This window comes from Scyliorhinus torazame, chromosome 13 (genome assembly GCF_047496885.1).
Source record: "Scyliorhinus torazame isolate Kashiwa2021f chromosome 13, sScyTor2.1, whole genome shotgun sequence".
Classification (NCBI taxonomy): domain Eukaryota; kingdom Metazoa; phylum Chordata; class Chondrichthyes; order Carcharhiniformes; family Scyliorhinidae; genus Scyliorhinus; species Scyliorhinus torazame.
The window spans coordinates 185,798,146-185,942,324 of record NC_092719.1 but is presented as its reverse complement, the minus strand read 5'-3'; the positions used below and the strand labels follow the sequence as shown (position 1 = coordinate 185,942,324).

At 47.7% G+C, this 144,179-nt stretch overlaps 3 protein-coding genes across 11 annotated transcripts in view; 2 read left to right on the top strand and 1 right to left on the bottom strand.

Moving 5' to 3' along the window:
• Positions 1-10,066, top strand: part of pparg (peroxisome proliferator-activated receptor gamma) — a 198,438-nt gene extending 188,372 nt beyond the window's left edge. For both annotated transcript variants that reach the window (XM_072472581.1, XM_072472580.1), the window contains exon 7: positions 4,858-10,066. In XM_072472581.1, coding sequence (XP_072328682.1) covers positions 4,858-5,105 — 248 coding nt within the window. In that variant the 3' untranslated portion in view covers positions 5,106-10,066. The remainder of the gene's footprint in view (positions 1-4,857) is intronic.
• Positions 10,067-73,880: 63,814 nt separating this feature from the next.
• Positions 73,881-136,859, top strand: tsen2 (TSEN2 tRNA splicing endonuclease subunit). 5 transcript variants are annotated; one of them, XM_072472573.1, is made up of 12 exons: positions 73,881-73,932; positions 76,184-76,418; positions 77,357-77,438; positions 83,891-83,930; positions 92,367-92,871; positions 109,588-109,665; positions 120,415-120,465; positions 121,439-121,577; positions 133,947-133,983; positions 134,077-134,188; positions 136,513-136,602; positions 136,708-136,859. In XM_072472573.1, the coding sequence occupies exons 2-12, from the start codon at positions 76,230-76,232 to the stop codon at positions 136,765-136,767; spliced, it is 1,383 nt and encodes a 460-aa protein (XP_072328674.1). In that variant the 5' UTR covers positions 73,881-73,932; positions 76,184-76,229; the 3' UTR covers positions 136,768-136,859. The 5 variants fall into 5 exon arrangements, with proteins under 5 accessions (XP_072328674.1, XP_072328676.1, XP_072328675.1 ...); XM_072472571.1 differs by lacking the exon at positions 73,881-73,932 and adding an exon at positions 73,980-75,940; XM_072472570.1 differs by lacking the exon at positions 73,881-73,932 and adding an exon at positions 73,980-76,082.
• Positions 136,860-142,465: 5,606 nt separating this feature from the next.
• LOC140388432 (MKRN2 opposite strand protein-like) overlaps positions 142,466-144,179 on the bottom strand; it is an 18,299-nt gene continuing 16,585 nt past the window's right edge. For all 4 annotated transcript variants that reach the window (XM_072472576.1, XM_072472578.1, XM_072472577.1 and 1 more), the window contains one exon: positions 142,466-142,924. In XM_072472576.1, coding sequence (XP_072328677.1) covers positions 142,696-142,924 — 229 coding nt within the window. In that variant the 3' untranslated portion in view covers positions 142,466-142,695. The remainder of the gene's footprint in view (positions 142,925-144,179) is intronic.

Sequence of the window (144,179 nt, the reverse complement as noted above, 5' to 3'; positions counted from 1 at the left end):
CAGCAGTCCATTAGTTCGAGTCCAGCTACTCGTTCTTAATAAAGGTCCACGCCTCATCCGGCGTATCAGAATAATGGTGCTGTTTTTGGTACGTGACCCATAGCCTCGCCGGTTGTAGCAGCCCGAACTTCACCCTTTGCTGTGGAGGACCGCCTTGGCCCGGTTGAATCCCGCACGCCTCTTGGCCAGCTCTGGATCTCGCAGTTCTCCCACTTACTGCTTCGCTCCTTGTTTGCCCATCGCAGGACACACTCCTTGTCGATGAAGCGGTGGAATCTAACCACTATAGCTCTCGGCGGCTCGTTCGGCCTCGGCCTCCTCGCCAGGACCCTGTGTGCCCCATCCAGCTCCAGGGGCCGCGGGAAGGCCCCCGCGCCCATCAGCGTTCCCAGCATCGTGGTCAAATACGCACCCGCATCCGACCCCTCCTCGCCTTCAGGGAGACCCAGAATCGCAGGTTCTGCCTCCCCGACCTATTTTCAAGGTCTTCCAGCTTCTCCTGCCATCTTATGTGCAGGGCCTCGTGCGCCACCACTCTAACCGCCAGGCCCAAAATCTCATCCTCGCTGTCAGAGGCCTTTTGCTGCACCTCCTTAATTGCCATCCCCTGCATCTTCTGGGTCTCCACCAACCTTTCAATAGAAACCTTCATAGGGGCCAGCATCTCCGCCTTTAACTCGGTAAAGCAGCTCCTAAGAAACTCCTGCTGCTCCCATGACCACTGGGCCCACGCAGCCTGATCCACGCCGGCCGCCATCTTGCTTTTTCACGCCCGTTCTCCTCTCTTCTCCAAAGCCGCTTTTTTGATCGCCCCACTCCTGGTCCACTCCATACAGCGCTGGGGGACCCTCACTGCTTCCTTTCCACACCGGGAATCGTCGTCCAAGTGCCGCTGGAGATCCATACAAGAGCCCAAAAGTCCGTTGTCGGCGGGAGCTGCCGACCGTGCGACCTACCTAGGCATAGCTGCAACCGGAAATCGAAAATATTTCTCTTAACAGGTCATTAGTTTTACTCACTCACCTGATTTTCTTTTAAGGTGGGGGGGGTGGGTGGCAGTGGGGAAACATCTATGAAAATTAGTATTTTTTGCAAGGTGCAATGTAAGTGCAACTCTGGGATAGAGCTGCAACACCTTAGCTGAGATTTACTGACCTATTGTTACTGGCAGGGCCCTGACGAAATTATTTCTATAGCCTCCACTCGATCCACCAACTGATGTCCTGCTTGAGACCTCACACATGCCCTGTGGGAAAATCACTTCTTTTTTTAAAAATATTTTTATTAAAGGTTTTTAACAACACAATTTTTTCCCCTTACAAACAATAACTCCCCCCCCCCCCCCCCCCCCCCCCCCGTAACAAAATAACGCAAAATCACCCTGAGCAAGATATATACATGGCAGGATGGTATATTTACATAGCTTTATACACTGGCTCTTGGCCGCACGTGCCATTTCTCCCCACCCTCCATGCCATCTCCCGCTCGTCCATCCCCTCAAACAGTCTCTCGTTCCCCCCTCCCCCCCCCCCCCCAGGGTTGCTGCTGCTGCTGACCGACCTTCCTCTAACGCTCCGCGAGATATTCTAGGAACGGTTGCCACCGCCTGTAGAACCCCTGCGCAGACCCTCTCAAAGCAAACTTAATCCTCTCCAATTTTATGAACCCTGCCATGTCGTTTATCCAGGCCTCCAGGCTAGGGGGCTTCGCCTCCTTCCACAATAGCAAGACCCTTCGCCAGCCTACTAGGGACGCAAAGGCCAGAATGCTAGCCTCTTTCGCCTCCTGTACTCCCGGCTCATCCACTACTCCAAATATTGCTAGCCCCCAGCTTGGCTTGACCCGGACTTTCACCACCTGGGATATTACTCCCGCCACTCCTCTCCAGTACCCCTCCAATGCCGGGCATGACCAAAACATATGGACATGGTTCGCCGGGCTCCCTGAACATCTTTCACATCTATCCTCTACCCCAAAGAACCTAGTCAGCCTCGCCCTCGTCAAATGCGCTCTGTGAACCACCTTAAATTGTATCAGACTGAGCCTGGCACACGAGGAGGAGGTATTAACCCTACCCAGGGCGTCAGCCCATAGCCCTTCCTCAATCTCCTCCCCCAGCTCCTCCTCCCATTCACCTTTCAACTCTTCTACTAGTGATTCCCCCTCTTCTTTCATCTCTTGGTGTATTTCCGACACCTTGCCCTTCCTGACTCATACCCCCGAGATCACCCTATCTTGAACTTCTTGTGCCGGGAGCAACGGAAATTCCCTCACCTGTCGCCTCACAAAAGCCCTCACCTGCATATATCTAAAGGCATTTCCCAGGGGTAACTCAAACTTCTCCTCCAGTGCCCCTAGGCTCGCAAATGTCCCGTCAATGAACAGGTCCCCCATTCTTCTAATCCCCGCCCGATGCCAGCCTTGGAACCCCCCGTCCATCTTCCCCGGGACAAACCGGTGGTTACCCCTGATCGGGGATCACACCGATGCTCCCGTTGCACCCCTGTGCCTTCTCCACTGGCCCCAGATCCTTAGTGTTGCCGCCACCACTAGTCTGGTGTGTATTTTGTCGGCGAGAGCGGCAGCGGTGCCGTTACCAACGCCCAGGCTCGTTCCTTTACAGGACGCCATCTCCATCCTCTTTCATGCCGCCCCCTCTCCCTCCATGACCCACTTGCGGATCATCGCCACGTTTGCTGCCCAGTAGTAGCTCCCTAGGTTTGGCAAACCCAACCCTCCTCGGTCCCTATTGCGTTCCAGGAACCCCCTCCTAACCCTCGGGGTCTTATTCGCCCACACAAACCCCATAATACTCCTGCCTACTCTCTTGAACAAGCCCTTGGTGATCACGATGGGGAGGCACTGAAACACAAACAAAAACCTCGGAAGGACAACCATTTTGACCGACTGCACCCTACCCGCCAGCAAGAGCGGGAGCATGTCCCATCTTTTAAAATCCTCCTCCATTTGCTCCACCAACCTCGTCAAATTCAGTTTATGTAGGGCCCCCCAACTCCTGGCTATCTGGATCCCCAGATACCGAAAACTCCTCTCCGCCCTCCTCAGCGGTAGGTCCCCTGTCTCTCCTTCTTGGTCCCCTGCCTGTAATACAAAAAGCTCACTCTTCCCTACATTAAGCTTGTAGCCCGAGAACTCCCCAAACTCCTTCAGAGTCTGCATGACCTCCACCATCCCCTCCATTGGGTCCGCCACATATAGCAGCAGGTCATCCGCGTAGAGCGATACCCGATGCTCTTCTCCCCCGCGGACTATCCCCCTCCATTTATTAGACTCCCTAAGTGATATGGCCAAGGGTTCGATCGCCAATGCAAACAACGGGGGACAGGGGGCACCCCGCCTCGTCCCTCGGTACAACCGAAAGTACTCCGACCTCCGCCGGTTCGTCACTACACTCGCCACCGGGGCGCTGTAAAAGAGCTTAACCCATCTGATAAACCCTCCCCCAAACCCAAACCTGCGCAATACCTCCCAGAGGTACTCCCACTCCACTCGGTCAAAGGCTTTTTCCGCATCCATAGCTGCCACTATCTCCGCCTCTCCCTCCTCCGATGTCATCATTATTACGTTTAAGAGCCGCCGCACATTGGTATTTAACTGCCTGCCCTTTACGAATCCCGTTTGGTCCTCATGTATCACCCCCGGGACACAGTCCTCAATCCTGGTGGCCAATACTTTTGCCAATAGCTTAGCATCCACATTGAGGAGCGAAATCGGCCTGTACGATCCACATTGCAGTGGATCCTTGTCTCGCTTTAGAATCAAGGAGATTGTCGCCTCCGACATTGTCTGGGGCAGGGTTCCCCCCTCTCTTGCCTCGTTAAAGGTCCTCACTAGTAGCGGAGCCAGCAGGTCCACATATTTTCTATATAACTCCACCGGGAACCCATCTGGCCCCGGGGCCTTCCCCGCCTGCATGCTCCCCAAACCCTTACTCAACTCTTCCAACCCAATTGGTGCCCCCAAACCAACCGCCTCTTGCTCCTCCACCCTCGGGAAGGAAAATCACTTCGGTTTTCAGGAGATTCATTATGAATTATAGGGGCAAATATCTGTGTGTTCTTTACAAATGCTTTCACAATTTTGTTACACATTGCATGTCGAGAAAATCGCCTCATGCCCACCTGTTTTGCACAACTTAAGAGAACCACGTTATGCAAATTACAAATAGATTAACATTTCAAACCAGATGTTTCACCATCAGCGCTGTTGAGAGAATTGATTCATATTTTTCCTCTGTCTATTGGTATGTTCTTAACAATTTGAACACTAACTGCTTTATGATATTAGGGCAAGATGCTTGGAAGAGTTATAAAATTTGATTTCATAGAAGTGAACATGCACTAGTAAAATAACACAGTCACATCACTTTGAGTAGCTAGCTTCCTCACTCCTGTAGCTTGCTTCTTCACCAAATCAGTGCCCTAGTAAACACATCATTTTTAATTCTATTAAAGGGAAACTAATCAAAATAAGTTGGCTAATATTGAAGAGTCTTGTAAACTGTTGATTGTGTTTTTTAAGAGGCTTTGATTGTGAAATTCATTCAGAAGCAAGATATCTTCACATTATGTGCTGTAGTTTTAACTGCTTCAGCCCTAAGTTCGGGAATTTCTTCCCTAAACTGGCTCTCTACCTCTCCCCTCCTATAAGATGCTCCTTAAAACCAACCTGTTTGGCCAACTTTTTAGTCGCCTGTCCTAATGTGACCAGGTGTTTAGTTTTATTTGATAATGCTCCTGTGATGCGCCTTGAAATGGTTTACTGCCTTGAAGGTGTGACATAAATGCAAGGTATTGTTATATCAGAATATAAAACTGTTCATCATCTTTGTCCTAGATCGACCTGGATTGCTAAATGTTAAACCAATTGAAGAACTGCAGGACAGCATTCTACAAGCACTTGCCCTTCAACTTAAGATAAACCACCCCGATTCACCACAATTATTTGCAAAACTACTTCAAAAAATGACGGATTTAAGACAGATTGTCACTGAGCATGTACAGCTTCTGCACACTATCAGGAAAACAGAGGCAGAAATGAGTCTTCATCCACTCCTGCAAGAAATATACAAGGACTTGTATTAGGAAACCTCCCCTTGAACCACAGACTAAGAAATGTCTCCTTCTTAAATTCCACTGTTTATTGTCCAGTGTAACAACAGAAGAGACTTATGAATGGCAGCTTCATTAGGCACCCAAATAATAGTTTGTGGAATTGCGCCCAACTCCATTGTACAAAAGAAACACTGGCAGGAATGTCGAACATTTTCTGCAGTGGTAACAGTGTCCTTTAGGGATATTGCTGAATAATGCAAATAGTTGCTCGATGCCTTGAAAACTGTTTGTTTTGTGGAAGACCTACAGACTTCGTCTATCAAGCCGCTAAGAATATAGAATAAAAGCCTAGAGTGTTCATAGCTTAACTTGTCATTTTTCCCGACAAACCTAACTTTGTATTCAGTCTGTGTTATCCTTCAAGATCACCCTTGTACTGACTCATTATTATTGTGATGATAACTGGAACTTTACTGATACTGTTTGGATAGGTGCTGGCTCACAAGATATTCAATTGGCAGATTATTTTCTCTTAAATTTCTGTCAGTTTTAAGAAAAATAATCTAGGCCTATATTGCATATGTAAATGCTTGGGCATAATACAGAAAATTGAAATGAACTAAAGTTAGGTATTTTCATTACATTAATCTACTTGACTCCAGATTTCACCTTGTGTAATTAAGTCCAATGTGTTGTACATAATTAAGCATATATTTGAATGGTGTGCTGAAAGTGCTTCCTGTAATTTTGCAAGTGAATAGAAACATCACCCGGAAGAGAGAACTATTCTCAATGAACACACACAAATAACTTCTTTTCGTTATTTTAAATGCAAAAATTCTTATGAACAATGTGAAAATTAATAGTGCTTCATGTCATACAATCTAGAAATGGCAAAACATAGTTACACTGGATTCTTTGTGAAGCCAACAGAAAAATGCAAAATCTCTTTATTTACAAAATACTGAGTACAAGCTGAATCAGAACCCAACAGAATTCTAAATGGATACATTGAATTCATTAAAAGTGCAATTTAATGGGCATAATAAATAGATGCTTTGCAAAAGCTATTGTAATCATTGATACATAGCTTTTTACATTTATCATATTGGTCTGATGCAAGTTGTATAATGTTCAGTTAAATTAATAATTAATTAACAAGTATCTGTCTTCAACTAGGGAATTTTCACAGGCAGTGCATTGAGTGTAGTTGGCGGTTGCATTAATTTAAAATGTTCAAGACATTTTCCTCAAATGAGTCCTTCGCCTGGAAATTAAGCTTAGTGGGAAGGGCAAAGTTAGCAAGGGGTGCGCGTTGAGGTGTTTGCCGTTAGAGCTGTTGGTTGTGAACTCTTTGAGCTCTGTCACTTTTGAGCTTGATGTACTACTTAGAAATATTTAATTGTCCATTCAAAATGTTATAGTTCTATAAACCTGTGGGCCTTTCATGGGCATAAAACATTTTGGGCTGAAATCCCTTTGAGCATTTTAACAATTATATTGTAACAAGTGTGGTTTAAAGGGAAATTTTTAATATAAAAGTAAAAACTTGTGCTATGATTATCTCCCCACTCTGCACCCTTCAATGGAATTACTAAAATAACATTCGTACTTTAAGTTGGGTTGTTGGGTTCATGAACTCTTGTGATAATTGTTCATGTGTTGTGCTAAATGTACAGATTGCTTACTTTACATTTTCATACTACTTATTTCATAGAACTATAAATCAATTTTACAGCAAATGTTATGATTAAGAATACCATTTGATAAATAATCATACTCTTAGACATTCCCTCTACATTTTACTGTTTATGATATTGTACAAAAAGAATAGCATGTGAACAGCTGTTGTCAAAATATTTCAATTCATTTTAATCATTTAAAGAAGGATAGGATTCTCACCATTATAGCCCCCATTAAAAATCAAACCGAGTGCAGCACGGTGTGGTTGTGGTTCGGACAGCTGCCTCACGACGCCGAGGTCCCAGGTTCAATCCCGGCTCTGGGTCACTGTCCGTGTGGAGTTTGCACATTCTCCCCATGTTTGCTTGGGTTTAGCCCCCACAACCCAAAAGATGTGCAGGGTAGGTGGATTGGCCACGCTAAATTGCCCCTTAATTGGAAAAAAATAATTGGGTACTCTTTTAAAAAAAATAAAAATTTAAATCAAACTGCAAACAAGTTATTATTGGGTTTAAGATACTTCAATATCATAGTTGATCGCGTCTGACATTTTACAAGATGTAGTTTTCAGGCGAAGCTGGACTAAAAGGTCAGGCAGCAGTTGGACCAGGTGTAATTCAGTTTCAATTTGAAATGATACATTCTGTCCTATTTTTGTATTACCATTATTAACTCTTATGTTTTAGAATGGAAACTACTTATGTTCTTTGTGTGTTATAATTATTCTCATCTTACCAGTGGTGGGGCTGCAGACGTTCCACCACAAAGAGAAGACTAATTACAGCATTACAAGTTTACGTGTGGAATATGTAATTATATTCAATTCATTAACAAAAATGCAGATTCAGATTAATGATTCACCTTTCCGATAAATAGCCTCCAACACTTTTAATATAGCAGACCAATATTCAGTCAGCAGTGTGCTTAATTAAATTTCATTGATTTTAACTGTTACATTTTTAAAGGTTATAACGGTGAGGCAACCTCCTTATTTTAGATCTGCGAAATGCATGAAATTCCTTTTGTCACAAAATCTTTACATAATGAGCAAATGTAATTTAAAACACAGATTCCTGGTTATTAGAGCAGGATATGCTAACCAACACCACCACCAGCTTGTCACTCTTCTCATTTACGGGACCTTACTTTGTGCAATATAGCTGAGTTTATTCATATTACAGTAACTTAACAATGTTCTCCGTTCCTAAAAGGAATTAATTAAATGCAAGAATTTTGCTTCTAGAAAGAATTTGCGTCAACTTGTTAAGGAAAGGGTTAAGAAAATAACATGGATTTCTGATAAAACTGGGATGCATTTAAGGGAGTATTATGTAGCCTCTCTGTATTTAGAAACAGTCTGTGTGAGCCAACGGAAATGATTGTTCAAATCATCTGGTAGAAATGTTTGCCAAATTGTTTATGATATATAGCACTGCCAGTAGAGAGTAGCCCATTGTGAATATCAAAATGTCTCCACTGGCTTAGGAGGGAACGGGGAGCAATAGGATTACTGATCCCCTTGTATTATATGGAAACTTGGCAAAATGACATTGAACTTCATCCTGCTGTTGGTGTTGATGATTAAATGGTTCTGTTGAATCAGCATATTACAGCCCGCTCTAGATCCCAGTTGATTGCATTGTGCCAGATTCTCTTCGTATTTTCTGCCAAACTATAAACAAATTGCTTCATTTTCATTTTAACATTATTCATAATGTTATGAATCACTTTTTCTCCTATCAAATCATGCAATGTAATGAAAGCTCTTTACAGCTTCTAGGTATTTTAATTCAGCACATTTATCACTTTTTTCATGAGTTACTATCTAATGAAATCTGCAAAAGGTAAAACTGAAGATTTCCTCTGCACGTGTTTCGTTTTGGATGTTCAACGACAGCCGAAGAATTGAGCCTAATCATGTGGTGTGAGGTGTCCTAATAGTCAGAATGAAATCGTCATTACATATAATGCGTACTCAGGGCAGCACGGTGGCGCAGTGGTTAGTACTGCTGCCTCACGGCGCCGAGGACCCGGGTTCGATCCCGGCCCTGGGTCACTGTCCGTGTGGAGTTTGTACAGTCTCCCCATGTTTGCGTGGGTTTCGCCTCCACAACCCTTGATTGGCCATGCTAAATTGCCTCTGAATTGGAAAAAATGAATTGGGTACTCTAAATTTTTTTTAAAACATATAATGCATACTCGTAGTTGTCTAAAGTCAGAATATTTTGAGGTACCCTGCTTATACTTTTGTACTGTAATTCAATGGATACACTCCTGCAATGTAGGTTATTAAACTGGATAACTCCAAATGCATGGGGGTCAAACTATGCTATTTTGTAAAACAGGTTAATAAATAGAAATTGACAGGTTTACTTATTGTATAACTTTTTATTTAATAGCTATGTAAGCCATTTCATTTTGATGTGTTGAATTTGCCTATTCAAAGCATCGCATAAGACTTGTGGCTGCATATAACCTGAGCCTTAATTTACAATGACAATCAGTTCATAAAAACACAGCTAAATGGTCCACTTAATTTTTAGTATTTCTTTCAAGCCTAAGTACTCAACTAAAAGCTTCATTTTGAAATTGTATCTAGCTAATGCAGTGTAATTGTGAATTTTACAAATGAAGTTACGAGACATTTTACACTGTATGACTGGCTGTAACTGACATTCAGGGATCCTTTATTTTATTGTCCAGCTTTGGTTTTTAAAATGCAAGATACTTTGAGTGCATTCTAGCATGTGCTAATGATCTTTGTTATAATTTTCATATGTTCTAGAACAATGTCCAATTGATATTTGGATGCTGTGTCAAGAGTAATATTTTCACCTTGCCAATAACGGATTGAGAGGAAACTCCTGCCGTACCAATTTGCAACCAGCAGAGGCCGCTACAGCAACTGTTGGCAAACTGACTGAAAGAAATTCTTAATGCAGTTGAATTTGCTGCATATAACATTGAATGCACTTTCAATAATCCTGAAATAACTAGAGTTTTTGAGAGTTTTTCATTGTCATCTTGAATTCAAAACAATCCATTTATTTAGCAAAAAAATCTGAGCAACTTATTTTTCCACTTCTGACTAATTCAAAAGGTGGATTTGAAGGAAGTGTTGGGTGAAGAAGCACAGGTGTGGTTAAGGTTTTACCACTTGCCACGTAGCATACCCATTTCAGTCATTATTACTCAAAGGAAATATTACTCAAAGGGAATATTTTAGTTACAAACTATCTGTAAACTGTAAAGATGACAGTTTTGTACTGGCAAAATATTTTAAATTAAAAAAACTGAATACTTTTAAATTGGTTTACGTGTTTCCTTACTTTGAATGTGTATGTGGTTATCGCCAGAAGTGATATTTCTAGTTACTGTACAGTATTTTCAATTTTGTTGTCTGAAATTAGTCTCCTGTATAAACCATTACTTGTATTAACTTATTGTTGGGCACCATGTGAAATAGTGAATTAGCACAGTCCTTTTCAGCTAGTGCCTATAAGTGAATTGGCCATGCTAAATTGTCCCTTAGTGTCCAGGGTTGTGCAGGTTAGGTTACAGAGATTGGGCGGGGAGTGGGCCTGGCTAGAATGCTCTTTCGGAGGGCCGGTGCAGACTTGGTGGGCCGAATGACCTCCATCTGCATTGTAGAGATTCTATGATGCGACAATATTCTAATCCGGATTGATAGTATGAGAGGTTGGCTCTTTATTCTAACCGTATGTAAGTTTGGGTAGTCTTTTTTAAAATAAATTTAGAGTACCCAGTTATTTTGTTTTCCAAATAAGGGGCAATTTAGCGTGGCCAATTCACCTACCGTGCACAGCTTTGGGTTGTGGGGGTGAGACCCACGCAAACACAGGGAGAATGTGCAAACTCCACACGGACAGTGACCTGGGGCTGGGATCGAACCCAGGTCCTCAGCACCGTGAGGCAGAAGTGCTAACCACTGCGCCACCATGCTGCCCACAAATATGGGTAGTCTTAACTGAAATAATTCATGTTAGTCTCCGGGAATGCATAATGTTGGATAGCATGAGGACTAGAAAGTTATACACTGTATATGGTGCTATAATTAAATTCTACTGGAATGTTTACCTATTGATGTGAACATATTTTTGTATCTAGATCAACAATCCAGTAATGGACATTCTACATAAATTCAAGTTGCTAGATTTTACCCTATGTATCATAGCACTATTAATCCTTAGTTATTCCTAACGTATTTTATTCTACTCTTTCTGCTTCAAGGTTGGATATAATGTGGATCATAGACTGTATTGCTCCCCTACCTAGATATTCTAATTATTTAGAACCTACTTCTGTTGGATATTTTTCAGCAAATAAAGAACAATACAGCACAGGATAGGCACTTCGGCCTTCGAAGCCTGTACCAGTCATGATACCAATCTTTGGCAAAACCCTCAGCATTTCGTTGTGAAATATCCCTCTATACCCATCCTATCCATGCGTTTGTTAAGATGCCTTTTGAATGCCGTTAATGTATCTGCTTCCATAACCTCCCCTGGAAACGTGTTCCAGGCATTCACCACCCTCTACGTAAAAAACCTGCCTCGCACATCTCCTCTAAACATTGCCCCACGTATCTGCAGTACTACAGCAATAACCAGTCAAAATCTTTTTAAAACATTTGTTCGTTTTAAAACCATTGCAAACTTTTCATCAAAATAGTTGTCAGATATTCCCTGCTTAAAAGCCCAAAAATCCAGTTTCTAAGCATTTGCTATTGGTAATGCAGAGAAGCCTGTGTAGGAAAAGCATGAGAGGCCGATTGAGTTCTTGCATATATATCGTGAATGCTTGTATGGTGAATATAAAAAATTACATTTTAATATGTTTGAAAGTTACTGTTTTTGCTCTAGAATTAACAACTCTCAATTGCTAATAGTTTGAAAAGACTTCAGTATATGAAAGTTAACTTCATTGATTACATTATACTAGTTTAAAGGTTTACAGTATTTTTGGCAATTGTGTACAAACAAAAACTGGGTAAATTGGTCATTATTTTTCAATATCCTCTGTGACTAACATTATTTACTGTTATTTTGTCTTTCACTTTAATCTCAAAGATTTACAGGGTGTAGGTTGGTTATATAAATATCATCCAGTTAGTGTTATCCCCCAAGTAAATTGGTCAAGGGGTCTCTGGGAATCATTCATTTATACAATGATTGTAATTATCTCTGAATTTAAAATGATAAAATAAGAACTACTGAATTAAAGACAGAACTTTCATTATTGTTTCACTGAAATGAAAGTCCCAGAGGACCACAGGCTGCTGTCCCCCTTTTTGAGAGCCGACTGGGTGGTGATGTAACCTGAGGGTCACCACTCCCAAGGTTGAGAAGCCGAGGCTTTCATGAATAACCTCAGCCGGTACAAGAATTGAACCCATGCTGTTGGCACCGCCCTGCACCATGAACCAGCCGTCCAGCCAACTGAGCTAACCGACTAGTTCGGCATTTAATAGAATAGAAAGAGTCAAAATATATTCAACCTTTCCAAAACAATTAGGTTGCAATAAGTTGTTAGTCTGCGGGCAAACATGGCATGTGTGTCAATAAGTCATTATTTACTATGTACCATATACTAACTATACACATCGAGCAAAATTTTCATGAGTTTCTGTCCCATCTATTTAAGAGAAAAAATTGCACTAAATGAAACATTTGATATGCCTTGTCCGCCTTCAGTTATATCCCCCATAAATAGACAATTGAATGGACCTTTCCTGCCTGTTTCTCTTGTAAAGTTTTGCACAGTAATAGTTTTTCTTACTTCAACCAAAGGTGATGCCTGGTGAGACTTGATAATTAATTTTATGACTTTCAAAAATTTGGATTGGATTTGTTTAGTCTCACGTGTACCCAGTGAAAAGTATTTTTCTGCGGGCGGCTCAAACAGATCATTTGGTACATGAAAAGAAAAGAAAAGAAAATACATAATAAGGCAACACAAGGTCCACAATGTTTGGCAGTACTTTTAAATTATTCAAATTCCATCCACTTGCAAAGAGTTAAAGTTCAGACCAAAGACTTCAGAGATTGAATCACTTCATTCAGACAAAAAAAAATCAGATAACTGAAAGCAAGACAACAAAAGATGAGAACAACTCAGTCCGCGGCCGCACTGGTGGGGGGCGGGGAGATTGATCGCCAGGGGAGGGGGCCTCATGGACGGCCAGGGGAGCGATCTGGTGGCATGGACCCGGGGGCGTGTGCACGATCTTGGGGGGCTACATTTTTGATGATGGTCCGTGGTGCCAGTCCGCCATGTAGCATGGCGCGGCTGCCGCCATACGCATGCGCAGACTCCTGACCGGAAGTGCTGAGGCACGATCAATAGGACAAAAGATGATAGTTGAATCCAACTGAGGCTTTATTGCTATCAGATGTGTGGCCTCCCACAGCAGCTGGCAAAATAGCTGCTGGCTGGAGGACATGCATATTTATACCCCGCCTCCTGGGCGGAGCCAGCAGGCAGGGACTACCGGCGAACCTGTAGTACAGGTCCTACCGTCACACATAGGTGCAACTGGTTTACCACATTCACCCCCTGTTAAAAATTGACTCCGGCGGGGGTGGTGGATAACTATATACAACAGTGAGTTAATATTTACAAGATTTGAGCAAACAAATGTCCTTTGATGTCCGGTGGACCGGTCAGAGGTTTAGCCGGTCCGGGGCCTTGATGTTCCTCTGGGAGTGACGCAGTGGTGTCCACGATGTTGGTGTTGATCTGGTCGCTGGTGACTCCGGGAGCAGGCCAAAATCCTCTTCATCGTCGGGCGTGGGCGGGGGGGGGACGGATGATCCTGGGGGGGGGGGTGCTGTTGGGAGCGACGGGGGAGGGGAGGGTGGTGCTGGGGGCGGAGGGGGTGTGGGGGTGGAACCTGATGGTGCCAGGTCCCTGAGGGAGACAGTATCCTGGGGAACGCCGCGTAGGTGTACTGGAGGTTTACGTGGAGCAAGTGCATCCTCTCCACCAACGGGTCCGCCTTGTGGAGTCGGACGTGCTTACGGAGAAGCATGGTTCCTGGAGCTGCGAGCCAGGTCGGGAGCGACACCCCGGATGTGGACTTCCTGGGGAAGGCAAAAAGACGTTCATGGGGTGTATTGTTCGTGGCAGTGCAGAGTAATGAGCGAATGGAGTGGAGTGCATCAGGGAGGACCTCCTGCCAACGGGAGGCCGGGAGGTTTCTGGACCATAGGACCAGCTGGATGGCCCTCCATACTGTCCCATTCTCCCTTTCTACCTGTCCGTTTCCCCGGGAGTAATATCTTGTCATTCTGCTGGAGGCGTTACCCTTGCTGAGCAGGAACTGATGCAGCTCATCACTCATGAATGAGGATCCCCTGTCACTGTGGATGTAGGCGGGGAAACCGAGCAGAGTGAAGATTGTGTTGAGGGCTTTAATGACGGTGGCAGACGTCATGTCAGGGCATGGGATGGCAAAGGGGAATCTGGAGTATTCGTCGATCACACTGAGAAAATGTGTGACGGTCGGTGGAGGGGAGGGGGCCTTTGAGGTCCATGCTGAGGTGTTCAAAGGGGCGGGTGGCCTTCACCAGGCGCGCGCGGTACGGCCGGTAGAAGTGCGGCTTGCACTCCGCACAGACCTGGCAGTCCCTGGTGATTGTCCTTCCTCGACGGAGTAGGGCAGATTTTGTGCCTGAATGAAGTGGTACAACCGTGTGACTCCTGGGTGACAAAGGCTATCGTGCAGGGCCCAGAGTCAGTCTACCTGTGCGCTGGCACATGTACCTCGGGATTGGACATCTGGAGGTTCGTTGAGTTTGCCGGGGAGATACATAATCTCGTAATTATAGGTGGAGAGCTCAATTCTCCACCGCAAGATTTTATCATTTTTGATCTTGCCCAGCTGTGTGTTGTTGAACATGAAGGTTACCGACCGTTGGTCAGTGAGGAGAGTGAATCGCCTGCCGGCCAGGTAATGCCTCCAATGCCGCACAGCCTCAACGATAGCTAGGGCCTCCTTTTCAATGGATGAGTGCCGAATTTCTGAGGCATGAAGGGTGCGGGAAAAGAATGCCACGGGCCTGCCTGCCTGATTGAGGGTGGCGGCAAGGGCGACGTCTGATGCATCGCTTTCTACTTGGAAGGGCAGCGTCTCACCTACAGCGTGCATTGTGGCCTGTTGGGCCTCGGCCGTCAGGGGAAACTGGGTGGACTGTATGAGTGGGCAGGCCTTGTCCACATAGTTTGGGACCCACTGAGCGTAGTACGAAAAGAACCCCAGGCAGCGTTTGAAGGCCTTGGGGCAGTGGGGGAGGGGGAGCTCCATGATGGGGCGTATGCGGTCGGGATCGTGCCCCAGAACTCCGTTCTGGACCACATAGCCGAGGATGGCTAAGCGGTTCGTGCTGAACACGCATTTCTGTTGTAAGTGAGGTTTAGGAGAGTAGCGGTGGGGAGAAATTTAGCACGGTTGGCGTTGTGGTCCTGCTGATCATGGCCGCAGATGGTGACGTTGTCTAGGTACGGAAAGGTGGCCCGCAACCCGTACCGGTCGACCATTCGGTCCATCTTCCTTTGGAAGACCGAGACCCTGTTTGTGACGCCAAAGTGGACCCTAAGGAAGTTGTATAGGCGGCCGTCTGCCTCGAAGGCGGTGTATGGACAGTCCGATTTACGGATGGGGAGCTGGTGGTAGGCGGATTTCAGGTCTACCGTTGAGAAGACCCGGTACTGCGCAATCTGGTTAACAGTGTCTGATATGCGTGGGAGGGGGTACGCGTCGAGCTGCGTGTACCGGTTGATGGTCTGGCTGTAGTCCACGACCATTCGGTGTTTCTCCCCAGTTTTAACTACGACCACTTGAGCTCTCCAGGGGCTGTTGCTGGCCTCGATGATGCCTTCCCGAAGCAGCCGCTGGACTTCGGACCTGATGAAGGTCTTGTCCTGGGTGCTGTACCATCTACTCCTGGTGGTGACGGGTTTGCAATCTGGAGTTAGATTGGCAAAGAGGGAAGGTGGGTCGACCTTTAGGGTTGCTAGGCCGCGCACAGTAAGGGGTGGTAAGGGCCCAACGAATTTCAGAGTTAGGCTCTGGAAGTTGCACTGGAAGTCCAGGCCGAGGATTAGTGCAGCGCAGAGGTTAGGGAGGACGTAGGGGCGGAAGCCGCTGAATTCTACGCCCTGGACCGTGAGTGTGACCGTACAGTACCCCCGGATCGCTACGCAATGGGATCCGGGGGCCAGGGAGAATTTTTGGTTGGCGGGGTGTATCGTGAGGGAGCAGCAGCTTACCGTATCTGGGTGTATGAAGCTTTTGGTGCTCCCAGAGGCCAGCAGGCAGGAGGTTACATGTCCGTCGACTTTCACGCTGGTGGATGCGTTGGTCAGGTTATGCAGACGAGACTGGTCGATTGACATGGAGGTGAGTCTTGGTTGGTCGTCGGGTAATGGGGCGGCTGGTGAGCCCGGGTCCTGGAACGCTGGTGGTGCCCATGTGCTGAGGGGTAGACAAGATGGTGGCACCCGAAGATCTTGAGGGTTACAAAGTGGCGGCGCCCATGGAACGCACATTGCGGGGGTGGAACAAGATAGCGGCGCCCGTGAAACGCACGTGTTGCGTGGAGGGGAAGATGGCGGCACCCACTGGCCACACATGGTCTGAGGGGTGGGGATGGCGGTGCCCATTGTCCGTGACCGAGGGGGGTGGGCGCGATAGCGGCTACTGAGCGGGCCTGGCACACCACGGCGAAGTGGCCCTTCTTCCCGCAGGCTTTACAAAGGGCAGCGCGGGCCGGGCAGCGTTGGCAGGGGTGCTTCTGTTGGGCGCAAAAATAGCATCGGGGGCCCCCGGGTTTCGCTGGCTGGCGTGCAGTGCAGGCGTATTGGGTGGGCAGCCCCCCCACTGGGGCGGCTGTCTGTGGGGTCCACGAAGCGTAGGAGGGATGGGCCGCACGGCTGGGGGTGTAGGACTGGACGTTGCACAGGGCGACTGTCATGGAGAGTGCTAGCGTTTTAGTCTTTGCGAGGTCGCGCGTGGCCCCTTCTAGGAGCCGCTGGCGTATGAGAACTGACCCAATTCCAGTCACAAAAGCGTCCCGTGTAAGGAGGTCTGAGTGTTCCGTGGCCGTAACGGCCTGACAGTCACAGTCCCGGACTAGTGGGATTAGGGCCCACCAGAAGTCTTCTATGGACTCACCAGGGAGTTGAGAGCTAGTGGCGAGTGCGTGCCTGGTGAAGAGCGTGTTCGTTTTCTGTGCGTAGTTGTCCTTGAGTAGAGTCATGGCTTCAGTGTAGTTTGGCGCGTCCTGAATTAACGGAAAGACTTTGGAGCTCAACCTGGAATATAAAATCTGAATCTTCTGAGCCTCCGGAACAGGGGTTGGTGCCGCGTTGATATATGCATCGAAGCTAGCTAGCCAGTGCTGGAAGTCCTTTCTGGCGTCGCTTGAGTGCGGATCCAGCTGCAGGCGATCCGGTTTGATACGGAGGTCCATCCTTAGAAACTGATAGCAATAAATTGAGGCACGATCAATTGGACAAAAGACGATAGTTGAATCCAACTGAGGCTTTATTGCTATCAGATGTGTGGCCTCCCGCAGCAGCTGGCGAAATGGCTGCTGGCTGGAGGACATTCATATTTATACCCCGCCTCCTGGGCGGAGCCAGCAGGCAGGGACTACCGGAGAGCCTGTAGTACAGGTCCTACCATACATTACCTAATACAGGTGCAACAGTGGTTTACCACAAGTGCGGGGCCTCTTATCCGCAGCCAGAGCTGCGAGGAGCACTCCAGGGTCCTGCTAGCTCCCTGCAGGTGGGAGAATCGCTCAGGACATTCTTAAGGAAAGTGCAGAGTGAAACGCCAGCATTTTTACGCTGGCGTAGGGACATAGCCCCATTATTGGAGAATCCAACCCCAGGGCCTCCTGCTGAATCTTATCAAACACTTAAAGAACATTCCGGTGGAATTTCTACTTTATTATCTCTGCATCATTTTGGAGAAAATGTTATCACTGCCATATATACTATTACAGCTTTCTTATTCTGTACATATTGCTAACCAGAGCAAAAATGTCCTCCACCTCTAACCTCCGAATGCTTATTTATATATTTGTTAGTGGAAAAATATAAAGCATGTGCAGCTTTTTTTTATTACTTGTGACCATAGTTTACCGAGTCATTTATTTTAAACCAAATGCCGTTTAATGAATATGCCACAAATCTGAAATAATAATACTGTATTATAGCAACTGAGACAGGAATGAAATGATCGTTGACTTAAATAACTAAGCATCCCATGAGTTATAAGACAAATTGTAATAATAATCTTTATTGTCACAAGTAGACTGACATTAACATCGTAATGAAGTTACTGTCAAAAGCCCCTAGTCGCCACATTCCGGCACCTGTTCAGGAACACAGAGGGATAATTCAGAATGTCCAAATTACGTAACAGCACATCTTTCGGGACTTGTGGGAGGAAACCGGAGCACCCAGAGGAAACCCACGCAGACACGGGGAGAATGTGCAGACTCCACACAGACAGTGACCCAAGCCGGGAATCGAACCTGGGACCCTGGAGCTACCGTGCAGGAAAAAATTAGGGCAACTGGAAACTGAAATTTTTCACGCTGAAAGGAGACCGGAAACATGGCCTCAATGTGTTAAATGAACATATGGTGCAGCTTACCCTTCCTCTTACAGAACCAGCTAGGTAGCTTACTATTTCTGCACAATATTCAAATAATTGGCATTCTTTGTCTTTACCCTCTCCCTTGTCCTGCCTATAAAGGAGGAGAAGAGTACAAGTATGGGATGAACTCAGTCTCTGATAAGGATAGCACTGTAGCGCACGTCAGAGTAATGATAAAGTCATCGACAATGGCAACCAGCCACTCTCTGCTCCCCCAATCCAGAAAAATTCTCATTGGAAATATTGGGCAGGTTTCTCTGTTTTGGATACTTAAGGGTGCAATCTAACCAAATTGGAACAGAATCCCAGGATGAGTACGTTTAGCCGCTTTTTTCCCAACATAGTTCCAAGAAATACCATGCTATCTATCAGGACTCTGTTTCAATTCGGGGCCTCAACGAGAAACTCCCTATCGAGGCATACTTCATCCCGTTTCCTGCACTGAGGAGCTCCGCTCAGCGGATGTCCTCGGTGCAGGAAGAGATTAGGATGCCATTTTTAAATAGCGTCCTGATCTCGACCCTGCAGACGCAACCCACTAACTCCCCCAACACACCTATAACAGGGTCCCCCTTCCCCTGCACCCCACATCACGTGCAGGACACTACCAGGCTTGATCACCATCATGGGAAAATGCCAGTCTGACAGTACCTGGAATTGCCAGGCTGGCACCCAGGTGGCACTGGCAGTCCCTGGGTGGCACCGGCAGTGCCAGGGTGCCACCCTGCCCAGAGAGCAAGCACCTCCGATCGGAGGCCCCCATAAGTGTCATTCCAACTGGCTGCCGTTTGCAGAGCCCAACACTGAACGGCGCTCCACTCCCCACACACACTCTTCCCAGGCAAGAAGATGGCACCAAGGGGAGCTGCACCACGGTTTATTGACAGTGATCTAGATCAGATGCTGGATGCACTGGAGGAGAGGCAGAACACCCTAATCCCCAGGGTGGGTATAAGGCTCCAGCCTGCCATCATGAACTGGGCCTGGAGAAAGTGGCCAAGGCGATCACTGCTGCCAGCCTGACCAGGTGGACTGGCACCCAGAATCAGAAGAAAATGAATGACCTCCTTAGGACAGCTCGGGTGCATTACGACCTCTAATCCTCTGGCAGCACTCCTGTTGTTCCCTCCTCACATCACCTCCCCCCACCCCCACCCACCACTCCCCTAGAGGCCAATCAAAACCAATCTCCCTTGTCTTGTTATGCTCTAGGTCTATCATAAGCGGCTTCCTTGTGGTGCATTTGACAAAGGAAGGTTCAGATGTGGAGATAACTTCAACACATTTATTAAACTATTTACACTTCTATTACTCGGGTTCGACACTACTGCTAATCCTACTATAGCTACCCAAACTGACTAACCAGCTGCTGCAATCTACGTGGTGGGAGTGATATTGAACCAACCCTGTATCTTTACTCACTGACTGTCTCCACTGGAAAGAGGCAGATCATGTGTGTGGTGTCCTTTATATATGGGTTGGTGTAATGCCCTCCTGTGGTCATGTCACTTCTGTGTGTATCGTGAATGTCCATTGGTCGTGTCCTATCTAACTGATCTATTGGTTGTGTGTATGTGATGTCTCTGGTGCTCCCTCTAGTGTCTAACTAGCCTACATGTTTTCACATTAACCCCTTGTGTATTTACAGTGATTCACATCACCACATCCCCCCTTTTTTATCTGTTACATATTTTCTGGACACTTTAAGAAAACTGAACAAAAAACAGGTAGATAAGTTAAGGTATATACAATTCATGGGAACAGTGATTAAACAATAAGTCCAAATCATTCGTGTGAGTCCAAAAAACATCAATCATCATGGTCAAATGTCTCTCTTACGCCATCAACGTCCGTGTGCCACAGGAACCAAGAAGTGGTCAAATCACTTTGCTGTCTGATTTGGAGTCCCTTTCTTTTTCGATGTTTGTGATGGTGATGTCGGATGGTATCTTGTAGCTGATAAGGTGTTGACGTTGAAGAGGTACCATCAACAGTATCATTTGAGGTCATGGATGTGCCATATGTTGAAGTTGGATAAGACTGTACATACTGGTTCTGGCCACATGCTGTGCTGGAAGGGTGATCCTGCTGAGAACCGTTGAAGCTTGTCGAATTGCAAACAAATTGCTGCTCGCATAAATACCTGGTGATGGTGTGAAACTAGAACCTTGCATCTGATAGGAATATGCCGTCTGGCCAGGCTGGGGTGCAGCAAATACTGGGCTGCAACTAAGGCACCCAGTCTGTAGTGCAGATTGCGCTTGCGGTAGTCCTCCTTCGGTCTTGATTCCAATAGTGGGTAATCTGTAGTGCTGGCCTGTTTGAGAATATGCTGCATAGACTGCTGGCTGCTGCATGCCTGAATACTGGGTTTGTCCAGCATGAGCTGTCATTGGCTGCACTGCTGCTGTGGAAAAAATGTGTGGATATAGCTGTGGTGAATATTGGTGTATTCCTCTTGGACTGTAGCCGCTGCTTGTTATTACTGACCCAGTGTAATTGTTAAGTGATCCATCTCCTGTCGTTGTGGTATCTACTGTCACCCTGAGCGTGCCATCACTGAGGTTGTGGCACTCCCTGTCTGGAGTAAGGTCCGGCTTACGTGAATCAGAATCGGCGTTTGGTTGCTCCCCATCTGGAGTCTGGTCTGTTTTAACTGAGTCAGTGTTGGTTTGTTGATGCTCCCCGTCCGGAGTCTTAGCAGGTTTACTGGAGTCAGCTGAGATTTCTTGAAGCTGCACGTCTGGAGTCGGAACATGCAGGAATGCATTGACTTGTGGAGAGGTTCGAGCGAATGAGGGTGGAAGTATCGTGGTGTCACCGGAGTCACCAGTGGTCTCACAGTGATTGTCGAGTACCTCTGTACACACTAGCTGAGGTCTGTCACTTTGCACATCTTGCATAGGAAGTGGGATGCTGTTGTTTCTCGGCTCACATACCGTGGGTAGAGCCTCAGTAACTGCTTGTTGTTCACTTGGGTTGGGTAAATTGTCAGAGTCTTCATCTGGTGGTGCAAACAATGTGGGTGGACTGTCATTGTCTTGCTGTTGTCCTTCATTTGGACTTGGACTGTCATCGTCGCTTTGTTCTTCACTGTAGCATGATAGACCGTCATGGTCGTCCTGCTGTGCACTGGAGCGTGGTAGACTGTCATAGTCGTCTTGCTGCTTACTTCAGCATGGCAGACTTGCATTGTCTGCCGCTAGTTGGTCAGAGGAGGTTGCTAGGCCCTCATAGCCTTGATCCTGCAAGGACTGTGCGTCGGAGTCTTGCGTTGCTTCTATTGTGGATGCTGTCCACGAGCTCGCTGCGGAGGCTTGTGACACTGGAGACAGGTCTTGTGTGTGCAAGGACTGTACTCTGGTGTCTTGCGTTTCTTCTATCGTGGAGTCTGTCCACGAGCTCGCTGTGGAGGCTTGTGACACTGGAGTCACTTCTTGTTCATGCAAGGACTGAAATTGAGACTCTCTGAAATAACATAGAATTTACAGTGCAGAAGGAGGCCATTCGGCCCATCGAGACTGCACGAGCTCTTGGAAAGAGCACCCAACCCAAGGTCAACACCTCCACCCTATCCCCAAAACCCAGTAACCCCACCCAACACTAAGGGCAATTTTGGACACTAAGGGCAATTTATCATGGCTAATCCACCTAACCTGCACATCTTTGGACTGTGGGAGGAAACCGGAGCACCCGGAGGAAACCCACGCACACACGGGGAGGATGTGCAGACTCCGCACAGACAGTGACCCAAGCCGGAATCGAACTTGGGACCCTGGAGCTGTGAAGCAATTGTGCTATCCAGAATGCTACCGCGCTGCCCCCCTGCGGTGTGGAGTCTTGCATGTCTTCTTTCGTAGAGTCGGGACCGCTGAGCGGTGCATGGACCACGCTCTGTGTGGCAGCAGCCCGCTCTCTGTGGGCTTGTACCGCTCTCTGTCTCTTGGTTTCAGGCCGCAACATAATCCTGCACTCACGAGTCGGGATGTCGTAGATGCTGGGCTGAAGATCTTTAAATGCGAAGAATGAATCCGCGTCTGCGTCGGATTCAGTACGGGGGTCGCCATTTCTAATGAAAAAACCTTTGCCCGAGTCATAGTCCTCTCGGACCATATCATCACTGTTTGCATAGGAGCTGGCATTGGGCTCACAAAATCCAGAGAAAATGTAAAGGTTGGTTTCAAAGTATTCAAGGTCGGAATCATCGGTTTGGGCATAGGTAACTGCTTGTTGCAGGTTTCTTTGGAGGTTCATTTCATTTCCTGGTTCAATTTGAGGCATTGTGTTGTCATTTCAGGTGAAAGAAGGTTATTTTACAGCTTTAAAAGATTTTTTCTCTGATTTGGGACGTTTCCCCTTTAAATGGGCGTGGTCCGGGGCCTCTGACGTCATGGCGCATGTGACATCATACGTAGGAAACAAACGCTGTTCCTGTCCCGGGGCCGTTTTCGCGATTGCGCATGCGCTACGTCTCGCGCATGCGCAAACAGACCTTCCCGTTCTGTGCGCTTCTCGCGTAACTGCGCATGTGCAGTCCCTTTAGAAAGATGGCCACCGATCAAAATTGCTCTCTGCTCCAGGATCTCGGCCTCGTGGTGAGTACTGGCGCTTCTCTTACCTTTTCTTGCTGGTTGGAGTGTGTTTTCCTCGCAGTATTTGCCGAATTTGTCCAGGACTGCCTGGAAGTTGCTCATGTTTTGCCCTTTGGAGAACTTGAATTTTAAAAAGATTTCTTCTGCTCTGGCACCGGCGATGGTGAGCAGAAGCTCCGTCTTTTCAGCATCGGCCACGTCTTGTAGGTCGGCTGCTACCAGGAAGATTTTAAACTTTTGCCAGAATGCCCGCCAGCTTTCGTGGAGATCGCCGTGGCACTGGAGCCGCTGCGGAACCGGGATCTCGAACATCTTGACATCTTGCCTGGCTATTGTTGCTGGTTGTCACTGTACGCTGAGTTTTAGCTATATGGATTGAAACAGTTCACTCTGGTACCATGTCTTGTTATGCTCTAGGTGTAGCATAAGCGGCTTCCTGGTGGCGCACTTGACAAAGGAAGGTTCAGATGTGGAGATAACTTCAAAACGTCTATTAAACTATTTACACTTCTATTACTCGGGTTCGACACTACTGCTAATCCTACTATAGCTACCCAGACTGACTAACCAGCTGCTGCAATCCACGTGGTGGGTGTAATATTGAATCAACCCTTTGTCTGTACTCACTGACTGTCTCCACTGGAAAGAGGCAGATCATGTGTGTGGTGTCCTTTATATATGGGTTGGTATAAAGCCCTCCTGTGGTCGTGTCACCTCCGTGTGTATCGTGAATGTCCATTGGGCGTGTCCTATCTAACTGATCTATTGGTTGAATGTGTGTGTGTGATGTCTCTGGTGCTCCCTCTAGTGTCTAGCTAGCCTACATGTATTTACATTAACCCCTTGTGTATTTACAGTGATGCACATCACCACACATCCCACTCAAACTCTCGCACCCATATTGTCCTCTTTGGCCAGGTGCCTTGCACACACATGCCGCCATCCACAGGTGCTCCGTTGAACTCACCTCCATGCATCTCATCATTTCCTTTGTGTTCCCGAGGAAAAGGCAGCCACAATCAAAGGAGCGGGATAAGATTGAAGGGGCCGTCCCGGAGCATAGGGCTCACATCCCCATGGAGCAGAGGGTGCTGGAATTAGATGACGAGCTAGAGGAGAGGGCTATCTCTGAGATGGAGGTCAAAATACTATGTCAATCAAGTGAGCCCATAATGCAAAATAATATCCCTATAACAAGTGACCATCCCTTCCCAAGATCTCACCATGTCCTTTTTCTTGCAGGATCACCATCAAACCAGGCCTGCCGGACCGGGGTACCTTGTCCCCAGCCAGAGCATAGCCCATTCACCAAGGATCTTGGCTGAGGGCATCAGGAACATTGGCCAGGTGCTGACTGACCTGGGCCAGTCCCAGAGGGACACGGACCAGTCCCAGAGAGAGATGGCACAGTCCCAGAGGGACGTTGCATAGTGCCAGAGGGAAAGGACTCACTCGCTGAGGGACAGGTCCTCGTCTCCGAATTCCCTGGTTGAGGGCATCAAGACCCTGGTTCACAGGAGGGCGGGCCTCCAGGACCGGCAGCTCCAGGTGATGGTGGAGCCTCAGGAGCTCACTCCAACCTCACCTCCGTCCCATAGAATAGCCCAGGGGTCATTGAGTACCCCAAGGGAGGAGGAAGTTATGTGGCCCATGCCTCCCGCAAGGTAGGTGCTGGGACACCTAAGCGCTTCTGAATCCCCCCCATCCCCCCACCTGCCACTGGCACACCTCATGGGCAGCAGGCACCATAGGCCGGCACTTCATCACCTGTGACACCCAAAAGTCGGCCAGACCAGGTGCAGCAGAGGACAGTCGCCAAAGACATCTCCGGTCAGAGGGTGAGAAATGCAACAGGTCGTCTCAACATCTGTTGTGCTGTCTGGGTCACACTTGAAAGGAGCGTTAGTGCACGGAAAATTAGAGAGTTAAGTACCAGTTAAGTCGGCACAGGTGCAGCACATAGGTTAGAGTTACGGTTCAGGACACATCAACATATATAGTCACCATTAAACACCTTTTTGAAGGGTGTGAGGGACGTGCTGGGCTGGGTATAAATGGTGTGTCGGGTGGGGTGATTTTGGGGGTTGGGGTGAAGGTGGTGAAGCATGGCACGGGGCAGGGCCCGCTGGACACTTGAACGCTCCAACTGGAGTTACCCTCAGAGGTGGCAGGGAACGGGGGGGTGGGGGGAGAGGGAGAGAGGGGGTGAAAAAGGGGAAAATTTGTATAAACTGTATAGTTGTGTTGGGGAGTTTGTTCCCCAAATTGTTTATGTTTTGTAACCTTTTATATACGTTTAGAATAAAATCCATGTTAAAAAGAAATGAGGTGGCAGGGAATAGGGCCAGAAATATGAGTCCGCCTTTTGGATAGCTCACCCAGAGTGACCCGTCACCGCTCACCATCTCCATAACATGCCCCCCACCCCCACCACCAATGGAAATATGGGTCAGTGCGATGGAATGGTCAGCACACATGGAGAGATCATCCAGACGGGCAGTGGAATTTGAAATTGAAAGCAAGAGTCAGACTTTGTCAACTGATGAGGAACACTAGAACTCATCTCACCGCGAGTCATCATCATCCTTGTCCCGTGGACAAGGCCCACTGATACTGTCTACCTATGGCCAACACCCTGTGGTGATGCTGGTAGGACCCTGCGAGTATGGAGGGGGAGCTGGGGTGGTTGGATGGAATGAACGGAGGAGGGACAGCGGAGGTGCAGTGAAGGGAGGAGGGAAAGGGGGAGGTGCAGTGAGGGGAGGAGGGACAGGGGAGGTGGAGTGAAGGGAGGAGGGACAGGGGGAGTGCAGTGAGGGGACGAGGGACAGCGGAGGTAGAGTGAAGAGAGGAGGGATGAGGGAAGGTGAAGTGAAGGGAGGAGGGACTGGGATGGTGGAGTGAAGGGAGGAGGGACAGGGAAGGTGCAGTGAAGGGAGGAGGGACGGGGAGGTGCAGTGAAGGGAGGAGGGACAGGGGAGGTGCAGTGAGGGGAGGAGGGACAGGGGAGGTGCAGTGAAGGGAGGAGGGACCGGGGAGGTGCAGTGAAGGGAGGAGGGACAGGGGAGGTGCAGTGAAGGGAGGAGGGACAGGGGAGGTGCAGTGAGGGGAGGAGGGACGGGGGTGCAGTGAGAGGAGGAGGGACAGGGGAGGTGGAGTGAAGGGAGGAGGGACAGGGGGCGTGCAGTGAGGGGAGGAGGGACAGGGGAGGTGCAGTGAAGGGAGGAGGGACAGGGGGCGTGCAGTGAGGGGAGGAGGGACAGGGGAGGTGCAGTGAAGGGAGGAGGGACAGGGGAGGTAGAGTGAAGGGAGGAGGGACAGCGGAGGTGCAGTGAGGGGAGGAGGGACAGGGGAGGTGCAGTGAGGGGAGGAGGGACAGGGGAGGTAGAGTGAGGGGAGGAGGGACAGGGGAGGTGCAGTGAAGGGAGGAGGGACAGGGGAGGTAGAGTGAGGGGAGGAGGGACAGGGGAGGTGCAGTGAAGGGAGGAGGGACAGGGGAGGTAGAGTGAAGGGAGGAGGGACAGGGAAGGTGCAGTGAAGGGAGGAGGGACAGGGAAGGTGCAGCGGAGGTAGAGTGAAGGGAGGAGGGACAGGGGAGGTGCAGCGAAGCGAGGAGGGACAGGGAAGGTTGTGAGCAGGAAAGGGGCACTATCGGGAAGGGGGTATGCGGAGATGGGTGGAGCTGCCGGTGGTACGGCCTCTCAGTTGGAGGTGATGAGGTTGTCCCATGTGCAGAGGCCATGGAGCACAGGTTGTGCAGCCTGCTGTGCCAGCCCAAGCTCCAAGCTCGGTTCTTCCTGGCCATCCTCCTCATCACATGAGCCCTGGAGTTCTTCCTCCTCCTCTAGCATGTCAGCACTCTGCTGTGCAATGTTGTGTAGGATGCAGCAGGCCAGCACATGTTGAGAGATCCTCCTGGGGTTATATTGGACAACCCCACCAGAACGATCCAGGCATCGGATGTGTATCTTGAAGACGCCAATGCATCGCTCAATGACACTCCTGGTTCCTGCATGAGCGTCGTTACAATGGGTCTCCGCGCCGGTCTAAGTCATTGATCAAGACCTCAGCAGGTAACCCTTATCGCCCAAGAACCAACCTCACACCGGAGGGAGCACCATGAAGGTGCTGGGTACTGATGAGTTCGCCAGGATGGATGTGTCGTGCGCGCTGCCTGAGTATCAGCTGGTGGTCAGACCAACTGCACATTCAGAGAATGCAATCCCTTCCTATTGATGAAAGGCAACCCCTGATGAGCCAGTGCTCATGGGGGATATGTGTGCCATCGATCACCCCCTGGACCTGGTCCAGACTGAAGATTATATAGTCCAATTCTCGGGCGCAGAGGGATCCATAACAGAATGGATACACCTGAGTGCAGATGTCTGCAATAATCCAGACAAGTCCCCGCTCGGCCCCTGGAAAGACACAGAAGTATAACAATTCAAGGTGGCCACCGGGAACGGGTGTCCTCCTCCACACCCCAGCTGTGCCAGGTGCATCACCATCTGGCACAAGTGGTGCAAAGTCTCCCTGTTGAACCGGAGTCAGTGGCAGCACGCGGTCTGGCACCTCCTCGAAGGACAGGCGTCGATGTAAAACACTCGCCCTCAAACAGGTCCTTCACACCTCCTCGGCCTGTTGGATGGATTACACACTCGAGACTGACTGGCAGAACCCTGCTCTTCTAGGACAGGCTCCTCTTGTGCAGGATCCTCCCCCAGCAGGCCCTGTACGTCCAGCCTCCGTCCGTCCACAACAGCAGCTGCGACCAGGTAGACAGCGAGCGTTCCTGGCTGTTCTCCAAAATTCATTCTGTGCAGGGGGAGAAAAGAGAAGACATGTTAGCAAGACGAGTATACCCTTGCCCATCCAAATCCAACAGACTACATGGTGACCCTGAGTTGCATCAGTTCCACCCTCCACATGGCCCCCACCCCTCAGCCACTCACCCCTTTATGTTGCCTTCCACACTGCACCACAATCCCTAGCAGCGAGTGGCATCAGGGAGCCTCTGTCCTTACCACCCTTCCCTGTCAACCCGTACCAGTGCTCTGTCACCTGTGTCGTCGATAGGCTCTGTGGCCACTGTCCTGTTTCCCCAGTGGGGTCTACTGGGGGTTTCCTCATTGGGTAGGACATGTTTTATCTGGCAGCTGGTTGGTGGAAAGAGTCACGGTGTGACACCAATTGCCTCCATGCTTAGAGGCTTGTGTGTGGGCTGAAAGGGGTGAGCGAGGGAAGTATGTGGCTGCTGGGAGCTTTGTTGCAGTGTGATGTGGGTCCTGGGTGTGACACAGACATGGTAACAACCTGACCAGGGGCAGGATGGATGGGAGTAGGGCCACGGTGGACAGGCAGGGGTTGGATACTCTGGTCGTCCTGAGGGGTGTCAACTTAGTTCATGGATCCCCTACAATGTAGAAGGAGGCCATTCGGCCGATTGAGTTTGCCCAACCCTCCAAAAGAGCATACCACCAGGCTTACGTCCCCACCCTATCCCCGTAACCCAATCCATCCTTTCTTTGGACACTAAGGGGCAATTAAGCATGGCCAATCCACCTAACCAGCACATCTTTTTTCTGTCGGAGGAAATCGGAGCACCCAGAGGTAACCCATGCAGAAACAGAGAGAACGTGCAACCTCCACACAGACGGCCACGCAAGGCTAGAATTGAACCCGGGTCCTTAGTGCTGTGAGACAGCAGTGCTAACCACTGTGCCACCGTGCTGCCCTAGCTATCTGATAGTGTCATTGTTGAGGCCTATGCCCTGAGAGCGCAGTGTGCCAGGGAGGGTGCCAAAGACCACCGTGCATGTGTCCTTTGTTTGGGTGAGCTGAGGAGTGGCAGCACCTGGTGGGCCACAGATTGGACTTGGCCACGTCCATACCGTTGATGACACAGCTGGGGTGTGAGGGTTTCCAGAGCGGTGGCCTAGGTGGGCTTCCACATCACCAGAGACTCTGAACGTTTATAAGACACGTGAGCAGCCAGGGGCCTGTAATCGGTGCATTTAAAACAAATACTGCAGCAATGGCGGCCTGCGCCAGGCCGCCGCGATCCAGAGAGGGATATCCTGTATCCACCGACCTGTGACCAAGTCGCTCCTCCAGCCTGGGCAGCTACCCCCCAGCAAGCAGTACAATCTTGAACACTTTTATAAGTTTCCTTCCCTTCTCGCTCCCCCTCAGCAGCCATGGCAGCCAGTCCCCGTTTGCAAATACTTGTAGCAAACCGCGCCCGAGAGAAGCAGAGTGTTGCTGAAGGCTGGAGCATACTTATCCAACCCACTAGCTAGATTTAAATGTATGCAAATGCTGGTTTTGCATGCCCTTGGCGGCACGGGGCACAAACCTCATTTTCGTCACTAGGGAGGCGCCAAAATCAGCACCAGGCGTGTACCTCGATTTTTGCTAGACGTCCAATTCTCTGCCCGATCGCGATTCGCGTTTCCAGCATTGCGAGGCAGAGAGTCCAGCCCATTATTAATCTTTAAATACGGGTTACAGATCCTGGATCCCATAAACCTAATATAACTTTACATTGAACTTACAAAATGGTTTTGGTCTCCAGGGCAGTGTAATAATGTCCATGCAATATAAATTATTCACTGGCCTATTTTTAGCCTTCACAAACTGCATAGTATCAAGAGGCAGGTTTTACTTTATCCCCTGAACACTGTGTTCAGTTAAAAGGGAGAGAAATGTCATTAAAAGTACAAAATGCAAATGTATCATTACAGAAACATCAAAATAATATCAAACCTGTGGAAAAGTCAAATTTCAATGCGTTAAAAGTACAAAAATTGCATCTTCTAATATATCCACACATCACAAGGAAAACAAATTTGGTTGCCAGGATACTGCATCACCATGGGCAACCGTTCTTTCTTCAGCCCAAAATTTATTTCATATTTGTTAGTTTATTTATTTTTTTATTTTTTGATTTTACGGCAATTTAACTTCAAATCTGGCAATTTAAAAAAAATTCACTTCCCTTTTCTTTCCAAAATACTGTCATTTTACAAGCCTGCTAACCTCTTGCGACAGGTACTTACCATGCATGAGCCTCGGCAGTAAACGACAGCTGGGTTAGTGGTAATTTGCAGTCCTAGTCCTGTCATCATCCGGCAGTCACTTGTGCATTTCCGTCAGGGGGCACAAATAGGATCTAGCATTAGAAATCCTGCTGATTTATTTTACACCAGCTTGGTGGTGGCATGGCCAATTGTAGAAAATTAACTGTTTATTTTGTCAGGAATTCGCTAACTTACCAGATACTTTGGGTTGGACTTTCGGGCCCAGTTGGAGCCAGGATTGGAGATGGGCCAGGGCCAAAGATTATAGCCCTTCCAGCCAGCATGCTGGTCCCTGGCTCCATCCTCCTTCTGGGCCATTTTTTCCGACAGGTGTGATGGAGTTGGCAAAGCTACCCATCCACAAGCGGCAGCAGATAGCTGAGCAGTTAGCCTATCAGTCTCATTAAAAGCCAAATTGAGGCCAAATAAAGGAAGCTGCCTGGAATTTTGAGCCAGTGGGGGCCAGCTAAGTAGCCTGGAGCCAGGCACCTGAAGGCAATCTGCAAAGGGTGGGAGTGGGGAGGGGTGGGGGGGGGGGGGGGGGGCAGGAGGCCTAAAGGTCCTTCCTGTATGTAGGAAAGGCCACAGGGTGCAAGATGCCCTGTAGAGGGGTTCCCCACCTTCACATCACCTACCCCTGCAGTGATATCGCGGTTGTGTTGTAATTCACCGATTGATCACTAGGAGTCTCATTAATATATAAGTGAATGTTAGAGTCAGGTGACCTCAGACTGACTAGGGAGTTGGGAGAGAGGCTGCTCATGCATGTTCATACTTTTATTCATCTGTTTATTTGTATATATTTGACCCACAGTTAATGTTAATAAATCATTGATAGCTTTAGCTACAAGTGTTCTTGTAATATAAATCAGTCCATCCGACAAGAACATCACACACCCCTGCATACCCCATACAACTGAGTAGTGTCCTGGCTGGTGAATCTATTTTTAATTGAAGAATTAAATAAGTGGTAGAGGTGTCATACCCATTTTCACTTTCACCACTGCCTGCTGTTCCTCTCAAGCTGGAAGGTCTCGGATTGTCCCTCCAACTTTGAAAGTCCGCCTGCTGTCCTTAATTAGATGGCGTACCCTGTGAAAATCCCATTGTGCCACCTTTCACCCACGGGTAGGTTGTGGAACCCAGAAACAATTCAAATCTCTGTCTGTAGAATCAAACCAGGGATCATCTTGCCGATATGATTTAATTACATACAACATGGTGCATATCCCCAGTAAGCCTTTAGGGAATCTCCTACTGGCCATTTTAATATAAGAAGTATACACACAGGCCTTGGTGCACAATCACTGAAAAATTTGAATTTAATTTAAGAAACTTAAAAATAATTATTGCCATTATACAATGATCAAAACGCCTTGGACACTATAATTTCTTGTACAGGTTTTGTAAATCTTTTACATTTGTTCGTGGGATGTGGGAGTCGCTGGCTAGACCCGCGTTTATTGCCCATTCCTAATCACCCCTGCGAAGGTGGTGGTGAGCTGCCTTCTTGAACCACTGCAGTCCAAATGGTGTAGGTACACTCACCCAGTCTGTTAGGGAGAGAGTTCCAGGTTTTGACCCAGTGACCGTAAATGATCGGCGATATATTTCCAAGTCTGGATGATGTGTGGTTTGGATGGGAACTTGCAGGTGGTGGTGTTCCCATGCATCTGCTGCCCTTGTCCTGAAGGTCGCAGGTATGAGAGATGTTCTAAGGAACCTTGGTGAGTTCCTGCAGTGCATCTTGGAGATGGTGCACACTGCTGCTACTGTGCATCAGCGGCAGAGAGAGTGAATGTTTCTGGATGGGATGCCAATCGAGCGGACTGCTTTGTCCTGGGTGGTGTTGAGCTTCTTGAGTGTTGTTGGAGCTGCACTCATCCAGACAAGTGGAGAGTATTACATAGAACATAGAACATACAGTGCAGAAGGAGGCCATTTGGCCCATCGAGTCTGCACCAACCCACTTAAGCCCTCACTTCCGCCCTATCCCCGTAACCCAATAACCCCTCCTAACCTTTTTGGACACTAAGGGCAATTTAGCAAGGCCAATCCACCTAACCTGCACATCTTTGGACTGTGGGAGGAAACCGGGGCACCCAGAGGAAACCCACGCAGACACGGGGAGGACGTGCAGACTCCGCACAGACAGTGACCCAAGCTGGGAATCGAACCTGGGACCCTGGAGCTGTGAAGCCACAGTGCTAACACTATGCTACCGTGCTACCCCTTTGTGGTGATACACCACTGTACTTCCCTAGCATTGTACATAGTTATATAATAGTTGTGTGTAACGTGGCCCTGTAATCCTGTGTATTGTACTGTGCATTGTACTGTAGGTCTGTTGAGGTTCGGTCACCTGTATGTAACCTGACCTGGCCACGGAGAGCTCCGCCTTGGCCACTCCCCCGGGAGTAGGTATAAGACCCCGCTTCTGAGACCTGACCCATTTTGTCTGGGGTCATCTGTGTCAGGTAAGCTTCCTATGTAATGTATTAAAGCCTTGGTTAAAGTCTCACATGTCTTTGTGGTTCTTGACGCTTAATGCATCACCCTTCCACCACACTCAATCATCAATGACCATCTCCACTTCTGACCTTATGATGGAAGAAAGTTAATTGAAAAAGCAGCTGGGACTTCCGGTGGCAGGCATGAGCTGATCAGTCGCACACCAGGTGGCTCCTGCTTGGAGGCTTTGGTTTTGGCCCCCATCGGACAGAGCACCGAGGCAGGCTGTAACAGTGGTCAAATGTTTTTAATGTTAAGAAATATGTACAGATTTGTGCCCTAGCCCTTATAACTAAACTGTGCCCTGCACCTGTGACAACTTAACTGGTGTCTAGTTTCCTGGCCTTACGGGCCCAACGCTATGCCTAAGTGGTTCCCCAGATGGTACAGCAGGAGTGGAAGGTGGCCTGCTGTGATTTCCCCCCCTACAACCTGTGTCCCCGTTGGCGGGCATCTTCTGGGGTGAACAGGCCTGGATGGGCCGGCTGCTGCTTGGGTATCCTGGGTGGTTCGTGCCACCCCATTCTGCCGCTGTCCAGCAGATGTACCAGGGACAGGAGGGGTAGGGGAGTCCGAGGTGCTGCGGTGTACTGGCACCTGCCCTGCGGGAGTCACCAGCACGGGCGCCATCATCTGCTCCTCCCTCGGGGTGCTACTCCATGGGACAGGGGTACGAGTGGAGCTATCCCCTGAGGCTCCCCCATGACCTGGTGCTGCCAGTCATGGAGGCCTGCTCTGGTCCCGACCAGGGTCCGCACACTTGCACCCATGGAGCACAGGGACTGGACCATCTCTGTCTGCGACTGCGCCATGTCACGCTGCGATTGTGCCACCACATTGGGGGTTTGTGTCACATCAGCCAGTGACTGCGCCATCTCCCTCTGGTACTGGATCACCTCCCTCTGCATCTGCCATGTCGGCCAGTGCCTGGACAATGTTGCCAACATTCCTAGCCATGGCCTGCTGTGACTGGGCCATGCTCAGGTGCGCCGCTGCAATTTCCAAGTGGCTCTGGGATATGCCTGTGAGATGGCAACCCTGTCCTGGGCCTCGGCCAGCGCCTGTTTAGAATGCCCAGGCCTTGGACATGCTGATCCCTCGCCAAAACTATTGCCCCCAATGCCTCCACCGTGGACGCCACCTGGGTGGCACACACAGTCGGCATCACCTGCTGCTACTTATGCTATTGGTCTCCTCCACTGGATGCTCGCCGGCAACACCTCATGCAGTCCCTGGTTCTGCGACTGAATCTCCACTATAGATAGGCCTGTTGGTTCAGCCATTGTGAGGGACCGCAGGTTCTGCGGTCCCCCTCCTGTCTTCTCCCGCCCACACATGACGAACGGCGGCAGATCGCAGCCTCCTTCCTGTGCCGAGGTAAATGGTCAACCGCCTCTGCTCCACCGCGTCCAAGAGGGTCTTCAACTCGGCGTCGGTGAGTTTTCGGGCCACTCTCCTTGCTGCCATCTTGTTGGCTGGGATGGTGTGTGTGTGGGGAGTGAAGTGTGTATGTAGCTGCAGCTTGTCAGCCTCCTGAGTGTCAATCGCGGAGCTGGCAAATCTGGCACCGTTTCTCATTGAAACGTGGCGCCGGTGCTAGCCCCGTAACAGAAGCGGAATCGGTCCAGGTATGGCGCCTGTTTTTCTGTCATGAAAGTCCACGAATTCTGCGTTGGTGTCAAATCTTAGTCTCAGAAACGGAGAATCCTGCTGCAGGGATTGGAGGCGTCATTGGGATTTCAGAAATAATGGAGTGTGTCGGGTTGATGCAGATGGGGAAGGGGCAAGATGGCTTTCCAGTAGTTTTTGGCAGAGTTGGCGCCCCATTTGCTGGATTGTAAAGTGATTCATTGGCATGGAGGGAGCCGCCGGCCATGCTGGCGCAGGCAACGATCTCTTTGATCCCAAAGAAGGATGAGGATCCAGCAAAGTGTGGGTCTTACAGGCTCTTCTGCCTGTTAAATACTGATGGCGAAGGTGCTGGCAAGGCGATTGGAGGGGTGTGTGCCAGAGGGGGTCTCTGCGGATCAGACAGGTTTTGTTCAGGGATGGTAGATATCGAGCAACATGAGGAGGGAAGCTGAATCTGGAGACTGACTGATGATGACTCTGTCTAGGGGTAAAGCGCTGGAAGATATTAATTCAATGGACGCAGAGAAGGCTTTTGACTGGGTAGAATGGAGAGCCCTGTTGAGATCCTGGGTCGGTTTGGGTTTGTGCCAAGGTCCATTTTGTGGGTGTGTTTGCTATATGCTGTCCCCACGGCAAGCATGAGGATGAACATGATGAGTTTGAGATATTTTAGGCTGCTTAGGGGCCCAAGATGGGGATGTCCACTGTCCCTGCTGCTGTTTGTGCTTGTTATTGAGTCTTTGGCCATTGTGTGCCGAGCATCAAGAGAGTGGAAGGGCATTGTAAGGGGAGGTAGGGAGCATACGGTATCATTGTACACAGATGATTTGTTGTTATATATTTAGAATCCGCCGGAGCGTATAGGGGAAACAATAGACCTACTAGGGAAGTTTGGCGCCTTTTCCGGGTATAAACTGAACGTGGCAAAGTTTGAGGAATTCCCGGTGAACGCCCAGGGGAAGAGTGTGAATTTGGGAGTCTTGCCATTTAAGCTGGCCAAGATAAGGTTTCGGTATCTGGGAATTCAGGTGACCCATGACTGGGCCACGATGCTAAAGAGGAATTTGTCCAGTTTGTAGAGGCGGTAAAAGGGGGTTTGAAGAGGTTGGATGCCCTACCACTGTCCTTATAGGGAGGGTGCAGACCGCAAAGATGAACATTTTCCCAAGGTTTTTATTTGTTTTCCAGTCCCTTCCGCTATTCCTTCCAAAGGCATTCTTTCGGAGGGTAGATAAATTAATCTCGGAATTTGTATGGACAGGTGAGATGCCCAGGATCTGGAGGGCATTTTTTGCAAAGAGGACAACGGGTGGAGGGGGCTGGAGCTTCCAAACTTGCTGTATTACTATTGGGCAGCAAATGCAGAGGTGGTGGGGGGACAGGGAGTCGGAGTGGTTACAGGTAGAGGAGGTCTCCTGTGGGGGGATGTGTTTAAGGGCCCTGGCGACGCCCCCCCCCCTCCCGAAACCAGCTGAGACGGCACTTTGTAGTAGGGGGTATGTCAGTATTGGCCCCAATGTGTGGGAGTCATACCAGCAGGGATAGACGCAACGTCTATCTGGAACGATATCCTCAGAAATAACCATGGTAAGAAGTAGAGCATTAGGTCTGAGCATCTCGTCTCTTAACTGGTGGTATTTAGGTCCAAGCTGTGAGATTTTATACCTTTCTGTAGAACAAAGTTTTGATACTTTGTGTAACTCTTTATGTATTGAAGTTTTGATACTTATGTGGTAATTTAGTACGGTTGTACGATAATTTGAGAGTTTTGTCCGGAACGCTGGTTGACCCAAGTTTGAGGAGCAACAAAACAAATAAATGAAAACCCTGTAGAGTTTATGGGCTGCAATTGCTGCAGTGATTTTTGAAAAGAAACAAGAAGTTTTAAAAGTTTAGCGTGCCTGAAGGGGAACAAAGTGGTCAATCCCCAGGTATCCTGAAAAAAGCGGGGGAAACAGAAAGCGAAAGTCCCTGCCAGGTTCGGAAAAATAAACCTCAGAATCGAACAGAATAAAAGAGAAGAGATTGCTGCTGTGCTTCAAACAGGAACAAAGAAGTTTTGAAATGTTTCGAAACAAAGGAGCAGCCACAATGGGGAGCCAGCCAAACTCCACAAAGCACAGGTAGTTCAGCAGACAACTGCAGAGGCAGTCGGGTGGGAAGAACATGGTGAGAGTACTAACAACTCTTTTTTTAAATAACATTAGAGTACCCAATTGTTTTTATTTTCCAATTAAGGGGCAATTTAACGTGACCAATCCACCTACCCTGCACATCTTTGGATTGAGGGGGTTGTCATGTTCTGTAAACTGGCCGAAGTGAATGATGAACTGCAGAACATCTAGTTTAAATAAATTATTATGAAACAACTGTGTGTTAAGATAACTAGGATAAATAAAACAATAAACTGCTAACACTAATTAACTGTTGTAGAACTACTGCAAAATACGTCTATCCTCCAGCACAACCTACTCCCAACACCCCAGCCACAAGGTCACGTGGTGGGTTTGCACTGCCACCTAGTGGTCTGAGGTCGTGCATAACATTATGCACAATCTTTCTTTATGCATATCATCACAGAGGTGGGACCCACGCAAACCCGGGGAGAATGTGCAAACACCACAAGGACAGTGACCCGGGGCCAGGATCGAACCCTGGTCCTCGGTGCCGTGAAGCAGCAGTGCTAACCACTGTGCCACCATGCCGCCCCGAGAGCACTAACAGCTCTTAAAGTAGCAACACATTAACTGACTAAGAGGATGAAATAAAAGGCTGAAAATAACTACACTTACCGGACCTATGGGACATTTCGATGACACTGGGGTGAATTCTCCAATTCACCAGCAGCTCCCCAGTGGGTTTCCCGGCGGCGTTGGGGGGCTACAATGGAAAATCCCATTGGCCAGCGGCAGAACGGAGAATCCCGCTACCAGCGACGGCGTGCCACCGAGAAACACATGGGTGGGGAGGCAGATCATTCACCCCACTGTTCAACAATGGAGCTCTTACACTGAACATTGAGTTTTTTGTCTTTGCAACTGGAATAGTAAAGGATAGAAAGTGTGATGGGCGCCAAAACCTTTGGCTTATTACGAACATTGGTGCAGCCTGACAAACCTGGCACCATCACATTGTTAAAGTCTTAGAGACACATTTTTCCCCTAAGCGACTTGTCAAAGCAGAAAGATTACGGTTTCACAAAAGAAATTTATGAATGGGGAAAACAATTGCGCAGTATACTACAGCACTTAAAAATCTCACTGGACATTGTGAATTAAATGAAGTACTGAACAATATCCTATGCCTGGGTGGTTCCCCAGATGGTCAGAGGCATGAAGGGTGCGGGAAAAGAAAGCCACGGGCCTGCCTGCCTGGTTTAAAGTGGCGGCAAGGGCGACGTATGAAGCGTTTTTTTCCATTGGAAAGGCAGTGACTCGTCCACTGCACGCATCCCGGCCTTTGCGATGTCTGCTCTGATGCGGGCGAAAGCATGTTGTGCCTCGGCCGCAAGGGGGAATTAGGTGGACTGAATGAGTGGGCGGGCCTTGTCCGCATAGTTTGGGACCCACTGAGCGTAGTAGGAAAAGAACCCCAGGTAGCGTTTGAGGGCCTTGGGGCAGTGTGGGAGGGGAAGTTCCATGAGGGGGCGCATTCGCTTGGGGTCGGGCCCGAGAAGTCCATTTTGGACTATATAGCCGAGAATGGCTGAGCGGGTTGTGCTGAACACACACTTCTCTTTGTTATAGGTCAGGTTGAGAAGAGTGGCAGTGCGGAGGAATTTATCGAGGTTGGCATCGTGGTCCTGCTGGTCATGGCCGCAGATGGTGACATTATCTAAGTACGGAAAGGTGGCCTGCAAACCGTACTGGTTGACCATTCGGTCCATCTCCCATTGGAAGACCGAGACACAATTTGTGACACCGAAAGGGACCCTAAGGAAGTGGTAGAGGCGACCATCAGCCTCGAAGGCCATGTATGGCCGGTACGACTTCCGGATGGGGAGCTGGTGGTAGGCGGATTTCAGGTCAATTGTTGAGAAGACCCGGTACTGCGCAATCTGATTGACCATATCAGATATGCGTGGGAGGGGTTACGCATCGAGCTGCGTGTACCGATTGATGGTCAGGCTGTAGTCCACAACCATCCTGTGTTTCTCCCCAGTTTTAACCACTACCACTTGGGCTCTCCAGGGGCTGTTGCTGGCCTCAATAATACCCTCCTTCAGCAGCCGCTGGACTTCGGACCTGATGAAGGTCTTGTCCTGGGTGCTGTACCGTCTGTTCCTAGTGGCAACGGACTTGCAATCCACAGTTAGATTGGCAAAAAGGGAGGGGGATCGACCTTGAGGGTCGCGAGGCCGCAAACGTTAAGGGGGGGTAAGAGCCCGCCGAATTTGAGGGTGAGGCTCTGGAGGTTGCACTGGAAGTCCAGGCCCAACAGGAGTGCAGCGCAGAGATTAGGAAGGACATAGAGGCGGAAGTTACTAAATTCTATGCCCTGGACCGTGAGGGTGACTGTACAAAAGCCTCTGATCGGGACAGAGTGGGATCCGGAGGCTAGGGAGATCCTTTGATTGGCAGGGTGGACCGCGAGGGAGCTGCGCCTTACCGTATCTGGGTGAACGAATCTTTCGGTGCTCCCGGAGTCCAGCAGGCACGAGGTCGCGTGGCCGTTGATTTTAATCATCGTCGACGCGGTGGCCAGGTTGTGCGGGCGAGATTGGTCCAGCATCATCGAAGCGAGCTGCGGGTAGCCATCGGATGATTCGGGTGGCGAGCGTGTGCGGTTCGGATGTCGGGATGTCCGGAGACCCTGTGGAGGCAAGATGGCGGTGTCCATGGTGCGCACATTGTAGTGTTGGGACAAGATGGCGGCGCCCATGGTGCGCACATTGCGGGGTCGGGACAAGATGGCGGTGCCCATTGGTCGCACATGGACCCGGGCGGAGAAGATGGCGGCACCCATTGTACGTCTGGCGTGGGGGAGGGGGCGATAGCGGGCGCGATCGCAGAACTGCGCGGGCCTGGCACACAGCCGCAAAGTGGCCCTTTTTACTGCAGGCTTTACAAACGGCAGTGCGGGCCAGGCAGTGTTGGCGGGGGTGCTTCTGCTGACCGCAGAAGTAGCAGCGGGGACCCCCGGGATGCGCGGATCGGTGTACAGCGCAGGCGTATTGCGAAATCAGGGCCCGGCTGAGGTGGTTGTGTGTGGGGTCCAGGAGGGGTAGGAAGGAGTAGAAGGGTGGGCAGCAGGAGAGGTACGATTGTACGTTATGGGGCGCGACCATCATGGAGAGCGCCAAGGTTTTCATCTCCGCCAGTTTGAGCGTGGCCCCTTCCAGCAATCGTTCTCGGATGCGGTCCGACGCAATCCCCGTCACGAAGACATCACGCATGAGGAGATTCGAGTGTTCGGCGGCCGTGACGGCTTGACAGTCACAGTCCCGGATGAGTGGGATTAGGGCCCGCCAGAAGTCTTCGATGGACTCACCAGGTAGTTGCGAGCGAGTGGCAAGTACGTGCCTGGCGAAGAGCGTGTTCGTCTTCTGCGCGTAGTGTTCTTTGAGGAGTTCAATTTCTTTTGTGTAATTCGTGGCGTCTTGGATCAACGGGAACACGCTGGAGCTCAGTCTGGAGTACAGGACGTTTATCTTCTGAGCCTCCGTTGGCGCGGGGTCCGCCGCGTTGATGTAAGCCTCGAAACATGCTAGCCAGTGAGTAAAGTCTTTCCTGGCATCGGGCGAGTGCGGATCCAGCTGCAGGCGATCGGGCTTAATTCGAATATCCATTCTGTGGAAAATCTGACTGTAATAAATTGATGCACGATCAATTGCACAAAGACTAAAGTTGGGTACAACTGTGGCTTTATTACAGTCAGATGTGTGGCCTCCTGCTGCAGCTGGCGAAATGACAGGGCACTGGAGGTCATACATATTTATACAGTTCTCCGTGGGCGGAGCCAACCGGCAGGAGCTACCGGCGAACCTGTAGTGCAGGTCCTACCTTACAGCTCCTATTACAGTGGTTCACCACACCCGCTACGTTCGTTCTTGGGGCTGCTGAATTATTGCAGGAGATTTATTCCACAGCTGATAACCCTGCATTACCTTCTGTTTCTGGAAGTGGACAGAAGGCTGTGATGCTGAAATCAAGAAGGCTCAATCAGCATGAACAGATCCCGAGGTACCGACGCAATTTGACCCCTCCTTGCCTCTGCAACTTACATTTGTTACATTGTCCTTGGAGTTGGGGTAGTTGTCTCACACATAATGCTCTCCGGTATGGAGAGGCCCATAGCATTCGCTTCACTGACTTTAAGTAAAGCAGGGAGCCAATAGGCTCAAATCTAACTCGAAGCACTGGGAATCATTTTTAGAATCTAGAAGTTTCATCAATTCCTGTTGGACAGAGAATTTATGCTCCTAGCAGATCATTGACCACTCACCTCAATATTCAGTCCACGTACAGGCATTCCTTCTTTAACTGCAAGCAGGATGCTGCGTTGCGCTTTGATATTGAGTGCTCAGGCATATTTGCTTAAATATCGAATAAATACTTCAAATATCGAACATCTACCTTGCGTGGCAATGTGGGTGGTCTTTTGGAGCTGTCCCTACCAGTCAGCCATAGGGACAATGCTCAGAAAAAGAATTTCTACTTTGTACACCTGGTGAACACACCCATCACTTCAGTCCAAATCAAGAAGGCCACCCGAGTGGACCCAACATTATCCAAAGTCACGGCAACTTTTTCCAGACTTTAAAGTCTCACTGAACCTTCACCTTTGCGTTCCAGGAGAGTGGAGTTATTAGTCACTTCAGGATGTTTGGTTTCCTCAATGTTGGTGGAATAATAACTCGCCTGCCCCAAAGCAATGTTGGCGCAACTGCATTCCGGACCCCTGTGGAATAGTTTGCATGAAGGAGACTGCAAGAAGTTATTTTTAGTGGCCTGACCTGGACCAAGCTAGTGAAGCCAAGACAAAATATTGTTCTTCATGCCAGAGTGTGAGAAACATGCCTCAACTGGCCCCCCTCTATCCATGGAATTGGCCTGGAAACCTTTGGTAGCGATCCATGATGATTTTCCCTGCTCCATTTGAAGAAACAAAATTCATGGTGGGTGTGGTTGCTCATTCCAAATGCCCAGACGTTTCAGTAATGTTCTCTCTTACTGCTGAGTGTACAATTCAAAGGCTAAGAGAAATGTTTGGTTGTTCCACGTTACTAAAACAATTTGTATCAGACAATGGACATCAATTTGTCTCGCAGGAGTTTGAGAATCTTTTGAGACGTAATGGAATTCATCACATCAGCTCAGCACTCTAGCACCCATTCACCAGTGTATTCGCAGAGAGATTTGTTCAAACCATGATACATGCTCCATTCAAAATCAATCTGCAATGCACTAGTGGTAATTTACCAAAATTCACTGGACTCTGGTGTGGTCCCGGTGGATTGGAAATTAGCAAACGTGACACCACTGTTTAAAAAAGGAGGTAGGCAGAAAGTGGGTAATTATAGGCCAGTTAGCTTAACTTCGGTAGTAGGGAAGATGCTGGAATCTATCATCAAGGAAGAAATAGCGAGACATCTGGATGGAAATTGTCCCATTGGGCAGATGCAGCATGGGTTCATAAAGGGCAGGTTGTGCCTAACTAATTTAGTGGAATTTTGAGGGCATTACCAGTGCGGTGGATAACGGGGAGCCAATGGATGTGGTACATCTGGATTTCCAGAAAGCCTTTTGACAAGGTGCCACACAAAAGATTGCTGCATAAGATAAAGATGCATGGCATTAAGGGTAAAGTAGTAGCACGGATAGAGGATTGGTTAATTAATAGAAAGCAAAGAGTGGAGATTAATGGGTGTTTCTCTGGTTGGCAATCGGTAGCTAGTGGTGTCCCTCAGGGTTCAGTGTTGGGCCCACAATTGTTCACAATTTACATAGATAATTTGGAGTTGGGGACCAAGTGCAATGTGTCCAAGTTTGCAGACGACACTAAGATGAGTGGTAAAGCAAAAAGTGCAGAGGATACTGGAAGTCTGCAGAGGGATTTGGATAGGTTAAGTGAATGGGCTAGGGTCTGGGAGATGGAATACAATGTTGACAAATGTGAGGTTATCCATTTTGGTAGGAATAATAGCAAAAGGGATTATTATTTAAATGATAAAATATTAAAACATGCCGCTGTACAGAGAGACCTGGGTGTGCTAGTGCATGAGTCGCAAAAAGTTGGTTTACAGGTGCAACAGGTGATTAAGAAGGCAAATGGAGTTTTGTCCTTCATTGCTAGAGGGATAGAGTTTAGGACTAGGGAGGTTATGCTGCAATTGTATAAGGTGTTAGTGAGGCCACACCTGGAGTATTGTGTTCAGTTTTGGTCTCCTCACCTGAGAAAGGACGTACTGGCACTGGAGGATGTGCAGAGGAGATTCACTAGGTTAATCCCAGAGTTGAAGGGGTTGGATTACGAGGAGAGGTTGAGTAGACTGGGACTGTACTCGTTGGATTTAGGAGGCTGTGGGGGGATCTTATAGAAATGTATAAAATTATGAAGGGAATAGATAGGATAGATGTGGGCAGGTTGTTTCCACCAGCGGGTGAAAGCAGAACTAGGGGGCATAGCCTCAAAATAAGGGGAAGTAGATTTAGGACTGAGTTTAGGAGGAACTTCTTCACCCAAAGGGTTGTGAATCTATGGAATTCCTTGCCCAGTGAAGCAGTTGAGGCTCCTTCATTAAATGTTTTTAAGATAAAGATAGATAGTTTTTTGAAGAATAAAGGGATTAAGGGTTATGGTGTTCGGGCCGGAAAGTGGAGCTGAGTCCACAAAAGATCAGCCATGATCTTACTGAATGGTGGAGCAGGCTCTAGGGGCCAGATGGCCTACTCGTGCTCCTAGCTCTTATGTTCTTATGTTCTTATGTTTGGTGTGGGGTGAAAGAGAAAAGTCTGGGGAGAAAGGGGGGAAGCTACGAAGGGGGAGGGAACTCGTAGAGGTGAAGATGTCAGGGGAGGAAGGGGTAACAGGGGAGAAGGATGCATGTGGGTGTTATCGGGAGGAAGGAGTAAGGGAGGGAATTTGGGTAAAGGACTAAGTAGAAGAGGAAGATGCAAGCTGGGAGGGGGAATAGATTTAGATTTATTGGTTTAGATTTAATGTCACGTGTACCGAGGTACCGTGAAAAGTATTGTTCTGCGTTGAATGTCCAGGAGAACATGCAAGGGAAGGGTTAATGTTGTCGAGTTAATGAGTAAACTGAGAGTGGGCATGGAAGGAAGGAATAGTGAGTTCTGATGTGGCGGGACCAGAAATCCCAGCTTCTGTTTTCCTCTCCATGGATGCTGTCTGATCTGCTGAGCATTTCCAGCATTTTCTGTTTTTATTTCATGATTTCCACCTTGCAGAGTATTTTACTTTAGTCAATCTGCTCTACAACCTTTCCAATGGCTTGACATCCTTCCTAAATGTGGTGCCCAGAATTGGACCCAATATTCAGCTGAGGATCAATCTTCAGTTCTTTGAATTTTAGCCCAGGTTGCATATCATGCGAAGAACATGGCCATTTAGGTTAAATTTACTACTTCCAATCCACACTCAAAAGGAATGTGAGTGAGAGTGAGATTGACAAATGGTGCCAATTCTCCAACCACTCTAGATTTGAATGCAGCTCCTTGATGGGGACCCAAGGTAGGTGAGCCCCCCCATATATTTTTCAGATCCAAATATTACTTAGGAGGATCACTATGATGTTTTCTTTGCAGTTTTGATCTCATTATCGTACACTGTTCTCTCCTGACAATACCATTTGCTAACTTTTTTACACAAGTCAAAGGGCTCATTTGTGACTTGTGAAACTTATTAAAATTACATATTTTGATCTCTGCTTGGCTGCCAAAGATTACCACCAGAGCATTGCAGAAAAATACAGAGCTGGAACAATGTACATCAGGCAGAATTATCCATGTGTTATCACCAAAATCACCTTTTCCAACCTCTCGAGTAGAAACTCTGATGCTAAATGTTTTGCACAAACAATTCGATGGAAACTCAGTGAAGCAGTTCATCTCACAAATGTTCCACGAAACCTTTTCTGAATGAATTTCTCAACACTCTGATACTTAAAAAGTATTTTGTTGATCAGTAAAGTGAATCCCAAATGAATAAAAATGGGGGGGTGGGGGCAGGGATGGGGAGAGGGAGTGAGTGGGGGGGGGGGGTGGTGAGTGAAAACATCACTGGAAAATAATTTGTTGTTAAAATTCATGTCCAATTGTGCTATAAGAAAAATGCTGCTAACATCTGCATTCCTTCAGTGTTCTGGTCCTGGATAACCAAAGATGATCTATCCCATGAACAACAGTTATAGAGCTATATTTTTCATACAAATGACATTAAATAGCCCTCTTCCTGCAAATCAATCAATTATGACAGTGGGTGAGATGATATTCAATTGGTAATTGCATATAAAATTTCTTGCTCTGCAGGAATAGCAGGAAAGTGTCTAATAATGATGGTATCCTTACAATAATGCTTCTTTCCCAGCTCTCAAGAGTCACTTGACAAAAATGTCATTCATCCAACTGTGGGTCATGCAATATATTTCAGTAATGATGCATAAGTCACAGCAAAGAGTGAAGCAGATTGAGAAACCTTTAGCAGAAACCTTTAATTTCACTCAAATTCAGGATTGTGAAATAAATAAGAGGGTTCTTAATGAAATTGGAGGCTGGAGGTTGATCCCATGCACAGATTGATTGATACGTATTATACTTTTATTATACATTACAAAATTTGAATTTTTGTTTTGTTCCAACATGCCTGATGCTAGGCGGTAAGAGCGGGAGTGTTTCCTGGGGCGTCATTCTCCGACCCCCCGCCGGGTCGGAGAATTGCCGGGGGCTGGCGTGAATCCCGCCCCCGCCGGTTGCCGAAGTCTCCGGCACCAGATATTCGGCGGGGGCGGGAATCGCGCCGCGCCGGTTGGCGGGTCCCCGCGCTCGATTCTCCGGCCTGGATGGGCAGAAGTCCCGCCGATAAATTGCCTGTCCCGCCGGCGTGGATTAAACCAACTTTTGAACGGCGGGACAAGGCGGCGTGGGCGGGCTCCGGGGTCCTGGGGGGCCGCGGGGCGATCTGGCCCCGGGGGGTGCCCCCATGGGGTGCCCCCACGGTGGCCTGGCCCGCGATCGGGGCCCACCGATCCGCGGGCGGGCCTGTGCCGTGGGGGCACTCTTTCCCTTCCGCCTCCGCCACGGTCTCCACCATGGCGGAGGTGGAAGAGACTCCGTCCACTGCGCATGAGTGGGAAACTGTCAGCGGCCGCTGACGCTCCCGCGCATGCGCCGCCCGGAGATGTCATTTCCCCGCCAGCTGGCGGGGCAACAAAGGCCTTTTCCGCCAGCTGGCGGGGCGGAAATTCCTTCGGCGTCAGCCTAGCCCCTCAATGTTGGGGCTCGGCCACCAAAGATGCGGAGCATTCCGCACCTTTGGGGAGGCGCGATGCCCGTCTGATTGGCGCCGTTTTGGGCGCCAGTCGGCGGACATCATGCCGTTTCGGGAGAATTTCGCCCCTGGTCTGCCATACCGCAGAAGGCAGCGCGAATCCAATAGAAGTACACAGTCGCCCTCTTAGGGCCTGGTATCTGGAGGAGGATTTTGAACCTTATGTTACATTGACATTGTCATTCACCAGACTGTGCACAGCCACTTAATTTCATATAATGGCGATACTTTGCCCATATGCAACTACACAATAGGTAAATGCACCTAATGGGTGAAAGAGTAGAATTTTCTCAGGTTCAACACCACCAGCAATGGGAGGTTTAACAGACAATCATGTGCACATTACCTGCCATTTCCTGTCCATTTCTTCACTCTCTGGGTGAAGAGATATGAAAATGAAAATTGCTTATTGTCACAAGTAGGCTTCAAATGAAGTTACTGTGAAAAGCCCCTAGTCGCCACATTCCGGCGCCTGTTCGGGAAGGCTGGTACAGGAATTGAACAGTGCTGTTGGCTTGCCTTGGTCTGCTTCCAAAGCCAGCGATTTAGCCATGTGATAAATCTCCTCATCTCAGTCTTCAATAGTCTACCCCGTATCCTCAGACTATAGCCCCTGGTTCTGGATTCCCCCGCCATCGTGAGCATCCTTCCTCCATCTGGATTCCCCCGCCATCGTGAGCATCCTTCCTCCATCCACCCTGTCTAGATCTGTTAGACTTTTATAGGTTTCTACGAGATCCTCTCCCATTCTTCTGAACTCCAGCGAATATAACCCTAACTGACTCAATCTCTCCTCAGAGGTCAGTCTCACCAGTCTGCAAGGCATGAGACAGGAGTGTCTCCACTTTCCTGGATGAGTGCAGCTCCAACAACACTCAAGAGGTTCAACACCATCCAGGATAAAGCTACATGCTTTATTGGCACCCCAACAACCACTTATGCTCAGTGGCAGTAGTATGTATCATCTACAAGGTGTTCTGTACCAACGTGCCAAGGCTCCTTGGCCAGCACCTTCCAAACCTGCGACTTTTACCACCTAGAAGGACAAGGGCAGCAGCTTCATGGGAATACCATCACCTGCTAACTCCCCTCCAAGCCACACACCATCCTGACTTGAAAATCTATCGCTGCTCCTTCACTGTGGCTGAATCAAAATCCCGGAAGCTCCTCCCTAACAGCACTGTGGGTGTACTTACACCACATGGACTGCAGCGGTTCAAGATGGCAGCTCACCCTCACCTTCCCGGGGGCAATTAGGGATGGGCAATAAATGCGGGCCTAACCAACGAAGCCAACACCCCATGAACAAATATAAAAAAGTCAGCAAATTAACACACATATGCATTAATAATTACAGTTGCAGATACTTTATGACAAATAAGTAGCCATGTAGATGTGGAATAGTGAGTGAAACATCATGCAGCAGTGATAGAATTGGTAGAGTAACAAAGCAAACGGACAAGAAATCTGTCATCACATTTTACCAATCTTTCTCACTTTACTTGTATTCTGTACAATTAATATTCAAAGCAAGCTGTACCTCATTATATATTCCATGATTCTACAATCATCTAACCTTGATATACAGAACAGAAATAACACAAATTAATTAAAACAAACTGACACAAAAATCACAGAATGCCATCAAATGTAGAATTTACGAACTATATTCAAACCTATACACTGTGCTTGGTATATTAAGTAAGCAACAAAATTACAGGAGTAAAGAAAATTCCAAAGAAAATATTTAAATGATCATTACCATTATTTCAGAGGATAACCATAGTGTCAGGCCAGTAGCAAAAGTGCCATCTACTGCTTTTTAAGATGTAGTGCATTATTATTAAAGTGGGGTTGAATATATAAATTGGCACAGCAATTTTTCGAAAGAACATTAGTCAATTTAGCTTTGGTGCATGTCTTCAAACAAAGGTCTTGCAAAGGCCAGTTTAATATTAAAGCCAAAGGTTCTGGGTGATATAATTGAATCGATCTATTGTTTATGTTTTACGGTAATGCCTACTGTTGTGTTATCCTTCTTCATGTATCATAAGCTGCTTCATTGATGTATACTCTGACAAAGGAGGGTTCAGACTTGGAGATAGGTTTAACACATTTATTGAACAGTTAACAATTCTCCTACTTGAGTTTGACTCTCCTGCTAATCTTACTATAGTAACTCAATCTAACTAACCAGTCTGCTCTAATCCATGCGGTGGGTGTGATGCTTCCTGATCTGCCCCTGTGTCTCTGAGTGTCGCCTGTGGAAAAGAGAAAGGGCATGTGTGCCCTGTCCTTTTATATGGGTAGCCCCTTTGTGGTAGTGTCACCTCTGGGCGTCTTGACTGCCCATTGGTCGTGTCCTATCTTACTGACTTATTGTTTGAATGCCTGTGTGTCATGATGTCTCTGGTGCTCCCTCTAGTGTTTATTTAGTCTTAGTGTATTTGCATTAACCCCTTGTGTATTTACAGTGTTGCATATCACCACATCCCCCCTTTTTTGTGTTACATATTTTCTGTACAGTGTTAAAGAAAATTGAACAAAATAGGTGGATAAGTGATAATATGTACAAATCATGATGACAGTGATGATTATACAATACCAAATAATATTTACGAGTCCAAATTTCATGAATTAATATGGTCGAGTGGCTTTCTTGTTTTGTTGGTGAAGTGGTGATGTTGATGGTGGCATGTCCTTGTGAACGCCTTCAGTGTCCCTGTGCTTAAGGAACCAAGAAGTGGTCAAATTACTTTGTTGTCTGATTTGGACTCTTTTTTTTTCTATGCTTGTGGTAGCGATGCAGTATGTAATCTGTGTTGTCTGACCTGGACTGGTGTCTGTCTTTGCGGTACTGATGCCGTATGTCAGCTGCCTTGAAAGCTGGTTTGCTTGTTTGTAGTGGAGCAAACTTGAATCGGTGAGATTTGCTGTCATGCCCTGTTATGGCTGTACTCTTGCCAGTGTTAGGAGCTGTGCTGTTACATTGTCCTGTATTTGCAGAGTTGTACCATGTCGTACCAATCGTTATTCCAGTGTTGTTGGTTTTGTCATGCTTGTTGTTGACTTTGGTGCCTTTGGTATGCTTCTTGTTACTGTCGGTTTTGTTATTTTCGTAGGTTTTGCTGTTGTGTTTGTTGCCCTCAATGACCACACCGAGTGGAGAATTCAAATCCTTCACAAAGTTACTTTTGTCAGTGTCCTTTGTGGCATCTGCTGTTTCATTGTCTCTGATTCCTCAGCGCTCCCCGTCTGGAGTCATGTCCGGTTCACTAGAATCATCTTTGGCTTGTCGATGCTCCTCGTCTGGAGTCCTTTCTGGTTCACCTGAATCAGCTTTGCTTTCTTGACACTCTCCGCCCGGAGTCATTTCAGGATCACGTGAATCATCTGAGATGTCACTTGAATCATCTGAGGTGTCTTGATGCTCTCCGTCCGGAGTCAAAACGTTAAGGAATGCATTTTCTTGTGGAGAGGCTCGAATGGATGAGGGTTGAATTAACGTGGTGTCACTGGAGTCACTAGTAGTCTCACTTTGATTATCGAGGGCTTCTGTACATACGAGCGGAGAACAGTCAGTCTCGCTGTCATGTTGCACATCTTGTATGGGAATTGTGATGCCTTCGTCACTTGTCACTTACAGTGGGAAGACCTTCAGTGTCTTCTTGTCATTTAAATGAGCTGGGTAGACTGTCAGAGTCTTCTTCTTGTGGCTCAAATAATGTGGGTAGACTGTCATAGTCTTTCTGTTGTTCACATGAGTGTGGTAGACTGTCATAGTCGTCTTGCTGTGCACTTGAGCGTGGCAGACTTACATCGTCTGCTGCTGGTTGCTCAGATGAGGTTGCTAGACCTTCATGGTCTTGTTCATGCAAGGACTGCGCTCTGGAGTCTTGCGTTGCTTCCATCATGTAGTCTGTCAACGAGCTCGCTGTGGAGGCTTGTACTGCTCTCTCTGGAGACTTGCAGCGTTCCCTGTGTGGAATCGTGCATTGGTCTCGCTGTGGAGTCTTTCATCACTTTGTGTGTGGAGACGTGCAGTTGTCTCTCTGTGGTGTCCGTCATTGCTTTCTGTGTGGAGTGGGGGACTCTTTGTGGTGCGTTGACCACCTTCAGTGTGGAGTCGGGGACTCTTCTTGGTGTGTGGGCCACTCTCTGTGTGGAGTTGGGGACTCTCCATGGTTCGTGGTTCGTGGACCACTGGGGTGGCGTCAGGCCGCTCTCTGTGGGTTTGGACCTCTCTCTGTCTCTTGGCGTCAGGCCGCTCTCTGTGGGCTTGTACCGCTCTCTTTCCATAGGCGACACTCAGAGAATCTGGTTCCAAGCGGAAATATATCATTCACCAGTGAAGTAAAAAATCTTTCCATTGTCTTTTCTTGTCAAAATGAGCCAGTGGACTGTGTTAGCTGGGGATTAGTCACAGCATCTCAGATTGAGCCAGTAGACACTGTGAGCCATGGGTTAGTAGCAACACTCTCAGATTGGGTGGACAGTGCTCGCAGTAGATAGTAACTGTCCTCTCAGAATGAGCCAGTGGATAGTGTTAGCAGTGGATTAATACCAGCACTCTGAGAATGAACCAGTGGACAGTGTTAGCAGTGGATAGTAACTGCCCTATCAGAATGAACCAGGGGACAGTGTTAGTTGGGGGTTATTAACAGCACTCTCTAAATGAGCCAGTAGACAGTGTTAGCACGGGGATTAGTAGCAGCACTCTCAGAATGAGTTACTGGACAGTGTTAGCTGTGGGTTCGTAACAGCACTCTCAGAATAATAATAATAATAATGTTCTAATGTCACAAGTATGAAGTTACTTTAAAAAGCCCCGAGTCGCCACATTCCGGCGCCTGTTCGGGAAGGCCGGTACGGGAATTGAACCCACACTGCTGGCCTTGTTCTGCATTACAAACCAGCTGTCTAGCCCACTGAGCTAAACCAGAGCCAGAGGACAGTGTTAGCAGGGGATTAGTAGCAGCACTCTCTGAATGAGCCAGTGGACAGTATTAGCCAAGGGTTTAGTAGCAGCTCTCTCAGAATGAGCCAGTGGACAGTATTAGCATGGGGATTAGTAGCAGCTCTCTCAGAGTGAGCCAGTGGACAGTGTGAGCCAGGGGTCAGTAGCATCACTCTCAGAATGAACCAGTGGATAGTGTGAGCCAGGGGTTTGTAGCATCACTCTCTAAATGAGCCAGTGGACAGTGTGATGCACTATCAATTACGACGAGACGTGAGTAGAGAGTAATCGAGGCTTTATTACACAGAGATGTGTGGCCTCCTAGAGCAGCTGCCGAAATGGCTGCAGCTCGGAGAGCACACACATTTATACTCCGCCTACTGGGCGGAGCCAGCAGGCAGGGATCTACCCCCGTACCTGTAGTACATGGGACTTATCATAATACCCTCGTATGCAGTGCAGTATATACAATATAATACAACAGTGGTGACTACCACATTCACCCCCTGTTAAAAATGAGTCCAGCAAGGGTGGTGGAAAACTATTTACGTACAGGTTGTCATTAAAATTTCAGGGAAGGTTACAAATTTAGACGGTCGGGCACCGTGATCCATCGTTGAGAGTGCCGCAGGCGTCGGCTCGGTCGTCGGTGACTCCGGGAGCGTGTCGACATCCTCTTCATCCCCGGGTAGGACCAAGGGGAGGATGGATTGTCCTGGAGCAGGGGCTGTGGTGGGGTGCGCTGGGGGAAGGGAGGGTGGCGCTGGGGCAGGGCGGGGGGGTCCCAGCTGGTGCCAGGTACCTGAGGGAGACTGTGTCTTGGCGGCCGTCGGGGTACGTTACGTAGACGCACTGCGGGTTTGCGTGGAGTAGCTGTACCCTCTCAACCGCCTTGTGGGGCCGCATGTGCTTGAGAAGCAGAATGGGTCCTGGAGCTGCCAGCCACGTAGGGAGCGAAACCCCGGAGGTGGACTTCCTGGGGAAGGCAAAGAGATGTTCATGGGGGGTTTCGTTAGTCGCCATGCACAGGAGCGACCGAATGGAGTGAAGTGCGTCGGGGAGGACCTCCTACCAGCGAGAGGCAGGGAAAGTTCTGGACCATAGGACCAGCTGGACGGCCTTCCAGACCGTCCCATTCTCCCGCTCCACCTGCCCGTTTCCCCAGAGGTTGTAGCTGGTCATCCTGCTCGAGGCAATGCCCCTGTTGAGCAGGTACTGGCGCAGCTCATCGCTCATAAATGAGGATCCCCGGTCGCTGTGGACGAAGGTGGGGAAACCGAACAGAGCAAAGTTGGTGTTGAGGACTTTGATGACGGTTGTATGACATGGTGAAGGGGAATCTGGAATATTCGTCGACCACATTGAGAAAATATGTGCTGCGGTCGGTGGAGGGGAGGGGCCCTTTGAAGTCCACGCTGAGGGGCAGGAGGCCTTCACCAGGCATGCACGCTCTGGCCGGTAGAAGTGCGGTTTACACTCTGCGCAGACCTGGCAGTCTCTGGTGACAGCCCTGACTTCCTCGATGGAGAAGGGCAGATTGCGGGCCTTAATGAAGTGATAAAAGCGGGTGACCCCTGGGTGACAGAGATCGTCGTGCAGGGTCCGAAGTCGGTCCACTTGTGCGCTGGCACATGTACCTCGGGACAGGGCATCGGGGGGCTCGTTGAGCTTACCGGGGCGATACAAAATCTCGTAATTAAAGGTGGAGAGCTCGATCCTCCACCGCAAGATCTTATCATTTTTGATCTTACCCCGCTGTGTGTTGTTAACCATGAAGGCAACCGACCGTTGGTCTGTGAGGAGAGTGAATCTCCTGCCAGCCAAGTAATGCCTCCAGTGCAGCACAGCTTCAACGATAGCTTGGGCCTCCTTTTCTATGGAGGAGTGCCAAATGTCGGAGGCATGGAGGGTGCGGGAAAAGAATGCCACGGGCCTGCCTGCCTGGTTGAGGGTGGCGGCCAGAGCGACGTCTGATGCATCGCTCTCGACTTGGAAGGGGAGCGTCTCGCCGACCACGTGCATCGCGGCCTTGGCGATGTCAACCTTGATACGGTTGAAGGCCTGGTGAACCTCGGCCGTCAGTGGGAAACCGGTGGACTGGATGAGTGGGCGGGCCTTGTCCGTAAAGTTAGGGACCCACTGGGCGTAGTACGAAAAGAACCCCAGGCATCGTTTGAAGGCCTTGGGGCAGTGGGGAAGGGGGAGATCCATGAGGGGGCGCATGCGATCGGGGTCGGGCCCTAGAACTCCGTTCTGAACCACATGATGGCTAATCGGTTTGTGCTGAACACACATTTCTTGTTGTAGGTTAGGTTGAGGAGTTTGGCGGTGAGGAGAAATTTGGAAAGGTTAGCCTTGTGGTCCTGCTGGTCGTGGCCACAGATGGTGACGTGATCCAGGTACGGGTAAGTGGCCCGCAGCCCGTACCGGTCAACCATTCGGTCCATCTCCCGTTGGAAGACCGAGACCCCATTAGTGACGCCGAAGGGAACCCTAAGGAAATGGTAAAGGCCACCATCCGCTTCAAACACAGTGTACGGGCGGTCCGCCTTGGAAATGGGGAGCTGGTGGTAGGCAGATTTCAGGTCCACTGTCGAGAAGGCCCGGTACTGTGCAATCTGATTGACCATATCAGATATGCGTGGGAGGGGGTACTGTAGCCACCTGGGTTGGCCACTTCCCGAATTAAAATGGAGAACCACAAAGACTAAAGGGAAATTCAGCCAACACAGGCAAAAACGAACAAGTGCAGAAATCCTGTGTATTGGAACTTGCAAAAATGAGACAGCACTGAAACCAGCAGCCATCTGCATAGTAATGAGCGATTCCCAGGCACAATTGATACACTTCAGGTGAATAAGGCCAAGCCAGGCTCCTCGGCGCCAGCAGGAGCCAAGACAAAGGAAGGCCAACGGACATTTAGGGACCGCCCAGCGATCAGGGAACAGCTCCAGTATTGGAGAAATCGATCCAAGTGATTGGAACGTAGTCCAATCACTTGGAACCAGGTACGGGGTCCGCCCCAAAGGGGCGGGAAGCCCCTGGGGACTATAAAATAGAGTCCCCAAGTTCAAATCGTCCTTCTTGGCAGGATCACTCAACAACGCGAATCAACTCCTGAGAGTGAACTGCCCAGCTGCCACATCAACCAAGTAAGTCTCCAGTCAACGCTCGCTACGAGATAGGCGCTCCGAGCTACCAGTCTATACCAGCTTTGAATCCTGCAGACTCAGAATCGAACAAAAGGCCATTTGTTCCCCTAACCTGGTGGTCCAATTTCGAAGCTAAGTATAGGCCTTTTAGTGATAGAGAATAATCTAGAAAGTAGAGTTTATGCATGAGTAGTGATTTACTGTGTATAATAAATGTGTTTTGATTTGAATCTTACTAATTGGTGTATTGAGTTATTGATCAGTACTTGAACTTGAACCTCGTGGCGGTATCATAAAGATACCTGGCGACTTTAGAGCAAAGGTTATAGAAACAGAGCAAATTAAGTAAAGATACAACGGGCAACATTTAAGAGCCAACCAAAAATTAGCAACATATAATTGGTGACATCTGACGGGACCCGACTTAGAAGTGGCTTAACCACTCAGGGAGAACCCAAAATTTGAATTAGAATTCAATTGGGAACAGAAAAACCCACAAGTGTTCAAGCAGTTCTGATCAATCCTCTTAATTCAGAAGTGTGTTAATGCATGCGTAACTAACAGGGCGATAAGGTAAAACTGATAGATTTTTGTTGCGACAAACTGTCGGGAGTTTGTATTCCGGAAAATAGCGAAAGCCGTACCCATAATTACAGCACCGCCTTAGTACCCCTCGTTCCAAATTTTAAAAGAGTATTTCGAGAGGAAAGATGGCAATGCAGGCAATGCAACGCCTCATGAACCCTGAAGAATTTGTGGTCGCAGCAACCAGCAGTAGAGTAGGTCAGTGTCCCGTTTGGGAAGAGGAAATCAGGAAGTATCTCAAAGGGAAAGGATGGCCCTTTTGGTGTGAATTCTGTGACAATGAGGAAACAGGACCCGGGAGTATAGGACATACCTGTCAGAGATCCTTAAGAAAAGCTTGGGAAAAGCTCGCAAGCCGATGGCAATCGTGTCCTGTTTGGCACAATTGCGAGGCACAGAGGAGGTCGTTCGGACACTCCGCAAAGAGATAGAGGAGACACATCGAATGAGTAAGGTCGATGTGAGCGAGATAGAGAAGGAGAACATAGAGTTGAGAAGGAAGTTAGCAGCAAAGGACGGAGAGGTGGATGATGCCAAGAGGGCACACCAGTCTTGTCTGGCGCACCTAAGCAGCTTCCAGACACAGTACGAAAAGGCCTATCAGGACACACAACATGCAGTCCTGGTAAGAGAGGAAACAGAGAAACAGGTAGAGGCATTGCAGAGGCAGTGTAGCGACCTGAAAGCAGCATTAAGAGCACTCCATGCTGCCACCACGGAGCAGAGACAAAGCTCATTAGATCACGCAAAGTGCTGAAAGCAGATTGCAGAACTGCAGTCTTTGCTTTCAGTTCAGAATGGATTCCAGAGCACCTTTGGATCCCAGTTAGATACAGAAGACGGCCCGGATTGGGAAGAATTAAATGAGACCGCGCATAGATATGTTCAGGGAACATGTGCGCAAGGAAAGCCCCAGAAGAGAAAAGCACCCCAACACCCCACAGAGCAGTTATTTCAGGCACCAATGAACCCAGTAACCACCCACTACACAGTCACATCGGACGGAGATAGTTCATAGTTCATAGAATTTACAGTGCAGAAGGAGGCCATTCAGCCCATCGAGTCTGCACCGGCCCTTGGAAAGAGCACCCTACCCAAGGTCCACACCTCCACCTTATCCCCATAACCCAGTAACCCCACCCAACACTAAAGGCAATTTTGAACACTAAGGGCAATTTAGCATGGCCAATCCACCTAACCTGCACATCTTTGGACTGTGGGAGGAAACCGGAGCACCCGGAGGAAACCCACACACACACGGGGAGAATGTGCAGACTCCGCACAGACAGTAACCCAAGCCGGGAATCGAACCTGGGAACCTGGAGCTGTGAAGCAATTGTGCGATCCACAATGCTACCGTGCTGCCGTACAGAGTTCCGTTATACCACCCCCTTAACCATGACCCAATTACGGGACGCGTGCGAGAAAATCACACCATTCCTCCCCACCTCAGACCCCCACCACTTCTTTGCTAGAGTAAAGCAGCAGGCGACCATGTACGGCCTGGATGAGCGTGAGCACGTGAAGCTCACAGTTTTGAGTTTAGACCCTTCGGTCGTAATAGTCCTTCCCGACCCACAGAATGTAGGAGGAGGCACCCTTGCAGAAATGCACGCAGCGATCCTAGACGCGATCGGCTACAACAGAGGTGACCCCGTAGAAGGCCTGAATAAGTGCAGGCAGAAAAAGTTGAACACCCCACAGCGTTTGCTGGACGCTTGTGGATTCACTTTACAGCCGTTTTTGTTAATTTAGACTCCATTTGTCCCAGGAAGGTATGGCCAAATGGACCTGCGCCCTTATCTCCCATGCCACAGAGGCAGGACAAAAATCCTGTACCAACTATGACCCCTCAGAAGAAGCGCATAATGAGAAATGGGTTTTAAAGCGATTGTCCCGCTCCTGGGAGCAATCTGTCCAAAACAAACCCGCAGTTAGGAAACCCAAGGAACAGCAGGCAGAAGCAGACATCCAAGCGGTGAAAACACACCAGAACCCCGCATGGGTGAACAAAGGCTGGAACAGCCCCCCACAGAAGTCACAGGAGTGTTACAACTGTGGACAATTAGGTCACTTTGCACGAGACTGCAATGCCCCACGAAAGCCACAGAGAGCCCAGCAGGCAGGCACTCTGAATAAGAATAGGACAGAGCCCATACGTAGTGTAGGCACCCGTTCAGACCAGACAGACCTGAACGGAACGGACTGACGGTGTTCGGGCTCCCCCAGTTGGGTCTGCGACACCCTTTGGGATAGGTCCGGCCGACCAGTAGTTGCAGCAAAGATACGGGGACAGCCCATCAAATTTCTCTGGGGCACAGGAGGGTCCCGCACTACAATTAATTCCTCCACCATGTTTCAGAAAGACACGTGGCCCACTACAGCCACCATCACCCTCAGCGGCTTCACAGGCCACTCACAGCAGGGACACATCACAGCCCCTGTACCCATTCAGATTGGCAATATAATGACAAAGCACCCCATAGTTTTAGATGATTTACCCCACACAGCAGAACACATTTTGGGAATTGACTTTATGAACTCCCACCATCTTTCCTTTGATCCGGTAAACCAATGTGTCTGGAGAATGGCAAAATCTACAAGAGCCCCTGCAACGCTCACAATAGGTGAATACGCAAACAAGATTAGCGCAGTCGGCGAATTTTGGTTTGACCCGACCACAATTAGCACAGACAAGCAGGTTAGGGCAGTTCTGCAGAAGCACAGGACAGTATTCGCGACCCACAAACACGACTGTGGTTGGATGACTGGTTCCATTCAAATCACAGACCTTAGACCCCAAAAGCAATACGGATTTCCTCAAGAGGCAGAGGGAGAAATCGCAAAAGTTATCAACAGCTTATTAGAACAGGACATACTCAGATCAGTAGCCTCCACTAATAATGCCCCGATTTGGCCAGTGAGAAAGCCCGATGGATCATGGCGACTGACCATCGAATACCGGGAACTCAACAAAGTTACCCCCGCAGCAGCCCCCACGGTAGCCACAAGTCCCGAAACCATGCTCAAGCAGGGACTCAACTCACAATACTTTACGGTTTTGGACGTCAGTAACGAATTCTGGTCCATTCCATTGGCAAAAGCGTGCCAATACAAATTTGCCTTCACTTTTAAAGGACAGCAGTACATGTGGACATGCCTTCCACAAGGATTCCACAACTCCCCCTCCTTTCTCCACCGACAGCTGGCAAATGGATTATCAAAATTTTCTTGCCCCGAATGTTTGGTCCAGTATGTGGACGACCTATTACTGCAGCCAGACACCAAGGCAGAGCACATCGAGCTTCTGTCCGAACTCCTGGAACTCCTACAGAAAATCAGATGCAAAGTAAACCCCAAGAATGCCCAGATTTTGGAAAACAAAGTGATATATTTGGGTACAATTATCACGCATGGTAAACGTGAGATCGAGCACAAAAGAATTGACTCGATTGCCAAATTGCCCCTTCCCCAGAATGTTTCAGCCCTCCTGTCGTTTTTAGGACTGGTTGGCTATTGCCGAAACCACATTGACGGTTTCGCCAGCAAGGCAGCACCCCTCTCGGAACTCCTAATGAAAGGAGCCCCTTGGGAATGGCTTCCGCAGCATGCGGATGCTGTGGATGCTTTGAAAAGAGCCCTCATTGCAGTCCCCGCACTACAGGTTCCAGACCCGCTTTCCCCCTATGCTATAGAGATAGCTAGCACAGACCGCACCCTTTCGGCCATGCTCCACCAGGAACGGCACAAACAGTTAAGACCCGTGGCTTATGCCTCCAGAGTTTTAGATCCTGTGGAGCAGGGATTTTCGGCCTGTGAAAGGCACCTGCTCACAGTTTTCTGGGCGGTTCAGTATTTTTCCTACATAACCGGACTAAACCCCATCGCAATCCTCACGGAACACACCCCCACCCAACTTTTACTTGACGGACGACTTAAGGACGGTACAGTTAGCCAAATTAGAGCAGCAAGATGGACCCTTCTTTTGCAGGGACGGGACATCACCGTCAAAAAGACCAAGACCCACACTTTCTTAGCCGTTACCCTTCAGTACCCAGGCACCCCCCATGAATGTGAAATCATCTCCCCGCACCACAACACAGGTCCCTTTATTGCGAAAATACCCCCCAGGAAGATAGGTAGTTCACCCCAGAGCCCCCAGCCCACAGACACGTGCGAACCCTTAAGGATATATGTGGATGGTTCTTCCACAGTATTAGACGGGAAGCGCATTACAGGATGCAGCATATATGTTGAGGACGCGCAGGGATGCGCCCCAGAAAAAATCTCACTAAAACTACCAGGACACTTAGGCTTGCAGGCGGCAGAACTAGCAGCCATTGCGTATATTATAGATCACCCAGATTCCTTCCCCAGCACAGCAGACATATACTCGGACAGCCTCTATGTCTGCAACAGCCTTACAGAATTCCTACCCCTGTGGAAAGCAAGCGGATTTGTTTCCGCAGACAGAAAACCCCTCCCTTCAGCCCCATTGCTCCGCCACATTTTAGAGAAAGCACAGGACAAAACCTTTGGTATTGTTAAAGTTCGCAGCCACCGCCGTTCCTCCCCCCCTGGAAATGTAAAGGCCGACACACTGGCAAAAGCAGGTTCCAGGCATGGATATTTTTGGACACCCCCCGAAAGCGCACCAGTGAATGCAGTTCAGGTCTCGCAGACTAATATCAAGGAATTAGTGCAGGCCCAGAAGCAAGATAACAATCTCATGGAGATTTTGAAAGGACAATTTCCAGCACCTTACGCTAGATTTCAAAATGCACTAACCACTCATGACGGTGTGGTGTTAAAAGACACCCTTTATGTGGGTCCTGAACAGGACAGGAATCAGCTCATTTGTTTGTTCCATGACAGTCATGGGCATCAGGGAATTGATCCCACTACAGCCCACCTCAGGCAGCTCTGTTGGTGGCCAAGTTTAAAAGAAGATGTAACGCATTACATTGAGAATTGCCTTATCTGTGCCCAGAACAAACCGGACAGATACGCCAAGAAAGCTCAACTGAGTCACACCCGCCCCATTAATGGCCCCTGGACTAACCTCCAGATCGATTTTATAGGACCATTGCCCCCTTGCAGGAATGGTTAAAGTACGTATTAGTCGTCATAGACACTTTTACGAATTGGGTAGAGGCATTCCCATCCAGAACTAACACGGCAAAGACCACAGCCAAGGTTTTAACCCACCACATCTTTACGAGATGGGGACTCCCCCGCAGCATTCAATCCGACCAAGGTTCCCATTTTACGGGACGTGTCATGAAGAACGTCCTCACGATATTTGGCATTACCCAAAAATTCCACATCGCAAACTACCCCCAGTCAAGTGGTATCGTGGAGCGAATGAATCGGACCCTAAAATCAACCCTCAGAAAAATGGTCCAACAGAACAACACCACTTGGGATTCATTCCTCCCTTTCGCGTTGATGTTTTTAAGAAATACTGTTTCAACATCCACAGGTTACACCCCACACACTCTCATGACCGGACGTCCCATGAAAGGCACAGAATTTTTCTTAGGATTGGACTTGACCAGCCCCAAAGTGACGGCCCTCACACACGAGAACGCAGTCAAACAGTTAGTTGAAAATGTGAAAACAGCTCAGCTAGCAGCCGCAGTAAGATTAGGCATTAGAAAGAAACAGAGCAAGGCCTGTTTCGACAAGACAGTGCATGCGACTGAGTTTGAGGTAGGACAGCAGGTCATGCTCTCAATTTACAACCCCAGCACATTCCTGTCACCGAAGTATTCGGGTCCGTACTCCATTGCGGACAAAGTAAGCCCCTCCGTCTATAAAATTAAGTACCCCAACGGAAAGACTGCGTGGTTCCATATTAACCAGCTTAAGGCATATGGCCCACAGTCCAATCACGCACATCACGTCATGCTCGACACAGCAGACCACACCATGCCCACATCCAACGTATCCCTCCCCTCCCCCAACACGCCCACCATATCCACGGACTCGCCCTCGACTCCACCCCCGACCTCTAGACTCCGCCCCGGAACGCCCACAGACAGCAGCAGCAGCGACAGCAACAGCGACTGTGACTCAGACAATAACCACAGCACGCCCCCCTACTATCCCCATGCAACAGGACCCACACCCAGCGAAAGTGACCACGATTCAAGTGATCCCTTCCTCATCACATTCCTCAACAAACCCCACCAAACACCACCGCCCTACGATGACGATTCCGTCCCCACTGAACTAGACACCACCTTTTGGCACCGCGATAATTCATACAGGCTCGTCCGGAACAAGATGGACCCCAAATCGCACCATGCAGCCCAATCAGCCCTTATACATTCGAGAGTATGGCATCCGGGAGAAGATGACGACTTTGAATCTGACTCCCAAAGCGAGAACCCCTTTGCGACCCTGTTCGCAACTGATAACTGAGGTGTCCAGATGATGTTTAAAAAGGAACCGCCTGGGAGAAACGGTGTCCTTTCTGAAGGAACCTTCAGCATGGTGTTTAATGTTGTTTGTTACTGTTATTGTTATGTGTTGTATGTAAGATCGGAATTTTTTTTTCCACGGCCCCATGACTTATTTGTCGGCAGAAACCTATGAAAACTTGCCAGCATGCTCATCGGCAGAAACCGCTGAGAGCTTGCCAGCCCCCGTTCATAACTGCTCTTCTGGTTCGAAGGTAGAACCAATACGGCAACCCCCCACGATAACTACATTTCTTGCCCGTTCTTGCCGGTTGCTCAGGCAGTGGAGAAACGGCATTGGTCTCCGCCCTGCCTGAGGACCCCCCCTCTGGTCAGCTACACTCGTGTAGAGAACACACGGCATTGGTCGCCGTCCTACCCGGGGATTCCATCCAAATCACACCGGTCGCGGCCCATAAGCACCTCATTTCGGCACTTTTGGTTCAAAACGTTTTGTTCTGTTTTCAGGCGACCCTTAGGTTGCCATCCCTATGCTATTTACATCCTCAAACATTTGGATGGTAAATCGCACAGCCTGCGAGACGGCTCGCACTGTTTCAGTATTTTTAAGTGTGTCTTGTCCTGAATATTTGGTTTTAAAAAGTTTTTAAAAATGAGGGAATCACACATGGTGACAAATTATAAAGGGAGAATTGGCACTAAAGGACAGACATACTAACAGACGAGATATTAACTAAGATAGTAACAGAAACTATGCTTGATCCCACAGAACTCCAGAAGCCCCAAGGAAAGAAAAGAAGAGAAGAGAAAGAAGAAGAACAATGAGGACATCCTCCGTGTTGATCACCACCATTATAATGTGTATCCGGTTGCGCGCGAACGCGAACCACCTGACCCCAACCCCCCCCCGGCCGTTAATGATTCACTTCCCCATAGCACCCAGAGCCCAGTAACAGGCAACACCACACCATCATGGTGTGATAAGCTCATAACGTGGTACTCCCTTTCCTACGTAGTCAAATCCCTATTAGCATTGGCGATACTCTGCAGCATCGTGCAGACTATCCGCATGAGAAAAAGACGAAGGAGAGCCTACCGCTCTCGCACCCCAGTATACAGAATGAGATCCCCTATTTTTGGTTATCACCAGGACCCCGAACACCTTGATCTATAATAAAGACCATTTGTGTTGCATCTGTTGTAAATAAAAAAATGTGAATATTGTACACCCATGTGCTTGACTGTCAAGCCAGAGGAAAATGTGAATGCTGCTATTATTTTTGTATTGTTTAGCAAGTTAATATGACTGAATGGTTTAGTGAGTGTAGTTTATTGAGGACAGTTAGAGGTACCGTTTTTTTTGTGTTGTAATGCATGTCCCTGTCTGACATAGCGCCACTTAGAGATTGTTAGTTAAAATTTTTACTGCATAGTTATGGTCAGTGTAGAGACCATGGAAATGTGCTCGCTGGGTCAAAGAATGAAGATAATGCAGTTATGTGATCCTTCACGTTTCGCGTTAGGGATCACAAGGAGGGTGTGTAGCCACCTGGGTTGGCCACTTCCCGACTTAAAATGGAGAACCGCAAAGACTAAAGGGAAATTCAGCCAACACAGGCAAAAACGAGCAAGTGCAGAAATCCTGTGTATTGGAACTTGCAAAAACGAGACAGCACTGAAACCAGCAGCCATCTGCATAGTAATGAGCGATTCCCAGGCACAATTGATACACTTCAGGTGAATAAGGCCAAGCCAGACTCCTCGGCGCCAGCAGGAGCCAAGACAAAGGAAGGCCAATGGACATTTAGGGACCGCCCAGCGATCAGGGAACAGCTCCAGTATTGGAGAAATCAATCCAAGTGATCGGAACGTAGTCCAATCACTTGGAACCAGGTACGGGGTCCGCCCAAAGGGGCGGGAAGCCCCTGGGGACTATAAAATAGAGTCCCCAAGTTCAAATCATCCTTCTTGGCAGGGTCACTCAACAACGCGAATCAACCCCTGAGAGTGAACTGCCCAGCTGCCGCACCAACCAAGTAAGTCTCCAGTCAATGCTCGCTACGAGATAGGCGCTCCTAGCTACCAGTCCATACCAGCTTTTGAATCCTGCAGACTCAGATCGAACGAAAAGCCATTTGTTCCCCTGACCTGGTGGGCCAATTTTGAAGCTAAGTATAGGCCTTTTAGTGATAGAGAATAGTCTAGAAAGTAGTGTTTATGCATGAGTAGTGATTTACTGTGTATAATAAATGTGTTTTGATTTGAATCTTACTAATTGGTGTGTTGAGTTATTGATCAGTACTTGAACTTGAACCTCGTGGCGGTATCATAAAGATACCTGGCGACTCTATAGCAAAGGTTATAGAAACAGAGCAAATTAAGTAAAGATGCAACGGGCAACATTTAAGAGCCAACCAAAAGTTAGCAACAGTACGCGTCGAGCTGTGTGTACCGATTGATAGTCTGACTGTAGTCAACGACCGTCCTGTTTTTCTCCCCCGTTTTCACCACTACCACTTGGGCTCTCCAGGGGCTGTTGCTGGCCTCGATGATATCTTCCTGCAGCAGCCGCTAGAACTCAGACCTGATGAAAGTCCTGTCCTGGGCGCTGTACAGTCTTCTCCTGGTGGTGACGGGTTTGCAATCCGGGGTGAGGTTTGCAAACAGAGAAGGCGGGTCGCCCTTAAGGGTCATGAGGCCGCATACAGTAAGGGGTGGTAGGGGCCGCACGTGGTCTGAGGCGAGGAAGATGGCGGCGCCCACTGGCCGCAGGCGGGGGGTGCAGGGACAATAGCGGTGATTGAGCGGGCCTGGCACACTGCAGCAAAATGTCCTTTCTTGCCGCAGGCCTTGCAGAGCGCGCTCTGCGACGGGCAGCGCTGCTGGGGGTGTTTTGTCTGTCCGCAAAAGTAGCACTTGGGTCCCCCGGGGTTGGTTGGCTGTCGCGCGATGCAGGGGTGGGGTTGGCTGGGGGCGGTCGCTGATGGGGTCCACGATGGGGTGGCCACTGGTGGGGTCCACGATGCCCAGGGGTGGTGGGCCGTGCGGTCAGGGGCATACGCCAGTACGTTGCATGAGGCAACTGTGAGCGAGAGCGCTAGTTTGTTGGTCGCCGCGAGGTCAAGCGTAGCCCCTTCTAAGAGGCGCTGGTGGATGTAGGCCGACCCTATGCCCGTAATGAACACGTCTCTCATTAACAGGTTAGAATGTTCAACGGTCGAAACGGCCTGGCAATCAGCCTCTCACCAGGGATAGCAGGGCACGGCAGAAATCTTCCACAGATTCACCGGGAAGTTGGTGCCGCGTGGACAGAAGGTGCCTGCCGTAGATCTGTTGATCCCCAAATTTCTTTCTCTGTCAGTCTGGCCTCAATAAAAGTTGAGATGGATTCGCACGTAAAAAGAAGTTATTTATTTAGCTTGCAAGCTTGATTCATTTCATAGAAATATAAGAGACATCCAGTTTCCTATATCCCAGAAAGCGAATGAACAAAGAAACAAAGGGATCTCTGCAAATCAATTCAAACGGTATCAAGTTTCACATACTCGACGGACATAGGTCAGCCTATGTCCCTCCTGACCTGTTCGATCTATTCTGATTGGCTCACTTCCAATCCCTTTCTCTGGCCCCTATCAATGCAGCATCACTCTCATAGACACACCTCTTCCTGCTTTTTCCATGCGGTCTCAAACCCCTTTGTCCCTAACTGCCAGAATCAAAGTGGCTTATTTCTACATTACATTAACTAGTATCTCTAAGTAACTATTTTATATCACATTCGTCAGATCATGCTGGTCTGCTGAGTGTAGTTCTCCTTCAATAGCACCATGGCCTCTGCGTAGGTAGGCGCGTCCTGGATGAGGGGAAAGACAACGGAGCTCAGCCGCGTTTACAGAATCTGCAGCTTCTGTGCCTCTGGGATTGGGTCTGTCGCAGATCCGATGTATGCTTCAAAGCAAGCTAGCCAATGTGCAAAGTCCTTTTTGGCGTTGTCTGCTTGAGGATGCAGCTGCAGGTGATCCGGCTTGATGCGGAGATCCATCTTTGTAAAATCTCTGTGTAATAAATTGATGCACTATCAATTATGATGAGACGAGAGAGTAATCAAGGCTTTATTACACAGAGATGTGTGGCCACCTACAGCTGCTGCCGAAATGGCTGCAGTTCGGAGAGCACACACTTTTATACTCCGCCTACTGGGCGGAGCCAGCAGGCAGGGATCTACCCCCGTACCTGTAGTACAGTGGCCTTACCGTAATACCCTTGTATGCAGTGCAGTATATACAATATAATACAACAATGGTGACTACCACACAGTGTTAGCCAAGGATTTAGTAGCAGCACTCTCAGAATGAGCCAGAGGACAGTGTGAGCCAGGGGTTAGTAGCGGCATTCCCAGCATGAACCAGTGGACAGTGTTAGCACGGGATTAGTAGCAGCTCTCTCAGAATGAGCCAGTGGACAGTGTGAGCCAGGGGTTAGTAGCAGCACTCCCAAAATGAACCAGTGGACAGTGTTAGCATGGGGATTAGTACCACCACTCTCAGAATGAGCCAGTGGACAGTGTTAGCCGAGGGTTAGTACCACCACTCTCAGAATGAGCCAGTGGACAGTGTTAGCTGGGAGTTAGCAGCAGCACTCTCAGAATGAGCCAGTGGACAGTGTTAGCTGGGGGTTAGTACCACCACTCTCAGAATGAGCCAGTGGGCAGTGTTAGCTGGGGGTTAGTCCCACCACTCTCAGAATGAGCCAGTGGACAGTGTTAGCACGGGGATTAGTACCACCACTCTCAGAATGAGCCAGTGGGCAGTGTTAGCTGGGGGTTAGTACCACCACTCTCAGAATGAGCCAGTGGACAGTGTTAGCACGGGGATTAGTACCACCACTCTCAGAATGAGCCAGTGGACAGTGTTAGCACGGGGATTAGTACCACCACTCTCAGAATGAGCCAGTGGACAGTGTTACCATGGGGATTAGTACCACCACTCTCAGACTGAACCAGTGGACAGTGTTAGCCAGGGGTGAGTATCAGCATTCTCAGAATGAGCCAGTAGATAGTTTTAGCCAAGTGTTTAGTAACAACACTCTCAAAATGAGCCAGTGGACAGTTTTTTTTATAAACGTATTTTATTACAACCATGTATCAAAGCAGGTTACAGCAAATAAACACCCCGGGAAACATACTTCCCAACAATCAACTATACAGTCTGTACAGATTTTTCCCCTCTGCGATGAACAGCTCCTCAAACACGCTCACAAACATCCCCCACCTTTTCCCAAACCCCCCTGCTGAGCCCCTTAACTCATACTTTATCTTTTCTAACCGCAGGAAGTCGTACATGTCACCCAACCAAGCCGCTACCCCCGGTGTCGATGCCGACCGCCACTCCAGCAAAATTCGCCGCCGTGCAATCAGAGAGGCGAAGGCCACGACATCAGCCTTCCTCCTCTACATGAGCTCCAGCTTCTCTGAAACCCCAAATATCGCCACCAAAGGGTCTGGGTCCACCTCCTCTTCCGCTACCCTGGCTAAGACTGCGAACACTCCCGCCCAGAATCCTCCCAATTTTTCACAACCCCAAAACATGTGCGCGTGATTCGCCGGCTCCTGCCCACACCTCTCACACTCATCTGCTACCCCCTGAAAGAACCCACTCATTCTCACCCGAGTCATATGCATCCTGCGTCCCACCTTAAACTGTATCAGGCTCATCCTTGCACAAGTGGAAGTCCCGTTTACCCTATGCAGTGCCTCACTCCATACCCCCCAATTGATCTCCCCTCCCAACTCCGCTTCCCATTTCTCCTTGATCTTCACCACCTGCTCACCTCCCTGCTCCCCCAGCCACTTATATATATCCCCAATTTTTCCCTCCCGTTCCACATCCGGAAGCAGCAGTCGCTCCAGCAGGGTGTATCCCGGCAACCTAGGGTACCCCTCCAGAACTTTTGTGCAAAGTCCCTAACCTGTAGATATCTCTGAACTCACTACAGCTTGGCAGCTTTACCCTCTCCCTTAGCTCCTCCAGACTGGCGAATCCTTCCTCCAAATACAAATCCCTCACCTTGACCAGCCCCACGTCCCTCCACCTCCTGTCTACGCTATCCATCCCCCCCGGCTCAATACCATGATTCCCGCCCAACGGCGTTAGCACCGACATCCCTTCCATCCTAAAATGCCTCCTCAGCTGATTCCATATCTTCACCGTGGACTTCATCACTGAGGTCCCTGAATACCTACTCGGAGCCATTGGCAATGCTGCCGTCACCATAGCCCTCAAACTAGACCCCTTACAAGATTCCTCCTCCATCCTAACCTACTCTACCCCTTCTCCTTCCTACCAATGCCACATCTTGTTCACATCTGTCGCCCAATAATAATGAAGCAAGTTTGGCAACGCCACCCCCCCCCTGCTCCCAGTGGACAGTTTTAGCAGTGGAATAGTAGCAGCATGCTCAGAATGAGCCAGTGGACAGTGTTTTTAAAAAAATGTATTTTGTTACAAACATGTATCAAAACAGGTTAGAGTGAATAAAAACCCCGGGAAACCAGTGGACAGTGTTAGCAGTGGATTAGCAACAACACTCTCAGAATGAGCCAGTGGACAGTGTTGGCCGAGGGTTAGTAGCAGCACTCTCAGACTGAACCAGTGGACAGTGTTAGCAGTGGATTAGCAGCAACACTCTCAGAATGCGCCAGTGGACAGTGTTAGCAGTGGATTAGCAGCAACACTCTCAGAATGCGCCAGTGGACAGTGTTAGCAGTGGATTCGTAGCAACACTCTCAGAATGCGCCAGTGGACAGTGTTAGCAGTGGATTAGCAGCAACACTCTCAGAATGCGCCAGTGGACAGTGTTAGCAGTGGATTAGCAACAACACTCTCAGAATGAGCCAGTGGACAGTGTTAGCAGTGGATTAGCAACAACACTCTCAGAATGAGCCAGTGGACAGTGTTAGCAGTGGATTAGCAGCAACACTCTCAGAATGAGCCAGTGGACAGTGTTAGCAGTGGATTAGTAGCAGCTCTCTCAGAATGAGCCAGTGGACAGTGTTAACCGGGGGTTGATAGCAGCATTCTCAGAATGCGCCAGTGGACAGTGTTCGCCGGAGGTGAGTAGCAGCACTCTCAGAATGAGCCAGTGGACGGTGTTAGCAATAGATTAGTAGCAGCACTCTCAGAATGAGCCAGTAGACAGTGTTGCAGTGGATTAGTAGCAGCATGTCAAACTTATGTAGTTTCCTGCCCGGGCAAACAGAGCATCCATGACTTCACTCTTGGCTGTAGCTTGTGAGATGCTACACAAGTCCCCGCTCGAGCCCTGGAATGATCTTGAGGCATAAAAGTACAGGGCTGCGGTGACCGGCATGGTAACGGCCACCGGGAGCGGTGCCAAATCGTGCAAGGGCATGGCACAGAGGCTGTACTGTCTCATTGTTGAGGCGGAGCCCCCTGCGACACGCACTGTTCATCATCTGTTCAAAAGACCAGTGACGCTTGTAGACTTGGGCCGTCGCGGGCCTCCCCCTCTGGGTCCCTCCCTGGCCTGTTGGGCGATTGGACCCGCAGGGTGTGGGATAGGGCCATGCACATGGGCCTCCACATAGAGCCTCTGTTGACAGTGCTGCCGCCGCCGCCTTCTCCAACATCTGTCCACCTGGGCTGTCAGCAGCACCACCAAGGCAAGTTCCACTGAGTCCAAAATATCATCTGAAAAATTCAATATCAGTAAGGACTTGGGAGAGGGTGTGAGACTGACAACTAGTGGTGTCTTCCACCCCGTGACCCTAGAGTGCTCCCTCCCCCCCAACTGGAGAATCCTACCCACTCACCCCTGGCCGCAATAGGGCCCCTGCTCACCGGACCCCACACCCTACACCCTGCTTCCTTTCTCCATTGACGTTGAGAAAACAAAGGAAGTTTTAAATGATTTATATTTGCATTGACAAACATTAGAAATAATGGACAGTTTTAAGACTGGGGCCTTGTAAGAAAGGCAAGCTTTCAATTTTTAGTTACCTAATTTGACTTCAGTTGAAGATAGGTAGTGAGAGAGAAAGCAGCGCTCGTAGCAATTGGTTTAGAAGGCTAGAGAGGGAACATCTCTCTTAGCCTTGTTAGAAGAAAAGCCATACTATGAAGTGATGGTTAAGAAAAAAAGAGACCAGAAATCTGAAGTCCAGCTCGTTAAGGAAACTAGAGAAATAAAGGCGTGTCCAAGACGTCTGGAGTTAAGTGAACAGAGACCAAGGCATTGTTCAGAAGAATTTCCGGAGTAAACAACGTGTTTTTAAAGAGACAATTGCAGTAACCAGATTTAACGAGGGTCAGCAGCCTTCAACGTTAATACAAACAGCTGATGAAATTTTAATAAGACAAAGAAATCCTGAAGGAGTTGGTGTAAAGTCTTTGATTGGATTCACTGTTAAAAGTGGAGTGGGAGCTTTGATTAAAAGTGTTACTTGGAAAACCTGGTCTGGAGTTTGGAATGCAAACCACTAAGAGAAAGCATACTTATGAGAGAAGATTCCAAAGTGTGTTTGTGGGAATGGAATTTGGAAACTCTCATGTGACAATCATTTTGGGGGATTCTGAGGAGACATACGCAAAGATTCACTTAGGCTTCAGAGTGGATAATTTATTCGCCCACAGCCATCTGGTGTACTTAAAAGGGACTTTGTGTTAATGAGACCATTGTAGATTAAGATTTACTTTGTAATCCATTTTAATCCTAAAACTTGTGTGCAATTGGTAAACTAAAGGGGAGTGAAGGATATTGTATCATAATCCAATTTTTTCATGTTCAATAAATGTTTTCTGTCTTGCTGTTAGAACTAATTAGGGTCCCATGACTCTGTTCCTCCATGTTTTATAAAAAAGGAAAGGTTACGTTCTTGTGAGTCAGGGTTCTATGTTGGGTTCTTCCCATCCAGTTATAACATCAACTGGGATCGAAACACTGACCAGAAACATATGTGCTTTAAGAAAAAAATGTTTAATCCCCTAAGTGCTGTAAGAGGAGACAAATGACAGGTTTTCTTCCACGTTTTAAAAAAGGGATAAATGTTTACTGCTCAAATTCAAAAGTATACACAACAGGACACACACACAAAGAAATGGTGATTTAAAAAGATGTAGTATGCATTTAAATCTTAAAAGTCCCCCCCAAAAAAACTTGCACTTTATTCTCTCTAGATGAAAGCTTGAAACATTGCAGACTGGATAATTTCTTTTTAGTCCACTGAAGAAATAGAGATTGGAGAATTCTGACGAGGGATACGCAGTGGTTTACTGCTTAAAGTAGTAGATTTCTCTGGCTTCACCCCAGCTGAGGTGCGGTTGAACCCCTGTCGCGAAAACTTGGTTTGGTTTTTCAAATTGGTCATTAAAGGCTATCCCCAATTCACTGCCTGCTGAAAGGTTTTAAGCAGGGTCCTTCCTTGCTGGTCTGGGTCTGTTCCCTCTCTCCAAATGGCTGCTCTCAAATTGTGTCTTATTAAGTGTTCCTTATCAAGATCTGGTTTCTGTCATGTGACCATAATATCTGTTTTCAATTGTCCACACAAATGGTCTCTGATTTCTTGTGCATTGACACAGTGTTTGAGATTCTCTCATTCCCATCTCCTTGTGATGGAATGGGTTTCTTCTCGTACTTATTTTCTGGAATTGCATTCCAAAGCCAAGACATCTGCAAGTCTGTTTTGAACTAGCTTCCCCAGTTATTTAGACAATGGCAGCCATTAATCCACAGGAAAGGTTTGTTGCGTTTTGATGCCTTCTCAATGAAATGTGGCAAAACTCATTTGCATTTTAATGTCCTGTCCAAACGAGCGGGCTGGCTGCTAGCCTTCAATAATTCCATGTCTCTCGGCAGAAAAAAAAAATGGACATCTGACCTCAACTCCATTTTCTTTCAAAACAGAGCATTTTGTTCTCAAAGTAAGGAGCCCATTTTCCATAAATCCATGCGTACAATTGTGTGAACTTGACACCTGTACATGCTTTTTACAGCCAGCCTATTTGAGATCAAAAATGCAATGTGTAGTGCAAGAAATGCAAAGTGTTGCAGAAGGTTTAGGGATCGACTGATTCCGATGTATTGATCAGTTGATTTTATTGCAAGAAATGCTAACCATATGTCAGGAAGCAGATGTTGTACGAAATCTAGGTTTGTATTGTTGGATATTAGAAATAAAGTATAGATTTAAAAGAGTTTAATTTGCTGTTTTGTGTAAGAAAGGGTAAAACACTACTTATATTCATGTTAAACAAAGGTGTTTACATAATGGGGGTTCAGTTCAAACTGTGTCTTTATTGTGCATAGAGAGTTTACAACGTGAACAATTAATACCCATTTGGAGAAAGAATGAGATGTTGCTAAGCAACTAAGGACACTTTTAATAATAATAATCTTTATTGTCACAAGTAGGCTTACATTAACACTGCAATGAAGTTACTGTGAAAAGCCCCGAGTCGCCACATTCCGGCGCCTGTTCGGGTACAGAGTGGAAGAATTCAGAATGTTCAAATTACCTAACAGCACGCCTTTCGGGACTTGTGGGAGGAAACCGGAGCACCCGGAGAAAACCCACACAGACACGGGGAGAATGTGCAGACTCCACACAGACAGTGACCCAAGCCAGGAATCGAACCTGGCATCCTGGAGCTGTGAAGCAACAGTGCTACCCACTGTGCTACCGTGCTGCCCCTTGGGAGAAAATCTTTTGGGTTTTAGAGTTTAACTGGATCCAGGGCAGATGGAGCGAGGAAGCTAGAGAGGAAACATCTCTCTCAGCCCTGCCAGAAGCAGGAGGGAGTTGAACAAAGCTGACTCCACAAAAAGAACCCAAGGGGGTCAAGATGCCAAATGATAGAGATCGTAGATAGGGGGCGTGATTCTCCGCTCCCGCGCCGGTTTGGAGAATCGCCTGGCGCACCATTTTTCCCCGCAACGCCAGTCCGACGCCCTCCCTCGATGCACCCAAGCGGCGGGAACGGCCCCGTCAAGTTCTGCGCGGCGCAGGCCGGAGAATTGCCCGGGACACCCAAAATGGCGATTCTCCGCTGCACCCGCTATTCTCCGACCCGGATGGGCCGAGCGGCCTGCCCAAAACGACGACTTTCAGCTGGCGCCATCCACACCTGGTCGCTGCCGGCGGGAAAAGCGCGGGAACGCTGGGGGGGGGGGGGGGGGGGGGGCGGCCTGTGGGGGGGGCGAGGGAGTTTCTTTCACCGGGGTTGCACTCAAAAGGGGTCTGGCCCGCGATCGGTGCCCACCAATTGGCGGCCCGGCCGCTCTGAAGGATGAGCTCCTTTCCTCCGCCCCCCGCAAGATCCATCCGACATCTTCTTGCAGAGCAGCCTCGGGGAGGCGGCAACCACGCATGCGCGGATGACGCCAGTTAGGCTGCGGATGAGCGGCGCCGCTTTTATGCGGCGCCAATGCCCGGCGCGCGCTGAGGACGCTGCTTTAGCGACACGCCCCCCGAGTTTCTCGCGGCCCCAATCCTAGCCCATTTTCGGCCCCTGAATCGGTCGAGGTCGGGGCCGTTTCGCGCCGTCGTGAACCTCGACGGCGTTCACGACGGCATGGGCACTTGGTCGTGGGAGCGGAGAATCGCGCCCAGGTATCCTGACATGGAAACTCAGGCATCGGAGGTCTCCGTCGGGGAGCAAGCAGTGCAGCAGTTTCAGACAGTGCATCCACCATGACATTCTGTTTGGAAATGCTGTTCGCCACTCAGATACATGTCGTCAGATCCAGCACCGCGAGTGCAGGACACCAAACCAAGTGCGAAGAGAATCCAACAAGTTCCAACTCCACATGGGGGGGGGGGTTATAACCAGCACAAAACTTACCTGGTTGGAGCAATCACCATCCCCACGAGTCTCGCCGATTATGAGCTCCCCTAACATTGTATGAGAGCCAAGAGGTGAGATTGATCATGGTTGAGTTACATATAAAGTCAGCCAAGAATGGAACCGACAGAAAGACCCGGCTGGGATCTTATGTATATTGTACAGACCTTTAAGTTACAATAAACAAAATTGCTTTTTACTGAACTCAGTTTCGTCTACAAAACTGAAGGAAACCGTTTTTATTCAGTGAGCGGTTAGGATCTGGAATGTACTGGCTGAAAGTGAAGTGGAAGCGGATTCAATTGTTGCTTTCAAAAGAGAACTGGATCATTACCTTAAGGGAAATGATTTTCATGATGGGGGGGGGGGGGGGGACAGGGGAGTGGCACTAGGCTAATTGGGCGTGCAGAGACCTGGCACCAACTCAACGGGCTGAATGGCCTCTTTCAGTGCAGTAACCACACCACATGTGATGGAGAGTGGCGAGCATATGAGATGACCGTGGGGCAGCATGGTAGCATTGTGGATAGCACAATTGCTTCACAGCTCCAGGGTCCCAGGTTCGATTCCGGCTTGGGTCACTGTCTGTGCGGAGTCTGCACATCCTCCCCGTGTGTGCGTGGGTTTCCTCCGGGTGCTCCGGTTTCCTCCCACAGTCCAAAGATGTGCAGGTTAGGTGGATTGGCCATGATAAATTGCCCTTAGTGTCCAAAATTGCCCTTAGTGTTGGGTGGGGTTACTAGGTTATGGGGACAGGGTGGAGGTGTTGACCTTGGGTAGGGTGCTCTTTCCAAGAGCTGGTGCAGACTCGATGGGCCGAATGGCCTCCTTCTGCACTGTAAATTCTATGATAATCTATGATTCTTTCAAGAGAGCCAATCCCAACATACAGATCATGGGTGAGGCAAATAGGTTCCAGTTTTCGATAGAGGAGCCACTGAATGGCAAAATACATATATAAACGAATCTTTAAACTGATAATGATGTTAAAAATAAATGATTCCCAGGGTGCTCATCAGAAGCGTGAGGCACAGCCTAAATGACTGGTTTCGCAAACCACAAGAGCAGAGTGAAGACACGCTGGTGGAGATTCAATAGGAACACAGAAACGGTAAGAGGGCGTTCAGCCGGTGGTATTTCAGAGTCGGACTTGGGGCTGACACTCTGCGCATGTTTGGAACCAGTGAGTACCGCAGTGGTTGCAGTGTAGCGGTGCGCTCGCTGCCTGTGTGCGCGTGGCCCGAGTATCCACTTCCTGAATGTTGCTGCTCATTGTAACAATTGTTGGAATCTTTATCACTGCTGCGGCTCTTTACAGCGCGCAGGAAGGTTCAGGGGATCCCCCAGATTGCGGCCGTAGGAGTTGGCATATAGGGTGTACGTGAGGAGGGGAAGCAGCAGCAGTAAGGGGGGGAAAAGACTGGCTGTTGAACGCATAAGGAGGAAGCGCAGTGGATGAGGGTGGAGGGATCCTGAATGGGAAATGAGCAGGGGCAGAAGGGATGGCAGACTCGGTGAGTTGAGGAAATGGGCAACCCGAGAGGTTATGGAAAGAGTAGCGATAGTGTGTAGAAGTACAGGGCAGAAGGGGATGGAAGAATATTTTTGGGTGGTATTTGGAGTCATAGAACATTACAGCGCAGTATAGGCCCTTCGGCCCTCGATGTTGTGCCGACCTTTGAAACCACTTAAAGCCCATCTACACTATTCCCTTATCATCCATATGTTTATCCAATGACCATTTAAATGCCCATAATGTTAGCGAGTCCACTGCTGTTACAGGCAGGGCATTCCACGTCCTTACTACTCTCTGAGTAAAGAACCTACCTCTGACATCTGTCCTATATCACTCCTCAATTTAAAGCTATGTCCCCTCGTGCTCGACATCACCATCTGAGGAAAAAGGCTCTCACTGTCCACCCTATCTAATCCTCTGATCATCTTGTATGCCTCAATTAAGTCACCTCTTAACCTTTCTAAAGAAAATAACCTCAAGTCCCTCAGCTTACCCTCCTAAGATCTTCCCTCCAGACCAGGCAACATCCTGGTAAATCTCCTCTGCACCCTTTCCAATGCTTCCACACCCTACAATGCGGCGACCAGAACTGCATGCAATACTCCAAATGCAGCCGCACCAGAGTTTTGTACAGCTGCAACATGACCTCATGGCTCCGAAACGCAATCCCTCTACCAATTAAAGCTAACACACCGTATGCCTTCTTAACAACCCTCTCAACCTGGGTGGCAACTTTCAGGGATCTATGTACATGGACACCAAGATCTCTCTGCTCATCCACATTACCAAGAATCTTACCATTTGCCCAGTACTCTGTCTTCCTGTTATTCCTTCCAAAATGAATTACCTCACATTTCCCTGCATTAAACTCCATTTGCCACCTCTCAGCCAAGCTCTGCAGCTTATCTATGACCCTCTGCAACGTGTTACATCCTTCCGCACTGTCCACAACTCCACCGACTTTAGTGTCATCAGCAAATTTACTCACCCATCCTTCTACGCCATCCTCCAGGTCATTTATAAAAATGACAAACAGCAGTGGCCCCAAAACAGATCCTTGTGGTACACCACTAGTAACTGGACTCCAGGCTGAACATTTCCCATCAACCACCACCCTTTGCCTTCTTCCAGCTGGCCAATTTCTGTCTTCGGAGAATGAACTGGGACAAACGTGGAGGAAGAGATACTCTGGGATCTGTCCACACATTGACAATTCCCCAACCACAATGGGTAGCACTGTTGTTTCACAGATCCAGGGTCCGGTGTTCAATTCCCGGCTTGGCTGTCTGTGTGGAGTCTGGACGTTCTCCCTGTGTCTGTGCGGGTTTCCTCCGGGTGCTCCGGTTTCCTCCCGCAAGTCCCGAAAAACGTGCTGTTAGGTCATTTGGACATTCTGAATTCTCCCTCAGTGTACCCGAACAGGTGCCAGAATGTGGTGACTAGGGACTTTTCACAATAACTTCATTGCAGTGTTAATGTAAGCCTACTTGTGACAATAAAGATTATTATTAACTTGAACATTCTGTTGAGCCATGTCTTGTTCAGCTGCTACTGACCGTGCGGGCTTGAGCTGCAGAGTAGGAACCACTGTTCATTGATTGAAACTATTTATGAAGTCTGTCTGAAGAGTGAACGTCCTGCAGACCAGGCATTGCTGACTCAAATATACGGAATAGTGAGTTGTTGAAATAGGCAACTGTACTTTACTAGTTTGCATCCTACTTGCATCCAGCCATGAGATACAGCTGGGGATATTCATGGCTTTAAAGGTCCCTGCAAATTATCGGCTATAGAGTCCACACAATTGCATTTGACTGGTATTTTACTTGAAATCTCAAATAGACTTTCAGAACTGGCTGATTTGTTCAGTATTTCTTTACTCCTGTAGGCCTTAACTTTCCAATACTTTGTTTTGAAGATTCCATCCTGTTATCTGAAGTTACTTCAAAGGAATCTTTCGTACAATGGCTGAAGCAAGCTTTCGTGCCCCAAAAAGAAAGAGAAAAGTGTATGAATCTTATGAAGCTCCTTTTCCTGTGTCATTAACCCAAGAAGAAACTAGTTCAAAGGGACAAGAACATTATTATGCTGAAATTGTGAATAACTGTGTAATCGTAAGGAAGCCAGAAAGTATGCAAGCCCTGTATGGAAAGGTATTTCATGATCATTCCTGTTTCTCAAATACATTAATGACTTGAACTTGAGAATGCAGGACACAATTTCAAAACTTGCAGATGCCGCAAAACATGTAGTAAATAGGAAGATAGTACTAGACTTCAAGAGGGCATGGACACTTGGTGGAAAACACATGGCAGATGAAATTCAATGAAAGAAATGAGGCAGTGCATTTTGGTAGGAAGAATAAGTAGAAAAATGACAAGCTAAAGAATACAATTTTAAAGGGTGAGGCCACAACGGAAACACTGAGGGATGTTGGTGCACAATTCTTTGACAGGTTAACAAATCAGTTCAGAAAACATATGTGATCCTGGATGTTATAAATCAAGGCATAGAATACAAAAGCCAGGAATTTAAAGGTATGAGCTGCAGTATTGTGTTCAATTCTTGACACTACACATTAGGAGTGGTTGGGAAAACATGTATAAGACTGGAATGATTCCAGGGACAAAGGATTACAATTAAGGTAGAGAGATTGGAGAAGCTCGGGTTGTTCTCCTTCGAGCTGTGAGGGCTAAGAGGGGAATTGATGGATGTGTTTGTTGTAGGGTTTAGATAGAGTAAATTTGGAGAAACTGTTTCCCGTGGCCGAACAGTTGATAACAAGAGGATGCTCATTTAAGGTGATTGGCAGAAGAACAGGGGGCGACATGAAGAAAACCTTTTAACGCAACGAGTGGTTAGGATTTGCAGTGCACTGACAGATTAAATTGTAGCCTTCAAAATGAAATGGAATAAATACTTGACTAATTGGATTGCTCTTTGAAAGAACTGGCGCAGATTTGATGGGCCAGATGGTCTCCTGTGTTATACTATTCTTTGATTTTATAATAGAATGGTCTTAATTCAACTTTTGAACGCCAAAAAGGTTTGATAAGGTTGAAAATCTGATTGATTTATTTTGTAATTGAAGGGTTATTTCGGAAAGGGGGTGCTATCCAGAAGCCGACCAGATTACAATATTTCAGACCCTGCCTTAGTTGCCAAGTGGAAAGGTACATCTTCTTTAAACAGTTACTTGGTCTGTTTTGTTTTTATCTGTTATTTTATCATTTACAGATTATTATTTGCATTACAGAGCATTCACATATTACTGAACAGAGAAACATGTTGTCAAAGCTTCTTGTCCCCCATTCACCAGGACAAATGCCAAATTTTAAATGAACACAGCCTATGGTTCTCTGTTGCTTTCTCCATGGTAACATCTCAGCTGACGTGCCTGATGAGGGAAAATAAAAAAAACTTTGACAACATTTCTCACTTTTCAGCAATATTCAATTTCTGTATTACCACGTGATAGTAACCAACTCATTTCAATTTGACATCAGGTTTTTCACAGTCAGTGCCAGTAAGAGAGCTGTGTAGATAGTACTGCATTTTTAAAAATCCATTTTGTTTGTTCTGTCCATGTTATAACCTGCCTGCTTACCATTGGCTGGGGACTAATGGCAATCCCACAAACCTGTGGGCGTATGAGCTTGCCCAATGAGGGGGGCGGAGAAATCATTAGCAGAATCCCTGTATAATTAAAGCTGGCCAGTTTGGAACCAGCAGGAAGGAGTAAGCAGCAAGTGAGGTTGCTGCTGTGATATATATGTTATTGTAAATAAATGTTATTTCTTTGTATCCTTGAAACTCATGCTGGATTCTTCGTGGCCCTCACAAAACTGGCGACGAGGGTTAAAGTGAATAGCTGTCTACACTGCTGAAGCCATCTCTTGGATTTTTGTTGGATACAGATTGGAAGTTGTTTTCTATTACACCATGCCTCTGTACAGACGTTTGGATGTTTTTGATGCTGCGCTGGAAAGCTGGGACCAGTACGCACAACGGATACGTTACTATTTCCGGGCAAACAATATCACCGAAACCGAGCACCAGGTGGTCATATTGCTCACCGTCTGCGGCCCGCATACGTTTGGGGTGATTAGGAGCCTTATGTACCCAGCTGCGCCGGACACCAAAACGTTTGATGAACTTATGAATTTAGTGGGGCAGCATTTTAACCCAACCCCGTCCACGATAGTCCAACGTTACCGGTTTAATACCGCTGCGAGGACCCCAGGAGAATCCCTTGCCGACTTTCTATCCAGGCTGCGCAGGATTGCGGCGTACTGTGACTATGGTGAGACCTTGTCAGAAATGTTACCCGACCGTTTGGTTTGCGGTATTAACAATGCGGCCACCCAGAGAAAGGTGTTAGCTGAGCCAACATTGATTTTTCAACAGGCCATTCAAATAGTATTGCCCCGAGAGAGCGCAGAACGAGGAGTGCAGGAGCTACAGGGAATGGAAGTGCATGCCTTGGGCGCAACCCCTTCCGTCCGAAAACGTCCCCCAGCACTCCTGCGGTACCTTGGTGAGGCGACGTCCGGATCGACGCCTGTGGCCGTCGGACATTCCTCCCCGAAGGGAGCCTTCTCCAGAACCAATGGATGAGGTGCCATGTCCGTGTCAGACTTGTAGGTGCCGACCCCGTCGCGGACGCCGGTCCTGGGGGTGCCAGAGGTGCCGTCGTTCCGACTGAAACTGGGACCAGCCCCGGGGCCGTACCTTCCATGTGGATGAACCTGCGGTGACTACTCCTGAGGACGTGGAGACGGAGGACGACTGCCTGCAGCTGCATTGTGTGGCAGCTCCCCGTGTGGCCCCCATTAAGGTGACAGAACGGGTCAATGGTCACCCACTTGAGATGGAGTTGGAAACTGGCGCAGCGGTCTCCGTGATCGCCCAGAGGACATTCGACCGCATCAAGCAGGGTATACAGACCCTTACATTAACCTACACACAGGCCAGGTTGGCCACCTACACGGGGGAACCATTGGACATTGCAGGAACTACGATGACCCCTGTTGTTTATGGATGCCAGGAGGGGCGTTTCCCACTTATCGTGGTGCGCGGCCACGGGCCCAGCCTGTTGGGTCGGGACTGGTTGCGCCATTTGCGCTTGCAGTGGCAGCACATCCTCCAAACAGTTTCTGGAGGGTTGACTGAGGTGCTAGGATGATACCCAGATGTATTCCAGCCCGGTTTGGGGAAAATAAAAGGGGCCATAGCCCGTATCCAAGTCGAACCAGGAGCCACGCCACGCTATTTCCGGGCGCGCCTGGTGTCTTACGCCTTGCTCGAGAAGGTAGATGGGGAGCTCACTCGTTTGGAGACTTTGGATATTATCAGGCCCGTCCGTTTCGCTGACTGGGCAGCACCAATTGTACCTGTAATGAAGCCAGATGCCACTGTTCGCTTGTGTGGCGACTATAAACTTACAGTGAATACGGCTTCCCGACTCGACCGATATCCAATGCCTCACATAGAGGATCTCTACGCAAAGCTTGCAGGTGGACTCTCGTTCACAAAATTAGATATGAGTCACGCCTACCTACAGTTGGAGCTGGACCCTGCCTCCCGACCATATGTAACGATTAATACACACCGGGGCCTGTATGAATATACACGTTTGCCCTTTGGAGTATCCTCTACCTGCGCTATTTTTCAATGCGTTATGGAGGGCATTTTGAGAGGTTTACCGCGCGTCGCTGTCTACTTAGATGACGTTTTGATCACAGGGACGTTGGAGCAGGAACAGTTGGAAAATCTGGAGGCTGTCCTTAGACGCTTTTCGAAGGCTGGAGTCCGTTTACGTCGCACAAAGTGCGTCTTTCAGGCGAAGGAAGTAGTCTACCTGGGTTATCGGGTGGACCGCGAAGGCTTGCACCCCGTCGCAGAGAAGGTGCGCGCGATTCAACAGGCCCCCGCCCTGACTGACACTTCGCATCTTCGTTCTTTTCTCGGCCTCGTAAACTATTAGGGGAAGTTCCCAATCTGGCAAATACCCTGGCCCCGTTGCATCTTCTGCTAAAGAAAAATCACACCTGGGTTTGGGGTCAGCCGCAAGAAACTGCTTTCCGACGGGTAAAACGACAATTGTCATCGTCTGGGTTACCAACCCACTATGATCCTGGAAAGCCTTTGCTCGTCACATGTGATGCATCCCCGTATGGTATTGGGGCCGTCCTGTCCCACAAGATGAAGAACGGGGCCGAGCGGCCGATAGCTTTCGCGTCCCGCACATTGTCTGCAGCGGAAAAAAAGTACTCGCAGACCGAGAAGGAGGGCCTGGCAGTGGTCTTTGCGGTGAAACGTTTCCACCAGTACGTGTATGGCCGCCACTTCACTATCGTGACTGATCAGAAGCCTCTGCTGGGACTTTTCAGAGAGGATAAGCCAATACCGCCCATTGCTTCTGCACGGATCCAGCGTTGGGCTTTGTTGCTCGCTGCATACGGGCATTTAAAAGTTTATTGGATAAACATATGGATGATAATGGTATAGTGTAGGTTAGATGGCTTTTGTTTCGGTGCAACATCGTGGGCCGAAGGGCCTGTACTGCGCTGTATTGTTCTATGTTCTATGTTCTATTCTCTGGAGCACAAACCAGGAACGCAGATAGCGAATGCCGACGCACTAAGCCGATTGCCTTTATCGACCGGCCCCATATCGACCCCCACGACCGGTGAGGTGGTTGCAACCCTAAATTTTATGGACACTTTGCCTGTCATGGCATCACAGATCCGTGAGTGGACCCAGACGGAGCCAGTCCTGTCAAAGGTTCGGCACATAGTCCTGTATGGTGGGCAGCATAGACAGCTCCCAGGCGAGTTGAGGGCATTTTCCTCCAAGCTGTCAGAATTCAGCGTGGAAGACGGCATCCTCTTGTGGGGGACGTGTGTGGTCGTCCCGGAAAAAGGACAGAAGCTGATACTAACAGACTTGCACAATGGGCATCCAGGTGTGACCAAAATGAAAATGTTGGCCCGGAGTTATGTCTGGTGGCCAGGCCTCGACACCGACATTGAGAAGGTGGCCCAAAACTGCTCCATTTGTCAGGAGCATCAGAAGCTTCCGCCGGCCGCGCCCCTACATCACTGGGAATGGTTGGGCGGCCTTGGGCGCGCTTGCATGCGGATTTCGCCGGCCCTTTTCAAGGATCCATGTTCCTTTCATTAATCGACGCCCAGTCTAAATGGCTAGAGGTGCATAAGATGCTAGGCACAACGTCCTGCGCAACAATTGAGAAGCTGCGTTTGTCTTTTAGTACGCATGGCCTCCCCGAGGTGCTGGTCACGGATAACGACACTCCATTCACCAGTGAGGAGTTTGCGAGGTTCATGAAGATGAACAGCATACGCCATATCCGCACTGCCCCATACCACCTAGCTTCAAATGGGTTGGCGAAGCGCGCAGTGCAGACATTCAAACGAGGCCTAAAGAAGCAGTCTTTGGACAATGGACATGAGACTGGCTCGCTTTTTGTTTTCGTATAGGACCACCCCCCATGCGGTGACTGGGGTAGCTCCTGCAGAACTCCTAATGGGCCGGAGACTTCGCACCCACCTTAGTATGGTTTTCCCGGACATTGGCGCAAAAGTACGGCGCACACAAGAACGGCAGGGACAGGGTTTTTCTCGGCATCGGCCGATTCGGCAGTTTGCGCCTCGTGACCCAGTGTTCGTTCTCAATGTTGCTGGTGGCGCCCAGTGGGTCCCTGGCGTAGTCTTTCGCCAAATGGGCCCTATCTCTTACCGGGTGCAAGTCCTGGGTCGTCTCCAGCACAAGCATGTAGACCACGTTCGGTCCAGAAGACAATCCCTTCCAAAGATTCCCCGCCCCCGGAGCTCCTTTCTACAGCCGCAGAGACCAGAGACAATGGAAAGTAGTCCTCACAATCTTCCTCTGGTGCCTCACTCAAAGCCTGCGCAGGTCGTTACAGAACCGTGTGGAGATAGAGACGCCGAGATGACAGAGGCAGCAGACTCTGACTCTGAGATGGAGACACAGGACGCATCAGAGGGGGAATCCTCGGGCTCACCGGCCGTGGATGTACAACCGTTACGCCATTCATCACGGAAGCGCCGGTCTCTGTCTCGTTACACGCCGCCCGATCCAGCGCCTCGTGCAAATGGTGTCCGGCCTGCGGCAAAACGAGTCCAACGCCCTCCTTCGCCAGGGTCTTCGGTGGATTCCTTGGACTTTGGGGGTGGAGGGATGCTATAACCTGCCTGCTTACCATTGGCTGGGGACTATTGACAATCCCACAATCCTGTGGGAGTATGAGCTTCCCCAATGAGGGGGGCGGAGAAATCATTAGCAGACTCCCTGTATAAATAAAGCTGGCCAGTTTGGGACCAGCAGGAAGGAGTAAGCAGCAAGCGAGGTTGCTGCTGTTGTGTATATATATGTTATTGTAAATAAATGTTATTTCTTTGTATCTCGTGCTGGATTCTTCGTGGCCCTCACAAAAGTCCATCTCTACCTACGCCACATCAATTATGGGGTGAAACAATAAGCAACTTTTATTCCAGGCCAACTTTTTCAGCTAACTGGTAGGTGAGGCTGAATTTAATGTGGGCAATAAGAGTCTCACTGGTATAAAACCAGCGTTGTTTCCAATGGAGTGGCCTGACCAAAAAGGCACTTGACTAGCCAACATCAGGCCTTCCCAGCAGTGATTGACAGACTGCTAATTTGTGATTAGCACATAACAAAGATGAGGTTCTGTATTTTAGTGTATGAATGGTCTAAGGAGTGAAAAGAAATGGATGGCCATTGCTTTGATAGTTGCATTCTGTCCATTATTATGCTTCATGTAAAATAAATCACTTTGTTCCTTCACATTCAGCTTTGTCCAACTGCAATGCTTTTCAATTTGATTTCCAAAACTATGGAAGAATATACCTGACAGCAGGTGCAAAATCATAGTATCCAGTATATATGAGAAGAGGTTCATTGTTACATTCCCTAGATCAGGCTCTCACTTAACTAGATATTGGGTAATAAAGCTGCTCCCCAGTTTATAGGAGACATGGTTTTGGGGGGGGGGGGGGGGTCGGTCGGCACGGTAGTACAGTGGGTAGCACTGTTGCTTCACAGTGCCAGGGTCCCAGGTTCGATTCCCGGCTTGGGTCACTGTCTGTGCAGAGTCTGCACGTTCTCCCCGTGTCTGCGTGGGTTTCCTCCGGATGCTCCGGTTTCCTCCCACAAGTCCCAAAAGACATGTATTAGGTGAATTGGACATTCTGAATTCTCCCTCTGGGTACGAACGGGCGCCGGAATCTGGCGACTAAGGGCTTTTCACAGTAACTGCATTGCAGTGTTAATGTAAGCCTACTTGTGACAATGAAGATTATTATAGGAGACATGCAGTCTGCATAAAAGAATGACTGGTAATGCTAAATGTGAGAGAATACCTCCTGTAGTCATGTGAATTTGGGATTGGTACATTGTTCATGCATACCTAACAAAGAGAACGGTAAATTAACTTATTGAGATACATTTTCAGGAGACAGTAGGAATTTTAATCTCATATTTTAATAAAAGTATAGTAATATTGGTATATGATTTTCACACCTGATTAAAACACTAATTGTATTCTTTTGGTTATTTGTAGATGCCAATCTTATGCACATGCCTATAATTTCATCAATGAAGTAAGTTTGGGCCTGGCATTACAATTTTGCCATGTAATTCTGTTCATATTTATATTTCACCTAAAATGTTTCTCAGCTAATTTGCTTTTTTTTTTGATTTTGAAAAGCTATTATAATTTTTTGGAACTCGTGTCCATAATAAGACCCTGAACAAGTTTTGCTATTATTGGTGAAGAGCATGTCTTTTTGTCTGTTTTTTCTTAGACCACTCCCATTATGTGTTTTGTACGCGGAATAAAACAGTTGGTTTGTCAAAGTGATGGTTGGAGAGGAAGTATTCTGTTTGAAAAGAAAATGTGTATGCAATTAGATTAGTACGGTAAGGGAGGAGCAACTCAATGAATTTTGGAAGAGTTGTCTTCATGGTGTGTGAAATTTCAATGTATTTTCAAGATTTTATTTATCTTTTTTCCATAAGAACATAAGATATAGGAGCAGAATTAAGCCATTTGGCCCATCGCGACCGCTCCATCATTCAATCATGGCTGATATGTTTGTAACCCCCATTCTCCTGTCTTCTCCCCATAACCCTATTAATCAAAAACCTATCTATCTCTGTCTAAAAGACACTCAGTGACTTGGCCTCCACAGCCTTCTGCGGCAGTGAGTCCCACAGAATCACCACCGGCTGACTGAAGAAATTCCTCCTCATCTCGGTTTAAAGGATCGTCTCTCCAGCCTGAGGCTGTGCCCTTGGGTTCTACTTTTTTCCACTAGTGTATTTATTGTGTATTTATTTCTCGTTACGTTTACTTTCCTTGTATGCTTCTACAATGAGTTTCATTGTTATCAAAGGCTGTATCATGTATGTGCTTTCATCTTGTTCCCTCCCTTACCTTTCCACTGTGTTCCCCCTTCATGACTCTGCCTTCACATGTTCCCATTCATGTATGTACATGTATATGTATGGGACAGCTCTATCTCTTCTCCACTTCTGTCAGAACCACAATAACCCTGTTGTTAGACTGAATGCCTGTCTAACTGAATGGCGTGGCTGAGCTAATTAAGTTCCTTCAGCTGAATGTTGGAAAGACTAAGGCATTATATTCGACCAATGGAAGAAACTTCATCAACAACAGTATTGAGTAACATATATTATATTCAGTAGTATAACATAACACACTGCCAGAAGTGTAATAAAACAGGCAGCACTTGCTGAACAATCCCCAGTGTGCTAATAGCAACACTAACAATCAATTTAAGATAATCAGTCAAGCTCTTCAATCCAGACCCAGGTCACTGTCTGTGTGGAGATTGCGTGTTCTCCCCGTGTCAGCGTGGGTCTCACCCCCACGGTCCGGAGATGTGCAGGGTGGCTGGATTGGCCACGCTAAATTGCCCTTAATTGGAAAAAAAAGAATTGGGTACTCTAAATTTACTTTTAAAAAGTCAGTCGAGACCCCTCCCACCCAGCTTACTCACTTTTCCAACTTCTCCCATCGGGCAGGAGATACAAAAGTCTGAGAACACGCATGAACAGACTCGAAAACAGCTTCTTCCCCGCTGTTAGCAGACTCCTAAAGGACCCTCTTATAGACTGACCTGATTAACACTACACCCCTGTATGCTTCATCCGATGCCAGTGTTTATGTAGTTACATTGTGTACCTTGTGTTGCCCTATTATGTATTTTCTTATATTTCCTTTCTTTTCATGTACTTAATGATCTGTTGAGCTGCTTGCAGAAAAATACTTTTCACTGTACCTCGGTACACGTGACAATAAACAAATCCAATCCACTTTCTACTGAAGCAATGCAGTCACCAGAGGCTTCCTCCAACTCTACAGTCATACCAACTGTGGAACATCCTTGGCCTCCTCTTGTTACTCATTTATGCATGACTTCTTGACAACATGTATATGTATGGGACAGCTCTATCTCTTCGCCTCTTCTGTCAGAACCACAATGACCCTGTTGTTAGACTGAATGCCTGTCTGGCTGAATGGTGTGGCTGAGCTAATTAAGTTCCTTCAGCTGAATGTTGGAAAGGCTAAGACATTATATTTGGCCAATGGAAGAAACCTATAATTCCTATGCCATTGAATCCCTCTATGTCACAGTGAGCTTTGCGCACGAGAAGTGGGAGAGAACACTTCCTGAATGAGAGACAGCCAGAGTGAGTCGGGTATCGGCAAGTTGAAAGAGAGTGGGAATTCGGTGCATAGCGGGAAGAGGTGCTTTTTGTTTTTTCTCCTTTGTAACTTTTTAAAATGTTTAGTAAGTAGTCTTGCCCTGTAGTAGCAGTTGAGGCTATAAGGGAGAGAGCTGATAGGTACGTAGTGGTAAGATTGGGCATGTCTTTACTACTTTTATCACTTATTGTTTGAAAGAATTGGTGGGTTATAATCTGTAAGGGATGTATTTGTTGCAACAAGGACCTGGAAAGAGGGCTCTAGAGAATTGGATATAATCTAATATCAAGCATCTTCCAAAGGTTTAATTTAAAGGGGGAAGTCATGGCAGGAGAGCTCAAAATTCCTGCAGTGTATGCTGGATGATTTTCTGGACCAATAGTTGAGGAACCAACTATAGGCCAGGCCATCCTAGACTGGGTACTGTAATGAGAACGGAATCATTGGCAATCTAGTGGTGCAAGACCCCTTGGGGATGAGCCACCATAATATGATAGAATCAAAATGGAGAGTGAAGCAGTTGATTCTGAGACCAGAGTCCTGAACCTTTAATAAAGGAAACTCCAATGATATGAGGCACGAGTTGGCTATCATCGATTGGGAAACATTACTTAAAGGGATGACTGTGGATAAACAGTGGCAAACATTCAAAGAACTCATTGGTGAACTGCAACAATGGTTGATTCCTGCCTGGCACAAAAATAAAATAGGAGAGGTGGTCAATCCATGGCTTACCAGGGAAATTAGAGATAGTATTCGATCCAAGGAAGAAGCATACAAATTGCACAAGAAAAACAACAGACCTGAGGATCGGGACCAGTTTTGAATTTAGCAAGCGGAACAAGGGATCGATTAAGAAAGGGCAAATAGAGTACTAGAGTAAACTTTCAGGGAACATAAAAACTGCCAGTAAAAATTTCTATAGGTACGTGAAGAGAAAAAGATTGGTGAAGACAAATGTTCCTTACAGGCAGAAACAGGGGAATTTATAAATGAGGACACAAACGGCTGATCAACATACTTTGGTTCTGTTTTCACAAAGGAGGACACAAATAAGATACCGGAAATGTTGGGGAATACAGGGTTTACTGACAGGGAGAAACTGAACTAGATCAATATTCATAGAGAAATGGTGTTGGGGAAATTGATTGGGTCGAAGGCTGATAAATCCCCAGGGCCAGATGACCTGCATCCCAGAGTATCTAAGGAAGTGGCTCTAGAAATAGTGAATGCGTTGGTGGTCATCTTCCAAGATTCTATAGAGGCTGGAACAGTCCTACAGATTGGAGGGGAGTGAATTTAATCCCACTATTTAAAAAGGGAGGTAGAGTAGAGGCCGATGTCTTGGCATTTGCCCCTTTGGTATCCCGGAGACGGATCTTATTGGAATGGAGGGACCACCAAAACCAGGGTGTGTGGGTGAGTGACCTGGCAGAGACTCTTAGGCTGGAGAAGATAAAGTTCGCCTTGAGAGGCTTTGTGGAGGGGTGTGCCCTCAGATGGTAGCCATTTTTATTGACTTCTTTGAGAACAGTTAAGGTGTCAGCAGTGGGGGAGGGGGGGGGTTAAAATAGGGAAGTAGTGGAGCTGGGGAGTGGGAGGCGGGATGGTGGGGCGTTAGGCATTCAGTTGGTTTGATTATTTGAAGCCCTGTTGGCTTGTTTTAGGGTTGTGTAAATATATAAATGCCTCAATAAATAAAAGAGAGGCAGAGAGAAAACAGGGAATTATAGACCAGTAAGGCTGGAATTCTAGAATGTTCTCCACTACCAATGTGCTCTAGAAAATTCTAGTGCACTTCGAAAACAGTGGCAGAGTCAGCATGGATTTATGAAAGGGAAATCATGCTTGACAAATCTACTGGAATCCTTCAAGGATGTAACCAGTAGAGTTGACGAGGGGGAGCCAGTGGATGTGGTTTATTTGGACTTTCAGGAGGCTTTTGACAAAGTCCCACATAAGAAATTAGCATGCGAAATTAAACTCCATGGGATTAAGGGTTGTGTATTTAGATGGGTAGAACACTGGTTGGCAGACAGGAAACAAGAGTAGGAATTAACAGGTCTTTTTTCAAATGGCAGGCAGTGACTAGTGGGGTACTGCAAGGATTGGTGCTGGGACCCAGCTATTCACAATATATATTTAGATATGGAATAAAATGTAATATCTCCAAATTTGTAGATAACACAAAGTTGGGTTGGAGGGTGAACTGTGAGGAGGATGTAGAGATGGATGCAGTGTGATTTGGACAAGTTGAATGAGCGGGCAAATGGAATGGCAGGTGCAGTATAATTTGGGGAAATGTGAGGTCATCGACTTTGGTAACAAAAATGGCAAGACAGACTATTATCGGAATGGCCATAAGTTAGGAGAGGGGAATGTGCAACGAGACCTGGGTGTCCTTGTACACCAGCTGCTGAAGGTAAGCATGGAGGAGCAGCAGGCAGTAAAGAAGACAATTGGTATGTTGGCCTTCATAGTGAGAGAATTTGAATACAAGAGCAGGGATGTCTTTCTGCAATTATACAGGGCCTTGGTGAGACTACACCTGGAATATTGTGTGTAGTTTTGACCTCCTTATCTGAGGAAGGATGTTCTTGCTCTAGAGGGAGTGCAGCAAAGATTTACCAAATTGAACCCTGGGGATAGCAGGATGGACGTATGAGGAGAGATTGAGCCGGTTAGGATTGTATTCACTGGTGTTCAGCAGCATGAGGGGGGATCTCATAAGCACCTATTAAATCCTAACAGTACTCGACAGGGTAGATGCAAGAAGGATGTACCCGATGATGAGGGTGTCCAGAACCAAGGGTCACAATCTGAGGATAGGGAGGTAAACCATTTAGGACAGAGATGAGGAGAAATTTTTCTTCACCCAGAGAATGGTGAGCCTGTGGAATTCATTACCACAGAAAGTAGGTGAGGCCAAAACATTAGGGGCTGAATTCTCCGCCACCGGGATGCTCCACTTTGCCGGCAGCCCAAGGGTTTCTCGACGGTGTGGGGCTGCCCCACAATGGCAAACCCCATTGACCAGCTGGCGAAACGGAGAATCCCAACGGCGTGCTGAACCAGAAATCTGGCACGGCAGGACGGAGAAACCCACCCTGAATGTTTTCAAGAAGCAATTTGATATAACACTTGGGGTGAAAGGGGAAGGCGGGATTAGGCTATTGAGTTGGATGATCAGCCATGATTATAATGAATGGTGGAGTAGGACCGACTGGCCTAAGTGTGTTCCTGTTTTCTATGTTTCGATCCCTAATAACTCAGTTAAACTGGATCAGACAGTCTGAAACGATCTGCTCAACCAAAACTGAATTTCACACAATCGTCCTGACAGTTAATCTATTTCACTTCATCCCTCTCGCCATAATGCCGAAACCACACTTTTTCACCCCTTGTACCTGATTTCTCTGATGCTTTTCTCATTGACCTCTAAAGCTGCACCCTGCATGAATTCCAACTTGTCCATAACATTGCTGTCTATATTCTGTCTAATCAGTGATGGACTTGGCTGGTTCCCGACCACCCAACACCTCATTTTCAAAATCTCTCTCCTCTTTTATAAATCCCTTCAACTCTTTGCTTCGCCTTCCCATTGATCTCCTGCCCACATTTATCTCATGCCAGGCTTTTTGCTCCTTTAATTCTGGTCTTCATGGTAGGAGAGCACTCGTGCTTCTCAGCCTACTTCATACAATCATCAAATCCTGTGGAGCAAGAGGAGCCATTCAGCCCATCAAGCCTGTGCAGTTATCCAGTTCAGCTCATACCCTCTCTCTTTCTCCATAGCCTTGCGTTTTCTCAGCCTCCAGTATTTATCTAATTCACTTATGAAAGTTACGATCGAACCATCCTTCTATATCAGACTTCCTAAATTCCTCCATCTTTGTTTCCTCTTGTCATGCCTTTAGAAATATGTTCAGGATCCATCAGTAGAATTTCTGATCTTTCCCGCTCAACCTCAAATGCTAACCCTATCTTTATCACCCAAAAACAACTGGGTGTTTGCAGTATTTTCTGACTTTGCTTCGGATTCGCAGGTTTTGCATTTTGTTGAAAGGCTTATCTATTTGATCATTACTCTGCTAACTTCCATCACTTTGTGTCCATTTTTGCACTGCAAAGTACTTTGGGGACTCTTTTTAATTTAAAAATGATGATATAAGTGGATAAAAGGAAATTACTGCAGATGCTGGAATCTGAAACAAAAGCAGAAATGCTGGACAAGCTCAGCAGGTCTGACAGCATCAGTGGAGAGAGAACGGAACTAATGTTTCGAGTCTGGATGACTCTTTGTCAAAGCTGGGGAGAACTGGGAATTAAATGAGATTAATACTGTCGTGGGGGCAGGGAGCGGGGATCGAGGGGCAGTGGGGCTGGGTAGAGGGCCAGCGATTGGTGGAGATTGACAAAGATGTTGTGGACAAAAAGACAATGGGAATGTAAATGGTGATAATGACCAAGAAGGGTGCTGATAGTGGCACATTAAGAGATCACAATGTGTTAATGACAGAACAGAAGTAAGCAGTGTGTCAAAGGACAACTTGAACAGAGAACAGATGGCCCGAGTGAGGTGGTGGGAGACAATATTGAGGGGAAAAGGGATCGCTGGAAGAAATGAAAGTCAGTTTTATGTTTGTTTGTTTTAAATTTAGAGTACCCAATTATTTTTTCCAATTAAGGGGCAATTTAGTGTGGCCAATCCACCTACCCTGCACATCTTTGGGTTGTGGGGGTGAGACTCACACAGACACGGAGAATGTGCAAACTCCACACGGACAGTGACCCGGGGCCAGGATCGGACGTGTGCCCTCGGCGCCGTGAGGCAGCAGTGCTAACCACTGTGCCGCCGTGCCACCCTGAAATGAAAGTAAGTTGATAGAAGTAAAAAAAGGGGTGAAGGCGGAGGAGAAAGTCCACAGTCTGAAGTTGAACTCAATGGTAAGTCCGGAAGCTGTAACGTGCTTACTCGAAAGATGAGGTGTTCTTCCTCCAATTTGCATTGGGCTTCACTGGAACATTGCAGCAGGCCAAGGATGGATATGTGGACATGAGTGGGGGACGGTGCGATGAAATGGCAAGTGACAGCAAGATCTGGGTCCTGCTTGTGGATGGACCAAAGATGTTCTGCAAAGCAGTCACCCAGTCTGCGTTTAGTCTGTCCAATGTAGAGGAGACCGCATTGGGAGCTGTGAATGCAATAAATCAAAATGAAAAAGGTTTAAGTGAAGTGCTACCGCATCTGCAAAGCTCTTGGATAGTGAGCAGGGGACAGATAAAGGGGCAGGTGTTGCACCTTCTGCGATTGCATGGGAAGGTGCCGTAGGAAGAGGGTGAAGTGTTGGGGGTGGTGGAGGAGTGAACCAGGATATCCCAGAGGGAATGGTCCCTGCAGAATGCAGACAGGGGAAGTAAGGGAAAGATGTATTTGGTGATGGTATCATGCTGGAGTTGGCGGAACTGTCGGAGGATGATTCTTTGAGTGTGGAGGTTAATGGGGTGAAAGGTGAGGACAACAGGTATCCCATCCTGGTTCTGGGAGGGAGGAGAAGGGGTGAGAGCAGAGGTGCGGGAGATGGATCGGACACTGTTGAGAACCCTGTCAACCACAGTGGGTGGGAAACTATGATTAAGGAAGAAAGAATACATGTCAACTGCATCATTTTGTAAAGTGGAGTCTTCGGAACAGATGCAACAGAGGCGAAGGAACTGGGAGAATGGGATGGAGTCCTTATCGGATGTGGGGTGTGAAGAGCTGTAGTCGCGTTAGCTGTGGGAGTCGGTGGGCTCGTAACGGATAGTAGTGGATCGTCTATCCCCAGAAATGTGGTCAGAGGTCAAGGCAGGGAAGGGTCGAAGGTGGACCGTGTTACGGTGATGTATATAAATGGAGTTTTGTTTTTGTTGTGTGGGGTGTCCCATATGATAGTCTAATTAATTCCTTTTCGGTTAAGCACCTTGGCCCTCCTCTACCAGTATTATTATGTAAAGAGCTGCAATGTGTTGTGTGAGAGGAATGGGATGTATATGTTACTTTTTAACTTTCTGCACCTGGTATGTGTCCATACAGGGTCTCTCTATAACAGTGCAGTTCAGAGTGGAAAAGCACTGTGCAGGACACTGCATGTATCAACAACCCAGTGCAGTTTTACTTTAATATGCTGTACTGACCACTTTGTATAAATTTTACACCAAGCAATGAAAACAATTATTTATTTTCTGAGGATATCTTCCCTGGAAGTGTTATGCAATATGTACTCATTAGCAAATATTTTTTCTGTTTTCACTATCGTTACAGGTTTCAGCATCACGTAGAATGGGCGAAAAGTCTCCTGCAAGAACAAGGGCTGGAGAGCACCTTGCTCGAGAAAATGCTTGAAAATTATACAAAACCAATAGAATTGCCTTGTGATAGAGGGAGCGCTGAATTTGATGACCGTTCACAAGACTCCAAAGTAGCTAAAACAGAACCTGATGAAAGAGCTGAAGAAACACATAATGGAGAAAGTCGCCCTGCATTAAGCCCTCAAAATAGGACACATTGTTTGGAAGGTGATGCACCTTATGATCCTTTAGAAAAATATGGATATGTGAACTGTGAAACAATTGACAGGGAAGCTATAGCAAAAGTACACTGTTCCAGACATGATGATCTCCTTATCCACTGTGGCTGTCGATATGAAGATGGCATGGAAGAGGCTCTGCAACAGAATTCAATGAAAGATAGCATTTCCACCGAGCACGAATATGTACTAGTGGTAGAAAAAATACTTCCATGTGATGGTAAAGAATTAAATAGAAAGGTAAGTACAATTATTAGAGACGGTGCGAAACCGCGCATTAGAAACTCAAATCCAAATACAGTTCAGCGTGTTCTGAATGTCTGCTGAATGTTATCAGTACAATTGATTCAAACCAGTCTGCTAACTGTACATGTGCTGTGAATATGGCACGGACGTAGAACATAGAACATACAGTGCAGAAGGAGGCCATTCGGCCCATTGGGTCTGCACCGACCCACTTAAGCCCTCACTTCCACCCTATCCCCGTAACCCAATAACCCCTCCTAACCTTTTTTTTTTGGACACTAAGGGCAATTTATCATGGCCAATCCACCTAACCTGCACATCTTTGGACTGTGGGAGGAAACCGGAGCACCCGGAAGAAACCCACGCAGACACGGGGAGAACGTGCAGACTCCGCACAGACAGTGACCCAGCAGGGAATCGAACCTGGGACCCTGGCGCTGTGAAGCCACAGTGCTATCCACTTGTGCTACCATGCTGCCCTCACTATGATATTTAGCCATCGACATGGTCTGAAGATCCATTGAAGAGGGTTTGTTTTCTTTCATATGAAAAGTAATATTGCAAATCTCAGTATTAACAGTTCAGATAATTACCAATGCCCCCACAATGGGCAGCACGGTAGCATTGTGGATAGCACAATTGCTTCACAGCTCCAGGGTCCTAGGTTTGATTCCGGCATGGGTCACTGTCTGTGCGGAGTCTGCACATCCTCCCCGTGTGTGCGTGGATTTTCTCCGGGTGCTCCGGCTTCCTCCCACAGCCCAAAGATGTGCAGGTTAGGTGGATTGGCCATGATAAATTGCCCTTAGTGTCCAAAATTGCCCTTAGTGTTGGGTGGGGTTGCTGGGTTATGGGGATAGGGTGGAGGTGTTGACCTTGGGTAAGGTGCTCTTTCCAAGAGCCGGTGCAGACTCGATGGGCCGAATGGCCTCCTTCTGCACTGTAAATTCTATGATAATGCTCCAAATTCTAAGCCACAGTGCATTTTCTTTCTCAAACAAACTTGCTTTTAAAATTGGTATTGGTCTCCAATTTGATGTCCGCTGCGTCAAAACGACTCCATCATTCTGGTTTAGAGTTAGATACCTCTTGATGGCGCTAATTAACACTGTATGCTATAGTATACGCTAAGCTCAACTCTCCCTTCACAATTGCATCCCTTAACTGCTTCAAGTCCTGTTCAGTCAGTACACCCAGCCATATCATAAATGCCCATTGTTATGATTCCAGTTGATATTATAAACGGACTGGAAGATTCCAGAATGGTTCCAAAGACCGTAACTTTAATTTTTATTTAAATGTGGAGGAACAGAGTCACAGGACCGCTAATTAGTTTTAACAACAAGGAAAAAACATTCAATAAACATGAGAAAATTGGGTTATGGTCCAATACTTCTTTATTCTCCCTTATTTTAACAATTACACACAAATTTTAAGATTAACATAGATTACAAAATACATCCTTTTTTTTAAAAAATATTTTATTGAAAATTTTTGGCCAACCATCACAGTACATTGTGTATCCTTTACACAGTAATATAACAATATAAATAACAATGGCCAATTTTATAAACAAGAAATAAATAATATATAAACAAAAACAAAAACAAAACTAAATGGCAACTGCCTTGTCCCCGATAAATATTCTCCAAAAATATGTTTTAACAGTCCAATATACAATTATCTATAACAACAACCTATACTTATATATTAACATCCCTGAGAATCCCTCTGGCTCCTCCCCCCCCCCCCCCACACCCCCTGGGCTGCTGCTGCTGTCTTCTTCTTTTCCATTCCCTCTATCTTTCTGTGAGGTATTCGACGAACGGTTGCCACCGCCTGGTGAACCCTTGAGCCGATCCCCTTAGGACGAACTTGATCCGTTCCAGCTTTATAAACCCTGCCATGTCATTTATCCAGGTCTCCACACCCGGGGGCTTGGCTTCCTTCCACATCAACAGTGTCCTGCGCCAGGCTACTAGGGACGCAAAGGCCAAAACATCAGCCTCTCTCGCCTCCTGCAACCCCAAATATAGCCAACCCCCAGCTTGGTTCGACCCGGACCCCCACTACCTTCGAAAGCACCTTTGTCACCCCCACCCAAAACCCCTGTAGTGCCGGACATGACCAGAACATGTGGGTGTGATTCGCTGGGCTTTTCGAGCATCTCGCACACCTATCCTCTACTCCAAAAAATTTGCTAAGCCGTGTTCCAGTCATATGCGCCCTGTGTAACACCTTAAATTGTATCGGGCTTAGCCTGGCACACGAGGACGATGAGTTTACCCTACTTAGGGCATCAGCCCACAGCCCCTCCTCAATCTCCTCCCCCAGCTCTTCTTCCCATTTCCCTTTCAGCTCGTCTACCATAATCTCCCCCTCATCTCTCATCTCCCTATATATGTCTGACACCTGACCGTCCCCCACCCATATCTTTGAGATCACTCTGTCCTGCACCTCCTGCGTTGGGAGCTGCGGGAATTCCCTCACCTGTTGCCTCGTAAAAGCCCTCAGTTGCATATACCGGAATGCATTCCCTTGGGGCAACCCATATTTTTCGATCAGCGCTCCCAGACTTGCAAACGTCCCATCTACAAACAGATCTCTCAATTGTGTTACTCCTGCTCTTTGCCATGTTCCAAATCCCCCATCCATTCTCCCCGGAGCAAACCTATGATTATTTCTTATCGGGGACCACACCGAGGCTCCCGTCTTTCCCCTATGCCGTCTCCATTGCCCCCAAATTTTCAGAGTAGCCACCACCACCGGGCTTGTGGTGTATTTCTTCGGTGAGAACGGCAACGGCGCCGTCACCATGGCTTGTAGGCAAGTCCCCCTACAGGACGCCTTCTCCAATCTCTTCCACGCCGCTCCCTCCTCTTCTCCCATCCACTTACATACCATTGAGATGTTGGCGGCCCAGTAGTACTCACTCAGGCTCGGTAGCGCCAGCCCCCCCACCTATCCCTACTACGCTGCAGAAATCCCTTCCTCACTCTCGGGGTCTTCCCGGCCCACACAAAACTCATGATACTCTTCTCAATCCTTTTGAAAAAAGCCTTCGTGATCACCACCGGGAGGCACTGAAACACAAAGAGGAACCTCGGGAGGACCACCATTTTAACCGCTTGTACCCTCCCTGCCAATGACAAGGATACCATGTCCCATCTCTTGAAGTCCTCCTCCATCTGTTCCACCAACCGCGTTAAGTTTAACCTATGCAATGTACCCCAATTCTTGGCTATCTGGATCCCCAATTCTTGGATATCTGGATCCCCAAGTAGCGAAAGTCCCTTGTTACCTTCCTCAACGGTAAGTCCTCTATTTCTCTGCTCTGCTTCCCTGGATGCACCACAAACAGCTCACTTTTCCCCATGTTCAGCTTATATCCTGAAAATTCTCCAAACTCCCCAAGTATCCGCATTATCTCTGGCATCCCCTCAGCCGGGTCTGCCACATACACCAATAAATCGTCCGCGTAAAGAGATACCCGGTGTTCCTCTCCTCCCCTGAGTACTCCCCTCCACTTCCTGGAACCCCTCAATGCTATTGCCAGGGGCTCAATCGCCAGTGCAAACAATAATGGAGACAGAGGACATCCCTGCCTCGTCCCTCTATGGAGCCGAAAATACGCAGACCCCCGTCCATTCGTGACCACGCTCGCCATCGGGGCCCTATACAGCAGCTGTACCCATCTAATATACTCATCTCCAAAGCCAAATCTCCTCAACACCTCCCACAAATAATCCCACTCCACTCTATCAAATGCTTTCTCGGCATCCATCGCCACCACTATCTCCGCTTCCCCCTCTGGTGGGGGCATCATCATTACCCCTAGCAGCCTCCGTATATTCGTATTCAGCTGTCTCCCCTTCACAAACCCAGTTTGGTCCTCATGGACTACCCCCGGGACACAATCCTCTATCCTCATTGCCATTACCTTGGCCAGAATCTTAGCGTCTACATTTAGGAGGGAAATAGGTCTATAGGACCCGCATTGTAGCGGGTCTTTTTCCTTCTTTAGGAGAAGCGATATCGTTGCCTCCGACATAGTCGGGGGGCAGCTGTCCCCTTTCCTTCGCCTCATTGAAGGTTCTCATCAGTATCGGGGCAAGCAAGTCCACATATTTCCTATAAAATTCGACTGGAAATCCATCCGGTCCCGGAGCCTTCCCCGCCTGCATACTCCTAATTCCTTTCACTACTTCCTCTATCTCGATCTGTGCTCCCAGTCCCACCCTCTCCTGCTCCTCCACCTTAGGAAATTCCAGCCGGTCCAGGAAGCACATCATTCTCTCCTTCCCATCCGGGGGCCGAGCTTCGTATAAACGTTTATAGAATGCCTTGAACACTCCATTCACTCTCTCCGCTCCCCGCTCTATCTCTCCTTCCTCATCCCTCACTCCCCCTATTTCCCTCGCTGCTCCCCTTTTCCTCAATTGATGGGCCAGCAACTTGCTCGCCTTCTCCCCATACTCATACTGTACACCCTGTGCCTTCCTCCACTGTGCTTCTGCAGTACCCGTTGTCAGCAAGTCAAATTCTACGTGTAACCTTTGCCTTTCCCTGTACAGTCCCTCCTCCGGTGCCTCCGCATATTGCCTGTCCACCCTCAGAAGTTCTTGCAGCAACCGCTCCCGTTCCCTACTCTCCTGCTTTCCTTTATGTGCCCTTATTGATATCAGCTCCCCTCTAACCACTGCCTTCAGCGCCTCCCAGACCACTCCCACCTGGACCTCCCCGTTATCATTGAGTTCCAAGTATTTTCCAATGCACCCCCTCACCCTTAGACACACCCCTTCATCTGCCATTAGTCCCATATCCATTCTCCAGGGTGGACGCCCTTCTGTTTCCTCCCCTATCTCCAAGTCTACCCAATGTGGAGCGTGATCCGAAATGGCTATAGCCGTATACTCCGTCCCCCTCACCTTCGGGATCAACGCCCTTCCCAAAACAAAAAAGTCTATTCGCGAATAAACTTTGTGGACATAGGAGAAAAACGAAAACTCCTTACTCCTAGGTCTACTAAATCTCCACGGGTCTACTCCTCCCATCTGCTCCATAAAATCTTTAAGCACCTTGGCTGCAGCCGGCCTCCTTCCAGTCCTGGATCTCGACCTGTCCAGCCCTGGCCCCAGCACCGTATTAAAATCTCCCCCCATTACCAACTTTCCCACCTCTAGGTCCGGGATGCGTTCTAGCATGCGCCTCATAAAATTGGCATCATCCCAGTTTGGGTCATATACGTTTACCAAGACCACCGCCTCCCCCTGTAATTTGCCACTCACCATCACGTAACTGCCCCCGCTATCCGCCACGATGGTCTTTGCCTCAAACATAACCCGCTTCCCCACTAGTATAGCCACCCCCCTGTTTTTCGCATCTAGCCCCGAATGAAACACCTGCCCCACCCATCCTTTGCGTAGTCTAACCTGGTCTATAAGTTTCAAGTGCGTCTCTTGTAACATAACCACGTCTGCCTTAAGTTTCTTAAGGTGTGCGAGTACTCGTGCCCTCTTTATCGGCCCGTTCAGCCCTCTCACATTCCACGTGATCAACCGGGTTGGGGGGCTTTTTACCCCCCCCCCCCTTGTCGATTAGCCATCCCCTTTTTCCAGCTCCTCATCCGGTTCCCACGCAGCTGTGTCCCCCCCCAGGCGGTGCCCCCCCCCCCGTCCACCCCACCCCATTCCAGCTCCCCCCTCTCCCCAGCAGCAGCTACCCAGTAGTCCCCCCCCCCCCCCCCCCCCCCCCCCCGCTAGATCCCCCACTAGCGTAGTTACACCCTCCATGTTGCTCCCAGAAGTCAGCAAACTCTGGCCGACCTCGGCTTCCCCCCGTGACCTCGGCTCGCACCGTGCGACGCCCCCTCCTTCCTGCTTCCCTATTCCCGCCATGATTATCATAGCGCGGGAACAAAGCCCGTGCTTCCCTTTTGGCCCCGCCCCCCCATGGCCAGCGCCCCATCTCCTCCACCTCCCTTCCTCCCTCCACCACCACCTGTGGAAGAGAGAAAAAAAGTTACTGCATCGCAGGATTAATAACATAAAACTCATCTTTCCCCCCCTTTTTCCCCCCCTCTTCGCCCCCCATACTCGCCCCACCACTTTGTTTCAAACGTTCTTTTTTAATAACCCGCTTATTCCAGTTTTTCTTCCACAATAAAAGTCCACGCCTCATCCGCCGTCTCAAAGTAGTGGTGCCTCCCTTGATATGTGACCCACAGTCTTGCCGGTTGCAGCATTCCAAATTTTATCTTCTTTTTGTGAAGCACCGCCTTGGCCCGATTAAAGCTCGCCCTCCTTCTCGCCACCTCCGCATTCCAGTCTTGATATACGCGGATCACCGCGTTCTCCCACCTACTGCTCCGAGTTTTCTTTGCCCATCTAAGGACCATCTCTTTGTCCTTAAAACGGAGGAATCTCACCTCTATGGCTCTAGGAATTTCTCCTGCTCTCGGTCCTCGCGCCATCACTCGATATGCTCCCTCCACCTCCAGCGGACCCGCCGGGGCCTCCGCTCCCATTAACAAGTGCAGCATCGTGCTCACATATGCCCCGACGTCTGCTCCTTCTGCACCTTCAGGAAGACCAAGAATCCTTAAATTATTCCTCCTCGCGTTATTCTCCAGCACCTCCAGTCTTTCCACACATCGTTTATGGTGTGCCTCGTGCATCTCGGTCTTCACCACCAGGCCCTGTATATCGTCCTCGTTCTCGGCAGCCTTTGCTTTCACGACCCGAAGCTCCCGCTCCTGGGTCTTTTGCTCATCCTTTAGCCCTTCGATCACCTGTAATATCGGGGCCAACAGCTCCTTCTTCATTTCCTTTTTAAGTTCTTCCACGCAACATTTCAGAAACTCTTGTTGTTCAGGGCCCCATGTTAAACTGCCACCTTCCGTCGCCATCTTGGTTCTTGCTTGCCTTCCTTGCCGCTGCTCCAAAGGATCCACTGCAATCTGGCCACTTCCCTCTCCTTTTTCCATCCGTTTCCAGGGGGGATTCCCTTCTGGTTTACCGCACAGTGCTTCTAGCCGTTAAAATTGCCGTTGGGGCTCTTATTAAGAGCCCAAAAGTCCGTTCCACCGTGAGCTGCCGAAACGTGCGACTTAGCTGGTCATCGCCGCACCCGGAAGTCTACAAAATACATCTTAAACTACAATGATCTCAGTAGCACAAAGTCCCTTTAAGCACACAGACGGCTGTCACCAAATACATCCTCCCCTCTGAACCCAAGTTAGTGTCTGTGGATTTCTCCTCAAAATTCCCCCAAATGATTGTTACATGAGAGTTTCCAAACTCCACTTCCAAAATACGCTTTAAAATCTTCTGTCACAACACTGCTTTCATCAGCGGGTTGCATTTCAAAATACAGTCCGGAATTTCCAAATTATGCTTTTACACAAGGCCTTTGCTCCATTTTTAACACCAAATCCAGTATCTGGGTTTTATACCACCCTCTTTAGGATTTCTTTGTCTTGACTGCTGTATAAACTGTTTGCAATTCCTTTAACTCTCGATTCCCTGACTATTAAAATGGCATCAAACTTTTGATTTACCTCTGAAGACTGCTTTCCCATGGTAAATCTGGTTACTGCAATTGCCTCTTTAACTTAGAACACTCTATTTACTCTTCTTTGAATACTTCTGAACAATATCTTGATCTCTTGTTCTCTTGACTTTCATCATCTTAAGACATTCCTTCTGTCCAATTCCCTAGTTATCTGGACTGTAACTATTTCTTTGAGAAACATGCGTCTTTGCAGCTCCCATCCTGTCAAGTCTGTCTTCTGGCAGAGTTGAGAGATGTTCACACCGCAGTGTCCTGTCTCCAACTGGAATCAAATTCAGCCAAACTAAAACTTAAAAGCATTTATACCTTACATGGCCCCCAGATAGTCATGGGCGTTTACAGCAGGGAAACAGGCCCTTCGACCCAACTTGTCCATGCCGCTCAGTTTTTACCACTAAGCTAGTCCCAATTGCCTGTATTTGGCCCATATCCCTCTATACCCATCTTACCCATATAACTATCTAAATGCTATTTAAAAGACAAAATTGTACCCACCTCCACTACTGCCTCTGGTAGCTCGTTCCAGACACTCACCATCCTCTGTGTGGAACAAATTGCCCCTCTGGACCCTTTCATATCTCTCCCTTCTCACCTTATACCTGTGCCCTCTAGTTTTAGACTCTCCTACCTTTGAGAAAAAATGTTGACTATCTATCTTATCTCAGTATTTTATAGTCCTCTGTATGATCACCCCTTAGCCTCCTACGCTTCAGGGAAAACAGTCCCAGTCCATCCTGCCTCTCCTTATAACTCAAATCATCATGTCCCGGTAGCATCCGAGTAAAGCTTTTCTGCGCTCTTTCTAGTTTAATAATACCCTTTCTATAATAGGGTGACCAGAACTGTACACGTTATTCAAAGTGTCGCCTCAGTAATGTCTTGTACAACTTCAACAAGACATCCCAACGCCTGTATTCAATGTTCTGACCAATGAAACCAAGCATGCCGAATGCCTTCTTCACCACCCTGTCCACCTGTGACTCCACTTTCAAGGAGCTATGGACCTGTACTCCTGGATCTCTTTGTTCTGTAACTCTCCCCAACTCCCTACCATTAACTGAGTAGGTCCTGCCCCGATTCGATCTACCAAAATGCATCACCTCACATTTATCTAAATTAAACTCTATCTGCCATTTTTTGGCCCAATGGCCCAATTGATCAAATCCCGTTGCAACCCTAGGTAACCTTCTTCACTGTCCACTATGCCACCAATCTTGGTGTCATCTGCAAACTTACTAACCATGCCTCCTAAATTCTCACCCAAATCATTAATATAAATAACAAATAACAGTGGACCCAGCACTGATCCCCGAGGCACACATTGGTCACAGGCCTCCGGTTTGAAAAACAACCCTCTGCAACCACCCTTTATCTTCTGCCGTCAAGCCAATTTTAAATCCAATTGGCTACCTCATCCTGGACACCATGAGATTTAACCTTGTGCAACAACCTACCATGCGGTACCTTGTCAAAGGCCTTACTATAGTCCATGTAGACAATGTCGACTGCGCTGCCCTCATCTACCTTCTTGGTTACCCCTTCAAAAAACTCAATGAAATTCATGAGACCTGACTTTCCACTCACAAAGCCATACTGACTGTCCCTAATCAGTCCTTGCCTCTCTAAATGCCTGTAGATCCTGGGCTGGATTCTCCGCCCCGCTGCGCCACATTTCTGTTTCAGCACACCGGCGGGATGCTCCCTTACGCCGGCTGGTCAATGGGGTTTCCCATTGTGGAGCAGCCCCACGTCGTCGGGAAAGCCCTGGGCTGCCGGCAAAATGGAGCATCACGCCGCCGGTGAATCCAGCCCCCGTCTCTCAGAATACCATCTTACAACTTACCCACCACAGGCTCACCGGTCTGTAGTTCCCAGGCTTTTCCCTGCGGCCCTTCTTAAACAAACGCACAACATTTGTTACCCTCCAATCTTCAGGCACCTCACCTGTGGCTGTCGATGATTCAAATATCTCTGCTGTGGGACCCGCAATTTCCTCCCTAGCCTCCCACAACATCGTGGGATACATTTCATCAGGTCCCGGGGATTTATCTACCTTGATGTGCTTTAAGACTTCAAGCACCTTCTTCTCTGTAATATGTACACTCAAAGAACAAAGAAATGTACAGCACAGGAACAGGCCCTTCGGCCCTCCAAGCCCGTGCCGACCATGCTGCCCGACTAAACTACAATCTTCTACACTTCCTGGGTCCGTATCCCTCTATTCCCATCCTATTCATGTATTTGTCAAGATGCCCCTTAAATGTCACTATCGTCCCTGCTTCCACCACCTCCTCCGGTAGCGAGTTCCAGGCAGCTACTACCCTCTGCGTAAAAAAACTTGCCTCGTACACCTACTCTAAACCTTGCCTCTCTCACCTTAAACCGATGCCCCCTAGTAATTGACCCCTCTACCCCGGGGAAAAGCCTCTGACTATCCACTCTGTCTATGCCCCTCATTATTTTGTAGACCTCTATCAGGTCGCCCCTCAACCTCCTTCGTTCCAGTGAGAACAAACCGAGTTTATTCAACTGCTCCTCATAGCTAATGCCCTCCATACGAGGCAACATTCTGGTAAATCTCTTCTGCACCCTCTCTAAAGCCTCCACATCCTTCTGGTAGTGTGGCGACCAGAATTGAACACTATACTCCAAGTGTGGCCTAACTAAGGTTCTATACAGCTGCAACATGACTTGCCAATTCTTATACTCAATGCCCCGGCCAATGAAGGCAAGCATGCCGTATGCCTTCTTGACTACCTTCTCCACCTGTGTTGCCCCTTTCAGTGACCTGTGGACCTGGACTCCTAGATCTCTTTGACTTTCAATACTCTTGAGGGTTCTACCATTCACTGTATATTCCCTACCTGCATTAGACCTTCCAAAATGCATTACCTCACATTTGTCCGGATTAAACTCCATCTGCCATCTCTCCGCCCAAGTCTCCAAACAATCTAAATCCTGCTGTATCCTCTGACAGTCCTCATCGCTATCCGCAATTCCACCAACCTTTGTGTCGTCTGCAAACTTACTAATCAGACCAGTTACATTTTCCTCCAAATCATTTATATATACTACAAACAGCAAAGGTCCCAGCACTGATCCCTGTGGAACACCACTGGTCACAACCCTCCAATTAGAAAAGCATCCTTCCATTGCTACTCTCTGCCTTCTCTGACCTAGCCAGTTCTGTATCCACCTTGCCAGCTCACCCCTGATCCCGTGTGACTTCACCTTTTGTACTAGTCTACCATGAGGGACCTTGTCAAAGGCCTTACTAAAGTCCATATAGACAACATCCACTGTCCTACCTGCATCAATCATCTTTGTGACCTCCTCGAAAAACTCTATCAAGTTAGTGAGACACCACCTCCCCTTCACAAAACCATGCTGCCTCTCACTAATACGTCCATTTGCTTCCAAATGGGAGTAGATCCTGTCTCGAAGAATTCTCTCCAGTAATTTCCCTACCACTGAAGTAAGGCTCACCGGCCTGTAGTTCCCTGGATTATCCTTGCTGCCCTTCTTAAACAGAGGAACAACATTGGCTATTCTCCAGTCCTCCGGGACATCACCTGAAGACAGTGAGGATCCAAAGATTTCTGTCAAGGCCTCAGCAATTTCCTCTCCAGCCTCCTTCAGTATTCTGGGGTAGATCCCATCAGGCCCTGGGGACTTATCTACCTTAATATTTTTTAAGACACCCAACACCTCGATTTTTTGGATCTCAATGTGACCCAGGCTATCTACACGCCCTTCTCCAGACTCAACATCTACCAATTTCTTCTCTTTGGTGAATACTGATGCAATGTATTCATTTAGTACCGCGCCCATTTCCTCTGGCTCCACACATAGATTCCCTTGCCAATTCTTCAGTGGGCCAACCCTTTCCCTGGCTACCTTCTTTTTATGTACGTGTAAAAAGCCTTGGGATTTTCCTTAACCCTATTTGCCAATTACTTTTCGTGACCCCTTCTAGCCCCCCTGACTCCTTGCTTAAGTTCCTTCCTACTTTCCTTATATTCCACACAGGCTTCGTCTGTTCCCAGCCTTTTAGCCCTGACAAATGCCTCCTTTTTCTCTTTGACGAGGCCTACAATATCTCTCGTTATCCAAGATTCCCGAAAATTGCCGTATTTATCCTTCTTCCTCACAGGAACATGCCGGTCCTGAATTCCTTTCAACTGACACTTGAAAGCCTCCCACATGTCAGATGTTGATTTGCCCTCAAACATCCGCCCCCAATCTATGTTCTTCAGTTCCCGCCTAATATTGTTATAATTAGCCTTCCCCCAATTTAGCACATTCATCCTAGGACCACTCTTATCCTTGTCCACCAGCACTTTAAAACTTACTGAATTGTGGTCGCTGTTCCCGAAATGCTCCCCTACTGAAACATCTACCACCTGGCCGGGCTCATTCCCCAATACCAGGTCCAGTACCGCCCCTTCCCTAGTTGGACTGTCTACATATTGTTTTAAGAAGCCCTTCTGGATGCTCCTTACAAACTCCGCCCGTCTAAGCCCCTGGCACTAAGTGAGTCCCAGTCAATATTGGGGAAGTTGAGTCTCCCATCACCACAACCCTGTTGTTTTTACTCTTTTCCAAAATCTGTCTACCTATCTGCTCCTCTATCTCCCGCTGGCTGTTGGGCGGCCTGTAGTAAACCCCCAACATTGTGACTGCACCCTTCTTATTCCTGATCTCTACCCATATAGCCTCACTGCCCTCTGAGGTGTCCTCCCGCAGTACAGCTGTGATATTCTCCCTCACCAGTAGCGCAACTCCGCCACCCCTTTTACATCCCCCTCTATCCCGCCTGAAACATCTAAATCCTGGAACGTTTAGCTGCCAATCCTGCCCTTCCCTCAACCAGGTCTCTGTAATGGCAACAACATCATAGTTCCAAGTACTAATCCAAGCTCTAAGTTCATCTGCCTTACCCGTAATACTTCTTGCATTAAAACATATGCACTTCAGGCCACCAGACCCGCTGTGTTCAGCAACTTCTCCCTGTCTGCTCTGCCTCAGAGCCCCACTGTCCCTATTCCCTAGTTCTCCCTCAATGCTCTTACCTTCTGACCTATTGCTCCCGTGCCCACCACCCTGCCATACTAGTTTAAACCCTCCCGTGTGACACTAGCAAACCTCGCGGCCAGGATATTTATGCCTTTCCAGTTTAGATGCAACCCGTCCTTCTTATATAGGTCACACCTGCCCCGGAAGAGCTCCCAGTGGTCCAGATAACGGAAACCCTCCCTCCTACACCAGCTGTTTAGCCACATATTTAGCTGCTCTATCTTCCTATTTCTAGCCTCACTGGCACGTGGCACAGGGAGTAATCCCGAGATTACAACCCTAGAGGTCCTGTCTTTTAACTTTCTGCCTAGCTCCCTGAACTCCTGCTGCAGGACCTCATGCCCCTTCCTGCCTATGTCGTTAGTACCAATATGTACAACGACCTCTGCCTGTTTGCCCTCCCCCTTCAAGATGCCCTCTACCCGTTCGGAGACATCCTGGACCCTGGCACCAGGGAGGCAAGATACCATCCTGGAGTCTCTTTCACGTCCACAGAAGCGCCTATCTGTGCCCCTGACTATAGAGTCCCCTATTACTATTGCTCTTCTGCGCTTTGACCCTCCCTTCTGAACATCAGAGCCAGCCGTGGTGCCACTGCTCTGACTGCTGCTGTTGTTTTCCCCTGATAGGCTATCCCCCCGGCAGTATCCAAAGGGGTATACCTGTTCGAGAGGGGGACGACAACAGGGGATTCCTGCACTGACTGTCTGCCCTTTCTGGTGGTCACCCATTTCTCTGCCTGCACCTTGGGTGTGACCACATTTATATAACTGCTATCTATGACGCTTTCCGCCACCTGCATGCTCCTAAGTGCATCCAATTGCTGCTCCAACCGAACCATGCGGTCTGTGAGGAGCTCCCGTTGGGTGCACTTTCTGCAGATGAAGCCATCCGGGATGCTGGAAGCCTCCCGGACCTGCCACATCTCACAGTCAGAGCACTGCACCCCTCTCACTGACATTGCGTCAATTAATTAAAATTAAAAGTTTTTTTAAAAAAATGTTTTATATATTTTTTTAACGTTACTGTTAACTATCTGTTTCCTAGCACTAGATTTCTAATATAAATGCGAAAGCTAAATATAGTACTCTCCGATCTCTGGCTTAGATACCCCTCTCAATTATAATTAAGTAATTATGTTTAATTAGTTACCAATGCTTAATTTTTTTAATTTAGCGTAGATTCCCAACCAGCCACTCAGGTCACAGCTTTTCTGTGATGTCACATCAGTTTCCCCCCGACACACACAATTTGAAAAAGGTATAAAAGTAAAAATGAGTAAAAATCACTTACTTACCTTCTTACCTTCTGAGTGTTTTAGATGTTCTCAGGTTCTCTCCCTGACAGAGACTGCTCCTCTTCCCCCGAACGGCTCCCGAAACTAGGCCGCGATCTTTTAAAAATCTCCGCTCTGACTCGCAGCTCCTGCGCTTTTTAAATCTCCTGCGCTTTTTAAATCTCCTGCGCTTTTTAAATCTCCCGCGCTTTTTAAATCTCCCGCTCTCTCTCCACTCGCGCTGTTTTCAGTGTCCCCTAAGACACCTCAAGACACCTCTATTTATTTCCCCAAGTTCCCTAACATCCATGCCTTTCTCAACAGTAACTACTGATGAGAAATATTCATTTAGGATCTCCCCCATCCCTTGTGGATCCGCAAACAGATGACCTTGTAGATCCATAAGAGGCCCTACTCTCTCTCTAGCAACTCTTTTGTCCTTTATGTATTTGTAGAAGCTCTGTGGATTCTCCTTTGCCTTATCTGCCATGGCAAACTCATGTCCCCTTTTTGCCCTCCTGATTTCTCTCTTAACTCTACTCCGCCAACCTCTATACTCTTCAAGAGATCATCTTGATCCCAGCTGCCTATGCCTGTCATATGTCGCCTTCTTTTTGACCAGAGCCGCAATATCCCCAGTCATCCAGGGTTCCCTGTTCTATCAGCCTTGCCCTTCAATCTAAAAGCAATGTGCTTACCCTGAACCCTGGTTAACACACTTTTGAAAGCCCCCCCACTTACCAGCTGTCCCTTTGCATGCCAACAGACTCCCCCAATTAACTTTAAAAGTTCCTGTCTAATACTATCAAAATTGGCCTTGCCCCAATTTAGAATTTTTACTTTTGGGCCAGAACGATCATTCTCCATAGCTATCTCAAAACTAATGAAATTATGATTACTGGTCTCAAAATGATCCCTCACTAACACTTCTGTCACCTGCCCTTCCTTATTTCCCAAAAGGAGGTTTATGATTAAGTTTTACCCCCTCTCTAATCGGGCCATCCACATATTGAATGAGAAATTCCTCCTGAATACATTCTACAAATGTCTCTCCATCCAATCCCCTAATGCTATGGCTGTCCCAGTCAGTGTTGGGAAAGTTAAAGTCCCCCGCTATTACCACCCTATTTTTCTTGCAGCTATCTGTAATCTCCTTACGTATTGGCTCCTCAAATTCCCGCTGACTATTTGGAGGCCTGCAATACAATCCTATCAAAGTGATCTCTCCCTTCTCACTTTTCATGTCTACCCATATAGACTCAGTGGGTGAACCCTTGGATATATCCCCTCTCAGTACTGCCGTGATATTATCCCAAATCAAAAATGCAACTCTCCCTCCTCTCTATCTGTACCCTGGAACATTGAGCTGCCAGTCCTGCCCCTCCCTTAGTCATGTTTCAGTAATAGCTAAAGTATCCCAGTCCCATGTACCCATCTATGCCCATCCATGATACTAAGCAACCAGTGCTAGTTCATTTGCTCTTCATGCTGTTGCCCTCTCTAAGCACAATAGAAACACAGAACCAACCGCCACACATACAAATACCTTTGTCCAGCATGAATCTGCCTATAGTTTTTATCCTTCCTTACACAGAAACATTAAATTAAATACCCTTAAAACTACATTTGTTTTTCTAATACCATTCGGAACTTTGATGTGGAGATGCCGGTGTTGGACTGGGGTGAGCACAGTAAGAAGTCTTACGACACCAGGTTAAAGTCCAACAGGTTTGTTTCGAATCACTAGCTTTTGGAGCATAGCTCCTTCCTCAGGTGAAAGGAAGGAGCTGTGCTCCGAAAGCTAGTGATTCGAAACAAACCTGTTGGACTTTAGCCTGGTGTTGTAAGACTTCTTACTATTCGGAACTTTGGTATTCATTTTTTTCAAACAAAATAGCTTTGCAACCAAATTGGATTGCATAAACAGAAAACGTCAAGTGTTTCATGAATACAACATTATGCAATCTTTGGACTCTACATTAAAGCATGCTCTTAATTCCATCTTTTGTGTTTGAACCGCATAGAATCCATATAGTGCAGAACGAGGTCATTCGGCCCATCCAAGTCTGCACTGACCTTTTGGGGGGAAAAAACACCCTACCTAGGCCCATTCCACCACCCTACCCCTGTAACCCCCGCGCATTGATCATGGCCAATCCAGCTAACCTGGACATCTTTGGACTGTGAGAAGAAACCGGAGCACTCCGAAACCTACCCAGACACAGGGAGAATGTGCAAACTCCACACAGACAGTCACCCAAGGCCGGAACCAAATCCGGGTCTCTGCCGCTGTGAGGTAGCAGTGCTAACCACTGTGCCGCCGTGTTGTAAGTCCTACTCAGTGGAGTTTGTTATGAATCTTCCAGTTCTACTGGACCCTGGACAGATTTTACATTCATAAAGACAGGAGTAGGCCATTCAGCCCCTTCAGCTGTTCCCTCATTCAGACAGAGCCTAGCTGATCTGTACTGAGTAGCAGTAAATTCACTGGATTTTTCGGATTTTCCATACACCAGTAATGGGTGGAAAGTCACATCAGATAAATATAACAGAATAAAAGAAAGCTGCTTTTGTAGGTTATGTTAACTCGCAGGTCAAGAATTTTGATTGAGGGCTACAATTTGACTAAAGGACCCTGATTTATAGTATCACCATAAATTGCGCTGTTATTAGTGTGCAGATTGGCATTGAGGTGCAGTGGAATATTATATGATATATAAAGTAATTTAAAAAGTATTTTGATTTGAAAAATGAACTGGGCTGAGCTAACAAATTGTTTCCTTCAGCTTGAAGTAACCGAGAAATTAGTCTGCAAGAGGAACCCTTTCAAAGTATTTGAATATCTTCAGCTAAGTTTGGAAGAGGTATGAGAGTGTAAATTTATTGTTAGCTAGTAATTTAAGTTAAGCGTCTGGTGATAGTACCCTCATATAATTAGAAAAGGAAAAGATGCTTGTTGCTGAATTCACAATAAGTTACAGAATGATTATTTAAAAAAATATATATTTTATTGAAATTTTTTTCCCTGAGCAACATTTTTCCCACTTACAAAACAAACAAAACGATAACAATAACAAAACAGAAATTTTTTAACTTTTTAACAATAATAATAATAATATACAAGTAACAAAACCTCGTACTCTATTGACCTATACTCAACTAAGCCTCCTCCCCCCCTCCGCCCCCCCCCCCCCCCCCCCCCCTCCCCCCTGGGTTGCTGCTGCTGGTCATCTGTCTTCCCTCTAACGTTCCCCTAGGTAGTCGAGAAATGGCTGCCACCGCCTGGTGAACCCTTGAGCTGATCCTCTCAGGGCAAACTTTATCTGCTCCAGTTTAATAAACCCCGCCATATCGTTTACCCAGGCCTCCAGTCCGGGGGGTTTCGCCTCCTTCCACATGAGTAGGATCCTGCGCCGGGCTACGAGGGACGTAAAGGCCACGACATCAGCCTCATTCGCCTCCTGCACTCCCGGCTCTTCCGCAACTCCAAATAGAGCTAACCCCCAGCCTGGTTTGACCTGGGCCTTCACCACCTGCGAAATCACTCCCGTCACTCCCTTCCAATACCCTTCCAGTGCCGGGCACGCCCAAAACATATGTGCGTGGTTTGCCGGGCTCCCGCCACACCTCCCACATTTGTCCTCCACTCCAAAGAACCTGCTCAATCTTGCCCCCGTTATGTGTGCTCTATATAGCACCTTAAATTGAATCAGGCTAAGCCTGGCGCATGAGGAAGAGGAATTTACCCTGCTTAGGGCATCAGCCCACATACCCTCCTCTATCTCCTCCCCTAATTCTTCTTCCCACTTTCTTTTTAGTTCGCCCACCGACTCCTCCCCCTCTTCCCTCATCTCTCTATAAATCTCTGACACCTTGCCCTCTCCGACCCACACCCCTGAAAGCACCCTGTCCTGTATCCCCTGTGTCGGGAGCCGCGGAAATTCCCTCACCTGTTGTCTAGTAAACGCCCTCACCTGCATATATCTCAAGAAATTCCCCCGGGGTAACTTATACTTTTCCTCCAGTGCTCCCAAGCTCGCAAAAGTCCCATCTATGAATAAATCTCCCACCTTCCTAATTCCCAACTGGTACCAGCTCTGAAATCCTCCATCCATTCTTCCTGGGGCGAACCTATGGTTGTTCCTGATAGGGGACCCCACCAGGGCTCCCCGCACCCCTCTCTGTCGCCTCCACTGTCCCCATATGTTCAGTGTTGCCGCCACCACCGGGTTCGTGGTGTACTTTTTCGGTGAGAACGGTAGCGGCGCCGTCACCAGCGCCTCTAGACTCGTCCCTTTACAGGACTTTTCCACGCCGCTCCCGCACCCTCCATCATCCATCTACGTATGATTGCCACATTGGCGGCCCAATAATAATCTCCCAAGTTCGGTAGTGCCAGTCCTCCTCTGTCCCTACTGCGCTGAAGGAACCCCCTCCTTACTCTCGGAACTTTCCCTGCCCACACAAAGCTCGTAATGCTCCGATCTATTTTATTAAAAAAGGTCCTGGTGATTAAAATAGGGAGACATCGAAATACAAATAAGAACCTCGGGAGGACCATCATCTTAATTGCTTGCACCCTGCCCGCCAGCGATAAGGGCTGCATGTCCCACCTCTTAAAGTCCTCCATTTGTTCTACCAGCCGTGTCAGATTAAGTCTGTGCAAGGTTTCCCAGCTCCTAGCGATCTGAATCCCCAAGTATCGGAAGTTTCTTTCCACTTTCCTTAGCGGTAAGCCTTCTATCTCTCTACTCTGGTCCCCTGGATGTATCACATATAATTCACTCTTCCCCATGTTTAACCTATACCCCGAAAATTCCCCGAACCTCCTCAAGATTCGCATAACCTCTATCATCCCCCCCGCTGGGTCCGACACGTATAGCAATAGGTCATCCGCGTATAACGAGACTCGGTGTTCTTCTCCCCCTCTAGTCACCCCTCTCCATTTCCTGGAGTCTCTCAACGCCATGGCCAGAGGTTCAATTGCCAACGCAAACAACAATGGAGACAGCGGGCATCCCTGTCTTGTTCCCCTATATAATCGGAAATACTCCGATCTATGTCGACCTGTAACTACGCTTGCCGTTGGTGCCCCATAAAGTAGTCTAACCCAGCGAATAAACCCGTTCCCAAACCCAAACCTCCTTAACACTTCCCATAAATACTCCCACTCCACCCTATCAAATGCCTTCTCTGCGTCCATTGCCGCCACTATCTCTGCCTCCCCCTCCACTGAGGGCATCATTATCACCCCTAATAGCCGTCGCACGTTAACATTCAATTGTCTCCCTTTTACGAACCCTGTCTGGTCTTCGTGCACCATCCCTGGGACACAGTCCTCTATCCTCGATGCCAGCACCTTTGCTAGCAGTTTGGCGTCCACGTTCAATAGTGAAATAGGTCTATAAGACCCACACTGCATCGGATCTTTTTCCCTCTTCAAAATTAGCGATATCGTCGCCTCCGACATTGTCGGGGGTAGTGTCCCCCCTTCCCTGGCCTCATTGAACGTCCTCGCCAACAACGGGGCCAACAAGTCCACATATTTTCTGTAGAATTCCACCGGGAACCCGTCCGGCCCCGGGGCCTTCCCTGCTTGCATGCTTCCCAGTCCCTTAATAACCTCGTCCACCTCAATCGGCGCCCCCAGGCCTGCCACCGCCTGCTCCTCCACTTTCGGGAACCTCAATTGGTCCAGGAACTGCCGCATCCCCTCCTCTCCCTCTGGGGGCTGAGACCTATACAGTTCTTCATAAAAGGTCTTAAACACCTCATTTATCTTTCCTGCCCTTCGCACAGTGTCTCCCCTTTCATCCCTAATTCCTCCTATCTCCCTCGCTGCTGCCCTCTTTCGCAGTTGGTGCGCCAACAGGCGACTAGCCTTTTCCCCATATTCATACTTCCTCCCCTGTGCCTTCCTCCACAGTACCTCCGCCTTTCTGGTGGTCAGAAGGTCAAACTCGGTCTGGAGTCGTCTCCTCTCCCTGTACAGCTCCTCCTCCGGGGTCTCTGCAAATTCCCTGTCCACCCTTAAAATCTCCCCCAGTAATCTATCCCTTTCCTTGGCCTCTGTTTTCCTTTTGTGGGCCCCAATAGAAATCAGCTCTCCTCTGACCACCGCTTTTAGTGCTTCCCAGACCACTCCCACAGGGACCTCGCCGTCGTCATTGACCTCCAGCTATCTCTCGATACACCCCCTCACTCTTGCACACACTCCCTCATCCGCCATCAGTCCCACATCTAATCGCCAGAGTGTTCTCTGCTCCCTGTCCTCTCCTACTTCCAGGTCCACCCAATGTGGGGCATGATCCGAAACCGCTATGGCTGAGTATTCAGCTTCTTCCACCCTAGAGATCAACGACCTTCCTAAAACACCTTTTTAGCCCATCTCAGGACCTCTTCTCTGTCCTTAAGGCGGTAGAATCGCACGATTATCGCCCTCGGTGGTTCTCCCGCTTTTGGTCTTCTCGCCGGGATCCGATTTGCCCACTCCACCTCCATGGGGCCCGCAGGGGCCTCAGCACCCATCAGTGAGCTCAGCATCTTACTTGCGTACGCTCCACAGTCCACTCCTTCCACACCCTCCGGGAGACCTAGTATCCTAAGGTTCTTCCTTTGCGCTCCATTTTCAAGGGCCTCAATCCTGTCAGCACACTTTTTATGAAGTGCCTCGTGCGTCTGAGTCTTGACCGCCAGGCCCAGGACCTCGTCCTCAATACCTGACACCTTCTGCTCCACCACGCGAAGTTCAGTCTCCTGGGTCTTTAAAGTCGCCTTAAGCCCCTCAATTGCCTGTAACAACGGGGTCATTACCTCCTTCTTCAGCAGGTCCACGCACCGTCTCACAACCTCGTCCTGCTCAGGCCCCCATGTCACCTGCGATCCCTCCGCCGCCATTTTGTTCCACTCCCTCTGACCTTCTGTTGCAGATTCTTCGGGCTGCAGCCGCCGCCGCCGGTTTTTCCCTCCGTCGTTCGGGGGGGGACTCCCTTCCCTCGCGCCTCGCACCGGGTTTTTCGGCCGGCAAGGTCCCCGTTGTGGCTCTTAAAAGAGCCCGAAGTTCCGTCGGAGCTGGAGCCGCCGAAACGTGCGGCTAGCTCATCCCTGCCGCAACCGGAAGTCCACAGAATGATTATTGAACGGCCACACTAATCAAACAAATAAAATTAATGCTTCCTTGATACTACACAAGGAGCGACTTTTAAGTGTGGCTTATTGAGACTTCCGGGTGCGGCTATGCAGAGCTAGGTCGCATATTCGGCAGCTCCTGCTTGGAACGGACTTTTGGGCTCTTTTACAGGGCCCCCACGGCATTTGTTTGACATTTCCCGGTGTGGGAAGAAGGCGGCAATATTCCCCCGACAGTGTCCCCCAGGAAGGGTATGTCTCTTGGTTGCCAGACACACGCAGAAACAGTGAAAGATTTGGCTGCAACTACAGGATAAACAGGGCCTCTTCCAGCATGCAGGCGGGGGAAGGGCAAGCTTAAAGCTGCAAGCTGACCTGAGGGCCTGTATCAAAGGTGAATTCTAGCAGCAGAGGGAACAACTGTGAAAAGACCTCATCAAGGCCACTGAAGGGACTTCCGGTTGCGGTGATGCCTAGCTAGCCGCACGCTTCGGCGGCTCCAGCTCCGACGGACCTTCGGGCTCTTTTAAGAGCCTCAACGGGGAATTTTTCGACGACGCAACCCGGTGTGGGGCGTGTGAGAAGGGAGTCCCCCCCAAACGAAGGAGGAAAAAACCGGCGGCGGCGGCTGCAGCGCGAGGAATCGTCGACCAAAGGGTCAGAAAGAGAGAAGTACAAGATGGCGGCGGAGAAAGCGCAGGCGACATGGGGGCCTGAGCATGAAATTGTGAGACGGTGCGTGGAGCTGCTGAAGAGGGAGGTGCTGACCCCGTTGCTACAGGCAATTGAGGGGCTCAAGGAGACATTAAAGACCCAGGAGACAGAGCTCCGTGTGGTGGAGCAGAAGGTGACAGATATTGAGGACGAGATCCTGGGCCTGGCGGTTAAGACACAGACGCACGAGGCACTTCATAAAAAGTGTACTGAAAGGATCGAAGCCCTAGAAAATGGAGCGCGAAGGAAGAACCTTCGGATACTGGGTCTCCCTGAGGGTGTGGAAGGAGTGGACTGTGGAGCGTACGCAAGTACGATGCTGAGCTCACTGATGGGTGCTGAGGCCCCTACGGGCCCCTTGGAGGTGGAGTGGGCAAATCGGATTCCGGCGAGAAGACCAAAAGCGGGAGAACCACCCAGGGCGATAATCGTGCGATTTTACCGCCTTAAGGATAGAGAAGAGGTCCTGAGATGGGCTAAAAAGGTGCGGAGTAGCAGATGGGAGAATGCAGTGGTACGGGTATACCAGGATTGGAGTGCGGAGGTGGCGAGAAGGAGGGCGAGCTTCAACCGAGCCAAAGAGGTGTTGCATAAAAGGAAGGTGAAGTTCGGGATGCTGCAGCCGGCAAGACTATGGGTCACGTATCAGGAGAGACACCATTATTTCGAGACGGCGGAGGAAGCATGGACCTTCATCAAAGAAGAGAAATTGGATCGGAACTGAGGGACTGATGCTGCAAGAAATGTTATTGTTAATGTTACGGTGGAAGTTAATTGAGAAGTAAACAGGGAAGGGGGGAGACATTGGGGAAATGTGGGCGCCGGTGAGGGGGGAAAGACGGGACATAGTTGGAGAATGGGGAAGGGGAGGGGGAGGGGAAAGGGAGCTGCGCCATAAGAGGCGGGTCAGGTAAAGGGATGTTCCCGCACCAGAAAGAATAAGGCGGGAAGACAGGCGCAAGGCGGATGGGAATTCCCCACATGGGGAGGTCGAGGAGTGAGCAGGAGTAGCCGGGGTCAGTTGAAGTCAGCTGACTTACGGAAGTAATATGGGGGGAGCAATCAAGCTAGAAAGAGATCTAGCGGGAAGGGGAGGAGGGAGGGAGAAGGGGGGGGGGACAACTGGGTTGCTGCTGCGGAAATCCAAAAGGAAATGGCTAAAGAGTGGGTGGGCGGGGATGGTGTGCGACGCTGGGGGAGCGAGCGGGAGCGCGGAGGCGGGATATGGGACTGGCCTAGAGAAGGTAATGGCTAGTCGACACGGGAAGGGGGCAGGTAGCCCCCTAGTGAGGCTGATCACGTGGAACGTGAGAGGCCTGAACGGACCGATAAAAAGGGCCCGAGTGCTCGCGCATTTGAAAGGACTAAGGGCAGACGTGGTTATGCTCCAAGAGACGCACCTAAAGGTGGCGGACCAAGTTAGGCTAAGGAAAGGATGGGTGGGACAGGTGTTCCACTCAGGACTGGACGCAAAGAATAGAGGGGTGGCCATTTTGGTGGGGAAACAGGTTGCATTTGAAGCAAAGAACATCGTAGCAGATAGCGGAGGTAGATATGTAATGGTGAGTGGCAGGCTGGAGGGAATGGAGGTCGTGTTGGTTAACGTGTATGCCCCAAACTGGGACGATGCGGGATTTATGAGACGGATGCTGGGGCGTATACCGGACCTGGAGGTAGGAAACTTGATTTTAGGAGGGGACTTTAATACGGTGCTGGACCCGGGGCTAGATAGATCCAGCTCAAGGACCGGAAGAAGGCCGGCAGCGGCCAAGGTACTTAAGGGGTTTATGGACCAAATGGGGGGAGTGGATCCATGGCGATTTCTTAGACCTAGGGCTAGGGAGTATTCCTTCTTCTCCCATGTCCATAAAGTGTACTCCCGGATAGATTTTTTTGTTTTGGGAAGGTCGTTGATCTCTAGGGTGGAAGAAGCTGAGTACTCAGCCATAGCGGTTTCGGATCATGCCCCACATTGGGTGGACCTGGAATTAGGAGAGGAAAGGGAGCAGAGAACACTCTGGCGATTAGATGTGGGACTGATGGCGGATGAGGGAGTGTGTGCAAGAGTGCGGGGGTGTATTGAGAGATACGTGGAGGTCAATGACGACGGCGAGGTCCCTGTGGGAGTGGTATGGGAAGCACTAAAAGCGGTGGTCAGAGGAGAGCTGATCTCCATTGGGGCCCACAAAAGGAAAACAGAGGCCAAGGAAAGGGAAAGATTACTGGGGGAGATTTTAAGGGTGGATAGGGAATTTGCAGAGACCCCGGAGGAGGAATTGTACAGGGAGAGGAGACGACTCCAGACGGAATTTGACCTTCTGACCACCAGAAAGGCGGAGGTACTGTGGAGGAAGGCACAGGGGAGGAGGTATGAATATGGGGAAAAGGCGAGTCGCCTGTTGGCTCATCAATTGCGAAAGAGGGCAGCAGCGAGGGAAATAGGAGGAATTAGAGACGAAAGGGGAGACACGGTGCGAAGGGCAGGAAAGATAAATGAGGTGTTCAAGACCTTCTATGAGGAACTGTATAGGTCTCAACCCCCAGAGGGAGAGGAGGGGATGCGGCAGTTCCTGGACCAATTGAGGTTCCCGAAAGTGGAGGAGCGGGGGGTGGTAGGCCTGGGGGCACCGATTGGGGTGGACGAGGTTATTAAGGGACTGGGAAGCATGCAAGCAGGGAAGGCCCCAGGACCAGACGGGTTCCCGGTGGAGTATTACAGAAAATATGTGGACTTGTTGGCCCCGTTGATGGTGAGGACGTTCAATGAGGCCAGGAAAGGGGGGACTCTACCCCCGACGATGTCGGAGGCGACGATATCGTTAATTTTGAAGAGGGATAAAGATCCGTTGCAGTGCGGGTCCTATAGACCCATTTCATTGTTGAACGTGGACGCCAAATTGTTGGCAAAGGTACTGGCATCGAGGATAGAGGACTGTGTCCCGGGGGTGGTGCACGAAGACCAGACAGGGTTCGTAAAAGGGAGACAACTGAATGTTAACGTGCGACGACTATTAGGGGTGATAATGATGCCCCCAGTGGAGGGGGAGGCAGAGATAGTGGCGGCAATGGACGCAGAGAAGGCATTTGATAGGGTGGAGTGGGAGTATTTATGGGAAGTGTTAAGGAGGTTTGGGTTTGGGAACGGGTTTATTAGCTGGGTTAGACTTCTTTATGGGGCTCCAACGGCAAGCGTAGTTACAGGTCGACATAGATCGGAGTATTTCCGACTATATAGGGGAACAAGACAGGGATGCCCGCTGTCTCCATTGTTGTTCGCGTTGGCAATTGAACCTCTGGCCATGGCGTTGAGAGACTCCAGGAAATGGAGAGGGGTGATTAGAGGGGGAGAAGAACACCGAGTCTCGTTATATGCGGATGACCTATTGTTATACGTGTCGGACCCAGCGGGGGGAATGATAGAGGTTATGCGAATTTTGAGGGGGTTCGGGGATTTCTCGGGGTATAGGCTAAACATGGGAAAGAGTGAATTATTTGTGATACATCCAGGGGACCAGAGTAGAGAGATAGAAGGCTTGCCTCTAAGGAAAGTGGAAAGAAACTTCCGATACCTGGGGATTCAGATCGCTAGGAGCTGGGGAACCTTGCACAGACTTAATCTGACACGGTTGGTAGAACAAATGGAGGAGGACTTCAAGAGGTGGGACATGCAGCCTCTATCGCTGGCGGGCAGGGTGCAAGCAATTAAGATGATGGTCCTCCCGAGGTTCTTATTTGTATTTCAATGTCTCCCTTTACTAATCACTAAGACCTTTTTTAATAAAATAGACAGGAGCATCACGAGCTTCGTGTGGGCAGGGAAAGTTCCGAGAGTAAGGAGGGGGTTCCTTCAGCGTAGTAGGGACAGAGGAGGATTGGCACTACCGAACTTGGGCGATTACTATTGGGCCGCCAATGTGGCAATGATACGTAAATGGATGATGGAGGGTGAGGGAGCGGCGTGGGAAAGACTGGAGAGAAAGTCCTGTAAAGGGACGAGTTTAGAGGCGCTGGTGACGGCGCCGCTACCGATCTCACCTAAAAAGTTTACCACGAACCCGGTGGTGGCGGCAACATTGAATATCTGGGGACAGTGGAGGCGACAGAGAGGGGTGCGGGGAGCCCTGGTGGGGTCCCCAATCAGGAACAACCATAGGTTCGCCCCAGGAAGAATGGATGGAGGATTTCAGAGCTGGTTCCAGTTGGGAATTAGGAGGGCGGGAGATTTATTTATAGATGGGACTTTTGCGAGCTTGGGAGCATTGGAGGAAAAGTATAAGTTGCCCCGGGGAAATTTCTTGAGATATATGCAGGTGAGGGCATTTACTAGACAACAGGTGAGGGAATTTCCATTGCTCCCGACACAGGGGATACAGGACAGGGTGCTTTCAGGGGTGTGGGTCGGAGAGGGCAAGGTGTCAGAGATTTACCGAGAGATGAGGGAAGAGGGGGAGGAGTCGGTGGGCGAACTAAAAGGAAAGTGGGAAGAAGAACTAGGGGAGGAGATAGAGGAGGGTATGTGGGCTGATGCCCTAAGCAGGGTAAATTCCTCTTCCTCATGCGCCAGGCTTAGCCTGATTCAATTTAAGGTGCTACATAGAGCACACATAACGGGAGCAAGATTGAGCAGGTTCTTTGGAGTGGAGGACAAATGTGGGAGGTGTGGCGGGAGCCCGGCAAACCACGCACATATGTTTTGGGCATGCCCGGCACTGGAAGGGTATTGGAAGGGAGTGACGGGAGTGATTTTGCGGGTGGTGAAGGCCCGGGTCAAACCAGGCTGGGGGTTAGCTCTATTTGGAGTTGCGGAAGAGCCGGGAGTGCAGGAGGCGAAAGAGGCCGACGTTGTGGCCTTTGCGTCCCTAGTAGCCCGGCGCAGGATCCTACTCATGTGGAAGGAGGCGAAACCCCCCGGACTGGAGGCCTGGGTAAATGATATGGCGGGGTTCATTAAACTGGAGCAGATAAAGTTTGCCCTGAGAGGATCGGCTCAAGGGTTCACCAGGCGGTGGCAGCCATTTCTCGACTACCTAGGGGAACGTTAGAGGGAAGACAGATGACCAGCAGCAGCAACCCAGGGGGAGGGGGGGGGGGGGGGGGGGGGCGGGGGTTTAGTTTAGGTCAAAGATAAAGGGGTTTTGTTACTTGTGTATTGTTTAAAATTTCTGTATTGTTATTGTTGCGTTTGCTTTGTAAGAGGGGAAAAATTGTTGTTTGGGAAAAAATTTTCAATAAAACATTTATAAAAAAAAAAAAAAAGTGTGGCTTATTGAATGATTCCACATAATGTAAAGTCGCCATAGTCCCTGGGGACCATGGGCTGCTTTCCCCATTTTGAGGGGGAGAGCTGACTGGAGGTGATTTAATCTAAGGATCACCACACCTCAGGCATGGAGAAAGGTTGAGAAGGCGGGGCCTTCATGAATCTTTAACCCCAGCTGGTGCAGGAATTGAACCTGCGCTGTTGGCCTCGCTCTGCATCACAAACCAGCTGTCCAGCCAACTGAGCTAAACCGGCCCATTATCAAATGGTTATTACTCTCATTATTCTTTATACTGAGCAGGACTGCTTCATGATGCCATGTTTAATATCTATTCATTCACTTTTCTCAGTATGGTTATCAACATTTTAATCATAAAAAACAGTTCAACAGTTTTATTTAATTAACACATGTTTGCTGTATCCTTGCTGATAGATTGCTAAATCTACAGCTGCAAAATGTTTACTCGCAGTAGATGCATTTAAATTAATTCCCAGCTCTGTACTATTTCAGGCCTTTTTCCTTGTCTACGCCTTGGGATGTTTAACCATTTATGACAATGAGGTCAGTTATGCCTTCTGTTGAATAGAAAATTATAAAATTGACGCATGTTCTCCCATTTGTTCAGCAAGTTATCCCATTTGAGCTGTACAGACCAAGAATATCTCAGATTGAATCTACACCCTGTACTGAATTAACTGACTCCCGCTGAAGTGGTGATAGGGACAATACAATTGGCCTTCACACTCCTGGGTTAAGATTGAGAATCTTCCTCCATCTATTGTGCCAACTTATCCATCCTCCACTTGTAAATTCAGCCTCGGGTGATTGTTTTGAACATTTTGTGCCTGGAAAATAATGATTTTTGAATTTGAAACCAATGGGAACAATGATTGAAACACCAGCATCTTTGAAAGTATACCATCTGGATTAATCTGTCCATTAAAAATGCAGAGATTAAATTTGGTAATGTTGATGGTTGAGAGTTTAGTGGTGGAATCATTATCTAGAATGCGGAGTTTGGATAAAACTGTAAGGCAATCCTGTAGTTTATTTTCTTATTTGTTTTAAATGTGCATGAGCCTGGCATGGTTAATATACATTAACATGCACTTGTACATCAAACGGAACTTGGATGAGCACTTGAAGGAAATAAAGATGGGGGTGGGGCGGTGGAATGGGACTTACTGAATTGTTCCCTGGGAGCTAGCATTGGCTCTTATTCTGCCATAAATAAAGGACTCTAAGATGACTTCCTGATAAAAGTTACAGTTCTTATGGATTTTGATTGTTGTTCCTGTTAGTTCATTTTCTGGTGTCTTTCTGTTGACTAGTAATATAACTAACTAGCACGATAGATGGACAAATTCAGCTCACTTTCATATACCTGCTTTTCCGTGATAGTGAATTTAGCAGTGAAGCTCAAGATCTATCTGCCATATAAGATGTGCACATAGTAAAAAGTGTCATTTGCTAGAAAGGGTTGAAATAACCGTTGTCTAGCCCAATGTTAATGGTGTTTTTCATTTAATTTCAGGAACCTCTAAGTATTCTCAAATTGTGGGAAATATTTAGTCTGATTCAGCCTGGATTTAAAGCCAATTACATGGGCTATCACTACTTTCGAAGTAAAGGCTGGGTGCCAAAAACTGGACTGAAGTATGGAACAGACCTCTGTAAGTAATTCCTATGTATGTATCTCATAGAAATGCAATCATAAGAAATTACAGTGCAGACGGAGGCCATTCGGGCCATTGGGTCTTCACCGGCCCTGGAACGAGCACCCTACTTAAGACCATGCCTCCACCCTGATCCCGTAATCCAGTATCCCCACCCCATCATTTTGACATCACAAAAATGCCTAGATTAAGACTAACCTATTAGTAGCACCATATTAAGTCAAAGAATTTATAAGCTGAATTACTGACCGTATAGCCCCAAATGTACCAGTTTAACCTGATCTGCACTGTGTTTAACTAATCTCAACTAGAGCAACGGTAGAGGTTTTTGGGCTCCTGTTGCTTCTGAGTCAGACGGTTGTGAGTTCAAGCCCGCAAGGGAGGAGAAGATAAATGAATGAAAGAAAGTGTCATGGGTGGAATTTTCCCAAAGAATGACTAAGGGCACAATCCTCCAGTCATACTGCGCCGGAAAGACAGCTCGCTGCTGTTGAAAGCTGGGGAACACCTCTCCCGGGATCTACCCAGCTCATAATGCCTCACAAGATTCAACGCAATCTTGTGAGATGGTGCAAGATGAATCCCGCCCACAATAGAGCTAGGCAGTAAGCCTTATTCTAATGTGCAGATTCTCAAGGTACCTGAGGCTTTGAGATTCAATCCCTTCGCCTCGGGGACCTCGGGTGAGTGCTGTTTGGTGCTGGCCCCCACAAACGGGGACCAGGCGGGAATGACACTCATGGGGGTCTCCAAGGAGATCGGAGACCCCCAGCTGCACACCCTTTGAGCAGGGTGGTGCCCTGGCAGTGTTGGTGACACCTGGATACCCTGGCTCTGCCAGCCTGCACCTTGGCTCTGCCAGCCTGGCACCTTAGCAGTGCCACTTGGGTGCCAGACTGGCACTGCCAAGCTGGCATTTTTTGCGTGATTGGACCGGGGTTTACGATGTGGGTGTTGGGGGTGCTAGGGGACCCTCCCATATTGCGTTTGGGCTCCAGACAATCCTGCAGCGCACCCCGCCCCCTAAACCTCCCCCTCCCCCACTCATGCAACAGCCCCCCCCCCACCAAGTGATCAACACTGCGCTACGTGGTTACCGAAGCCTCCCCCCACTTTTCTTGGTCATTCTCCCTCTCAGGCCCCACTCCTTTGCACTGCTGCTTGCTACACTGGCACTGCCCATGGCCCCCCGACCATCCAGAGGTTCCAATGGCCTCCGAGCCCCATGCGTGGCCATCAGGTCTGGTCCCCGTTCATGGAGACCTGTAGAGATTCCCGCCGGCCTCAGGTTCCACCATTGACGGCGGAGAATCCCGGGATCTGTGAGACTCCGGTTTTGAATGGGCGGAGCATATTTAAATGAGTTTAAAGTCTAAATATGCTAATCTGAGGGTGTGAACCAGATCGCATCAGGTGCATCGCGCTCCATTGGTGGCTGGCATGAACTCTGTTTAGGGGCTCCTGCTATTCTCTGGGAATAGTGGAAGTTGCGCCAAGCACAATGCAGCCGGAAAATCCCCCCCCCCCCATATGTATATTGTCAATCATTGGCCCACATTGCATTAGAGTTTTGGACTTGCACATCTTCTGACTCGAGCTCAGGGCTCCATTCACCTCATGTAGTTGACCATGACCAATCCATTAAAATATATGTCATTGTCTTTAATATCTGGAACCCGTTGAGTATATATGAAGATATTTGCTACATTTTTGATCAACAATTCTATGTTTTGACAAAGAAAATTCTAATCACCAGAAGCATCAGATCTTTTATTTTATATTAATACTGATGAACTTGTGGGGTCCTCTATGTTTTCTGCTTTTATCTCCTATTTCCAAAATTTTCCTGATTTTGTATCTTTTAAATGTGCACTATTTTGTTGAGTTTTTGTCTCAACCCCTTTAATTGTAGTTTTAATAATTTAACCATATGTTATCTATAAAATATTGACTAACAAAAGTTGGATACATCATGGTTGTTGTAGAAAAACATTAATGAACAACGTGGAACTTCTGTAACTGACTAATGTTTCCTGTATTCTGAATCATCAACCTTTCAGTGGAAAGAACTCTATGATGAGAAGGAGATTGAGTTTCTTGGTTTAGATCAGTGCTAGCCAAGGCTCAGTGTGCCTCCATATATCAGAAGGCTATGCGTTCAAGTCCCATTCCATAGAATTGAACACAAAATGTAGGCTGCCACTTCAGTGCTGCGCTGTTGGAGGCACTGGATAAGGCGATAAACTGAGGCCCCATCTACCTTCCATTCTTTTCTACGTAAAAGATTCTATGGTACCAATTGAAAAAGCCAGGGTGTTCGCCCAGGTGCCCCTGGCCAATCTTTATCCATTAACCAGCATTTCTGTAAAAGAAACAGATCATTCGATCAGTCACATTGCTTATTGTGGGAGCTTGCAGAGTGCAGTTTGGCTGCTGAACTTACTACTTTACAGCAGTTCACAGTCTTCAAAAGTTCTTGCTGAAAACACTTTGTGATATCCTGAAGTTGTGAGGTGTTATATCTCTTTATCACTGTTCCTCTGATTATTCAGCAACTAAAAAAAATAGGAAGGTAGCCCTCTGCTTCTATTTTGTTTCCTGATTTGCAGCATTTGGCATCTGACCAACACTGACCTGGTTGAAATAAAGAACTTGACGAGGGGAATTGGAAGGCCCAAACCCGCATCCCACCTTTCTTTTGACAACACAATTGTTTGCATGTAGAACAATGGCTGTCATTACTATTGTAATCCAATATCCCTTTAGGAATGGTATTCTGCATGAGAAAGGCTGTGAGGCACGATGCTTATGGCTAAATAGGACACGAACAAAAGAATCAGGTTACCTTCTATTTGCAATAGTATGTTTTGCACCATTTGTTAAGAGTTATTTGATTACCTGGCATATTGTACACAAACGTGAGTGGCATGAGATTTATTCCGGAAGGTTTCTGTGTCGTGGAACCCAGACGTTTCTGCTAAATTATTGATGACAAAACCCGAGAGGTTTTCTGTCGCTTCCTGTCCATCTCGGTTTGTTGGCTGTCACGTTTTAGGAAGAATTTATTACCATTAGCAATCTCTGATCTGCTTGTCTGTTTCGCATTATCCTTCTTCGTGGATATAGTCGTCTCAGGTGAACAAGTCCGCCACCATTATCTGGTTCCCATAAAGTTCAAGATAATCATGCGTTAAACGTAAAATGCTAGAGCATCATTGAGAGTAATTCTCTCAGCTCTCCATACAGTTGGCGGACTGATAGACTTATACGTTGTTACTCGGCACATGACAGTGAATGTGGCAATCTGGGATATATATTTACATAACACTTAATTTCTAGCACTTTATGAATAATATAATAATATTACATCCCTCATGCTTTATATAAAGTGCCTCTATGTCAATATAGCTGTTCCAATCTTTAACTTTGTTTCTTAACCATCGACTTCTATAAATAAACTGGACAGCTTTTCTATCTTGTTTTCTCTTCAAAAAATGTTATTCATGGTACAGGTTAAGTGATAGGTTAAGTGTTGTGCCTCTATTTTGTAGATCTGGCATTCATTGCTCTCAGTGATGAGTTGCTATGCTGCACTGACGATGCTGTGCATGTTGTTCCTGGTATTGTGCTTGATGTTGCTAATGTTGTGTCACTTGCTGGTGGCGCTCTTGATGTTATCTCACTGTTGGTGGTGTTGTTGAAGATCTTTTCTGCTTTCCCAGCTCCTGTGTTTATTGAATATAGACCCTGTTCCTTCTCATCTGCTTACTGGTTTTAGGTTCTGTGATGCATGCCCTTGGAGTCTTCGCTTCACCAACAACCTCTACTGGGGCTCCAGGTTTTCAGGAATGGATCCTTGTTCTTTCAACCGCTTGGGCAGGAATTTAGTGCGCTTGTTGAAGGGTTAACCTCTTCCTACCTGTGCATTAGTGAGTTGTTGTCTTACTTCCTCCTGGTCCCTTAGTGAGAGTATCTTGCTGGCAGGGTTGTCTTATTCTTTCTTCCATTCAATAGCTCTCCAGGCCATTTCAAGCATTGCGCTGGTCAAGGAGACACAGCCTGAGTGAGTGAGACACAGACATAGTGAGAATTTGGTAATTTGGTGCAGTGAGGTAACCAGGAACGGTAAGTGGTTAATCTAATTGTGCTGTTTTTCAGTTAAAAGTGCAGTGTAGATTAGTGTCTGATTGGCTAAAGCTGCCCCCATCCTAATTGCTGAGAGGCAGTTATCTGGCAGTCACCTGAGGCCTGTTAAGGGGCACAAAGGTACACATTGTATTCTTCTCTTTGAAGTTTTAGTGTGAGTCATCCTCAAGTCTGTATAAAAGACAGACAGAAAGCACACTTAGTAAGCATTGCACTGGTCAAGGAGACACAGCCTGAGTGAGTGAGACACAGACAGAGTGAGAATTTGGTAATTTGGTGCAGTGAGGTAATTCGGTGAAGAGTGGGAGAAGGTGCTTTTTCCCGACTGTTTTGTTCGCTCTCTTTCTTCGGGCCTAATTTTGGGAGCCGTTTGGAGGAGGAGGAGCAGTCTCTGTGAGTATAAAAACCTAACGGTAACTTCCTGTTTTCCAGTTTTTCCCCCCCAAAAGTGACGTCAGAGGGAAGCTGTGATCTGATTGGTTGATAGCAAATCTGCCCCAAATTTAAAAAAAACCACAGCTAAACTCGTAAACTTAAATTAAACTAATTAATTAATTAGAGATGGCTGGTCAGGTGATGTGCTTGAGCTGCTTGATGTGGGAGCTGGCAGATCCCATTGCGAGCTGCAGCGACCACATCTGCAGTAAGTGTTGGCTGCTCGAAGAGCTCCGGCTCAGAGTTGATGAGCTGGAGTCTGAGCTTCAACCACTGAGGCACATCCGGGAGGGGGAGACTTACGTGGACACTGTGTTTCAGGAGGCAGTCACACCTGTCAGAGTAAGTAGTTTAAATCCTGCCAGTGGCCAGGGACAACAGGGTGTGACTGCAAGTCAGGCAGGTAAAGGGAACCAGGAACTCAGGAGCCTCAGCCCTTGACCCTGTCCAACAGGTATGAGGTACTTGCTCCCTGTGTGGATGGCGAACAGGGCTGCAGGAAGGATGAGTCAGCTGACAAAGGCACCATGGTTCAGCAGGCCATTCAAGGGGAGGGAGTAAATAGGCAAGTTGTAGTTGTAGGGGATTCTATTATCAGGGGGATAGATAGTATCCTTTGTGAGCAGGATAAAGAGTCCCGCATGGTATGTTGCCTGCCCGGTGCTAGGGTGCAGGACATCTCTGACTGGCTTGAAAGGATACTGGAGAGGGAGGGGGAGGATCCAGTTGTTGTGGTCCATGTCGGTACCAACAACATAGGCAAGTCTAGAAAAGAGGACCTGTTTAGAGATTATAAAGAGCTAGGATTCAAATTAAAAAAACAGGTCCTCAAGGGTCATAATCTCCGGATTACTGCCCGAGCCACGTGCAAATTGGCATAGGGAGGCAAGAATAAGGGAAGTTAACACGTGGCTGAAAGAGTGGTGTGGGAAAGAGGGGTTCCTTTTCATGGGACACTGGCATCAGTTTTGGGACGGGGGGACCTATACCGTTGGGATGGTCTCCACCTGAACCGAGCTGGAACCAGTGTTCTGGCGAAAAGAGTAAATAGGGTGGTCAATAGGACTTTAAACTAGAGATTGGGGGGGAAGGGAAAGTCAGGGAACCAAGAGGTGAAGTAATCAGTGGGAAGCGAGCTGCTTAGGAATACAAAAAAGCACGAAAAGACAGAACTCAGGAGAGGTTACTATAGTCCCCATCCCACAATATATGACACAGTGTATGGAAAGGCTCAGTAAACCAAGATCCACCACACTAAGAAAACAAAAAGGGACGGTCAATATAGAATTAAAGGTGCTATATTTAAATACGCGCAGTGTACGGAACAAGGTAGATGAGCTTGTGGCCCAGATTGTGACTATCAGGTATGATGTGGTAGGCATCACAGAGACGTGGTTGCAGGAGGTTCAGGACTGGCATTTAAACATCCAGGGATTCACAACCTATCGAAAAGACAGAGAGGTGGGCGGAGGGGGCGGGGTTGCCTTGGTAAATAGGAATTAAATTAAATCAATAGCACTAAACGACATAGGGTCAGATGATGTGGAGTCTGTGTGGGTAGAGTTGAGGAACCACAAAGGCAAAAAAACCATAATGGGAGTTATGTACAGGTCTCCTAACAGTGGTCAGGACCAGGGGCACAAAATGCACCACGAAATAGAAAGTGCATGTCAGAAAGGCAAGGTCACAGTGATCATGGGGGACTTCAATATGCAGGTGGACTGGGTAAATAATGCTGCCAGTGGTCCCAAGGAAAGGGAATTCATTGAATGTTTACAGGAGGGCTTTTTGGAACAGCTTGTGATGGAGCCCACGAGGGGACAGGTCATTCTGGACTTAGTGTTAAGTAATGAGCCAGACTTGATTAAAGATCTTAAAGTAAGGGAACACTTAGGAGGCAGTGATCATAATATGGTAGAATTCAATCTCCAATTTGAAAGAAAGAAGGTAGAATCAGATGTAAAGGTGTTACAGTTAAATAAAGGTAACTACAGGGGCATGAGGGAGGAACTGACGAAAATCGACTGGGAGCAGAGCCTAGTGGGAAAGACAGTAGAACAGCAATGGCAGGAGTTTCTGGGAGTAATTGAGGACACAGTACAGAGGTTAATCCCAAAGAAAAGAAAGGTTATCAGAGGGGGGATTAGGCAGCCATGGCTGACAAAGGAAGTTAGGGAATGCATCAAAGCAAAAGAGAAAGCCTATAATGTGGCAAAGAGTAGTGGGAAGTCAGAAGATTGGGAAGGCTACAAAAACAAACAGAGCATAACAAAGAGATAAATAAGGAAAGAGAGGATCAATTATGAAGGTAGGCTAGCCAGTAACATTAGGAATGATAGTAAAAGTTTCTTTAAATACATTAAAAACAAACGGGAGGCAAAGGTAGACATTGGGCCGCTCCAAAATGACGCGGGTAATCTAGTGATGGGAGACAAGGAAATAGCTGAGGAACTAAATAAGTACTTTGCGTCAGTCTTCACAGTAGAAGACATGAGTAATATCCCAACAATTCAGGAGAGTCAGGGGGCAGAGTTGAATATGGTAGCCATCACAAAGGAGAAAGTGCTAGAGAAACTAAGAGGTCTAAAAATTGATAAATCTCCGGGCCCAGATGGGCTACATCCTAGAGTTCTAAAGGAGATAGCTGAAGAAATAGTGGAGGCGTTAGTTATGATCTTTCAAAAGTCACTGGAGTCCGGGAAAGTCCCAGAGGATTGGAAAATCGCTGTTGTAACCCCCCTGTTCAAGAAGGGAACAAGGAAAAAGATGGAAAATTATAGGCCAATTAGCCTAACCTCGGTTGTTGGCAAGATTCTAGAATCCATTGTTAAGGATGAGATTTCTAAATTCTTGGAAGTGCAGGGTCGGATTAGGACAAGTCAGCATGATTTAGTAAGGGAGGTCGTGCCTGACAAACCTGTTAGAGTTCTTTGAAGAGATAACAAATAGGTTAGACCAAGGAGAGCCAATGGATGTTATCTATCTTGACTTCCAAAAGGCCTTTGATAAGGTGCCTCACGGGAGACTGCTGAGTAAAATAAGGGCCCATGGTATTCGAGGCAAGATACTAACATGGATTGACGATTGGCTGTCAGGCAGAAGGCAGAGAGCTGGGATAAAAGGTTCTTTTTCGGAATGGCAACCGGTGACGAGTGGTGTCCCGCAGGGTTCAGTGTTGGGGCCACAGCTGTTCGCTTTATATATTAACGATCTAGATGACGGGACTGGGGGCATTCTGGCTAAGTTTGCCGATGATACAAAGATAGGTGGAGGGGCAGGTGGTATGGAGGAGGTGGGGAGGCTGCAGAAAGATTTAGACAGTTTAGGAGAGTGGTCCAAGAAATGGCTGATGAGATTCAACGTGGGCAAGTGCGAGGTCTTGCATTTTGGAAAAAAGAATAGAGGCATGGACTATTTTCTAAACGGTGACAAAATTCATAATGCTGAAGTGCAAAGGGACTTGGGAGTCCTAGTCCAGGATTCTCTAAAGGTAAACTTGCAGGTTGAGTCCGTAATTAAGAAAGCAAATGCAATGTTGTCATTTATCTCAAGAGGCTTGGAATATAAAAGCAGGGATGTACTTCTGAAGATTTATAAAGCATTAGTTAGACCCCATTTAGAATACTGTGAGCAATTTTGGGCCCCACACCTCAGGAAGGACATACTGGCACAGGAGCGTGTCCAGCGGAGATTCACACGGATGATCCCAGGAATGGTAGGCCTAATATACGATGAACGTCTGAGGATCCTGGGATTATATTCATTGGAGTTTAGGAGGTTGAGGGAAGATCTAATAGAAACTTACAAGATAATGAATGGCTTGGATAGGGTGGATGTAGGGAAGTTGTTTCCATTAGCAGGGGAGACTAGGACCCGGGGGCACAGCCTTAGAATAGAAGGGAGTCACTTTAGAACAGAGATGAGGAGAAATTTCTTCAGCCAGCGAGTGGTGGGTCTGTGGAATTCATTGCCACAGAGGGCGGTGGAGGCCGGGACATTGAGTGTCTTTAAGACAGAAGTTGATAAATTCTTGATTTCTTGAGGAATTAAGGGCTATGGAGAGAGAGCGGGTAAATGGAGTTGAAATCAGCCATGATTGAATGGTGGAGTGGACTCGATGGGCCGAATGGCCTTCTGCTCCTATGTCTTATGGTCTTATGTCAACTTTTAGAGGTGTAGATTGAACTGACATTAAGGCAGGGATTGAGTTTCCCTTTGCCTCTCAACATTTCCTGCAGGTTGCCTGACTGTCCGGTTGTCTCTTTCTATAAACCCATGTTCCCTTGGGTAATGTGATGAGCTGAAGATGTCAAACCCAAACTGTTCAGTGAATTCCTTACATTTTCTTAGGTTAAATTGTTTCCGTTGTCACATATTATTCTTTCAGGAATCCTTTCTTCAGCAAACAGAACTGTTTTTGCTGAGATGATTGTTGTGGCTCTCAAATATTTCACCTTTCAGAGGAAAGGGAATTTTGAGTTGTAGTCTGCAACTATGAGACACTATTCTTGATTGTATGTGAATTAATTGGTTCCCACAGTAAACCATGGTATGGGTGGTACTTCAGGAGGTATCATCTCCTCTCTGTGCTGTATATTTCTGTACTTCTGACATACATTCCTGTAGACATCATTCTTTTGGTATCTTTGTAGATGTCTGTGCAGAACACAGCTGATCTTTCTTTGAGCTTACAATTCTCCATGCCCATGTGGCCTCCATGTATATTCTAGAGCAGTTCTCCCTGCATCATTTTGGGTATAATTATTCTGGATCTGGCTTAAGAGATGTTATCTCTGATAGACCAATATTGCTGGCTGTGTTTTTGCTGAATGTTAATCTTTCCTGGTTCAATTCCCTCTAATTTGACTCTGTTTTGGTGGTGTTGTTTTCATTAGAAATGGATCTTTGTACCGAGATAATTTTTCTCCTGTGGTGACACCAGGATAGGCCATCTGCTGGCAACATTGCACTTCCTGTCTAAAGAGTGAAATCAACTCTGAAGCCTCGAGAGTAAGCTCTACATCCTTGTTGGAACTCTTCACTGATTTGTCTTGTAGGTCTGTCTCGTGGACAATGATCATTTTAAAAAATTCACTGACGGGATCTGGTCGTCGCTGGCTAGGCCAGTATTTATTGCCCATCCCTAGTTGCCCTTCAGAAGGTGGTGGTGCGTTGCCTTCTTGAACCGCTGTAATCCTTGAGGTGTAGGTACACCCACTGTCCTGTTAGGGAAGGAGTTCCAGGATTTTGCCCCAGTGACAGCGAAGGAACGCCGATATATTTCTAAGTCAGGGTGGTGAGTGACTTGGAGGGGAACGTCCAGGCGGTGGGGTTCCCAGGTATCTGTTGTTCTTGTCCTTCTAGTTGCCAGTGGTCGTGGGTTTGGAAGGTGCTGACTAAGGAACCTTGGTGAGTTGGTGCAGTGCATCTTGTAGATGGTACACAATGTTGATTGTGGGGGTTCAACGATGGTAATGCCACTGAATGTCAAGGGACATGGTTAGATCCCCTCTTATAGGAGATGGTCATTGCCTGGCACTTGTGTGGTGCAAATGTAACTTGCCACTTATCAGCCCAACCCGGATATTGTCCAGTTCTTGCTGCATTTGGACATAGACTGCTTCATTGTCTGAGAAGTTGCGAATGGTTTTGAACATTGTGCAGTCATCCGCAAACATTCCCACTTTTGACCTTTTGATAGAAGGGAGGGGTACCACAGTGGCGCAGTGGTTAGCACTGCTGCCTCACGGCGCCGAGGTCCCAGGGTTGATTCCGGCTCTGGGTAACTGTCCGTGTGGAGTTTCCATATTCTCCCCATGTTTGTATCGGTTTCATCCCCACAACCCAAAGATGTGCAGGGTAGGTGGATTGGCCACGCTAAATTGCCCCTTAATTGGAAAAAATGAATTGGATACACTAAATTTAAAAATAATGATGGATGGAAGGAAGGTCATTGATGAAGCAACTGAAGGTGGTTGGGCCTAGGACACTATCCTGAGGAACTCCTTCAGTGATGTCCTGGAGCTGAGATGATTGACTGCTAACCACCACAACCATTTTTCTTTGCGCGAGGTCACTCTCCACCTTGAACTTTCGCCAATACAGATATGTGTGTAATAAATCTATACATTACTGACAGAATTTATCTTTGATAAGAGACATCTGTAAAGCTAAATGAATAAAGCCAATTTACTTCATGCATGAAGCTTAGTTTCATAATCTGACAAGTAGTGTATAAAGTGCGGCGACATGTAAGATACACTAACCACAGTACAGATCTAATAATGACTGTCAAAAGCTCTGTATGTTTACATGTCTGTTCTCCACTGAGGTTAAAACTTTGAATGTGAATGCCAGTGGTTTTCTCTCTCTTACCAGGACTGCTCCCAGTCCTTTTGCAGAAGCATGTACTTGGAGAGTGGCAGGTTTCTTTCTGCTGTCGTGTGGCACACTCGGCTTCTTGCATACTACAATTTAAGTTTGTTTAAACTCCCCTGATGTGACTCTGACCATTGGTGCTCAACATCTTCTTTCATTGGCTCACCTAGGTTTGCAGTGTGTTCTGACATGTGAGGTATGAGAAAACTCCTGACCTGGATCATGCAAAAGAAACTCCTCAACTCTTTCTGGTCTCTTGGTGGTTGTAAATCTGAGATGGCTGTGACTTTTTCAGGCTTGGGCCCGTCAGTTGTGTGCACCATTCCAAAGAACTGGCATTCTGTCACCATTACATTGCATTTGTCTATTTTAGCTTGATCCTAGCTTTCTGTTTTTCTCGGAAAGAAACCCTCTGAAAGAGCACCCGACCCAGGCCCACTTCCCCGCCCTATCCCCATAACTCCACACACTGATCATCGCCAATCCACCTAACCTGCACATCTTTGGACTGTGGGAAGAAACCGGAGCACTCGAAGGAAACCCACGCAGACATGGGGAGAACGTGGGGGCGGCACGTGGCACAGCGGTGCTGAGGACCCAGGTTCGAATCCTGGCTCTGGGTCACTGTCTGTGTGGAGTTTGTACATTCCACCTGTGCCTATGTGGGTTTCACCCCCACAGTCCAAAGATGTGCAGGTTAGGTAAATTGCCCCTTAATTAGAAAAAAATAATAATTGGATACTCCACAGAGCTCGGTTTCAAAGTGCCTTTCCTTGGGTACTCCTTTCATTCAAAGTTTTCAGGAAAGATCTCAGTTTTTCTCTCTCTGGGCTCATTTGGATTGATTCTTTATCTAATTCTGCATTAAATTTGTTTAAACTGTTTGGCATGTTACTACTAGGCACCTCCTCTTGCACTGTCATCGTGTTCTGTCTTCTGGTTCCCAAATGTTAGAAATAGTAACTCAACATGTTAGAGCTTCATCAAGTGCATTTCTTTCAACTCTTCCTGGTGGCTGGTGGGCGGATAGATAGATTGCTACTCGGCACATGACTGCGGTGCCACAGGATATATATTTGCATAATTTGTGATATATCACTCCAGAAAGCTATCCAGATGGAACAGAAAAAGTAATACAGGTGCTTCAACTATATTTTAAAAGAATATGAACTTAACAGGAAGGGGAAAAAACATCTTTCCCTGGTAATAGCTCACTGACTTACTCCAGGCAAGGCCAACAGTTGCCGTGTTGGGTAGTTCAGTGCGTTTTATATAGAGATTCATGTAACTCTAGATGAGCCTAATGTACTTTGACAGCATTTCCTTGGCTGATCCAATCCAAAATTAGAACACTGTGCTTTTATGTGCAAGATTTTAAGTGACACTTGATTTTGCTTTGTATTTCAGTACTGTATCGAAAAGGACCTCCATTTTATCATGCAAGGTATGAGCAGCGAAGTTCAGATAATAATTGTATTAGTGTCTAGTACTACTTAAATTCCAAAAGTTCCAGTGACTTTTTTGTTTCTGCCTGCAGTTACTCAGTGGTGATTGAAATGGTTGATGACAGTTGTCAGGGTTCACCGCGTAGGCCTTTTACTTGGAGATCACTTGCTGGGTTAAACCGAACCACTTCGAATGTCTCTAAGGTAAAGTTTCTCATCGGGCACATAGCCAGAAATTCAAGTTGGATGATGTTAATACTCATTCCTCCTCCTCTGTATTCAGCTATTCTGAGACAATACAGAAAATTCCTGATTTCCTTCCTACTGTCACTCTGTGTGGATCGTAGATTTTCAGAGTAGATATTTACTTTGTTGAAAAATATTTGGCATCCACAAAATAGCAGATGGCATTTGTAACACCCTCAGCAAAATTAGCAGAGAACCATAGAGGTTTAGCACAGGAAGAGGTCATTTGACCCATTGTGGATCTTTGCTAAAACAATCCAAACAAATCTCTTCTCTTCTCCATGTTTCTATATGGCATTTTGGGGGATTTTAAATCTGTATCTGCTCTTCCATTGAAAGGTACAGGCGCCCCTTCCGCAATTACTGCTTGTAGCAAAGCCGTCTTCCCATGCTCTTACTGACGGTGTGTAAAGAAATTCGAAATAACCTCTCTCTTCGTAGAAATTTTAAATTGATACTTACTGTCCAAGAAGTGGCAACAGGATTTTTCTGTTTTAGCTTTTTCCTACATTATTACATAAATGACTGTGCTTCAAAAGTACTTCATTTGAGTGTCAGCATTTTGAATGACCCGAGATCATGAAAGATGCCATCTAAATGCAAGTGGAAATAGTCCCAGAATCTCAAATATTCTCAGCTGTGCCTTATCGGTGTATCATCCAGGTGAATCTATTGCTGTACACGCTCCTTTGTGGGGTTAATGCCCTTTCTATAATAACGTCCCTGAAATTCACATGCTATTTTATCTATCGCCCAATGACATAAATTTATTATAATCCCATTGATCTTGTACTCTATATCCTTATTAATTGAACCAAAAATGCTATTTCCTTTTCTTCCCTAATTTTAGAGTACCCAATTCATTTTATCCAATTAAGGGGCAAGTTAGTGAGGCCAATCCACCTACCCTGCACATCTTTTAGTGGGGGCGAAACCCACCCAAACACGGGGAGAATGTGCAAACCACACACGGACAGTGACCCAGAGCCGGGATCGAACCTGGGACCTTGACGCCGTGAGGCAAAAGTGCTAACCACTGTGCCACCGTGCTGCCTTACTATTTCCTTTTCTGAGGCTTCATCTGCCCATTTACTTTTAAAGAAAACTGCTTTTGTTCCCCTAGATCTCTCTGTTCTTTGATACCATTCAGCATCATTGCATGGAACGTACTCTTCCATTTCTTGTCATCCCTCCCGAAATGCATCACCTCCAGCTTAATTTGCATCTGATTCCTGTTTTCCCAATTTGCTACTATATCCTGAACTTCTTGAAGTATTTTCCAGTCTTGCCGATTGCTCCTCTCCCTCTAATTTAATAGCTGCTTAAAATTGCTTCAGTTCTGATAATTATCACTGCGAGGTTTAAATTTACTTCCTAAAACTTAGCGACCAATGAAAATATTTTCCAGTTTATTATTTTCTTGTGCTTTTGAATTTGAAAATACTTTGTGAGAGAACTGTATGCTACTTAGAAATTCCCAAATATTATTGCTGAACAATTAATTGTATAATTCAAATTTGCTCCATAAATGGGCAGTGCCAGCACAGTCATAGTGAAACGGTTGTATAATAATCCATTTTTCTTAACTGTCCTGCCCTTTCACATTTGGTCAGCATTCCATCTCAGCTGAATGCTGTGAAGCCGGTAATAAAATTCCAATATATAAAAGACATTTGCTGGTAATTTCCTAAAGCAGAAAAGCATAAGCAGCACAAAAGTCATTTTTTTGGTTGGATATTAAAGATAAAAACTGAATGCTGATAATCTGAAAGAACAGTGGGGAAAGTACACTGTGGGTCAGGAAACATCTGGGGAGGCGGTGGGGTAGTGCTATTGTCACTGGACCAGTAATTCAAAGATCCAGGCTAATGCTCTGGGGTTCTGGGTTAAAATCCCTACCACAGCAGATGGTGAAATTTGAATTCAATAAAAAATCTGGAATTAAAAGTCTAATGGTGACCATGAAACCATTGCCGATTGGTTCACTCATGTCCTTCAGGGAAGGAAATCTGCTGTCCTTACCCCGTCTGGCCTACACATGACTCCAGACCCACAAAGCAATGCCCCCCACTGAAATGGCCGAGCAAGCCACTCAGTTCAAGGGCAATTAGAGATGGGCAACAAATGCTGGCCCAGCCAGCAATGCCAAGAACAATTTTTATTTTAAATCTGAAGGAGACAGGGGAGTAAATGGTTCGGCTGACACTCACATCTGATTAAAGTACCATCTTGCTTGTTTTGATATTGACACCTATCATTTTTGCTATGTCTTTTTGTTCCAGGAGCTTCTGTTATGCTATTTAATGAAACCGTCAGATATGACTGACGAGGAAATGACATCACCAGAATGTATGAAGAAAATTAACGTTCAGGTGGAAAGGATTTGGTTTTAGTCAAATTATCAATGGATGTTTGCCTTTGTTTAATTTACAGTGCATCCCTTACTTCAGCTACTTATGTTTATTTCTGTGTTGTAGGAGCTGATTGTAAGCCGTTGGATTTCTTCCCGAGAACGCACTGATCAAGAAGAGTTGTGACATATTTCAAAGTATTGATAAAGTGGGTTCATGTGGGGACCAAATGACTAGAAGAACAGCTGAAGTCAATAAATTTGAAAAGATTACTTTTACTATGATTTCATTATTGGCTTTTGGAGTTTTCTTTGGCACTTTAAATGCCAGTATACGTCATTTGTCTTTAAATTCTGTGAAAACGAAAATTAACTTCTGTTTTCAGAAAAAAAAATGATTAAAGTCAGTTCAAATTAAGCACTGTGAAACTGGTGAGTAAACCAAGCCTGAGCAGACTTGCACAGATCACCAACTCTCAACTGCACTCTGATACTAAGAGTTAAAAGTTTAATACGTCATACATGGCAAAGGCAGTGTATCACATTATAACTGCCACTGATAACTTATACTCACACTTACAGCATTTATAAAACACACATTTATTTTTCATGACTAATCCCTTCGTTCCACATTGTCACGTAGTCACAATTCCACCAGTTTATTCTGTTTGCATGAACAGTTCATGGAAACTTTTGGAAAACCGATCCGTCCGTATTCAACTGTGTCAATGGGTAGCTCTTGTGGCTAATGCAGGTCAAATTCAGATTTTACGTCTATTAAAAATTTATAGAGCCATTGGAAAATGGGCATAGATTCTTACTTAAAAAAACTGTTTCAGCTGATTTTATAATTTAACTTGCCCAGTAAAAGAATATGTGGCTTTAGATAGCTTTACAGTTCACTTTCTATGAAATTACACTAGAATTAGGACGACTCATCATAAAAATGAAACAAATTACATCTCCTGTTCACTCGGTTCTGCTAATATTTGATTATCTTTGTAATGCGGTTTATAATACGTGGCATTAAAAATTTATCTTTTGTTCAACGCAAATGCAAAAAATATGACAAAAAGCAGTTCTATCAGTTAAATTAACAGCAGTGTTTTCTTTGAAGAATTACTTTGAAAAATCTTACCAATTGTACTATAGTGTCTAACCCCCATAATAGCTTAGTTCTGTTTCAGTAAATCTGCTGTTCATGTGCACTCTGCCACCCCTTAAAAAATATTAATGACACTACCAGGAAATATACATTTCAAATAATACTCCAACATCTCATGGAGGAGAATTCTTTAGCAGTATGCTTATTTATTTACGTTTCTGGAAGACTTCAGTGGAACAACGACACCCAAAAAATAAAATTGCTTCCATTTATTTTGGTCGAGCAGACTTTCAATTGTTGTTTTAAACGCTTAAAGATAAAAAGGTTACAGGGACAGGGTGGAGGAATGGGACTGGCTGATTTGCTGTTGTAGGGAGCTGACGTGGAATCCTTCTGTGCTGTAACATAAAGGTAACAGAAAGGGTCAATGAGGGTAATGCTGGTGGTATACATAGATTTTCAGAAGGCATTTGATACAGTGTCACATAACAGGCTCCATGGAATAAAAGGGGCAGTAGTAATGTTGATACAAAATTTGCTGAATAATGGGAAGCAGGGAGTAAGATTAATGGATAATTTTCAGGCTCTATGTAAGTTTGTAGTGGTGGTCCTCAGGGGCCAATATTGGGACCCTTCCATTTCCTGATCTAGATCGTGGCGTGCGGGGAACAATTTCAAAGTTTGGGGAAAACACAAAACTTATAAGTATTGTAAACTGTGAGGAGGACAGTGCAGAACCTCAAAAGGACATAGGCCAGTTTATGGAGTGGGCAGAGAAGTGGCAGATGAAGTTCAATGAGAAGAAATGGTGCATTTTAGGAAGAAGAACATGGCCAGATAATATAAAATAGGGGGCAACATTATAAGTCATTAAAGGTGGCAGGACAGGTGGAGAGAGCAATTAATGAAGCATATAGTATTAGAGGCTTTATTAATAGAGGCATTGGTCTGGATTCTCCAATTTTGCAGCTACGTGCCGACGCCGCCTTGGGAACAGTGGCATTTTACGGCGCCAAAATCGGCACCGAACCCTCACCGATTCCGAGGGGCTAGAAGCAGCGCTGGGTAAAATACCCGGCTCCCTTGCCAAAAAAGGCCAGAGAATGGCCGGGTCTGTGGCCGTGCATGCGCACGGCGTTGACCTGCAATGGTCGTGCCATACAATATGGCGCCGGCCACGCGCATACCCGACCTGCCAGATAGTACACCCCGCCACCCCCCCCCCCCCCCCCCGTACCTCCTCTCGCCACCCATGGACCACACCCCACCAGTCCCCCAGCCCCCGCTGAAGCCCCCCCGGCCAGCGGAACGGCTGCCCCCCACCCACCCGACTGGCGATGCTGGACACAGTCCGCAGCCGCCACGCCAGGTTGGCGAAAACTTAGCGCACACCTGTCGGCCCATTGGGAACGGAGCACCGGGGGAGGGCCTTCAAGTGACGTCCTGAGGCGGTCCCAACAGCGTGTAGCATACTCCCTGATTATGCCGTTTTAGAGGGGGCAGAGCATCAGAAAACAGGTGCCGATTTTGGCGTCAAAATGGATTCTCCGCCTGAATGCCGATTACGATATCAGCGTCGGGCAACGGAGGATCTCGCGCAATGAGTACAAGAGCAAGGAAGTTATGTTGAACTTATATAAGACACTAGTTAGGCCTCCGCTTCAGTATTGTGTAAAGTTCTAGACGTCATGCTTTAGAAAGGATGTAAACATATTGGAGAGAGTGCAGAAGAGGTTTACAAGAATGGTTCCAGAGTTGAGAAACTTCAGTTATGAGGATAGATTGGAGATGTTGGATCTGTTCTCCTTGAGAGAAGGTGGAGAAGAGGTTTGATAGGTATGTTCAAAAGCATGAAGGAGCTGGACAAATTAATAGGGAGAACTTGTTCCCACTTGTAAAAGGATCAAGAACAGAGGGTAGAGATTTTAACGTAATTTACAAAAGAGCAAATGTATTGTGAGAAAAATCTTTTTCACTCAACGAGTGATTTGGGTCAGGAATGCATTCTGGAAATGTGGTGGAGTCCTGTTCAATTGAGGCATTCAAGAGGGCATTAGATGATTGTTTTTTGTTCAGGGGTACGGGGAAAAGATGGGAAATGGCATCATAATGCTCGTGTGACGAGCCGGTGCAGACACAATGGGCCAAATGGCCTCTTTCTGCACCATAACAATTCTCTGCTTCTGTAACCATTCTATGGTTCTATGTTTTGCCACCACCTCTGAGGTTCCATTCTTTAGGACTCCCCTCACTTGGCCCCAATGTTAACAACCCCTCCAGAGGTGGATTAACAATGAAAGACACTGTCCTGGGCCCCAATCAATTGGAGAGCCCCACGCTAGCTGGTGTTTGTGGGCACTAATCAGACTCTGATAACTCTGTATTTGCTGATAGGTGCAACAAATACAAATGAGCCTATTAGAAGGCAATGCAGATAGAACATAGAAAAATACAGCACAGAACAGGCCCTTCGGCCCACGATGTTGTGCTGAACCTTTGTCCTAGATTAATCATAGATTATCATAGAATTTACAGTGCAGAAGGAGGCCTTTCGGCCCATCGAGTCTGCACCGGTTTTCCACTCTAAGGGGATATCAGACTCCCCTTAGAGTGGAAACCCAGACTGGTCTAAACATTGAAGCACGTGTGAGGAATGAGAGGTGACTATGTGAGGAGGGAGAGTGGCAGAGGCAGAAGATCCTGTGTTTTATGTTTGTAAAACATGTACAGCCAGTAGGATTCTCAACCCAGGGCTGAGGAGGGCAGGCCAGCCAGCAACAGTGAGGTGAGGCACCAGGATCAGGCGGAAGCCATGAGATGGTGTGCCAGCCAGTCGGGGTCAGCAGCCGGCGAGCAGCAAGGGGAGTAGGATAAGGGTGACTCAACACCCAGGGCTGAGGAGGGCAGGCCAGCAACCTAGAGGTGCCAGGCAAAAGCCACGAGCCAAGGTGAGCCAGCCAGTCAGCAGCCATCAAGCAACGAGGGAAGATGCGAGGGGGCGACTCAATCCAGCCCAGGCTTAGGGCAGGCCAGCCAGCAATAGTGAGGTGCAAGGCATTGAATCTAGCTTCACTAGAATGAGGAGAGAACTGAGGCAGGAAACTGCCTTGAAGACCTCGAGCAAGCGAGGTTAGTGAGAATGGGACAGAGGGGATGGGGGGGGGGGGGGGAAAGAGTATGTGAAAATGAGTTAGCCAGAGTTGCAGACTTGCACTAATGCGGTGATCAATTTGTACTTTTGTGGCTTGCGCCTTTGCTTTCTGTGGGACGAGGATGTCATGGGAGGGGGAACGACAAACAAAGTTGAGCAAGGGGGACCCACAAATCCGCCTCTGCCTACATAGCAACACAGCAGGAGTCTTCCATCCTCCTTCACAGCTGGAACTTTCCACTGACAGTGAACAAAGTTTTTGCAGGCACGCCAAATTTCCCGTTCTTGCTCGTAACGGGGTCCAGCCACAGAAGAGACTGGAGAATCCCGCCCACAGCTAACAGTGGCTTCTTCTACTTTATGTTGTCACCATAGGAGTACCCTGAAATTACAACATTTGCCCTTTGCATTTCTTCATTCATATTACTGTATGGTAACATTATGGGATCGGCTTCAACGTGTACGCTGTTGACAGTTATAGTTCTCTTCAAAACCTTGTGACATTGCCTTGTCAGTTTGCTTATTTCATATAAATTTTACATTATTTTCACTTTACATTAACATTGAGTGATTTTTACATTTCTTGAAGTATAGATGGTTTAATTTTTAAATTTCCATTACAGCAGACTTATGCTGTAATACATTTTTGTCACCAATTAAAGCCTGCTGGTTAATGCCATAAATAATTAAACTTTATTCTGGAGAGACAATCTAATTTATTATCATGGTGGCTGTGGTGATCCACTGTAATAGGAGATGTAAGGTAGGACCTGCACTACAGGTTCGCCGGTAGCTCCTGCCGGCTGGCTCCGCCCACGGAGAACTGTATAAATATGCATGACCTCCAGTGCCCTGCCATTTTGCCAGCTGCAGCAGGAGGCCACACATCTGACTGTAATAAAGCCACAGTTGTACCCAACTTTAGTCTTTGTGCAATTGATCGTGCATCAGTGGCTGCCTTTAGTGGTTAATTGGTTTTATGGCTGATGACAGTCCAGAACATTCTAGGGCTGATTTTCACCTCTGGAATCAGGGATGTAAAGTCAGTTGTTGTCTCTTTCTGCTGCGTGGAAAGGAATGAATTGAAATGAGCTTGGCTATTCCTAATTTAGCTTCTCGTGAGGTACCAGCTATTGCCACATAATGTAACATGGTGACAATCTCACTAAAACATGATCACTGTGTGAAATGGCAGTATTATGTTGGCATAATAATTGTGACAAATAAAATTCAAGGTTAGCTTAGTCTTATTTTAGTACAGTAAATAATTAAATTTATTGACCTACTTGGAAAGGAAACTAGGCACAGTGTAGATTTTTCAGCTCCATATATATTCACTTTCTCGCAAAGGTCACTGCACATTCATCAGGAGGTCTAGCTCATTTATTTTGCCCTTATGCAAGCCCAGGGTGAGAGTTCATTATGAAGACCAGATAAATGACCAGAGAATTCTCCAACTCTCAATCTCCCCAGATTGATGAATGCACCTTGTTGTCATTGATCAGTATTTTCAAAGAACAGTAAAGTACGAACATGACAATAATGCACATACATTGTAACCTCTGGGCGTAATCTAATGTGGTTTAAGTTTTACTTATATTGGATACTCCAGTGAATACCATGTGGTCATTATGTTAAATTTACAGGTCATCATTTATTTATATCACAGTTTAATGGTTAAAACAAGAGATATTAGAGATTGTTAAAAACAATCACAGATCGCACTTTTATTACCAATAGACAATAGTAGAAAATGTAATGCGGTTAATCTGGTGGTAGCTTTATTCATCTTTTCCACAATGAAGTTTCTTCTGTGGTTCAGTAGAAATATTGTTTCTTATGTGATAGGTTCTATACTTTTAAAATTGGCTACTGATATCTTCCGATTGTAAGCCATCCGCGATATAAAAATAGCTTCTGCTTAAGTCTCGGTAGAGCGTGATATATCTGGAGGCTCTTTTTGTCCGTGGAACCACAAACCTCTCGGTAAATTCAGTCCTACTCATCTGTCGTTTACTTTGTGCAGCCAACACACGGTTGATGAAGGTCAGTGCATAGGAGTAGCAGTTGTGCTCATATTCATTGTACCTATAATTATACACAACGACAATCATATTTAGAAAACTGATTATTGTGATTGTCGTGGTTATTAAATAGTAGTTTTGAACAGCTGGATTAGGTACAAGCAAGGACCTCAGGAAGGAAACCTAATACACCATTGTAGTTGTATCTTGTGAGACTTGTAGGTTAACGAAGGAGTTGGATGATAATTCATAGAATCCCTACAGTGAAGGTCCTTGGAGTCTGCACAGGCCCTTCGAAAGACCACCATACATAGGCCCAATCCCCCACCCTATCACTATAACCCCACCCGACCATTGGACACTTTGGGGCAATTTAATATGGCCAATCCACCTAACCTGCGCATCTTTGGACTATGGGAGGAAACCGGAGCACCCGGAGGAAACCCACACAGGCACGGGGAGAAAGTGCAAACTCCAAATAGACAGTCACCCGAGGTCGGAATTGAACCTGGGTCCGTGGCGCTGTGAGGTGGCAGTGCTAACCGCGTATTTGTTTTATAATACAGGTCTCTCTCCCAACTTAAGTACCTATATGCAACATCTTGAGGCATAATGAAAGCAAAAAAAAAAAAAAGCTGATCTTTGTCATAATATCCACTCATGTATATAATGAGATGCAGACAGGCAGTGATTGACACACAGGATAACCAATTAACACACACGAAACAGAACAACCAATCACCAGGCAGGACACCACCACTATAAAGCCCATTGGGCATTAAGACTCTCCCTCTCTCACAGGACACAGCTACTGAGATAGTTAGAATGCACAAGCCAGTGAGCACCATCGCCATGTGGTAGCAAGCTAGTCTGGTCAAGGCAGTAGGAGGTTATCAGTTAGATTAATAGAGTGTCAACCCACAGCAGATTATGCACAGCAATCAGCAAGTTCAATAAAACAGTGTTGGACCATCTCCTGTGTCGGAAGCCTGTTTCTAGTTTCACTGCATCCAGTTGCAGTCAACGTTGAACCAACTCACGTAACACATCATGGTACCAGGGAGCTATTAATTCTAACGAACCTACCTCGAGTGAATCTGCAATGACCAGCAAGCAGCCATCCAGCGGCATGGAACAGATCCAGCCTCCTCCGCCACTCCGGATCTCCAGCAACCTCGGCGCCAATTGGAAAGTCTTCAAACAGAAATTCCGCCTGTATATCGAGGCCTCCGACCTCGAGGCAGCATCGGATGCCAGAAAGATCGCGCTGTTCCTGTCGACTGCGGGGGATCAAGCCATCCACATCTATAACTCGCTCA

Coding starts and splice junctions, on each gene's coding strand:
- tsen2 (XM_072472573.1), top strand. CDS start 76,230: ATGGCTGAAGCAAGCTTTCGTGCCCCAAAAAGAAAGAGAAAAGTGTAT. Junction 121,578..133,946: donor GAAGTATGGAACAGACCTCT/GTAAGTAATTCC, acceptor TTTGTATTTCAG/TACTGTATCGAAAAGGACCT. Junction 136,603..136,707: donor TGAAGAAAATTAACGTTCAG/GTGGAAAGGATT, acceptor TCTGTGTTGTAG/GAGCTGATTGTAAGCCGTTG.